Source organism: Cavia porcellus, unplaced genomic scaffold, assembly GCF_034190915.1.
Source record: "Cavia porcellus strain 051 isolate PalLab524CR breed Dunkin Hartley unplaced genomic scaffold, mCavPor4.1 scaffold_15, whole genome shotgun sequence".
In the NCBI taxonomy this organism is placed as follows: Eukaryota; Metazoa; Chordata; class Mammalia; order Rodentia; family Caviidae; genus Cavia; species Cavia porcellus.
The window spans coordinates 65,507,611-65,626,844 of NW_026947498.1; the positions used below are offsets into that span (position 1 = coordinate 65,507,611).

At 41.3% G+C, this 119,234-nt stretch overlaps 4 protein-coding genes across 7 annotated transcripts; 3 read left to right on the forward strand and 1 right to left on the reverse strand.

Annotated features, from left to right (window-relative positions):
* Positions 1 to 1,156: 1,156 nt before the first annotated feature.
* Positions 1,157 to 19,554, forward strand: Poglut1 (protein O-glucosyltransferase 1). 2 transcript variants are annotated; one of them, XM_003469217.5, is made up of 11 exons: positions 1,157 to 1,310; positions 1,854 to 1,944; positions 3,195 to 3,338; positions 5,843 to 5,978; positions 8,394 to 8,515; positions 10,520 to 10,579; positions 12,330 to 12,429; positions 14,211 to 14,269; positions 15,656 to 15,823; positions 16,741 to 16,797; positions 17,376 to 19,554. In XM_003469217.5, the coding sequence occupies exons 1-11, from the start codon at positions 1,226 to 1,228 to the stop codon at positions 17,530 to 17,532; spliced, it is 1,179 nt and encodes a 392-aa protein (XP_003469265.1). In that variant the 5' UTR covers positions 1,157 to 1,225; the 3' UTR covers positions 17,533 to 19,554. The 2 variants fall into 2 exon arrangements, with proteins under 2 accessions (XP_003469265.1, XP_063081090.1); XM_063225020.1 differs by lacking the exon at positions 10,520 to 10,579.
* Positions 19,555 to 21,674: 2,120 nt separating this feature from the next.
* Timmdc1 (translocase of inner mitochondrial membrane domain containing 1) lies at positions 21,675 to 46,503 on the forward strand. Of its 2 annotated transcripts, XM_063225021.1 has the most exons (8): positions 21,675 to 22,069; positions 26,260 to 26,425; positions 28,995 to 29,083; positions 29,989 to 30,056; positions 40,178 to 40,256; positions 41,387 to 41,519; positions 42,395 to 42,505; positions 45,650 to 46,503. In XM_063225021.1, the coding sequence occupies exons 1-7, from the start codon at positions 21,879 to 21,881 to the stop codon at positions 42,485 to 42,487; spliced, it is 819 nt and encodes a 272-aa protein (XP_063081091.1). In that variant the 5' UTR covers positions 21,675 to 21,878; the 3' UTR covers positions 42,488 to 42,505; positions 45,650 to 46,503. The 2 variants fall into 2 exon arrangements, with proteins under 2 accessions (XP_063081091.1, XP_003469267.1); XM_003469219.4 differs by lacking the exon at positions 41,387 to 41,519 and having other exon boundaries at positions 21,679 to 22,069.
* A 1,727-nt stretch (positions 46,504 to 48,230) lies between these two features.
* Cd80 (CD80 molecule) lies at positions 48,231 to 73,181 on the reverse strand. The gene is given in 7 exon segments (XM_023564846.2): positions 48,231 to 49,042; positions 51,498 to 51,596; positions 53,066 to 53,179; positions 57,584 to 57,865; positions 60,599 to 60,913; positions 69,552 to 69,876; positions 71,094 to 73,181. Coding segments are annotated over 5 exon segments (963 nt in total). The 5' UTR covers positions 69,715 to 69,876; positions 71,094 to 73,181; the 3' UTR covers positions 48,231 to 49,042; positions 51,498 to 51,507.
* A 610-nt stretch (positions 73,182 to 73,791) lies between these two features.
* Adprh (ADP-ribosylarginine hydrolase) lies at positions 73,792 to 87,983 on the forward strand. Of its 2 annotated transcripts, none has more exons than XM_013151835.3 (4): positions 73,792 to 73,959; positions 83,899 to 84,251; positions 86,252 to 86,612; positions 87,443 to 87,983. In XM_013151835.3, exons 2-4 carry the CDS (start codon positions 83,939 to 83,941, stop codon positions 87,855 to 87,857), a joined length of 1,089 nt encoding a protein of 362 aa, XP_013007289.1. In that variant the 5' UTR covers positions 73,792 to 73,959; positions 83,899 to 83,938; the 3' UTR covers positions 87,858 to 87,983. The 2 variants fall into 2 exon arrangements, with proteins under 2 accessions (XP_013007289.1, XP_003469268.2); XM_003469220.5 differs by lacking the exon at positions 73,792 to 73,959 and adding an exon at positions 81,366 to 81,519.
* The last annotated feature ends 31,251 nt before the right edge of the window (positions 87,984 to 119,234 follow it).

Consider the following 119,234-nt stretch of genomic DNA (forward strand, 5'->3'; position numbering starts at 1 on the left):
CCAGGGCAGAAGACCAAATATCTTGTGATCTCAGAGACAGACATTTCTGGCTGCGGGCCAGCTCTCAAAACAAAAGGTCAAACAAATGCAACCACACCCTGAGTATGAACATCAGGGATTGATATTCTAAATAGGCATGGTTCTCTTTGAGGAAGCCTGGAATCACTATCCCAGCTCCCTACAACCAAAGTCCCTGTTGTGTATTCACTCTCCCTTTGTTACATGACTTGCCTCCATATTTGATTTCAATTTAATCAATTTTACCTGAGTAATTACACTTTTAATCTTATTGGTTGATCATAGTTCTGTCTCACCTCACACCTGCCTGCCTTGCAGAATTCCCATTTTTCTCCACCTTAGGCCCACCTCACCTGGTGGTTTTGCTCTATAAGAATTCCTCGAGAAGGCAACCCACTTGGCACCTCTTGTATCGCTCTGACAGAAGCTTTCTCTCTCTCAAATATATTCTGCTCTTAACCTCCGTTGTCCCTAAAATTCATTAATTTTAGAGAAGGTGAACTCCTACTGAACATCTAGTGGGTTGGGAGTTTCTTTCCCCTATATCATCATGATGGCTCTGTCTGATTGGTTGCTGTTAATCTGTTTCTTTGAAAACTGTCCTATTTACTGGCACTTAGGTTAGGACTTCATTTTGGTTTGGTTTGGTCTATTGGCATTGAGTCAAACCAACTGCTCCCCATAAATTTTATTTAACACCACTAATTTTCCTCTTACAGCTAAGTCACGCAAGTTGTTATAAATTCCTATCATAAAGGTACCGTGCTATGCTATTTGCAACTCTTCAGTGTCTAACAGGGCTGTACAAACGCTCAACAAATCTACAGGGTACAGTACTTAGAAGCAGTTGATGTTGTAGAAAGGTCTAGCTTAGGTTCCTATGCTAAACCTTGGTCGTGCCACTGATGGTGAAGCAAGAAATACCCTCTCTGAGCTTTACTGTTCCGGCTGCAAAGAACAAAACGTTTTCAACATGTTACAGAATGGGAGCAATTACCATTATAAGGCATTCATTGCCTTGTTTCCTAGGAAGACCCCATCCCCAGTGTGGGGTGGGGAAGACAGGGCGGGACTGGGCAGAATCGCGGCCATCTTTGTAAAGGGAAGCCATCTTTGTGTGGGGCGTCCGCTCGCTCTGCCGCCATCTTTGAGTAGGGCAGCGCTTTCGTCGCGCTGCCCGGGTGACACTACAGTGGATCAGCCGGCGATGGAGCTGGGGGCGAGCTCTCGGTTTCTGCTCTGGCTGCTGTTGCTACTCCTAACCCCCGTGCGGGGCCGCCAGAAGGAGTCAGGTGGGCTCCGGCGGGCCCGCGCCCGCAGTCTGGGCGCTTCTCATCCCCCAGCCCCCCGCGCGGCCGGCGCCTGAAGATGCTGTGACCTCTGCATGCGGAGCTGCCCTGCTCCGGGCGGGGACCCTGGCGGGCGTGGGAACCCCAGCCACTCGGATGGGGCGCGCGCGCACGTTACCAGAAGAGACGAAGGAGGGTTAATGTCTGTGGCTGTTAATCGATCCTCTCCCAGGGGCTGAGTTTGAATAGAAGGTGACAGTCCGCGTCACAGCCTAGTTTATCGCTAGCCTGGTAGGGGCCGAGTTTATAGATTGCATTTCCAATTTCCAGTTGTACACACTTGATGTCTCAGGCAGAGGAGCAGACTTGATTTAGGCGCTGGCGATTTGCAGAAAAAAAAATTTCCAGGCTTTCGTTTCCATTAGTGGGATGGGAAGGGGATTTCTACTAGCTTGCATTTGTTGGTGCTGGCTGCCTGCCGGCTTGCTGCTACCGAGTATGCTCAGGAGGTATTTTGTTAACTCTTCTTTAATTCACTTTTTGAAGGTTCAAAATGGAAGGTATTTATTGACCAAATTAACAGGGCTTTGGAGAATTATGAACCCTGTTCAAGTCAAAACTGCAGCTGCTACCGTGGGTGAGTTCTTTTTTTCTGTCCAATATTGAGACTAAATTTTTGTCACAAGAATACCCTGAGATCGCTGAGAGACCTTGCTTGCAGCGGTTAGAGCCAAGCATTTCTTCAAAGAGGAAAATATCCCTGAGGTGGTTCTCCTATTTCTTTGGAATGGAGAGTCCCTGGAAGATGAGAGGCCCCTAGGTCTCCGCAGTAGCGCCACTCCCCGTGAGACCAGAGTCCATGTGCTTGGCTGTTAGTTCACTGAAGGAAAGCTTCCTGAGATCTAGGTCTGTGTCTCCCCCCCCCATCCGAGATTGAGGATTGAACCCAAGTCCTTCACACTGAATCACATCCTCAGATCTTGTATTTTTCATGGTGAGACAGCGTCTTGCCAAGTCACTGTGTTGCTGGGCTGGACTTAACTTGCAGCTTTTCCTGCCTCAGTCTCCCAGAGTACCGGGTTTACAGTTGTGCATCACCTTGCCCCACCCAGGCCTTTGTCTGTGTTATATACCTGGTACCGGCCCTTGAGTGTACTCAATAAATATTGTTGAAGGGATGAAAATACTTAACAATAAATCTAATAATTTCTTGTTGATTGTCTTTAAAATATACAGTTAGGTCTGAGACTTGGTATGGTACAAAGATAATTCTGTACAGTGAAAACAGCTACCTGAAAAGTTCACCTGATGCTCATGGTACTTTGAGAACTTACTATGTCCTGAGCTTTAGAAGAGATACAGAGTGGTTTATTTTCTGGCTACTGCTAGTAGGCTTCTTGGGGCGGGTGTGTGTGTGTGTGTGTGTGTGTGTGTGTGTGTGTGTGTGTATGTCCTCCATATATTCCAGGTGAATATTCCACTGGGATGCATGAATGGTACCTTCTGTGGAGTTCATAGAAAGGGATGTAGGTAAGGCTGTAGGGTTGGCTGGAGGACACGATGTACCATGGATATCGGGGGAACTTGGATCGGACTAGGAAGGGGCAATCCAGATATAGGACGGTGCTGACTGTTTTGTGGCTTTGTTGTGTTTGATGTTTTTTGATTTGTCATCGTGTTTCTGGGGAATCGCTCGCTGTCTGTGCCCTCTTGTCCCTGCAGGTCGTTGGCCGTCCTGGGGGGTGAACCCAGAACTTCATGCTAGACAAGCGCCTTTCCATACATGGAGCTCAGACTGGCATTCTTTCTAGAACTGAACACCAGTGCACTCAGGAAGCACACCACTTTCTTGGTCTGCTTTCCTCAAGGATTCCCATTTCTTCACAGTATCATCGAAGAAGATCTGACCCCTTTCCGAGGTGGCATCTCCAGGAAGATGATGGCAGAAGTAGTGAGCCGAAAGTTAGGGACCCACTATCAGGTCATTAGGAACAGATTATACCGAGAAAATGACTGCATGTTTCCCTCAAGGTAAGATTTAACAGGTAGATTTTGTCTTCTGATATTTGTACCTGCAGGCTTACTTGATACTGCTCTTAGAAGCCAGTTGAGAGAAATAAATAGCAAATCCTTTCCACATTTCAGGGGAATACAAAATATAGAAATAACGAGTTTGTCTCCTTGCCTGGAAATTTTTCTTGCCAACTCCTCTATCAAAGCCTATTGTCTTCTTCATGAGGCCTGACTGTGGCTCCGCCCTTTGTTAGTTTCCTTCCTTGGCTATAGTAGCTGCATGCTGATGAGATCTAGGAAGGTGAGCTGGACTGAAGGAGGAAAAGAAGACTAGGTATTTGAGTGTCTGACTTACTAAGTTGCCTGGGCTGAGCTGGGCTGAAACTTGCAGATCCTCCTGCCTCAGCCTCCCAGAGTGCTACAATTAGAGGTGTGTACCCCCATACCCAGCCTAGACTTTTTGATGTTTGCTAATTTGATTGGTAAAATTGTCATCTAGTTTCATTGATATTCTTTATCATTAATATAGCTTGAGTATGTTTATTAACCTTTTATATTTTGTAGTTATCTTCCTAGATATAAAATTTTTAATTAATTTAATATAGGAACTCACTGTAATTTAGGCTGGCCTCAAACTTGTGATCCTCTTGCCTCAGCCTCCTGAGTGCTGGAATTATAGACGTATACCTGGTTATAAAATTATGTTAGCATTTGAGAGGCCCATTGCAAGTTCAAGACCAGCCTGGGGTACAAAGTGAGCCCAAGGCCAACTTGAATTGCATAGTGAGACCCTGTCTCAAAAAGATAAAAAAATAAATAAATAAAATAAAAGTACGTTAAAGCAGTGATTTCCATGGCGTCAGAAAATTTTGATTAAGCCTTAGATGCTTCCCTTGTATGTTGCTGGTGAGGACCTAAAGGATGGAGCAGAAATAAGGTAAACCATCAGTATTTCTTTCTTTCTTTTTTTTGTTTGTCTTTTTTGTTTTTTATTGGTACCAGGGATCGAACTCATGACTGCACATTTGCAAGGCAGACGCTTATGCCGCTGAGCTAAATCCCCAGCCCCAACCATCAGTATTTCTTTTCTTTCAAGGTATCTTCGGACTCAGGAGGCTAAGGCAGAATGATTGATGCAAGTTCGAGGCTAGCCTAGGCTACAAAGTGAGTTCAAGGTCAACCTGAACTGCATAGTGAAACTCTCTCTCAAAAAAGACCCCCAAAACAAACAAACAAAAAAACTCCTTAGAAATCAGGTATGGTGGCACACACCTGTAATCTCAGCAGTTGGGAACCTGAGGCAGGAAGAGTGCCACAATTTCAAGACCAACCAGTGCTATGTAGTGACAGCCTGTTTCAAAAACCAAAACACCTGAGCATCCCAGTGAGTTCAGTTAGATAGCAAAGTTATAGTCCTCATGTCATGTAAACACTTTTTCTGCCTTGGAAAACTAATTTTACAATACTCAGGCTGAGGCAGGAGGATCATTGTGAGTTCAAGATCAGTCTGAGCTGCAAAATGAGCTCAAGGCCAGTCTGAATTGTGTAGTGAGAGCCTGTCTCAGAAAAAAACAAAACAAACAAACCTAATTTTAATAGTGTTCTGTATTTAAGTTGAAGACAGACAGGAAAGATTTTCTTCATAAATTATTAAGACTGATCTGGAAATAAAGATGGTATCTGTGTTAACTGGCTTCCTGTTATTAAAAAAAATCCTTGGACTCATTAGAAATCAGATTTACTCTGGCTGTCAGTGCAGATATTCTGGTCCATGTTCTCTGGGCCCCATCACTGTGGGCCTGTGGTGAGACAGCATATCATGGCAGGAGCGCATGGTGGAGTAGGTTGGTCACATCACAGTCTCCTTCAAAGGCCAGTCCCTGTGACTCAGCCTCCCAGTAGGCTTTACCTCTTAAATAAGTTTTTACCACTTCCCAATAGCACCAAACTGAAGACAAAGCCATTAACATATAAGCCTTCCAGTGGGCCTTTTAGATCCTAACTATAGCAGTATGTTTCTGAGAAGCAAAACCCAGGGAACACAATCGGAAAATTAGCTCTCCCAGTTCCTATCAGAATGCGTGTCTTGCCTATTAAACTGTTCCACCTCAGGGAAGAAGAAACTGGAAATGAACAGAGAAGTGGCAAGAGTACTAATAATACTCCCTTTTAATTTAAGCTGAGATGATTTATTTGTGAAATGTTATTGTGTTATAAGCTGGAGTAGCTTAGCTATGAATGATAGCTCATACGTTATAGAAAAATGGACTAAACGGTTTAGAAGCATTGCTTTTAGGAGGCTTTACAGCAAACTGATGAGCTGAACACTGGCTTGCGTCACTTTTAGACAGTTTTTGGGTGTGGGGTGGGGATCAAACTCATGATCTCGCATTTGCAAGGTAGGCGCTTATGCCGCTGAGCTAAATTCCTGGCCCCTTGTGTCACTTTTAAGACAGAATTGGAACCCTTCTTTGTCCTAGAGCCTTTGGGAACTGCTCTGGTGACTGTTTTCTGGTTGGCAGGTGTAGTGGTGTTGAGCACTTTATTTTGGAAGTTATTGGGCACCTCCCTGACATGGAGATGGTGATCAATGTGCGTGATTATCCTCAAATTCCTAAATGGATGGAGCCTGCCATCCCAGTCTTCTCCTTCAGTAAGGTGAGTACATGAAGAGTCACAGGTGGACGGGGCGACAACAGGTGGTCCTCTAGGATATTAGCAAGAGATTATCATCCTGAGGTAGAGCGAGGTGGGTAGGGGTGAGGATGGAGCCTGAGGTCCAGGAAGGGGTCTGTGTCCCTATTTGGTCAGTTATTGAGTACTAATACTAAAGAGACGGAGCTGAACATGTGTAAATAATGCAGGTTGGCTTAAGTGCCTGTAGGACTAGAGGTGATGGCTAAGGACTAAGAGGCCTGAAGAACCTGCAGGGCCTTCAGGTGGGGCTCTGAGATCCCTCAGCCTGTGAGGTGCACCCAAGAAAGGTCATGAACTTGGAGTTGGGGAATGCCCTCACTCAGAAATATTTGTAGAGCTAGAGTGGTAGAATACTTGCTTAGAACATGCAGTGTCCTAAGTTTGATCCCCAACATTGCAAACAAAAAAAAAAAAATTTTTTTTTTTTTTTTTTTTAAACTGGGGATCAAACTCATGACTGCGCGCTTACTTAGGCTGCTGAGCTAAATCCTCGGCTCCTAAAACAAAAATTTTTTGAGGTCCTATAATGAGAGAGTGCTAAATATCATCAGTCCTATCTATCACTATATTCTAGGGGTTCAGCAGGGCTAAAAGTGAACCTGAAGGTGTTAGATAGCCCCATTTGTTTGGTCCAGTGTCCTGCAGATACTGCGATAGTCACTATGGAGGACAGGAAAAGCCAGGACACACCTATGGGCTTGGAGATGTTGGGACAGTAAAAATCTTGTCGGTATCCAGTGTGCATGGATAATATACTGGCAGGGATGGGCCTTGGTTCCCTAGAGACTAGGTATGAAAGCATTTGGGGGTGAAGATGGGGGGGTTGGAAGCCAGTGGATGGAAGGTGCTGTGGGGGGAGAGTAGGTTCAGGGAAACCTTCCATGGATGTCAAGGAAAGGAACACCATCTCTGATTTGGTTTTTCCAAAGCAGAAAGCCCTTTAATTCCCACTTTTTCATTTCTTCTTCTTTTTTTTTTTTTCCTGGTACTGGGGATCGAAATCATGACCTTGTACTTGCCAGGCAGGTGCTTATGCCACTGAGCTAAATCCCCAGTCCCACTTTTTCTTTATCACAGTTTCTTTTCTCTCTGTACTTGTTTATTTCCTGTGTTGCAAGTGAGATGAGGCCACATTTGTATTGCATTGCCTATGGTTTAGTCTCATTGTTTGTTGTGAAACTCCCAGAAGAACAGATAGACTCCCATTTAAGTCAGTAAGGCTCTTGTGTCTGTTACATATTCTGTTGTTTCTGTGGGTAATGGAGTATGACCGTCAGTACACTAACATTCCTGTCATTTTTTTTCTTCCATTTTACTTTTTAAAATCAGAGATGTCTAGTTTCCAAGAGATTTTAGCCTGTCAACTTTATAGTTATATGCTTCCCTTTAGGTGGGAAGTCCTTGATGAATCACATATTCTTAAGGTTTGAGAGAACTCAAACAGCATATTACAAATGTAATCACATGAAATGCGATTATGAAAAAATAGTAGAGGTAAGGGTTTGTCACTGGCCAGATGTAAATATAAAAAGCAACAAATGATGTCAGATTTTCTTCAAAAGATATATGGTGATACACTTTCTCTCCATTTTGCTCATTGGTGCTACTGACCCTGTGTCAAGGAATGGCCCAGGATTTATTGATCAGTCAGTGTGAACATAATAGGTAACACTGCCTAACAATTACTGAGTACTTACTATGTGCCAGATATATTTCTGAGTTCTTGCTCTCAAGACAGCCCCTAGGCAGACTGTAGTGTAGCAAGCCTGTAATCTCAGTACTCTGCGAGCCTGAGACAGGAGGATGGCAAGTTCCAGCCCAGCCTGGGCAGTTTAGTGACTTAATGAGACTCTGCCTAAAAATAACAAAATAAAACAAGTCTGGGGTTGTTGCTCTGTGTAAAAGCTCCGAGTCCCATCCCCAATACCACCACAAACCAAACAAAAAAGCAAAACAAAACACAAAAACCAAAAAAAAACAGGTTAGAAAATAACTTAAGGCCGTGGAAACTCCGAGAGTAATAGTGGTTAAACAAGGAGAGAACACTGTGATTATTCACATTGGGCATATTATTTCTGTACACCAAAAACCTTAATGGTGCACATCCTCTAGAAAAACAGAATTTTGGGGAACTGAAAACACTGAGCCTTAATATGGTTCTAAGTTCTGGGATTTGATGAGCTTGCAGATTTTAACCTGAGGGCCTCTTTAGTGTTTTAATCTGTAGATTGTGGACATTGCAGAATAGAGGCACTGTATCTGGCAAGTTGGTATCATAACAAGGCCTTTGTCCATATCTTGTGTCATGAGTGCAGTTTGCGTTTTCTTGCTCTGTTCTAAGACTTATTGATAATGGCTTTTCTGTTTCTGCTGAAGACATCAGAGTACCATGATATCATGTATCCTGCTTGGACGTTTTGGGAAGGGGGACCTGCTGTTTGGCCAATTTATCCTACGGGTCTCGGACGATGGGACCTCTTCAGAGAAGATCTGGTAAGGTAGGTCCCATAGGGAGGTTTTAGTTCTGTCATTTGGTGAGTTTTCTTGAAATAAGGAGTAGAATAGGGACAATGTTTACTTGAAAATAACTGACTTTTAAGTTAATAAAGGATAGAAAATTGTTTCTAGCCTAAGCAATATTGAGCTTGTATAAAAGTGTTGGCATATTCATAAACAGGGCAAGAGAGTCTTTCCTAAACGGTCAGCAGTGCCTTGGTGGGGAGGATGACGGGAGCTTTTTGTTTATTTTTTAAGTTTCTTGTACTTTAAAGATTCTTTAAGTGAAAAATGAATGACTATGTTGTGGGAGGAGGTGGAAAATTCCTTGGAAGAACATAAACTTACCTGATAATTGATAACTGAGTCCTTTAGGTAAGGATGAGAGGGTATGGTGGTCTCATAGTTATCTTAAGAGCCTGTTTACTTCAGCTTGGGTGGACTGGCTCAGAAGGCTGAGGCGGGAAGATCACTGAGTTCCAGCCAGCGTGGGCTACATCACAAGACATTGTCAAAACAAAACAAAACAAAACACAAAAAACCTAAAAGCAAAAAAAAAAAAAAATTTTTTTTTTTGGTATCAGGGATCAAATTCATGATCTTGCGCTTGCCAGGCAGGCACTTACACCACTGAGCTAGATCCCCAGCCTTCTAAAACAAAATTAAGTGCAAGTTAATTTCAGATCCTCTTTGTTTATGACTGAAATGTTTTGATTTGTGGACTGACTCCTTAGTACCCAGCTGCATTTTACAGAAATGATTGGTGCTTAATTAAGCCATGCATGGTGGTATATGCCTGTAATCTCAGTGTTTTGGATGCCGAGGATTACAAATTGTAGCCCAGCTTGGGCAATTTATTGATTTTTGTGTTTGTCAAAAAGGGGTAGAAGACTGGTGGGGTAGGGAAGGTGTAGCTTGGTGTTTTAGGGTTCAAGCCCTAAAACAAAAGTAGAACCAGAAAACCCAAAAATCAGCACTTGTGCTAACTTTTGGAATATATCTCATGTCAGTCTTTTCTGGGGTAGAAGGACAGCATGAAGTTAATTCAAATTTCTGTGAATAGCTGTCATTTCATACAGTGTCTTCTTCCTGAAGGGTCACAGAGGGCCCAGTCCCTAGGAACAGCTAAAGCCCTGTGGGTGGATAAAAGTCAATCTCTTCTCTAGCAGCCATAATTTGAGAAATTTTTTAAAAATGTAACTAGGTTTCATATTTTGTATAACTAGATTGGAAAACGTCTTTGTCAGCTATTTATTTCAGGGCTATGGGAGTGAAGCCCAGCGAAAGTCAAGTGACTCATGCAAGATCAGGAGCAAACCTAAGCTTGAAGTCCAGGTTCCTGAGTGCGTAGTACTGTGCCAGCTAATGCTGCCTAAAGCCTCCAGAAGGAGCCTTTGACTTCTTTTTTTCTTAAAGTTGGTTTTTTGCATTGGCCTTCAGTGTTCGGTTATTTATTTAGATTTGATAACATCCAGGACCTTTACAGTGAGCTGTATTCCCAGCCCTTTTTAATTTAGTTTTTAAAACATTGAAACAGGGTCTTGCTCATTTACTTTAAACATGTCATTTAGAATTTAAGAGCTTATCTTTCAGAAAATTAATGTTGTTAATTTATTAATGCATCAGTTCATTTGTAGATATTTCTATCAAGCCCCTCCAGAACAGCAGAATGATAACAAAAGGAATCAGATTTGTTCCTTCAGATTTGTTCTTTTGATGGGGCTTTATCAAGTTTATTTAAAAATATGGGCAGGTGTGGTGGCACATGATGGTAATTCCAACACTCATGAGGCTGAAGCAGGAGGATCACCATGATCACTTATAGCTTGGGCTACATAGTGAGTTCAACACCAGCTTGTATTACATAGTGAGACCCTGTCTCAAATAAATTAAATGAATGGGTGAATGCATGAATAAATGAAAAGCCCTGAGCTAATATTCAGAAATGGTTACATATCCTTACGTAGTTGAAAATATGTAGAAACTAATCAAAATTATATTTTTAGGTCAGCAGCACAGTGGCCATGGGAAAAGAAAAATTCTACAGCATACTTTCGGGGATCAAGGTGATTATTTTCCTGTAATCTTTTACAGAAGTATTCAGAGGTATTCTTCCAAGCCGTGTGTAAAATACAGGTAATCTTGAGACTACAGTAAACTCTGTAGTTCAGAGAGAAAGCTAACTCGGAAATAAGTGTAGAATCACAGAATCTTGTTCTACAGAATTCAGTGATTCACCTAAATCACTGTGAACTGAGCCGAAATTTAGAAGCTCTGTCTGCCAGGAGCTGTTGAGAGCACCCGAGCCTGAGGGCAAGCAGAGCTCACGGTTTCCTCCGAGCAGCTCGTGTTGGTGCTGCAGCCAGTCTGCTGGTTGCTGCTGCTTGGAATTGTTCCCAGGTCTCCTGCTGCCTTGTCCTGTATGCTGAAGCCCTGTGGCCATGTGGCTGCCAGACTGTGCTTAATAGACAGATGGAGGCTGGTGAGCGTGGAGAGGGAGGGGGAGAGAGAGAAGGAGATGAAGAGGGAGTAGAGACACCCTGCTGTTCAGGATTGTATCCCCGCTGCACAGTGTCTGCCTGGCGGGTGGATACACAGTACGTATGTGTGGGACAAATGAACAGCAAAGACCATTTGTGAAGGGGAAGGTCGGTGTGATTGTGCACATCTGTAATCCCAGCACACGAAGAGGCTTAAGGAAGAAGAGCACAAGTTCTAGCCTACCCTGAGGGATTTAGAGACCTAATGACATCCTGTCTCAAAATAAAGAATGAAAAAGGGTGGCAGATGTAGCTCGGGTTCAATCCAGTACTAGGAAGAAAAAAGGGGAGGGGATTTAGGTGGGGGGGAAGAAGGCTTTTGCAGGTTTTGTTTTTGTTTGGTTTTGAGACGGGGACTCATTATGTAGTACAGGCTAGCCTTGAACTCATTTATATAGTCCAAGATGGCCTAAAATTCACAATTCTTCCTGCCTCAGCCTCCCAAATCCTGGGATTACAGGCACGAGCCACCATGCCCAGTGAGTTTTACAGTTTTTACGTTGGCTGCATACCAGCTCAGGCAGGGGACTGTAGGTTGTGTGAGCCTTTACCCACTACTTACTGTTCCTAAATTTTCTGATCACCAGCTCCAGAGATAACAGATTCTTAATTTGGAGTTTATAGCTGGTCTGCGGGAGTTTTAGGACCTCCTGGAAATTGAATGGGGAAGGTTGCATTTTTTCAGTCTCAAGGGATCTGTGACCCTTTGTATGTCAAGGACCCCTGCTGTTTAGACCATATGAGTTTTTCCACTTACCAGCTTCAGATTTTGAAGTGTATTTAGTTTTTGTTTTTGTTTCATTTTCTATCTTAAACATTATACTGGACTTTATAGAGCATGTACAACAAAGGTCATGTCATTATTCTGGTAATTATGGTTATGTGGTCATTTACCTAGCCACATAGCTATGGATACCTGTGATGACAGAGCTGACATGAACCTTCCTAAAAAGGGAAGACTACATGAACCTTATATGGGATACAGCTGCAGAGACCAGAACAACACACCCTCTGATACTGGATGCAGCTAAGAAAACCTAGCACTCCCCTTCCTGAAGGTACAGTGTAGACAGCCCAAACCACCCAGGTGCTGTAGTGCCCAGGATGCTCCCACTGTGCCCTTCAGGGATGGGAAGTGTAGATAATTCAGGAACCAGTGAATTTTCTGTTTGTACAGGAAGCCACTGCCCAAGCGCTGGTATTGTGTACCTTTCAGCTATGGGAACAATATTAAAGTATAGGCCACATAGCTATATGTCATGTGTTTCCTTCATAGGACAAGTCCAGAACGGGATCCTCTCATTCTTCTGTCTCGGAAAAACCCAAAACTTGTTGATGCAGAGTACACCAAAAACCAAGCCTGGAAATCTATGAAAGTAATCAGCAAACATCTGAATAGAACTACTGCAGCAGTGAACATTCTTGCTCAGAGAACATTGCCACCGAGTAGAATCTGATTGGGTTTCCTCAGTGGTGAGATGAATACAGAGCGAGTTCTACCAATCAGTATTAGCACAGATGTCAGTTTTTCGATTTCAAACACACTGCTTGTCTGGCCATATTACGAGTAAGGTATTATACTACTTTGGAAGTTTAAGCCAGAGATCAGAAGCTTTTTCTGGGAAAGCCAGGTAGTAAAGACTTCATCTGTGCAGGCCATATGGTTTCTGTCTTAGTTACCCTCCTCCGCTGAGGCAGGGGGAAAGCAGCCATAGGCAACAGGTAAACAAATGAGCGCGCCTCTTTCTTAATTAAACCTTTATGATCAGTGAAATCTGAATTTCATGTAGCTTTCACAGGCCATATGTAAGGTATTTTTTTTGGCTTTGTTTTAAGATGTGAAAATGGTCAGTCCTTGGGTTCTACAAAGCCAAGTGGTGGGTTGCATTTGTCCTGTGAGCTATAGTTTCCCAAACCTTGGTTTAAACTAATGGTTCAAAATAAACAAAACCAGAGAGCTTAAACAGTGAATCAAATAAATCCATCTCTGGAAGCCCAGGCAGCTTCATTTCTTTAAAACATCCCAAATGATTCCAAGGTGAAGCCAAAAATTTGACTCTTTTAATCTAGAGTCTATCTCTGTCCTCTGATTGCATTCCCACCAGCTTGAATGACCAGCGGTACCACATTGGGTGGAATTTTATATTTTATTAGTAAAAAGACCAATAAGAATGTTCATATCAGTTTGTGCCACCAAAGTTCAAGCCTCTTAATGGGCCAGTCCTGTATGGTTCAAGCCACTTTACAGCAAGACGTACAAATTAGTGCCTCATTGTGAATGTGTTAAATCTATGACTTACTGTCTTAATGAACTTAGAGCCCTAAATTTCCTCACCTGAAATTTCCATATGCCATATGAGGATGCTATAAAAAAGGTTTGAACTTCTTGGGAGAGAAAAGTATCTAATAAGTATCATTTGATACAGTTTTGAGCAAATGAGTTTAAGGAACTGTTCAGTAAAAGTATGAAAAAATGCATTTAGCATACAAGTTGTTAGGTGCAGTGCCCTCATCAAGCTCCCTATCCACTAAAGAGGGTGGGATGGATGTGGAGTTTCAGTCCAGTGCCCCCAGGTGCCAGCAGGTGAACTCAAAGAGTGAGCCAGAGAGACCACTAAGAGCTGCAGCTGGTTGCTGCCAAAGGGGAATAGTTTTCAGATCTTGCTTTGTGTTATATTTTGTTTTCTTCAAGAAAAATTAGAAATCTAGATTTTTTCAAGAAACAAGAGAGCACCTGTAAATGTTGGTAATGGTTTCAGTTTTTTTTTTTAAACTGCCTTCTATGCCAAGAAAATTTGTGTATGGGCTCCCTTCCTAAGGCCAGCCAGCCAGTGCTGTGTGCATAATTACCCACAGTGAAGTGGGCTGCAGGTTGACTCTTGAGTTCAAAGCATGTAGCAACATAGCTTCAGGGGAGCTCAAATTCCAATCAGACACACCTGCTTTGAAATCCTAGTGTCACATGACCCTGAGCAAGTTTCTGAGCTTTTGAAAGCCTTGACTTCTCATCTGTTTAATGAGAATAATAATGTCCCCTGAGTATGTTTGTCATGAGGCAAAAACGAGTTTATGCTGATGAAAAGTTTAACAGTGCTTGCTACGCATGGGTTGCCCATAATGCTACCACTGCTAATACTGATGACTTTTTCACTTAAAGGATACCTTGGGAAAACCAGCAGCTAAAGATGTCCATCTTGTGGATCACTGCAAATACAAGTATGACTCCTAGAGCTCCTGACTCCTTGTTTCCGTATTGCTTCTGAAATAGCCTTGCTGTGGATGAGAACTTAAATACCAAGATCCAGCATTCTTTTTTGTTTGTTTTTTTGATGTAGCATTCTTTTTTTTTTTGTCTTTTTCCTTTTTATCGGTACCAGGGATCGAACTCCCGACTGCCTGCTTACAAGGCAGGTGCTTATGCCGCTGAACTAAATCCCCAGCCCCTGATGTAGCATTCTTAATCATTTAGCTGACTTTTATGGAGGCGGCCCTCTGTACAAACTGAGTGCGGTGGGAACTGTAGAGAAGTATGAAACAGGTTCCCTGCTTTTGGAGAGCTTGCTATTTATTAAAGTACTGGGGTTATCCTTTTCCACATACCAACCATCCACAAGTTGACATGACGCTAAATATTTGTCAGGTTCATATAATGAGGGGCTGGGAAATGTGGTTCAGGGGTACAAGCATGTGTTTAGCATGTTTAAGGTCTTGGTTTGATCCTCAGCATGTATATGATACATGGATATATATATATATATGCCAGGATTCAGAATCTGTTAAACATAAACACAGGCAGAGAGAGAGATGATGAGGGGATTCAGAAATAAGAATGCTGATTACATACACAGAACTGTAGACTAAGAGCAGCTCTATTTGGAGAGAGGTGCGTGAGAAATGTGGAGAAGAAAATGTTACTTTTTCCTAAGTTCTTATTTTGTGGGAGGAATCCATGACCCAGTCTCACTGTGTAGTTAAGCCCAGGCTCATGTCAGTCCTCCTGAATGCTGGGATTACAGGTGTATGACAGTGCATCTGGCTAACGTAGCCTTTTTTCCAAGAAGCATTTTTTTGAAGATTGATGAGGTTACGTCTATTCCCCCTTCACTTCAGGAGAAGAAGGTGATGTCCAGGAAAAGGGATGTCCTTGACCAGATGGGCTATGTTAGCGGAAAAACAAGACTGGGAGGCTATTAACAGTTACTAGGTATAGATAGCTAAGCCTATGAATTTTATTTTTCACTCAGTTTTTAATGTGCATCATTGAACATTTCTGTTTTTTCTCAGGTATGTCCCGAATTCGCCACAGTCTATGATAATTTCCTTTTGAGCTTTGTACCCTTTTCCCCCATCACCAAGCTTTTGAACTTACATAGTTCTGTATAGAGAAAGTGTCTCTCTTGTTTTTTACCTGACACTTCCAGAGCAACCTACAGCCCCAGCCCTGGAAGTTTATGGAGACCCCACAGAGGCATACAGATGTGTCCCGCAAAACTGAAAATGAGAAGGCGGGAGAGGAGTCACAAGAGGAGGGAGTAAGAAGAAAGATTATATTGGTGACAATAGGGATAGAGTAAACACATGTATTTGGCTCTTTTTTTCCAGGTATCTGTTTAATTTTCGGGGCGTAGCTGCAAGTTTCCGGTTCAAACACCTCTTCCTGTGTGGTTCACTTGTTTTTCATGTTGGCAATGAGTGGCTAGAATTCTTCTATCCAAAGCTCAAGCCCTGGGTTCACTACATCCCAGTCAAAACAGATCTCTCCAATGTCCAGTAAGTACTTGCCCTTCAGTTGAGTCTTAAATGACTGCAATTGACTGCAAAGTCCAGCCATTTACTTTTGATTATATTTTCCAGTGAAAGCTTTAGTCCTGCTTACTTGGTTTGACATTGTATAGCGATGTATTCTTATCCATACAAGCTGTATGTGGGATTTAATTCGAAAGAGTGTTTTAACGCTGGTTCCAGTGTAACATTCAGACAGTATAAAGTAAAAAGGGCTCTAATCCCTCAAAGACTAAAGGCAGGAATGTTTCCTCCTGTTATATTATCAGGTGGGATTTCAGCTCTAACATGAAACTTACCCAAGTAAAGCTTACATTTTGTTTCATGATGGGAAGACATAGGAAAAGATTCAGACAAGGGCCACATATATGAGCCTAGTTCTCTCTTCTGGGGTCCAGCACAAGAATCTGGAGTCGGAGTCCACACATGGTAATGCAGGCTTGTAATCTCAGTACTTGAGAGTCTGAGGCAAAGGGATTGCTAAGAGTTCAAGGTTAAGGCCAGCCTGAACTATAGTGAGACCCTGTCTCAGAAAACCAAAAGAAAAAAAAAAAGAATTTGGAGATATGTAGAAATGTTTTTCACTCTTGAGATTTAGTGTATCATTGAATATTTCTATTTTTTCTCAAATATGTCCAAAACCTGTAATTGCTAGGCTCAAACTTGCAGTCCTCCTGCCTCAGCCTCCAGAGTACTGGGATTGCAGGCATGTGTCACCATGCCTCCTGGCCTAAGCTTATGTTCTTGTTATTATTTTGTTCCTACAAGCACATGGTGTCTTTACCTTAAAGAAATAATGTACCATCCACATGTCTAAAGATCAATGAATGGTCTTTCCTTTCTAACTTAGTATTATTAGTGAGTTTAGCCTACATCTCAGGGTCTAATACTTCTTTGCATTTTAGGGAACTGTTGCAGTTTGTAAAAGCAAATGATGATATCGCTCAGGAAATTGCTGAAAGGTAAGCTCTGTTCATTTTTCCTTTTTCTACTTCGTTACCCTGTGCCCACCCCTGCTTCTTTGTTTTTGTTGAGACAGGGTCTTACTATCTAATCCAGGCTCGCCTCAAACTCACTGTGCCTCAAACTTGTGGCAGTCCTGGTGCCCCAGTCTCCCGAGTGCACCACTACATGCAGTTTGCCACCCCCATTTGCCTAGCTAAAGTTATCTGAATGCTGATTGTTACCATTCATACTTTAGTCTCATGGTATAGAGATAATTCAGAAATGTAACTGTCTGGGTGAAGAACATGTGTGCATTCACTTGTATCCCAAGCTGTATCAAAATAGACTGGATTCTTGAGGTAATTAAGTACTTTTGAGGATCACTGGCTGATAATGTGTTTAAGAGAAAGATGTTAAGTTCTATCGCTAAATGCCTGTATATAATTATGATGGTATAGGGCTTTGTTCTGAGAATTGAAAGAGTCAATTCAGGAATAAGCATTCTGAAAAGGGCTTGGTATAATGCAGCTGACTCAGATGTAAGCTATTTATTAAGTTCTGTGCTTTAAAATATTCATGTTAATCTTTTCTCTAGGGGAAGCCAGTTTATTATAAACCACTTGCAGATGGAAGATGTCACCTGTTACTGGGAGAACCTCCTGACTGAATACTCTAAATTCCTGTCCTATAATGTGACAAGGAGGAAAGGCTATGATCAGATTATTCCCAAAATGTTGAAAACTGAACTGTAGCACTCATAGGACCAGAGTCCTCTGTATGGCAGCAGATCAGCTATCCTGGGAGAAAAGCTTCCCATGAGCATGGCACCTGTACCCTGAACACACGTCATCAAGCCAGACATCTGGTTTTCTTCATGCTGCAGCCACAGCAAGTCTTAAGGAAGATCTAAAACGTGTGTGATACTCGGATATGAAGCACCCCTACTTGGGCTGAATAAGGACCAGAAATCATAAGATGTGATTTTCTACTGGATTTTACCTTAATTTTCTAAAGACAAGTCACAGCCTGTGCCTCAGATCAGCTATGTGTGTATATTCATCACTTTGAAATCAATTGTGTCCATGTAATGATGCCTTTTGCTCCATCACTCTGATCTAGTACCACTCATTGCCACAATTCTTGTTATTCTAGGCTTCATCTCTGTTTCTCTAGTTTAATGTAGAAATTCTATGGGATTTAAGAAAAATATCTGGGCCTCATTTCCTGAAAGGGATAAGCATTAACTGTCACACAGTGCCATAGAGTTCTCTTTGTAAAAGCATAACCTCTGGTATTCAGGAGGTTTCTATAGTGCCACATGGAAACGGCCAATTGCATGAGTAATTATTGCAGTTGGATTTCAAGTTCCTGTTCTGTGCCTTCATGCCCTTCTTTTTGTTGTTTCTTTGAAGGACAAAAAAACAAAAACAAAAGACAAAAAGACAAAAACATTAATAAATTTAGGAAGTGGTCTTAACTCTAGGAGAACTGCTTAAGTTCTTAACTTCTTCCTCACCCTTTGCACATCTTAATATTTTTTCTTAGTAGTAGAAAAGGCTATTGCTGGTGTGCAGGGATCACAAGGAGTCTTCAGGTGCTTAAGCTGGTAATTTAGAACATTCAGTTTTTACATTTATTTATATATACTTGTCTAATTGTTGTTTCCATTTCCCTTTGCGCCCTGTTTTAAAAGTGACATTTGGATAGTAATTTACTCTATCAGAAGTTCTAACAGTAAAAAACAAAGAAACATGTTTAGATTAAAACTCTAGTCCGATGACTTAGAACCATTCTTGTCCCTTAAGTTCAAAACTTCTACAGAAAAATTGACTCTTTTTCCTTTGGCTCTTGAGAATTGTTCAGTGTTAACTACTTTCAAAATTAGTAACTGTAAGACTCAGTCACATAAAATCAGATTTTGTTGCATTTGTCAGAAAGGTGTTTGGTTTTTTAAGTTTAAGGACTTTAGAGATACTGATACTGATAATTGCATGCAGTATGGCAGGCATTTAAAGTTGACTTTTCTGCTTGAGTGCTAACAGTTTATATGGGCCCACTTAGTGGGTACAGTAAGTGTAATCAAAAGGCAGTCCAGTTTTGGTATGTTGAGGTTTTGCCTTGGAACTATAAGGGACCATGAATTACCATTCTTTCTTCCATGTTTTAATTTTGCTTTCTCCAAAATAGGGACAAAATTTGTTCTTCTTTAGGAACCAAAGCTTCATTTCCCTAGGGATGTTTCCCATTTTGCTTCAGGTTGCAGATTAAATATCACCTCTGAATTGTTTCTTTCATTCTGGGTAGTTAGAGGCTACCATAATACCTTCCTTGTGCCAGTATTTCATGATAGTACACTGTAGTTATTTGATTGTTTTTCCTATTCTGCAAGCTTAGCAATGGATGAGAATCATTAGTTCCTCACTTTTATGTCTTCATTATCCAACATAGTGCCTCACACAGAGTAAATACTAAAGAACTTTTGGATGGATAGTAGAATGGATGAAGACAGTTGGCTTACCAGGATCCTCTTTGTAGATTTTCTTGGTATTGGTTTCAACAAGGAAGTGGATAATCAGTGCAAATCCTCACTTGCTGTTCAAAGAGTCAATCAGGAATCTTTGTCTTTAAATGCAGAAGTTGCTCAGATTATATACTTATCTGTTTACCTCATTGCTCAGATTATATACTTACCTGTTTACCTCAGTGTAGATGGTATGAGGATGGTATGTAATATGTAAAGTATATATTTTTGAAAATAATTTGTATCTCTAAAACTTTTGAAGGGTTTTGTCATCATTACTTGCTTAATCCCAAACTTACCCTTTCTTCCTCAAAGATTGATTCTACTAATGGAAAAGTTTCTGTTGCATATAATATAAACAAATGTAATACCGTATATGTAGCAAGGACTACACTTAGTGAATTTGGCAGAGAGCAAACCTACTGTCTCTCATGGAAATTAACTATAGAAGAGGCAGCTCTTGAGTTTTAAAAGCAGAACTCAACAGGGTGGGGTGGAATGATGGTTCTAGGCACACTGTGGTGACTGCTGGAATCATCCCTGATGCATTTACCCTACTGGCAAATACACGTCCTGAGGATATGAGAACTGTATTGTCACATATTGGTCTAATTAAATCCTAAAAATATCAGACACAGAGGAGGAGAAATTATCCCTAATGGTAAAAAAGGTAAGGCTGGATGGCTCATGGAAGTAGGAAATGTGTGTCGGTGACGGAGTCTGAGCTAAAGCCAGGAGTGGTAGTGTGCACCTATAATCCCAGCCTTCAGGAGGCCGAGGAAAGAGGATCACCACGAGTTTGAGGCCAGTCTGGGCTGCACAGTTCAAGACCAACCTAAACTACATACTGAGACTGCTCAGAAGAAAAAAGGGAGTGAGGAAGTCTCTTGAGGAACTAAGTGGGATTACAAATGAGTCTCCATTAACCCAGAGGAGAAAGCAGCTATAGACTTAGTGAAATGTGCCTGTTACTATGAGGATACTTGTGTCTAAGGCTAGAGGGTCCTGGGGATATATGAATTATATGCAAATAATTCCACAGTACCTGCCTAACCTCCACCCTTCTATGGTAACTCCTCTTTTATCCCATAATCATTTTTTTATCAGTACCAGGGATTGAACTCACGACCACACACTTGTAAGGCAGGCCTTATGCCGCTGAGCTAAATCCCCAGCTCCCAATCCTAGAATCATTCTGAGGGCCTCTTAAGCATTTTAAGCACTTAACTACTTCATGTGGGCTAGATGGACATTCTTGGACTTTCCAGCCATAGGATATTGCCCTGGTGCCCACTTCTACCTAATGCAGGATAGTGAGCAAACCAGAGGGGATCTTCTGAATTCTTACAACAATTTTTATTTTTTAGTAGTATTTTAGATTGAACCTAGAGATTTCATACTGAACTACATCCCCAACCACTCCCATCCCTTTACAAATTTTTAAAACGGCCTAAATCGCTAAGTTGCTGGGCTGGGCCCAAATTTGTGATCCTCTTAACTCAGCTGCCAGAACAGTGGGATAAGAGGTGTGCACCACCACACCCAGCGATTCAACAAGCATTTACTGAACACTTGCTTTGTGTTGCACACTGGTAGGTTCTAGAGACAGAAATATATGTGGCTTCTAGCCTCACAGATCATTGAACAGTAAATTATGCCGCAATATAGTAAGTGTTGATAGATACTCTAGTTGGGCACTGCTCTGGGCTTTATCTATAGAATGTAGAGCCATCGAGTCCCAGAATTGTGTACTGTATTGTTACTAATGAGTCGTGATTCAGAACTATAACAGGGATAACGGTGAAGGGATTAGCTAAAAGAATTAGGCAATGTGGTGACTAACAAGGATTAAGTTACACAAACCAGTTGGAAAACTGTGGATAAGTGTGTTTTAACCAAAACGTGACCTCGAAACACTAGCAAGCTTATTCAGTAGTGACCATAAGTTAATACTAAGAGTACCGAATACGTCATAGAAATTCCAGAAATTCTCCTGCCTTCTAAGAAACAGAAGGCATATGAATTAAAGAGAATAAAATTATTTTGTTAAGAATGCTCAAAGCTGATTTAAAAAGTGTTCTTCAAATTATGGGCCTGTTCCTAGCCCAATGGGTTTCCAGGGAATTGGGTTAGTTTCTGCGCTAATTCTTTTGGTACAACATTTGACTCAAATGCTGCACTTTCTTTTTCTACGTGGAATTTCCAGCATCTTCAGTACATTAACTTACTTGACACTGATAAATTCAGGATGACGGAAGCAGCCCAGACCCGACATCCTTCAGAGCCAAAGAGCCAGAGACCAGCAGCGGAAAAACGTGCCGGTCCAGGCACTTCCGGGGCGTGGCTGGCCCTAGCCGGAAGTGCTTGCTCTGCCCTTTTGCTTTTGCCCTGACTGGGGCGGGGCTCTCGGCCTCGTGTCCGGGGCCGACCCAACGTGGGCTTCAAGGGCGTCTGTCGCTGGGACGGCGGATCTATCCGCAGATCGGCGGGGCTTCTGCACTTGTGCTCACTCACTCGCGCCGTTGTCGCCACTCTCCTCGGCCACCTGAGCGCTTCCATCCGCAGGCGGGAGGGGCCATGGAGCCACCGCCGTCGGCGCCGCGCAGCCTCCTCCAGACGCTCGCTCCCTTCCCTCGGGTCTCCGCTGCCGGAGCTGGGGCTGGGGGTTCGGAGGCCGACGGGATGAGTCAGCAGCTGCCTTACTATATCCCAGAGCCTCGCCCTGCGGAATCCGGGTGGGACCGCCTCCGCGAGCTGTTTGTCCGAGAGTAAAAGCGCTGAGGGTCTGCGGGAGGGCGGAGGGCCCGCGGGGACGGGGTTTACTTTTAAGCGAGTTTGGGGTTCTGAGATTAGCGCCCCACCTTGTATCCTGACCTTGCCAATTGCTAGTTGGTTGACAGGCAGGTTTTTTGAGGGGTGAAGATAAGAATCACTGCAAATCAGAGCTCTTAGGGATACTTAGGGTTTTACAGATGGGAAAAGCTGGCCCAAACTAGTAACTGTTGTGCAGAGACCACTGAAACTCCGGGCTGTAGAAATCCATTACAGTGTGCTTGGTTTTTCAGGTCGACCCCAAACCTCGGCGTTTTGTGACCACTTGTTTTACCAGAATGAAGACTGAGGAGGGCAGACATAGTTAGCAATATTTAATTATGTCCAATAAGGAATTAAAAACAACAGCGACTTGTCTATTTTTTGAGATCAAACCCAGGGTGTCACATGCTAGGCAAAGCATTCTATCAGAGCTACACCACTGTTTTTCATTTTATAGAAGAAAGTTGGAATTTAAAAGATATTCAGAATGAATAAGAATCCTTTTAAAATGAATCCATTTTATTTAGTAAAAACTCAGAATGTTTAATTCCTTCATTTATTAATTGCTGGTGAAAAATTTGCCTTTTCATAAATTAATTTACTGTACTATCCTGGTGTCAAGTTGTTACAGTAGAATGAGTGATATAGTCCAAGTTCTTGTGTACAGCAAGGCAAGAATTGCACATCGTACATCTCGTAGTGAGTATTCATCTCGTAGTAAGTAGCTAGGTTTATTGAAGATCACAGGATGGTATCCAAGTAGTTAAGATAGGACAAGGGTGCTGGCCGACTTAGGCTTCATTGTTTTTTTTTTTTTAAAGCTATTAGAACAGGGGGCACATGCCTGTAATCCCAGCTCCTCAGGACTAAGAGGCAGGAGAATCCCCGAATTCTAGGCCACCTGGGCATTTTAGTGAGACTCTGTCTCAAAAAATGGAAAAAGCTGGGAATGTTGCTTAGCAATACAATATCCCTGTCTTCGTTTGCCAGTATTCCCACCACCACCAACAAAAAGATACGGGGCAGATTTCTCAGGTGCATTGAATTGTGGATGTGTTCATGAAAGATTGTGTAGCCTAGAGCAACAAGAGGGTTGTTTGCTTGACCTTATAAACCTCAGAGTGCGGAGGTGGTAACTGAGAGACAGATTATGACCTGGCTGCAGGTGGTTGGTAGTGGGAGACAGAACCAGGACTACAACCTCAGTTACTTAAATGTAGGTCCACTCTACTATGTGGCCTGCTCTTTTCTATACCATTCGTTAGTGTTTTGGACCAACTGTGTAACTTCTCAGAGCCTGTGTTCTCGAGTTGATAAAAATGCAGGGCCAGGTGTGGTGCATGCCCACTGTAATCCCAGCACCAGGATCACCAGGAGTTCAAGGCCAACCTAACTGCATAGTGAGATCCTGTTTCAAAAAACCAAAACCAAAAAAATATAGGTAAATATTATCTCTATCATAGATGTTTTCAGACAATAAAAAAGCAATGCATGTATATCTACTGACTTCTTAAGTTCTTTTACATTTTTCTTTTTCCAAGTTTTGCTATGGAACAGTTTTTTACACTTTTTTTTTTTTTCTTTTTATCGGTACCGGGGATCAAACTCATGACCGCCTGCTTATAGAACAGTTTTTACATAAATCGCATTCACTTATTCACTGTAAAAAATAAAATATAAAAGATTCAATTATGGCTTTTTTTTTTTTTTGAGGCAGGGTCTTGCTATGTAGCCCATGCTGACCTTGAATTCACTGTGTATCCCAGGCTGGCCTTGAACTCTTGGTGATCCTCCTGCTGCAGCCTTCCCAGTGCTGCCATTACAGGTATGTGTCACCTTGCCCAATGGCAGTTTTCTCACTGTCCTATATATAAGACAATTTTGTAAGAGATTTTATTTAATTTTTTTCTCTGTAGATGTAGGAATTACAACTTTTTTTTTTTTTGGTACTGGGGATCGAACTCATGACCTCACACTTGCAAGGCAGGCGCTTATGCCGCTGAGCTAAATCCTTGGCCCTAGATGTAGGAATGAAAAGGCTCACTAGCACTGAGATATTCTTAGAGGTATAATGCTTTCTTAGCATGTGCAAGGCCTTAAATACTAGTCTCAGTACCACAAAACAAAACCAAAGAACCCACTAATTCTGATATCTCAAATATTGTGGTTATCGAAAAATAAAATTAGTTAAGTGTTTGCACAGTCTCTGAAAAAAGCAAGGTAGATAACATTTAGTAGTGTATTTATTTAGGAGAGCCATCATTTATAGTAATTTAATATTTAGAAACCTTGCCAGGCATGGTGGCCTACACTTGTAATCCCAGAATGATAGCACACATTTGTAATCCTAGTTGTGAGGGAGACTGAGGATCACAAAATTTGAGGCCCTCCTGGACAGATTATATCTTATCTTAAAATGGGAATAGGCTGGGAATGTAGTTTAGTGCTCCTTGGGCCCAGTTCCTAGTACTGCAAAAATCAATTAAGTTAAAAAGTTAGCTATTAGAACAATTGGAGGAGGACATTTTGGAACCTCCATTAACAGTCCTGGTTTCTTTTTTTTTTTCATTTGTTCTTTCTTTCTTTCTTTTTTTTTTTTTTTTTGACTTCTTGAGATAGAGTCTTTTTTTTTTTTGGTGCCGAGGATTGAACTCACAACCTCATGATTGCCAGGCAGGCGCTTAAGCCACTGAGCTAAATCCCCAGCCCCAAGATAGTCTTACCATATAGATCAGGCTGCCCTGCAATTTGAGGGAATCCTCAGCCTTTTGCCTTCTGAGTGCTGGATTTCAGAAATGCACCTCCATGCCTGGCAACAGTTCTGATTTCGTATGCATTTGAGAGTGATAAATTGAATCACGTAGTAGTTTTTCCTTATGTTTGATTGACCTGTATTGCTCACTGCACAGTGAGCTTTCAAAGTGATTATTAGTAAATAGGGTTTGACCATGTTGTACATCCATGTTTTCATTCTTCCATATGTTGTGCTAACCTCTCATGAGTTTGTATAATTTCCTCAGGTTAACATTCAAAAAGAGAATATGATTTCTTTTCATTTTTTTTTTGTCTTTTTGAGATAATCGTGCTATGCAGTTCAGGCTGGCCTTGGGCTCACTTTATAGCTCAGGCTGGTCTTGAACTTGTAAACGATTCTCCTGCCTCAGCCTCCCAAGTGTTGGGATTACCTGAGTATGCCACCATGCCCAGCTTTCAAGAATCTAATTTCTTCATTCAACCCACAGATTCTCTTTGCTCCTAGGGTTGTGATAGTTTTAAAAATAAAAGTGTGTTTATTTACTTGTATAAATAGTGCTGGGAGTTGAATGTAGGTCCTTTGTACTGAGCATCATCCCAAGCCTTTTTTTCCCTCACATTTTGAGACTGAGCGGTCCTAAATTATACAGGCTGGGTTTAGACTTTTGATCCTCCTGCCTCAGCCTTCCAGAGTGCTGGCAGTATAGGCATGCACCACCACACCTTACTCTTTGTCTTTTTCGGTACCAGGGATCGAACTCACGACTGCCTGCTTGCAAAGCAGGAGCTTATGCCGCTGAGCTAAATCCCCAGCCCCTATACACCTTACTCTTAAAAGCACCTAAAACCAGGCATGGTGACACATGCCTGTCAATCCCAGCACTCCCAATATGAGGAAGGCTGAGAAAGGCTGAGGCCTGGTGTGTGACTGAGAATTTGAGGCCAGCTTGGACTACAAAATAAGCTTGAGCCCAGCCTGAACTGCATAATGAGACTGTGTCTCAAAAATATTAAAAAAAAAAAGAATAAAAACACCTAAAACAAACAAAAAACCCTCTTTGAATATAACATGCATCGAGGGAAATGTAGGTAAATCCACTAATAAATTTTTTCCTTATGCATTTTCACAAACGGAACATGGCTATGTCATCAGCTCCTGAGATTGTTAACAGCCAGTGTCACAAAAGCCCCGTTGTCCCCCTGTTCATAATCTCCCCTGCTTTCTAATACCAGACATTGGATTTGTACTACTATTAATATAACAGCACTGTTTATTAAAGAATTTAGTTAGTTTTGCTCATAAGGTAAAATGTAGTATTGGCATTGGGAGTAATTCTGACCGTAGTGCTTTGGATAATGTCCCAACCACATTGTGTTTTTGATGTTTTAGTGAGCATCAGAGAATTTCACGGGAGCTTGAGGATATCTATAAGGCAGCAGCTTCAGCAGGCATCATCGGCTGGGCGTATGGGGGCATCCCAGCTTTTATTCACGCCAAGCAGCGCTATATTGAGCAGAGCCAAGCGGAGATTTATCATAACCGGTTTGATGCCGTGGTAAGTACTGATGGGCTAAGAGCGTTACAGAGACAATGCTGTCTTCACAGCTATACATAATTACTTAGGTTGTGGTTTCAGAGGACTGTAGAAAGTCCCAGTCTGTGTTTAATAACAGTGGGAGTACCAGTGTAAAGTGCCTAAGCTTGTCACACATTTGTCTTCAAAGGTGGCATGTGTGAGCTCACCACTGTGGCTGCAGGGCAAGAAATTAACCCTGGCAGAGTACTGTTATCTGCAGACCTTACATAGATTCACAGGTTCTTCCACTTACTCATTTACTTTTATTTGTTGGTCTTTTGAGGCAGTGGCTCACTATGCAGTTCAGGCTGACCCTGAGCTCATGTTGTAGCCCAGCAGCCTCCCAAGTGCTGGGATTATAGGCAGGAGCCACCATGCCCATCTCATTTACTTTTTTTTTTTGGTATCAGGGATCAAACTCAGGACCTCCTGCTTGCCAGGCAGGTGCTTATGCAAGTGAGCTAAATCCCCAGCTCTGGCTCATTTACTTTAAAATACATTAAACAAAAAATTTTTTTCTGGCCTAGGATCTAATAGTGAATTAAATGTTGAATTTACCTCTCAGGCTCCTTAGTCTGAAGCGGTTTCTCTTGTCTTTTTCTTTTCTGAGCTTGACAGTTTTGATTATGATTTGGTGATGATTTCTTATAAAATTCAGGCTGTGTTTTTGGCAGGTATAGCCTAGAATTGATATTGTATACCTCTTAGTACATTGCATCAAAAATATAGACTATATACCTATCATTTTACTGCTGATGTTTACTTTAGTCACTTAGCTAAGGTGTTATCTACCAGGTGTAGCTGCTGAAAAATTACTGTTCTTCCCTTTCTGATGGTAAGTGTGTTATGAGTTCTTATTAGATCCTTTGAAATTATACAGGTACCCTGGTTTTCATCAAATCTCAGCATGAAGTGATGATTCTGGCTTGAAATAGTTATTACGTGGTGGTTGCCAGATGGCCATTTTCTAATTCTCACATTGTCTGTTTTCTGGTTAATACTCGCCTCTAACACAGTGTTCTTCCTCTACCTCTACATTTGTCTGTGTATCCCTTTATTTTTAGTCATGCATAATAATAGAGACCATTCTGAGGACTGTATTGTCAGTGTTGTTAATGTGTGAATATCACAGAATATACTTTGTTGAGCTGGCACTGCTGTACGGTCACAGGGTGGTGTTGTCTTACGGCTGTTCATTGTATCTGTGGTCTTTTTTTCTTATGAGTGGGAATATGGGGCTACACTTCAGCCTCCTTTTGTATCTTGAGGCAGTGTCACTAGGTTGTGCCCTGGTTGGGCTGGAATTTATAATCACTTTGCTTCAGCCTGTCACAGTGCTGAGACTGCAGGTGTGTAGCACCATGTGCAGCTTGGTCTTTGAAGTCTTCCTATGTAGCACATAACTGTGTTTATAATTTACTTATATTCGTATGTACTTAGGGTTTCCTGTTTTATTCTATAGGCCTGTAATCTGTTGTCATTTATTTTGGTTACCAAATTGGCTCCCGTGTCCTTGACACATCTCCTTCCTTCTCTGAGCACGTCTTTATTTTCAGGCACAGTAATATGTTCCTGGCTCGTGTTTTATCCTCCCCCGTGCTGGTCCTGGAACGAGCCATTTCTCCAGAGACCTCTGCTTTCTTTCAGTGGAGACTGGTATTTAGAAACTAAGATCTGAGTCTTATGTATGCACCTTTCTACCACGATATTATTGTTTATAGACCCTTGGCCGAAACAGTAAGGGGTGTGTGTGTGTGTGTGTGTGTGTGTGTATGTGTGTAAGCACCTTACATGGTATTCCCACACGTCTGTGTCAGTGTCTGTTTATTGAACACCGTGAGTGTACATACATACCTCAGAGAAGTTTTGACTTGCCCAAGGTCAAGATATACACAAGGTTTCTCTCACGCCTTTATAAATTCAGACTGTACCCGATGATCTTCTACCAGACTTGGTCTGTGATGGGCTGGTGCAGGTAGTCAGTGGAATGCAGCTTCCCTTCCACTTCTGATTTTATTCCTTACCCTCTGGGTAATGCTGGTGATAAACTGTCTCCTAAGGTTTAGTGCAAACTGTAAGACCTTCCTGAAAACAGCGTTGTAAATGAAGCACTATATTAAAACAACTTTAAACATAAAAGGTGGTCAGTATTTCTGTTTTCTTTCTCTTTGCTGCACATCTGTGTTACTTTAATCTTTTCCCTTTAATTTAGCATTTACTAAATAGATGCTCTTTGGTTTTCTTTTCCCCCGTATTTCTTGAATATGAAAAATACGTCCTGTTTGTCATAGAGGTTACCTCAGATTCTCTTAAGATACTTGATGGATTACCTGGTTGACAATGGCAGTTCTTAGTTTCTTTTTTGCCTAGACCTCAATACTTAAAGAACAGCTTTAGAGTTTCCATTATTCTGTGTTTACAGATTTCCCATTGTTTTGTGTACTGGTGCATCTGACTAACTTAGAGCGGACATTCTTGCATGCGGTTTTGTGATAAAAGCAGTGCCCGCCCGCGTCCTGGAAGCTCACGGTGTTTCTGTTCACTTCAGCACAGTGCGCATCGTGCTGCCACACGCGGCTTCCTTCGGTACGGCTGGCGCTGGAGCTGGAGAACTGCGGTATTTGTGACTATATTTAAGTAAGTTCTCTTGGAATTGTGAAACAGTCCTGATCCTTTTTTAGGGCTGCATCTTTTAGCAGGTGGGGTGTTTTGTTTTGTTTTGTCTTATTTTATGGTGGTACTGGGAACTGAGCCCAGTGCCTTCACACTGAGCCATATCCTCAGCCCCTTTTTATTTTGGTTTTGAGCCAGGGTCTTGCTCTGTCATTAAGTTGTACAAACTGGGCTTGAACTCACAGTCCTTCTGCCTCAGCCTCCCAGAGTCCTGGGATTATAGGCATGGACCCCCACACTCAGCTAGAAGGTGGGATTATAAAAACAAACTCACAGGAAAGTAATTCAGAATGCCTTTTTCTTTCTCTCCTTCTCCTCCTCTTCCTTCTTTTTTTTTTTTTTTTCTGAGTTTTTTGAGGGGACCAGGTTGGTTATTGAGACAACATCTCCCCATGTAGTTTAAGCTGGTCTTAAAATCTGTGGTCCTTCTTCCTCAGACTCCCAAGTGCTGGGATTATAGATGTGCACTGGTGTGCTTAGCTATAATGCCTTTTTCTCAGAACTTTTGTCTATCTTTGTAAGAGACTGATTTAACTGTAGCCAGGATAGAGATCTCCTAATTAGGATCAACACAGATACAAGAGTGAGTTCTAATTAATAGAAATTCTGTAGAACCTTTTTGTTTGTTTCTAAGTGAATATTTATCCCAGAGATTTGATTGCTCTTTAGTTCCTCTTTAGCAGAAAATCTAACTCGGAAGCCCTTTGGCACTTCAGCAATCAAGAACACCAAGTGGAGGGGGCCTAGATTAGGATAGGGATTACTACTGCAGATTCTTCTAACTCTATTCATCTCAATGAATGTAGCATCAAGAAGGGAAGTGGAGTATGTTTTGAATTATATATTTTCTTTTCCTCCCTAATGCTCAGCTCAGTGAATACTGGACTAACTGTGTACCGAAATAAAAATGCCCTGAGCCACTTTGTCATGGCAGGAGGTAAGATATTTTTGTTCTTGTTTACATTTTTAAATCTCAGATTTGATTTAGAAAATATATAAGGACAAATAAGGGTTGCAAAATTCTTTGGGTGGCTTCCCATTACATCTCATGCAGCATTCATACAAAGTGTGTTCATGGCCAACCAGCATTGAATTTGGGCTATGATGCACTTAGTGAATAAAACAAGATCCTTGCTTTCACTGAATTTGAAAGTGTAATGAAAATGGGAAAAAATAGGTTCCCCTGATAGGAAATAACAAACACATGGTAAGGGATCTGAAGTTGAAGGACTGGCCCCAGATGGTCTTTTTTGGGAAGTGACATCTAAGTTTCTGCTTAAAGAGTAAGAAGGAGCATGCATTTTCCAGAGTAAGGGCAAGGTCCTAAGGCAAGAGGTTTCCTCAGAAGCAGGTTAAGCAAGGTATCTTGGTGCCTGCATGTATTCTCAGGTCTGAGAGGCTGAGACAGGAGGATTGCAAGTCTTGAGCTCAGTTTGGGGAACTTAGTGACTTAGCCAGAACTTGCCCCAAAATAAACTGAAGGCCTGGGGATGTGACTCAAAGTGAAGGCCCTGGGTGCAAGCACTAGGACCACAAAACAACAATGAAAGGGCAGGTTCATGTGGCTCTGATCCAGTGAAGGGAAGAAGTATGATAAGAGATTAGTGACACATGGTAGGAAGGAATCAGATTTTTCACAGTAATGTTTGGATTTTATTTTAAATCCCTGTTCCTCTAATAGATTTATTTTCTTTTCTTTTTTTTTTTTTTTTTTTTTTGGTACTGGGGATTGAACTCACGACCTCACGACTAGGCAGGCGTTTACACTGCTAAGCTAAATCCCTAGCCCCTTATCGTATTTTAAATGAGCATTAAAAATAGAAATCACAGTTGGGCTTGGTAGCATATACGTGTAATCCCGGCACATGGGAGACTAAGGCAGCAGAATCCCCATGAACTGGATGCCAGCCTGGACTAGACAGGGAGTACAAGGTCATCCTGAACTACATAGTGAGACTCTGTCTCAAAAAAAAAAAGCATTAAGAAAACAGGAAAAACCATTGCAGGAAAGATGAATACAGTTAATTGCTATGTATGTGCAAACATCCACTAACTCATGCACACAAGCCAGATATGATATGCATCTGTAATCCTAGCACTTGGGAGACTTAAGCTGGGGATCACAAGGTCAAGAAGTTTGGATTACATAGCAGAACCTTGTCTCAGAAAAACACATACACGGAACATATACATGTGTATGCATCCCCTGAACCTAACATCTAAAGTTTGTTCTTTGGAAATAATTTGAATCTTTTAAAACTTGGAAAATAAAAATAATACAGGGAACACTGTATTCCCTTTAGAACAGCTAGAATGTACCTTCTAAAATTTATGATAGGAGAATTTTATAGGCTCAGATGTCTAAGCAAGAACAATCCTAAGCAAAAAGAGCAAGACTGGAGGCATTACAACACCTCATTTCAAATTAGACCCCAAAGCCAGAGTAACAAAACCAGCATGGTGCTGGCACAAAAACAGATATATGGACTGGGGAACAGAAGAGAGGACACAGGAACAATCACACATACAACCGTCTGATTCTAGACAGAGGAACCAAAAATACCTGTTGGAAAAAAGCCTCATAACAAATATTGCTGGCAAGCTGGATATCTACTTGTAGAAGACTGAAATTAGATCTTTCTCACTCTATTTAAGAAAAATCACTTCACAGTGGCTCAAAGACCTATTAATAAGACCTGAAACTTTGAAACTGCTGAGAGAAAGCAGGGGAACTTGAAGCCAGTAGACCTAGGCAACTCTGAATAGGACTCCAGTAGAAAAGGAGATTATAGGGGCTGTGTCAATTTTAAAATGTTCTTTGTAGCACAGGGAGCCACCGATAGCAAAGACAGCCTGCAGAATGGCAGAAACATCTTTGTCCCCCACGAGTCTGACAAAGGAGTAACATCCAGAATATATAAAACCTTCTGTATTAATTTTCATTAGTACATGTTCATTGTGGAGAGTTGATACATGTACAGAACGCTTCTTAAGTCTCTTTACTTCCCTTCCCTGCCTTCCCCCTCTCTTATGTCTAGATCCCTTTCCCATTTGCAAAAGGTCTGTCTCCCTGATTACTGTTAGCCATCGTCTTTATATTTTGAGGTAGGGTCTTGCTGTGCAGTTCAGGCTGACCTTCAACTCATTGTGTAGCCCAGGCTAGCCTTGAACTTGCAATGATCCTTCTGCCTTGGCCTCCCAAGTGCTGGGATTACAGGCATGAACCACCATGCCCAGCTCTTTATTTATTAGTAGGGTTTTTGTATCTAAGAAACCATACAATACTTACACTTGTGTGTCTGATGAATTTCATTTAACATGGTCTCGTAGTGCATCCATTTTCCTACAGATGATTCAAGTTGCTCCTTCTTTATGCTAGAGCAGCACTCCTTCATAGAAATGTACCACATGTTCTGCGTCCATTCATCTGTTGATTCGGCATGTAATGGCTATAATCCTAGGATATGAGAGCACGAGGCAAAAGAATCGCTATGTGTTCAAGGCCAGCCTGCACTACATAATAAGACCATGTCTCAGAAAAGGAGGAAAGAAAAGAAAAAGCCTGTATTAAGGCATTTCTGTTGCCTGCTTTTTAGAAAACAAATCTAATTACAAAACAGTATTACGGTTAAGCTTCCATGTTGTTTGGCTAGGATTCTTTTTTTATTAATTAATTTACTTATTAGCATGTTTGTAGAACATAATGATTCCATTCATGCAGGGAATTGGTACATGTACATAGCCAGGATTCTTAATTACCTGGTTTGTACTGACACCAGGTGGTCTTACTTTTTAAGCCTGTTCTTTAGGGCCCACTACAGTGTCATGTTCATACCATTTTCAGGACTTCAATCGAGATGATCCATTAAGGATCATCTAAGGGAGTTACCCTTTAATCCATAAGAAAATTTGCAAAATAACAGGAAAATCTTGAAAGCAGCAAGGAAAAAAAAAACTCTCATATAGAAAAACAGCCACTAAGATTAACAGCTGGCTTCTTAGAGAGCCAGAAATTGGTGGAATGACACTTGAGCAGAACAAAATAAGCTGTGAACCAAGAATTCTGTATCCAGAAATGGAGGCAAAATAAAAATATCTCTAGATAAACAAAGACAGACTTCATTATTTGCATTATCTGCAAAGGTGCCTTAGGAAAGTACAAGTGACAGGGAAGTACTAGGCAAACACTTAACACAGTAACAGAGCAGAAGAGGGCGGAGGAAGCTGGAGTAAGAGGAGACACCGGCAGTAACCTGAAGCTATAGTGGGAATGGAAGTGCTCCAAGGGGTAAGCGTGTTGGTTATTAGAAAAGACGTTATAAAATAACTTGGTTTTTCTTTTCCTTTTCCCTCTTTAAAATACATAAAATGATTACATGTAGTGTTGGATTTTAGCATACATGTATCACACATGACAGTGGTAGCAAGGTAGAAGAGGAATGGAGCTCTGTTGGAACAAAAAAAAAGCTTTTAAAAATCGTAGAAAGATCAGAAAGGCATTAAAGAAGACCCGTAGAAAAAGCAACAAAATCGCAGGCCTAAATCCAGCCATGTGCAGAAAACGTTAAATATGGACAGATTAAACAGTTGGTGGTGTTCCTCTCAATACTTGAGATATTTCACTCCACCCTCTTATTGCAAGTGTGGCTTCTGAAGCGAAGCCTGGTGTTTTTGCCTTTGCTCTTCTGTTGGCAACATCCACACCTATACCCCATGGCTTATTCAGTGTTTTTGTCCAGTATATTTTATCTTTGATTATATGCAGTCTGCCTATCTATTATTTGGGTGAACATTTATGCTGCTTCGTTCCCTTCCTGTCCTCCTTTCTTTTTCTTTTCTTTCCCCCTTTCTTTTAACAAGGTTTCGCTACAAGGTCCAGGCTGGCCTTGAACTTGCTATGTACCGGGGCTGACCTCGGACTCAAACTTCAACCTCCTGAGCGCTCAGGTTATAGGCATTTGCCACCATGAAAGCCTGGCTTTTATTTACTTTTATGTTACACCTCTGGTTGTCTACCTGTGTCTCCTTCTCCGCCTTCTCTTCCTCATTTTCCTCCCTTCCCTTTGTCTTTCTGTTGTAGAAGTTTCTGTTGACACATCGTTGGGGTTAAAGATTCTTCCTTCACCTTGTGTCCTGTATAGTACTGAACCCATCAAAGACATTCTTTATTACTGTTTTACTCTTTTGGATTATGAGTATTTCTCTTTGCTGCTTTTTAAAATTTTCCATTCTGCTTGCACTGCCCATTTGTTCTTGCATGCTAGCACATTAACCATAATTATTTTAAAGTTTTGGCCTGGTAATTCCCACATCTCTGCCACATCTGAGTCTGGTTCTGATATTCTGTCTCCTCAAATGGAGTTTTGGCTTTTAGTTTGTCTTGTAATTTTTCTTGGTAGCTGGAGATGAGGTGCTAGATGAAAGGGGTTATAGCAAATAGACCTTTGCGACATGGTGGCAAGGTGTGCAGAGAAAAAGTAGTCTGTAGTGGTGTGATTAGGTCTCAGCGTTAGTGAGCCTGCGCCTCGAACTGTGCATTTCCCAGATGCTTTCCCTAGGTGGGACAGGATGGTGAGAGTGCGGGGGAGCTGGGTATTTTTCCCTGCTCCCACATGGAAGCCCAGCTCGGGCTAAAGGTTGTTTCCTATATTGGGAACCTCTATAAGCCCTCGGCAGGTTAGAGTGTAAAATTGCTTGAGGGTGGCCCTTGCTCAGAACACATGCTCTGGTATAGTTCAAAATGTGAGAGAAGATTTTTTCAGACCTTCACTGTGAGAAGTGAGTAGAGCTCCTGGACATAAACCCCACAGAGTGTGGGCCTCTGAGCCGATGCCTGGCAGTTCTTACCTCTCAGACGCCCCTACAGTCGGCCTCTAGCAGCTGTCCTTTATGGGTTAGGTTTTCTCACCCGGTGCTGGTTCCTTTTGCCCCAGGAGTATCTGTTCCATTGTAGGAAGGGTTGTGATTGCTTGTCTTCACCTGTTTCCCTCCTCAGTCTTGAGGGCAGCAGTTTATCTTGTGATGCCCTCCTCTGACAGAGCTAAGGAAAGAGTTACTGTGTTTTTGGTTTGTTCAGCTTTTTACTTTTTAGGTAGAATGAGTAAGCTAAGCTTATGTATCAGGCCACAAACTAGCAGTGTCCCCTTTCCTTGTTAACCTGCATCTTGACCAGCTGATAAAAAAGCCCAAGTGCGAAGGGGTTCCTTTACTGATGTCACCATCCAGGTTCTGTGTGTGTGGACTCCTCGCTCTAGCCCCTCCTTCTGACCGCAGTAAAAGCCCAAGCCAGTTATCTGGCTGCTTCCCACCGTACTTGGATATGTTTGAGTACCTGCTTTGCTCTCCCCAGTAAGCTTTTATGGGTAATAAGCCTTTTCATAACTTCGTATTGCAAGTTACCTGATCCAGATTTTGTGTGAGGAGACTTAATTCTCTATGAAGTGGTCATAACACCTGTATGTGTAGAAAATGGTAATGAATCCAGAAATCCAGTAACAAATTCAGTGAGGTCTCAAGAAAATTAGCCACTATAATTGCAAAGAACAATCTGAAAATGAAATTAAGATTTTATCTCAAATAACGTCAAAAGGAATATAATTGATACTTTCAACTAAAGAAATGCAAGATTTGTATACAGAAAATTATGAAACATTAAAAAAAACGAGGAATGATTGCATTTTAATGAATATGAAGATTCAAAATTATTAAAGGGCAGCTCTCAAACATAGATGAGTACCCATCAAAATCTCAGCTGACTTAAAATATTGTTTGCAGAAGTTCACAGGTTGATTCTGTAATTTATTTAGAGAAAAAAGATAGTCAAAATAATTTTGAAAAACAAAAAATGGGATGTGAACTTCCCAATTTCTTTTCTTTTCTTTCTTTCTTTCTTTTTTTTTTTTTTTTTTGAGTACCGGGTATTGAACTCAAAACCTTGCACTTGACAGGCAGGCGCTTATACTGCTGAGCTAAATCCCTGTGAACTTCCCAATTTCAAAACTTAATTCATGGCCGGTAATTTACCTCAGTGGCATAAGCACTGCCTGGCAAGCATGAGGCTGTGAGTTCAATCCCCAGACAAAAAAACCCCCAAAAAACGTGACTACAAAACGATAATAATCTCAAAGGATACCAAGCCCGATTTAAAAAAAAATAATAATCGAGGCACTATGGTTTTGGCCTAAGATAGATGCATAAATGAGTGCAACAGAAAGAGTTCAGAAATCTGTTCTTGTGCTTGTGATAAGGTGGTCTCCCAAAAGGTGCCAGAGCAATTTAACTAGCAAAAGGATTAGGGAGGGTGGTCTTCTGATGAAATAGTGCTGAAGCACAAGAGGTAAACTTTGACCATTCCCTCCTGCTGTATGTAAAATTAACTCAGAACATGCAAAGATCTAAATATATTAGCCAAGACTATAAACTTGTGGAAAGAAATACAAGAATAAATTTTTGTGATCTTTGGGTTAGCCATTTAATAAGGTCAATAAGTTGGATTTCATCAAAATATTTATATTTTACATTTCAATAAAACGCATTATTTAGAAAATGTAACAATAAGCTAGACCAAGAGAAAATATTTGAAAAAAAAGACTTGCACCTAGCGTATAGAAGGAACTCTAACAGGAAGACAACCCAGTTAAATACTGGCAAAAAGTTTCAATAGACATTTCAGTATGGAAGCTATTTGAGTGTCCACTAAGCAAATGAAGAGATGTTTGCCATCATTAGTCATTAGGAATATTAAATTAAGCCTCGTGAGGTACCTCTTGTGTTCACTAGAACAATCATTGAAGGAGATGCAGCGAAACTGCATCCTTTGTGCATCATTGGTGGAAGTGTGAACTGCTGCAGTCACTTTGGAATAATTTGCAGCTCCTTAAACAATTAGGCATAATTTGGCTAAGGATCACTCAAGAGAAATGAAAATATGTTCACACAAAGATTTATATGTGAATTTTTTTTTTTTTTTTTTTGGAACCAGGGGTTAAATTCATGACCTTGCACTTGCCAGGCAGGGAGGCAGGCACCCATATCACTGAGCTAAATCCCCAGCCTTACCTGTGCATTTTTGTAGTAGCATTACCCTCAATAGCCTAAATTGGAAACATCTCATGTTTTTGGCTACTAAATGTGCTGTGGTATATGCAGTCATGGGATATTTTCATGGTTTCATGATTAGTTTGGTAAAAAGGAACCAAACTAATAGGTGCTACCACATAAATAAACCTTAAAAACCTTGTTAAGGGAAAGAAGCCAGGCACAAAAGATGATAAGGGGAATCCAGTCATATAAAATGTCCAGAACAGGCACCTTTTTCAGTGGGACAGGACACATTAGTGATGCAGGTGGGAACCAGGAGTAACTGCAGATGGTCACCAGGGATCGATCTTCTTGTCAGGATGGAAATACTCGAGAATTGAATTGTGATAGTGATTGCACAGTAACTGCAATTAAATCTTCTTACTAAAAATCACCGAATTATACATTTAAATCAACCTTGTGGTATGTAATTATACCTTGAAAAAACCTAAAATTACATCAACTCAGGAGAGAGAAAGACAACACTTCAGAAAGGAGTAAACAAAATTGTGTTTACAGGTAATATTTTAAAAGGTTGCTTGTAAAATCATTAATACTAATCAGTAAAATGTAAATATAGAAACAGGCCTTTCATATTCCAAAAATTCTTTGAAAAAGTTATTTCTATAAGAGTAATAAGAATGGGCTGGGGATTTAGCTCAGTAGGGTAAGTGCCTCCCTGGCAAGTGCAAGGTTGTGAGTTCGATCCCTAGTACCAAAAAAAAAAGGAATAAGGTTGAACATACATTTAGTAAGTGTTCTACTTCTATGAAGAAAATTAGTTACAAAAGAATAATAAAAATAGGGAAAACTTATAGTTAACTCAATATTGTTCTACTTTATAAATTGAAGGCAATTCAAATCATAAACAATGAGAGCATCTTGACCTGCCAGAAGCTAAAATGCATGTGAAATTATGTTAACTAGAACAATGAGGGTATTGACAGCTGTAGGCTAGACTTCAATGATCAGGAATACAACCAAGAATTGAAAGTTACAGGCTGAAACAGTTATTGACTGCCTGGAAAATTATAGCCATATCCAATACAACAAAATAAGACTAATTAAAGTGCTTGTGTTAAAATCTACAAAATACTAGTAGATGTATCAGACTTCTGAGTGGGAAGACATTAAATGTGTGTATATATACATGTCTATTTTCAAACCCCAAATTAAGCTATATAGGAAATTATTAGGCTTAGCCTCAAAAAATTTTAACTTATCTATGTCATGAGTGCTACACAAGATATTAAATATTATGCACATTAAATGTAATGTGTGCAGGTAATCAGTAAAAACCCTATATAGCTAGGCATGGTAGTGTAATTCCAGCTGCACAGGAGACTGAGGCAGGAGGATTGCAATTACAGGGCCACTTAAATTGTGTCTCATAAAAGGAGGAGGTTGTTGGCTGAGGGTGTAGCTCAGTGACAGACCGCTTGCCTAGCTTGCTCAAAGCCTGACATTCAACCATCAGTACTGTTTAAAAAAACCAATCATATATGTATATAATATCTATCTATAAAGGTCTCTGAATCGGAATTCATACTTTCCCTGGAAAGATAAAAAATGCCAGCCCCAGTCAGCCCGTCTTTGCTTTGCAGATAGCCACCATGCCAGAGAACAGTGATGGCTGGTCCAGGCAAGGGCTGGTGACTGGCTTTTTGGTCTCTAGTTTTTAAGGCCCGTTATGTTCACATAGGTCTTAGTTTCAGGGAAACACAGTGGCACAGGTAACTTGTAGTCTTGGGGGAGAACAATTGCATTTATTTTTATCTTGTTTTTCTCTTTGAAATAAAATGAGTTTGCCTTTGTCGTCGAGTCAGAGAAACACAAACTAGGTATCATTTGTCCTGTTGCATTGGAAATGGGAAACTAAAAGTGCAGTTGCGAACTTTTTTTTTTTTTTTTGGTACCAGGGATCACACTCACTACCTTGTGCTTGCTAGGCAAGTGCTTGTGCCACTGAGCTAAACCTCCGCCCTCTTGTATGCTTTTAATGGGAAAGTAATTTAATGCAGTATTTTTTTTTTTAAATAGCAGCCTGGTAATGTTTAAAATTAGAGCCTTGAAAATGTTCATACCATTTGTGCCAGAAATGCCATTTCTATGAATTTGCTCTAAAGAGACAATCAAATGTACAAAGATTCAAGTGCAAGAGTTAGCATTACACCTTTATAACATTCATAAATAAAAATATATATTGAATAAAATTACATTTAGGCAATAGACTCATCTGGGAGAAAATTTAGTGTTACAAAATTTAATGATACATTCAGAGAAAAAATATTTAATAGGTACATCCCCCATTTTTCCAAAAATTTTTTAAAAGCAAAGACCTGTATTTTTGAGGTGTTTTTTGTTCTTGTTAATTTAGAAAATTCTAAAAATGAATATATAATACTTGAAGAAAAATATGTAACCCAAATGTTATTTTTTGTCTTCAAATGTTCTTTAAAAAATGTGTTGTTCCCCCTCCCCGCAGTGGCATTAGTTGCATTGTGCACAGAGAGGAAACTGGATGAAGTCTCAGTGGAAAGGCAGAGTTGCGTCCCCTCTCCAGCCACCAGGTGGCAAAATCCTGTTCTGCAGACCAGCGTGAGAGCAAAATAGCACAGGAAACCCCTGGGTCAAATGAAGCCTTGTGTTGTATTTTGGGGGGAAGCTTTCCTTGAAAAGGGAAGACTTGAAAGAAGTAGAATGAAAACAACTGCAGGTATTTAAGGGGAAGTGGATAAAAATGAAGCAGAGGGAGAAGAGCTTGGCTTTTAGAAAGGAGGGTTTCCTCCTTGAGTCTGCAGGGCAGGTAGGAAGCTACCTGTATGGGCTCTATAGAGTCAGGAAAGCCGGGGTGTGTGATGTGTTACTGCTGGGTTCAGACATCTCACTTAGCAGAGCTGTGTTGTATTAGAAGAGAAATTTTAAATGGAATTCTAGTGCTTAAAGATGGTTTAATACTACCTTTTTCTTTTCAAATAGCTGTCACAGGAAGTCTTTTCAGAATAAACTTAGGCATGCGTGGCCTAGTGGCTGGTGGTATAATTGGAGCCTTGTTGGGGTAAGTATCAACATGATTTGGTTCCAAATTGGTACATTTATTAATACCTTGCCTATTAAAAATATCATTCTTCCCGTGTGGTGCACACCTGTAACCCCAGTAACTCTGCCAGGCTGACAGGAAGATCACCAGTTTGAGCCTAGCCTGGGCAACTTAGTGAGACCCAGTCTCCATAGGAGCTAAAGGGCTGGGAGTGTAGTATCCTGCAGAGGCTTTGGGTTCAACCCCCAGTACTTAAAAAAAAAAAAAATTTTTTTTTTTTTTTTTGGTACCAGGGATTGAACTCACGACCTGACGCTTGCCAGGTAGGCACTTATGCCACTGAGCTAAATCCCTGCCCCCCCATTCTTTTGCTTTGTTTTTTTCATTTCCAAAAAGCAAATTTAATCCTGAGAGCATGTAAAAGACCTTTACTTTTACGTTGGCAGTAGCATTGGCTATCTGGTTATACTTTTATCCTAATTGTTTATTTTACTCACAATTATCACAGTAAATAATTTAACTGATTCAATATAATGCTCTTTTTTTTTTTTTGTCTTTTTCCTTTTTATCGGTACTGGGGATCGAACTCACGACTGCCTGCTTGCAAGGCAGGCACTTATCCCACTGAGCTAAATCCCCAGCCCCTGATTCAATATAATGCTCTTAACATAGGGTTCATATTCAAAATTACTGACTTACAAAAATGCCTGGGATATGCCTCAATTATATTTGATTGTCTCCGCATGATTACATTTAGGTTAAATGTTCTTATTAGGAATGTTAGCAGAGCAGAAGTCATGCTTTCAGCATGTGACATGAGGAATCACATTACATCATCCATTACAAGTAATGCTTAAGTATTTGTCATCTTGGTTTTATATCACTGTCTAACAAGTCACACTGAATTGAGTAGCTTGCAACAACCCCCATTTATTAGCCTGCAGCTCTGTAAATCAGAAGTCTGGGTGGTGCAGATAGGTTCTGCGCTCAGGGTTCTTTGAGGTCCAAAGTACGGCGGTTCTGATCAGCCTGCTTCTGACCCAGAGGCTCGAGAGTGGAATCCACTTCCAGCACACTTAAGCTGTTGACAGATCCGTTTGGTGGGATTCTGGTCTCAGGTCCCTGCTTCCTTTCTTGCCGTCAACCAGGCTGGGAGCTCTGTCCCTAGAGGCCACCCACGTTCCTTGCTGGGGAACCCAGCTGTGTTCAAGCCACAAGCAGCACCTTGAACCTTTACTTCACACACTAAATTTGCTGCTTCCACTCTGCCTGAGGAAGCTGGTTTGTATTCTTTGTTTGCTTATTTATTTACTTACGTCTTTGTTTTTTGGGTTTTCAAGACAGGGTCTTACTGCATATTTAGGCTGGTTTTCAGTGTGCTGTGTAGACCAGAGTAGTCTCTAAGTTTCAATCCTGTGTCAGCTTCCTGAGTGCTGGGATTATAGGTATCCGCCATTATGTCCAACTAATACACATTTTTTGTGGATGAGTATATGAGTTGATTCCACTTAGCAAAAATTGTTTTTAAAATCAAATTACTTAGGTGGTAGCTGAAGAAAATTTAAGATACACCAAAGTCAAAAACTCTTTCTCTTTGAGAGGCCAAGAAACAAATTTTCCCCATCACTGTAACAATTACCATATAAATTAGTTCCTCAGTGTGTAATTGTTGACTTTGTAACTGAGACAGTTCTGCCAAAGTCTTGATTTGGGGGATGTTTTGGTAGCTTCTTCCTCCTCCCCCAGAGCTGACTGCATTTGTCCCCTGAAATATGCCGTCTGCATTTCCTGTCCCCTAGACACTGGTACCACTGTGAACTAGTTAGTAGCTGCATTTCTGTGAAGGCTTCCATTTGGACCCGCTTCCTAGATGTGATCATGAATGTATGTACTCCCGCTGTGCCCTGGTTTGTTTCTCATTCATGATTCTTTTAAAAAGTCAATTTGTAGATTCTCTTCTTTTTTAATTTCAGCTGATGTTAGTGCGTGACTATTTGTGTTCGTTGGGCTAGCAGGGGGATCGTCTCAGTGTTACTTTTCACTCACTAGAACGTCCTGTGTCTGATGGTGAACGGGGGCTCCGTGGTGTTGGGCCGGCCAGATGTTCACAGTCACAGGGACTTGCCTCTCCTAAGCCTGCCTCCTCTTCCCCGCAGCACCCCTGTGGGAAGCCTGTTGATGGTGCTTCAGAAGTACCACGGCGAGACAGTTCAGGAGAGGAAGCAGAAGGATCGCCAGGCCCTCCATGAGCAGAAGCTGCAGGAGTGGTAAGGAGCTGTGAAGATGACTGTCCCAGCGCAGCCTGAGTGCCACGCTGTCCTGAGCGTGTGCTCCAGACTGCCACTCGGTTGAGAGAAAGTCTGTTTGGACTGAATCTCTTTCACTCAAACCCTTCCTGTCTCCTGGTCTGTTTAATTAAGGAGAATTAGGAGGGGCTAACTTTATTTTTAATGTTATGAGGATCTTTGTTTAGACTCTTTTTTAAAAAAAGTTAAAATGCTGTAAATGTACTTCATTGATTTTTTTTTTTTCTTTTCCTGTGTTCTTAACTGCATAGGAAATTACCAAAAGGGAACATACACCAAGAAGTGAACTTTACTTGTCTTGTGTAAAAAGACTGCTGTCTCCTGTGTCTTAGTTACTTTTCTTATTGCTGAGACAAAATACCTGACACCCAGAGTTGAAGGGGGAAAGGCTTATTTAGCTCAGTTTATAGAAGTTTCTGCCCACATTGCCTGGGCCCAAGGCAGAGTGGCACATGGCACAGGGGCAGCGGAAGACAGCGAAAACAACAAAGGGCAGACAAGCCTCTGTCTGCCCCTCTTATCTTATCCACACAACCAGGGTTAGGACGTGCCAAGCCATTGATTTAATAATCACCACCCTTAATCCCATCATCACATACGCTAGAGTTAGCCACCTCTGAAAAACCCCCTTTGACTCCATGTGGCTTTGGGGACATCTGGACGCAAACCATAACACCCTGCGTTGCTGACACAACACAGAGCACGCACACTGTCTCTACATTCATGAGGTCTACTTCCTGCCAGACTGAGAGGAGTGAGGCGGCTGCAGGGGCTGTCCATGCAGGCGATGCCACTGAAGAGCATGAAAGCTCCTGCCTGTTCTACCCGGTCATTTCCTGGGTGGGAAAGGGTGAGGAGACCAGTGTAGACTGCAGATTCGGAGTGAGATCAACAGGACAGGCTGCTGTCTGGCATACTTAGTACATGCTGCGGAGAAGTGATTCTCATGGTTCAGCTTCCTGGTACCTGTGATGCTGCTGCTTCTGTTATTTTGATAACTGGGGAAACAAGTAATCATTTTTTCCATTGACTTATTTGAAACTTCTATTTGTGTTAAACCCACAGACATACATGGAAATTCTTAATACTTATGATTCTGTTGTCTGCAGGCTTAAATGCTAGAAGAGAAAAAGCCTTGATTTTGGAGCCAGTGAAATTCTTGAAAACTGAGCTTTACTCCCAGCTAGACTGGGAATTAGTTGTGTGACCTTATTTTCCTTAACTTCAAGTCTTCAGTTTTTTTCAGCTGCTGTGGGACAGAATTTACCATGACACCCAATAATTGTTTTCATGGTCATAGCACACAGTTATCTAGGGTCTGGGATGGAGCACTTAAAATTTCGAAAGCCCGCAAAATTGGATATTATGGAGAATTAAAAGTACAAAAGCCTCAGCTTATTTTTTGTTTTGTAGGTATCATAAGAAACTTCTTTTTTGATAAGGGAGTTTTGAGAAAGACATTAGAAAAGGAAAAATTTGGCTATTTGTCTCTAATGTAGGAGGTGATGGAAGAATCTAACATTTTGAAATATATAAACAGATGATAACTATTCTAATAAAAAAGTGAGAAAACATAAAAAGTTGATTAGTGATTTAGAGATTTAAAACCTTAATGGGTAAAAGCAGTAACTAATTACAGTGGTGCCTTGGTTCATGAACTTAATTTGTTCTATGATTCTGGAAAAGATGGCTGCAGTTGTGTTAGTCACCTGATGCAGAATTTGCAAACAAAAACAAAATTTTGCCAAATGATTCTGTTTGTGAACCAAATTGTTCACAAACCAAAGCATTTGTAGGTTTTTCTTTGTTTTTTTGTTTTTTTTTTTTTTGTACTGGGGATTGAACTCACGACCCCACACTTACCAGGCAAGTACTTGAGCCACTGAGCTACATGCCCAGCCCCCAAACCAGTGCATTTGTGAACTAAGGTACCACAGTATAGTAATGAAAGGATATTTTGGCAAAAGGAAATAGTGTTTTAAAAAGATACAGCTTTTACAGATGAGTAGCATTTGTATATATGTGCTATTTCTAAGGAGAGTTAGTTCAATACATGTATAAGTACCTTCTATGTATCTGCTGCATTGCTTGAAAATAATACATGGAAATCAGAGATTCAAAAATTTCCTTACTTAGCAGAAAATACAGAAAACTGGTAATAGAGATATGGAAGGAAGAAGTGGTCAGATCTGGTTGAGTTGCATTCAGAAGAAAGCCCTGATAATCACTTACAGAAAGGAAGACACAGTACTAATAGTTGATTTAGAAAAAGAAGTGATTACTATTTGGAAATTAGATTCTCACTCATGTACATCTGTAGTGTTGTCCTTGACTTTTCTCTTCCTGGGTCACCACAGTTAACAGCTTTTGTCCAGTTTGTGTAAAGTCGAGTGAGAACTTATAGAGTGGCAGAGTGCTCACATTCCTCCAGTTCAGAGGGCAAGAGGCTGGTCCAGTTTGGAGACTTACACAGGCTCTGTCCACTTCCTTACACTCCTGGTGAGCACTCTGGGACCTAGGATGCTGGAATATCTTTAGAGATCAGACCTGCTATCATCATAGTGTCCATTTCGGTAATGTGGGGATTATGGTTGGCTTGTATCTTGGTCAACTTTCCATTCCTGTGACATAATAGCTGAGAAGAAAGGCAGAAAGATTTATTCTGGATTGTGGTTTCCATTACTTTCAGGCCAACATCAAGGCAGAAACATCATAGTGGCAGCTAGGAAACAGAATGCGCAAGCCAGAAAGGAAGCGATGGAAACAAAATACACCCTTCAAAGCCATACTTTTAAGGACCTGCCCTCTGCTTAGGCCCCACCCGCTAAGCAGCCCATTCAGCCAGTGAGTTCACTGATGGGTTACCCAGTCACTTCCCACAGTCCATCATTTGGCAGCCAAGCCTTCAATACAGTGAGCCTTTTGGAGAGCTTTTTGGGTCTCAGCCATAGCAGCTCGTGAGTGCTGATAGAAAAAAAAAGTCATTGTCTTTGAAGTGTAGGGAGCAGTGTTTGCTCCTCCATTGTCACATGAAAACAGGGACAGTAAGACAGATACTGCCTCTCTGTTTTAAATCTCTGAGAACTTTTACTTCTTTGATTACAGGAGAGCCAGATTACAACTCACTGAACTCCTCCCTGAAGAGATCGAAAGCAGTTTACAGAAAAATCAATCCCAGGAGGATGCTAAGAAGATTGAAACCCTGCTGAGCCTCCCTAGAAACCCTTCACCAGATGAACAGGGCGAAGACTGAGAACATTCTGGAACTGAAGCACCTGGGGGAGTTGAGAGCAGCTGTGTGGCCGCATCTGTCGACACCATGCCAGGACATCAGGCATAAGCAGTGGCGCCTGTGGCGGCTGTGACTAATATTTTGAATGGTGAATTGGGCTACTGTACTCTCATTTATCCTTAAATTTAAATTTATACTTAAATGTGTGTTGGTCTGTTGATCTTTACCCTGGATCTTATAACAGTTACTAAAACTTTTCCCAGAAGATTAAAGTTGAATGCCATAGGTCTCATGTTTGCTCCCGTAGTCCTGGGAGGCACGGAGAGGACCAGGCAAGGCAAACAGCGTGGAGTGCTCGGGCCCTGAAAACAGTAAGGGCCTGAATTTGTAGTCTTGTTTTAGTGAGGATCAAAGATGATGACTGCCATTTGAACTAAAGTATAAATTGACCTGAAAAAAAGTAGGTCAGCATTATAACAGACTCCGATTTGCGAGGCACTGACGCTGCAGTGTGTGGGAGCTGCTGGGAAGACTCCATCCCTGCACTCGAGAACATACTGCTTAGGAGGGAAGACGCCTGCGATTTCAGCCGTGAGCGAGTGAGGGGACAGATGACAGGATGAAGTGTACGTGAGCCCTCACTGTTACAGTTTTGCTTCCTACAGCGGAGTTACTGTGGTCAAATACTAAATGAAAAGTTCCAGATATAAACCATAATGTTAAATTATGTGCCTTTGTGTGCATGAATAAATGTGTGTGGGGGGATACTGGAGACTGAACCCAGCGCCTTGTGCTTTGCCACTGAACTATGCCCTCAGTCTCAGTCATGCCTTTCTGAATACTGTGATAGACTTGAAGCCATGCTTCTGCATGAGTCCATCATTCCTGTGTCCAGCACATTTACATTGTATACTCTACCAGCTCTTTAGTCACGGATGAGCCTTTCTGGCTATCAAATCACAGTGCCAGTCTTCAAGTAACCCTTATGTCACTTGGTAAAGGCCCCTAAACACTGAGTGGTAATGTCACCAATTCAGATGTGCCCGAGACAAGCTGGAGAGTATTTCTTGTGTGCAAAAAAGTCAACTTGTGGGTGATGTGCTACACCTGTACTTCCTAGGCATCCACTTGGAGGTCTTGGAACGAATGGCCCTCCAGATGGGAAATGTCTGCCATCTGGAGTGGGGATGGGAGGGGGTAAGGAACCCGCAGGCATTTTGTTTTGGTGTTGGTCCTCTGCTTCTACTCTAAGAATACTCTTGTCCCCTGAGAGCAAGCATAATGCAATAGCTAGAATCGTGGCTTCCAGAGGCAGCCCGCTGGCTTTCTTAGCCAATTTTAGCCATGTGATACGTGGCAAAGCCATTGTACTTGAAGTCTCAATTTTTTCATCTGCTAAGTGTAATAGCATCTGCTGTGTAGTGGTTAGTAATTTGTTTATGTACAGTGTGATAATTGTAATGTACATATTTGGTGCCCTGACATAACTGCTAGCGTGCCCGGAGTCCCTGAAGTGATGGTGTTGCTGTGTATGCTGAGTTGTGTGATGGCTAGAACTCCAGGGGATGGGGGCTGCTCACCCAAAAACTCTGGGAAGGGGAGTGAACCAAAGGTTGACTTGACCACTAGTTTCATCCAAGATTTCATCAGTCATACACGTGTAATCAGTCTTCCATGAAAACCCCAACGCACAGGGTTTGGAGAACTTATGGACAGCTGAGTGTGGAGTTTCCTGAAGAGTGGCCTGTGCAGAGAGCAGGAGGGCTTGGAAGCTTCCTGCCTTTCCCCCACCTTGCCCCCTGCACCTGCTCGTCTGTACCCTTCATTAATATCCTTACTGATAAACCACTAAACGAGTTTCCCTGAAGTATTTGAGCCACTCGGGCAAACTAATCAAACCCAAGGATGGGCCTGTGGGAATGTAACTTCATAGTGATTGGCCAGAAGCACTAGTACTTGGGGCTTGTGAGTGGTACTTAAGGTGGGGGCACTCAAGGGATTGACCCCTCAACCCATGGAATTTGATGCCAGCTCTGAGTAGCACTGTTAGAACTGAGCTGGATTAGAGAACATCCATTCTATGTTCACTGCAGAACGAACTTGCTTTCTGGCTGGGAGAACTCTCCATATGCTTCAGGGTCACAGGAATCTATGTTGATTGGTGAGACAGCAGGGGGAAAAAACAGTCACTCCAACAGAAAAGCGTTAAGCTTCATGCTCTGGCACACAGGCCTCCATGACAGTAAGTATTAATAGCTATAGGGGTAAAAAGGCCTCTGCACCAGTATATTGCCTCTGTGATTTACATGTTCCTACTATACTCCATAAGGTATTTTTTCCTAAATTTATAAATTACTGGCAAATTGGCAGTGTGTGAGTCGCAGTCTATTTAATATTCTAGTCACAATCATATGTAGGTTAAGTTTTTCAACTTGAAATCATAAAACTAGGGAGTAGCTTTTACAAATAAGTTTATTCATATCACAAAATATCAAAATAATAAAAGTAAAATACAACTTTTAAAAAGTAGAACTAACACATTTATCAAATGTAATAAGTAATAATTTATTTTAATTACTACTTGGTCACCCCTTCCTGTACAACCACACGTTTTCAGATGAGCATAATTCATTGGCCCGGTTTCTGTTGGGACCATGCCTGCTCCACTGTTTTCAAAAGGCCTCTTCAGAGAAAGAATGGGGGATAACATAGGAACAGCAGTTGGCCGGTTCTTCTTTTCCATTCTCAGCTGATGTCAGAGGCTCTAGAAATATGGAAGAGGTCTAAGGAAGGCCATCATCAATTGTTTCTGAAGATAACTTACTACCTAGTAAAAAATTATCTTAAATGAGAACTTTCTCATAAGTATTTCATATCAGTCCAATATGAACCAAAGACTGAAGATTTATTTAAACTCTGCCTCTCCAACCATACTAGAGTAGGGGATGAAAAGGACTGTTCCTGTTATTTCTCAAAGAAATTTGTCTTCTGTGTATAGTTTACTGAAGAAAGTCTAGGTTCAGGCTCTGGCCTTCACAACACAGGCCCTTTTCCTGGGCCTTAGTATTCTCCCTTCTGAACATGAATTCTTCCAAAGTCCTGCCATCAAGGTAACCAGAGCTACTGTAACATCCATGCAGCATTCCTGTAGTTGGTTTCTGCAGAACCATGGAAGGGAAGAGTTTTGTCCCAGAGCATAGGCAGCGTCGTCCTGGCCACCTGAAGACATTTCTAGAAGAAGTCAGTCCCACAGAAGCAGGTGGGACCTGGGAAATAAAGAATAAATGAGTATTTCAAGCCCTGAATTTGCAAGTGCAAACATATTAAAATTGTAAATACTTTTTAAATTTAATGCTAAGTATATTCCCAATTTGAAGTAACACTGTAGACATTAATTTTGCCAGCTAAAGCATATGGAGTTAAAGAACTTAGAGCTAGTCTAAGTTTACTACATGGAATATTTATCAAGCAAATATTCATCATGCACCAACTATCACCAAAGAACAAAATGCTGTCCACATGCACCAACTATCACCAAAGAACAAAATGCTGTCCACATGCACCAACTATCACCAAAGAACAAAATGCTGTCCACATGCACCAACTATCACCAAAGAACAAAATGCTGTCCACATGTACCAACTATCACCAAAGAACAAAATGCTGTCCACCAAAATGCCCTTCTCTGTGTAGGCAAGGTCTGCTCTTCTCAACAAGCCTGCTATTTAGGAGATGATATAAAACAAGGCTCACAAAAATAAACCCGAAGTAATAAAACCCCAAATGTGTAAATTTTGTTGTAAAAAAGAGAAGGAAAAAAAGTGCTCTAAAAGATACAACAGCAAGTGTGATTAGGGGTGTTAAATAGCTGACCATATTAATGTTTTTGGTTGGATCATTGAACACAATTGTTTGCAGTCTCACTGTTTGAATGTCCACTTTGTATGCTTTGATACTGTGACTTGAGCAACTATCTCTAAGATGATAATATGGAATCTATTAACTGGTGATTTCTTACTGTTTTTTTTTTTTTTTTTTTTGTAGTTCTGTATTACTTGTACCCTTACACTGCTTTGTTATGTTTTGTTTTTTCTCTTTTTCCTTTTAAATAAAATTAAAAAAAAAACCCAAATGCAGAAGTTCAAAGGCAGAATTACTTCACAAGGTGGCCACACAGCACTTTATATAGAAGATTGGATTTATGATTCATGGTTTCACTATGAAGCATCAGTAGACCAAAAGACTTTTTTTTTCTTTTCTGCAGAACTGGGAATTGAACCTAGGGGACTCTGCACTGAGCTACATCCCCAGTCCCTTTCTTTTCATTTTTTATTTTGAGGCAGACTCTTGTCAAATTGCTAAGTTGCATGAACTGGGCTCAAATCTGTGATCCTCCCGCCTCAGCCTTTCAAAGTGCTGGGATTACAGATGTGCACCATGCCCTGCTGACCAGAAGGCTTTTAAGACAGAACGAAAGTCAGGGCAATTCTGCTTAACTACAGAACAAATTGGAGGGGTGTCCTGCAAATGGCATCCTGAAAAGTAAGCATTATGTTGAAATGAAAGCAGGGTAGGAATTTAAGAGACTGCCTTGGAAAAAGCACAGATAGGCTGCTGTGCCCCAGTGAGGGGGCAGGAGCTTGCAGCTCTGAGTCCTGGCTGGCTCCTGATCTGTGTGACCTTGTGCACCTCACTCAACGACTGGGCATTTTGGGGTTCTCTCCCATAAAAATGGGTGTAGGAAAAAAAATCACATTTCGTAAGATTAAGATGAAGCACTACCTTTGCAGAACATTGAGAAGTTTTTTTCCCTTTAAAGGCAACTTAGCATTTCTTATATTGGTGTTACCCTCAATCTCTAAGTCAAAGCGAGACTGTTTGTAGAAGTTATAACTACCCAATCTCAGACTTCAGTGTTCGTGTTTTTTCCCCCCTAACATGAAAACACCAAAGGTTTTAGGAGAACACTAAGTCAATTTAAATTAACTGTGTAATTGTCTCTGGAGCTAATGCCATGTTAGTTCTTTCACTTGAGACAGTAATTACTCCATTGCATGTAGGGTCAGCAAGATCATTTCTAAGTCTTAGACTCCACTCACTGCAAGCTAGTATGGCCATATAAAGTGTCTGGGAACCGTCTTGGGAGGAACAGTAGAGAGAACAAAGGATCCACAGACTGGAGAATTTAGCAGTAATGAAGAGGATTAAAAGTTTTGAAGCTTTTCTTGTAGCCTCTGAGATGTTCAAGTGGGAAATGACAGAATAACTTTATGAAATCTGACTCAGGAATTGGTTGGTAGGATGAGTGTGCCAGCGAGGGGCAGAGAGATCAAAAATGGTGTTACTATGTTGGTACAAAATGATCCCAACCTGTGTCCATCGATAGAGATTCAGGGAAAAGTGAATGATTGGAATAAGAAGGTCCTCCAGGGATATTACTTCAGTGTTTGGTTGATAATGAAAGCTTCAGCTGGCGGAGAAGAAGGAACATTTCAAGATGGCAGAATGGCACAGGAAAGCAAGAGGCTGCATGCGAAGGCAAAGTGCACATGGGGAGAGAGGAGGATACCAAGCTTTCCGTTAGAGTAACACCAAGGAGTGTTCTGAGAAGACGAAGTGACAGGTACAAGAGTTCAAATTTGGCACTGAGAGGAAGATTGTGCCTCATGATACACATGATGACATTTTCAGAGTTGGTTACGATTTGCTAAAGGAAGCTACCTTCAACATCCTACTCAGCTTGCTGCTTCTGAGGTGCACAGTAGATCATCATTTGCTCTCTTGCCTGATTGCTTCTGTTTCTCCATCCTGGGGCAAACCCTTGGAGATAAGCATGAACAATAAAATTGTTAGGTGAGTTTCCCTTAAACGGTGCCCATAAATCTCAGCAAGCCTTCAGGCTGTGTTAGACTTAGAGCAGTGGCTCTCACTATGGAGGGGATTTCCAACTCTCCCCCCACCCCAGAGTCATTCGATAATTCATGGAGATAGTTATTTGATTTCTACACTGTGGCAAAGTTGCTCCTGACGTTCTGAGTAGAGGTCAGCGAAATTGCTAAAGATCCTATAATTCACAGAACAGCTCTAGAACAAGCTCGGCATGGTGTCCCATGCCTGTAATCCCAGCACCAGGGAGGCTGAGATGGTGGAATCCTGAGTTCAAAGTCAGTCTGGTCTACATAGTGAGACTTCACCTCAACGGAACAAAAACTTATCTGGCCCAAAATGTCAGCAGGAATAGTGCTGAGGCAGACCCCTGAACTAGAGGGTAGGGATAGAAAGTTTATATTAGAAACACCTTGAGTCCCCTATTCTACCCATGAGATGGGCACTAGTAACTTCACTGGGCTCTGCTGTTGTGTGTGTGTGTGTGTGTGTGTGTGTGTGTGTGTGTGCGCGCGCGTGCGCATGCACTGAAAGTTGAACAAGTCAAGGGATGTTAGCCTTCTTCTTTTTTTTTTTTTTATCGTTACTGGGGATCGAACTCACAAGCCCGTGCTTGCAAGGCAGGCGCTTATGCCACTGAGCTAAATCCACAGCCCTTAAGGGATGCTGGCCTTCTAATTTTCTTTGTTCAGTGTGTGTAATTTCTACTCCATAAAGAATTGGTGATTACGTGGTGATTACAGCCATAGTTTCATGATGATTGCAGCTATAGCTCAGATCTAGCAGATCCTCTTCCCTTAATCACAAAGACTAAAGTAGGATATATATATATATATATATATATATATATATATATATATATAGTTTAAATCCAAATGGTAAAATTTCCTAGATATCTTTTCATCAACCACTCCTCATCTTTCATCCAAAAGTGTGTTTGAAGAATTGATAGTTGATGAAAGCATTTGTGGCCGTGTAATTCATCGGTTGTATTAGTATATCTTGTCTTTCCCAGGAAAATGATTCTGGTTTCCCTATTCTTGCCATTATGCCTTTCCTTAGTCAAAGATTAGAATATCAGCATCAGAGATGTTTTCAAATTAATCAGCAAGCCTCAGTGTCCCTAAGAAGATAAAAAGTCAAGGAAAAAATAAAAGGACTAAACTAGAATGCATCTGAAGGGCAGATTTCTTCTCTCTGTAACTCTAGTCCTAGGAGAATGTCAGGCTATTAGGTGTTCAAGAAATCTTTGTCCAGTGAGTGGGCAGAAATTGCTGAGACAAACTGCCATAAATTTGCTGCAAATATGAGAAGAGAATAGGTGGAAACGGAGAGATGCTGAAACATACTGATGGTGTCCAGGCTTGCAGTAGTTACCATCATGACAGAAAGGTAGGACTTACCTTTCCAGGCCAGGACCCCTAGGACGAGGGCAGAAACCACACTGCATATGGAAATTAACAAAATGATCCACACTGGGAACTGATGACCAGGAGTATCAGGATTTGGTGGCTGGGCTATGGAGAGAAATGAATAATGTGAGCTGTAGTACATTTCCTGCTGCTTGGCTCCTATCCTATGCATCTTCTTCTTCTTTTTTTTTTTTTTTTGGTCTTTTTCCTTTTTATTGGTACTGGGGATCGAACTCACAACTGCCTGCTTGCAAGGCAGGCGCTTATGCTGCTGAGCTAAATCCCCAGCCCCCTATGCATCTTCTATATGAGCCTGCAGGGAATTTTTCACTTCTTTGCCTGGTCAGCTCATCAATATACAGCTGCTAGCATTTCTCTTGCATACTTTTTTTAGTCAGACACATACTGGGGACAACTAATTAATACTTAATTGTCAGAGAATATAAAAAGGACAATTTGAACTTTTGCAATTTACTAGATTAGCATAAGAAAGAATCTAAAGAGATACTTGTATATCTTCTTGTCACCCTACATCATTTTTATAGCAGACAAAACCAGGAGAGTCACTTGAAAGGTACATTTGTTTCACATCGACCCTTAAACTTTTGGGAGGACAGAAGAGCCTCACCAAAGAGCCAGTGGAGGGTGTGCCTTGGTATTAGGTGGGGGTATCCTGAAGAGCTCTCCAGGCTCCACGGGGAGCACAAGAGGGCATAAGGAAGGAAATGAGTGGGCGAAGAAAGATTTGTGTATGTGGTGCTGCCACCCATCCCTCCTGATCCCACACAACAGCTACAGCATTTATTTTTGAGCCTCTGAGTTAGCAACAAGATCTGGAGAGAGGGCAGGGTAGAAATTGAAAGGTATTTTAGTAGCTCGTCCTTTTATGTTTTCTCTGAAATGGCTTATGAATGCACTTGGAACAGGTGCTAACCCACTGCTCACTCCTCTGGCCGCCACAGCTTATGGGCAATTTTAATCGTGAGCTCACTGGACTTCTCACGGCAGCGGACCCACAGACACCTCTTGCCATTGACTTCTACAATGCCTGAGCCTGCCGCTTCAGTTTTTTACACTCAGTTTTCTTTGTAGACTTTTGTTTTTTTCTTGTCCTTTAAATATTGTAATTCTCATGTCCTGTCTGTGGCCAAGTCCTCCCAGGTAATCTTATCCACACCCAAGGCTTAAAATGCCATCCGATTTCCAAATCTTTAATATTTGTGACCTCATTTCTGAGCCGCAGATTTTGGAGCCACAGCTGCTGACTAGCTGGCTGGGGGCCAGCTTCTCCATCTGATGGAGCCATATTCTTTCTAAAGCATATCTAGCAGCTGCGTTCACCCACGGCAACACATGCCATCACTGTTAGTCACCCAAATAAAAGAGACAAACTTCCCTTGTTCTCATTTCCCAGTCAGCTCCCATTGCTATATTCAGAATATCTCTGATACTATTTGCTTTTCACACATCTTCTGCAACAACTACCTTAGTTTGGATTTTTCTCATCGCCTCCCTAGGAGCCTCCAAACTGTCCGCTTTGCTTCAGTTGTCCTGGGCTACAATAAATCCTACACATTGCTGTTACAGTCATTATTAAAAAATACATGTCTGCACTTAGATGCTAGCCGCTTACAAAGTAGGAAAACCCGTCATCTCCTTTTTCCTAAAACACCAGACTGCAAGGAGACATCAAGTGATTCCCAGCGTTGGCCACTGCAGGCCAGCAGGACATGAAATGACAAAGGAACCCTAGCCTGCAAGCGCAGGGGACTTCGGGCTCTGGCTCACTCCTGGTTTCCTTTCAAAACACTTCCCTACCCCTCCCCTGCCTCCGTCAGCCTAGAGAGGCAATGTGTGTGTGAAAGGGTGAAGAAGCCAGGCGCAGCCAACTGCTTCTGCCTGTTAGAGTCCTCTTAACACACCCCAGGGTAGGACCAGGGTCCCAGCGGCACAGCTGGGTGAGGGCCCCTGCTCGGAAAGGTCACACTTAGGAGTGGGGCTGCCCGATTTACTTCTTTCTAGGTTATCAAGGGTTAACGGATTCATCATGCCTAGACTAAAAGAACCATCAGAACCATCAGAAAGAGCATCTTTCTACGCACTGTACACCCAGGGAATGTTTGTCTGTACTGTCAGCCCTCAACAGCCTCAAAGGGGCTGTTTGCCTTTGCCTCTTACTCTAAGGATGCCTGCACTCTGAAGTATTTATAGTCTAAAACTCTCCAACCACAAAGACAAAACCTGTAAGTTGGTTAGCAATGGTGCCCGGGCCAAATCTGGCATGCCGCCTGTGTTTATAGCAAAGTTTGTTGGGACACAGCCATGTTCTTCATTAATGTCTCCCTCACGGCTGCTGTTGCTCTGCAGAACTGAGCTCAGCTGAGTTGTGCCACAGAGACGGAACTGCAAAGTCTAAAATGCTTACTGTGTGGCTCTTTCACAAAAACTTTGACAGTCTTTGCCAAAGAATGTCACCCACGCCGGGCCTGGTGGCTCATGCCTGTAATCCCAGCACTCGGGAGGCTGAGACAGGTGGACTACCATGAGCTCAAGGCTAGCCTCGACTATGTAGTGAGTTTGAGGGCAGTCTAAAGTATGCAGTGAGACCTTGTCTCACAAAAAAAAAAGAATATCACTCATACCTGCCTGCATTCCAAAGACAAAGACCAACTAAAATATGATTTACTTTACTGATCCATCTCTGCATTAATGTTGATCTTTGGAACATTCTAAAGATGGTTAAACGATGATATATCTATAGGGCCAAACTAAGCCTCTTACAAAGTAGACAGTTTTATAGCAAAACTATTTATTTTACTATTTGGTTCAAAAGTCACTTTTATAAATGTTTTAGGCTACATAAATGATTATCAAGAGAGAGTTTGGAGGATAGTAAAACCATGCTAACCTGGAACTATATATTGGAACTAATTTTTCCAGAAAATTTTATCTAAATATCCATAGAGGAAAATAGTTTAAAAATCCATGTCAGGACTGAAAGAGCTATAAATAAATGAGAGTGAAGGAGTACACCATATAAGTAAACTATCTGCTCAAAGACAGGAGGAAGACATATACCACACTCTAAGTTACACTGTATGCTAACGTACCACTGAATGTCACACTCAAATGCATTGTTTATTATGGGAACACACAAAATATATCTTTGGGAGTGGGCTTAGGGAGAGTCCTGCTGGGCCCTTGCATGGTCAGCCATGTATTTCAAGTATCTGAGTTCTGCTGTGATAAACTACGAAGTTTTTTTCCTGTATTTTATATTCAGATAACTTTACCTCTTGAGGAAAGAAAATTCTGTAAGTTTATGTCTTGGCTCTAAACTGATCTCTCTTTTTTTTTTTTTTTTTAATTTTTTGTCTTTTTCCTTTTTATCGGTACCGGGGATCGAACTCACGACTGCCTGCTTTCAAGGTAGGCGCTTATGCCACTGAGCTAAACCCCCAGCCCCACTGATCTCTCTTTTTGTTTCTTTTTCTTTCTTTCCTTCTTTTAAAAACTATTTACTTATTTATTTATTTTGAGACAAGGTCTCACTATATAGTTCAGGCAGGCCTTGAATACACTTTGTAGCCCATGCTGTACTCAAATTCACAAGGGTCCTTCTGCCTCAGCCTCGTATAGGACTGCGATTTTTTGTTTTGTTTTGGTGCCAGGGATCGAACTCATGACCTCGCGCTTGCCAGGCAGGCGCTTAAGCCACTGAGCTAAACTCCCAGCCTTCTGAGGGCTGTGATTATAGGGATGTACCTGCACACCTGACAATCTCTGTTTTTTCTCCTCAAGTATTGTTTACAAAGAGTATCTTGCTCACTTTCTTTATCAGACTTGGCCCTGAAAGAACCATTAATTTTGTTGCTGTTGTTTAATTTTGTTTTTATTTTTAGGTATTGGGGATTGAATCAGGGCTTTCACACTGAGCTAAAATCCTACCTCTTTTCTTTTTTCTTTTTTAATTTTGTGACAGGATCTTTCTGAATCGCTAAATCGCCCAGGCTGGGTTTAAATTTGTGAGTCTCCTGCTTTAAGTCCTCAGAGTGCTGGGATTCCAGGCCTATGGCACCACGCCTGGCTGAACCAGTAGTTCCTAAAAAGCACGTTCACTGATAGAAGACAAAGTTTCAATACCGTGGCGCTGCAGGAATGGGTACCTAAGAGAAAGTGCTGGAGGCCCAAGGGAATCACAGAGGACAAATATTAGTGCTTTTGCTAGAACACCATGGTATTGCGATAGCTGCCAAGATAACTGCTTGATGGATAGCAGTTTTTAGGTGTATAAATTTTAAAATATTTAAAAAGAAAATAAAATTAGTCCAGCAACATTATTATCACGTCTTGTACATTGACCTCAGTAAGACATGACAGCACCATCTTGAATGTCTACAACTGTAAAATTCCTGTCAGAGTCAGTAAATTCAATTCTAGGATGTGTCTGACTAAGCAAGTCCCTTTTTGGGTTCTGTGGAGGGGGAACACAGAGAGAACGTCACTTACGTCTCTGCCAGATGAATGTCTCTGACACTGCTTAGTCTCCATATTTGACCAGACACTTGAACACGTGGCTGCTCGTTGTGTTGAAATCCAGGCTGCTGTTGACTGTGAACAGCTCTGTCTGGCGGTCCTGGGAAACCATCGTGTAGGCAGTATTTAGTTCTTCTCCATTTTCCAGCCAGGAGAGGTGAGGCTTAGGAAAACCTCCAGAAGTTAAGCATAATATCCTTTTAATGTCCGTAGATGTATTTCCAAGGTCAGTTATACTAGGGGGAGGAAAATCAGCTAGAGAAAAAGCAAACATATAATTACATCTGGTTACATAGGTGTGTATACGGGTTTACATTTTGTTTTCTATTTTATTTTATTCTTTGGTTTTTTTAAAAGACAGGATCTCACTATGCAGTTCAGTCTGGTCTTGAGCTTTTTTTCCCCTTTGTACCAGGGATTGAACTCATAACCTTGCACTTGCCAGGCAGGCACTTAGGCCACCGAGTTAAATCCCGGGCCTTCTTGAGCTCATTTTTAGCCCAGGCTGACCTCAAACTCACAGTGACTCTTGTACCTCAGCTTCCCAAGTGCTGGAATTATAGGCATGTGCTACTATATCCAGCAGGCTTATATTTTAATATAATAGCTAGTTTGAATAAGAATAATAAAATGAGATTAATTTATAACTCCCCATATATTATTAAGAGCTATGTATAATCTAAAAACTTTGATTTGAATTGATCATATCAATTCTTCACCACTCTTCACTGAGATTGAAGGATGTTTAGGGAAGAAAAAAGTACGCTCATGGGAATATATGTTGATTTAGTACTTGTGATTTTTAAGAGGCAAAATAAAAACAACATTTATGGGCTCCTTTTAGTCATGTTGGGACAATATCTTATTCTCTCTTTACAGTAACCCCATCAGGTGGGATTTAGATCCAAAAAGGTCAGCTATTAGACTGGGTGCAGCGGTACATCTCAATAGGCTGATGCAGGAGCATCACTTAAAGTCCAGGAGTTCAAGGTCATTCTGGACAGCATAGTGGGATGTGTTTTAAAAAATAAAAAGATAAAATATCTAGGGATTTTTGTTTTTGTTTGTCTGTTTTTTAGTACTAGGGGCTAAATCTAGGGCACTCTTCCACTGAGCTACAAACCCAGCCTTTTTAATTTTATTTTTATTCCGAAACAGGATCTAAGGTGCCCAGGCTTGCTTTGAACTTGTGATCTTCCTGCCTCAACCTCCCTAGTAGCTGGGATTATAAGTGTGCACCACTGCAACTGGTGAATTTTTATAATTTCATAGGATTTAACTTTAAACAACTTGTTTTAGAAATAATCAAATTGAGGCTTAGAAAAATTATAGCTTTTAAATGGCAGAACTGGGATTTGCATTCAAGTTTTTTTTGACATCAGAGAATGATTTCTCCTTTCCTTCCTTTCTTCCTGCTTTTTGAAGAACCCAGTGGTTCTCTTGTAGCTTATCTACTTATTTAGTAAATTATAATGAGAGCTTTAGGAGTCATTCTCCAATTTGAGAACAAGAACACTGACGGGAACGTCCATAAATCTACCCTGGTCCCGCCTCTCCTGTCTGTTTCCCTGGACCTGCAGTAACTGCTACCTGAATTGTGTAGCATCCTCTTGCTTCTTGTCAAGCAGATAAGAAGCAGATAACCAGATAAGCCTGTCTGATTGTGCCATCCTGAGCCTATAATCTCGACCGCTAATCTTTACTGCTTGCTTCTCTGATGTGGCTGAAACACACAGAGGAAACTTCCTAGCCCTTCTCCAAGACAGCCGAGGCATGCTTCCATTTGTATATTTGACCCCCGATGAGATACAATAACCTATAAAGCAGAGGCAGGAAATGATAAAACCTATAAAACAAAGGAGAAACCTCTGGTAACCTCTTCCTCCTCTATTCTTTGGCTTAAAATCTTTACTTCTCAGACCGAATGTGAGGATTGGATCCCCCATACTTAAGTGCCTAGGGCTTAGCTTTCAACTGAGAAGTTTGGGTCCACAGAGGGGTTATTCTTTGTGATCTTGGGCCAGTTTAACCACGTTTGGTCTCATCTTGCTCATCTGACATGGTCAAACTTTTGGATAAGGATGGCTTCTTAGTATTTATAGCATTTCCAACTTGTAATAAATCTGCTCTAACCATGAGCAGAGACTACAGAGAGCAAGTTTCGTGTAGCTGATGATGACCACGGGAAGATTCATTGCTAACGACTGAAACAGGGAAGAACAGTGTGAGGTTCGCTATGAATCTACTGAAATTATTTATTTCAAAGATGAATCATTACACTTTACTAAGAATAAGGTTTGGTTTTCACTAAACCTCAATCATTCTGGAAGAAGCAATGTGAGAGAGTGGCCCGAGGTTATCACTCCTCAGTGAGGACTCCAGACTTCCGTGTTTAATTCCAGGACTGTCACCTCCTTCCTGTCCAAGCTGAGACAGGCTTGTCCTTCACTGCTAGTGTAGAAGCAGGCTGTGATTTGGGAATTAATGTTTTTCCATGCAGCGGGCATGACTGATTCCCCCAATTCTCTAACAGTTAATTTTGCAGAAGATTTAGGTGAGAACGTCAAATGCACAATAAGTAAATATCACATATAAATATTAGAATGTAGTAATAAAATAGCTATACATATTCAAATACTACTTGAAAGATACATATGTCTGCCTTGCTCTTTAATCTTTCCAAAGTGCTTTCATGGGCTCTAATGCAGAAAGCAGTACAGTTATCAGATCAAAGATGCCCTTCTATGACCCGGAAGGCATTCCAGGTCACTTCAGTATCCACGATGATGGTCACAAACCTGCACTGTCAGCCCACGAAATGCATACCAACAGATATTTCCACCTTAAGAAATCGGTTAGAGTTTACTGCAGATTCAACCCTAAGCAGTGAAGTGAGATACATCCCTCTTTGGTAAAATCTCCACTTAAATCACTAGTGTTCTTTAAAGGTATTAAGAAGCCTTGAGTTAGCCAGAAAATTCCACCCGCCTTTGACGGAGAGCGTGATTGAAGACAAGTGTTGTACTTTGAATACTCTTTTCTCAGACTTCTGAACGACACAGGTGTACACACCCCTGTCTGACAGGCGCAGGGTCAGAATCACCAGTGAAAGCTTATTAGGAATGTCAAGAAAGGTCCGGTTTTTGTATTCACTCCACACGTCTATTTTCCCAGATACGATACTCAGCACCACTTGTTTATCCTTTTGCCAGTAGACTCGAGCTCTGTCCAGCTCATTAACAGAAATGTTGTATTCACAGGACAGCATCACTGCTTCTCTCAATGACTTGGTCACCTGCCTGCCTAAGGAGAGGCAAAAAGAACAAAATCTCATTTTGTTCAATATAGATGCTCACAAATGCAGACAGCCACAGGACTCGGGGTACTGTACCTAGGGATGAGAGAATGATGCATGATGAGAGAATCCAGTTTGATTTTTTCCCCCTTTATTATATGTGCAACTAAACAAACCACATAACATAAAATTAACCATGTTGACTATTTAAAGTGCAGAGCTCAGTAGCATTTAAATGTATTTACATTACTGGGAAACAGATTTCTAGACTTTGCAGATCCAAGACTCTGCACCATAAAATGACTCCCTTTTTTCCTTCCCCTAAGCCCCTGATGGCGACCACTGCACTTTTTTTTCCTATGACTTTGGCTACTTTAGATACTTTCTATAAGTAGGATCATTGAATATTTATCTTTTTGTGATTGGCTCATGATATTTTATCATATGACCTGACTTGCTTCCTTTTTAAAGAAAGAAAATGACATAACAATAAAAGCAATGAACAGTATGTCCTTGGGCTGACCCATTCCTCTGTTGATGGGCACTTAGATTCTTCCCTGATTTTTCTATTTGGTGTGAATATAGGTGTTCAAATATCTCTGCAAGATCCTGATTTCAAGTTCTCTGGATATGTCGCCACAGACTTGCTAGATCATATGGCAGTTCTATTTTTAGGGTGTTGTTCGTTTGCTATACCTGGAATTGGACCCAAGGCCTTCATATTGTACCACATCCCAAACCCCCTGAAATTTTTTTTTTTTTAAATTTTCAGACAAGATCTCACTAAGTTACTGAGTAACCCAGGCTGGGCTCAAATTTGTGATCCTCCTGTCTCAGGCTCCCAGAGTTCTGGAATCACAGGCATGGGTTACCATGCTCAGCTCTATTTTTAGTTTCCAGAGGGACTGCTATACTCATGCACCACCAATGCTCTTGAATGATTTTCAAAATTTATTATTTCTAAAAGTAAATAAATTGAATAAAAATGAACTTAGTTTGAAATCATTACGATGCATCACTAAGACCCAGCTTAAGAACCAAACATAATATAACCTGCCCTGTACTTTTTCTTAGGGATTTTCCAATGGCCTGCAGGAATAAGGACCAATAGGAGCCACCTCTGAAACCAAGGACTCTTTAGTCCTGCTATTTATTTGTTGTGTATTACATAATGCCACTCCAAACAGAAGTCAGCCCTGATCAAGATCCCAGAATGAGCAGTGCTGGAGGGTAGAGCCCTCCATCTGTCTAGAGGTCATGTGTCACCACACAGAGTCTGTCACAGCCTGATTTTTATGTCTTCAATATCACTCTCTAGAAGGGAACAAGTGACATTTCATGAGTCCTTTTTGGAGCCCCATGAGGTATGTATTATACTTCTTCACAGAGAAGGCAAGTAAGACTTTGAGAGGTTCAGGAAGCTAGAAAGAGCAGGTTGTGTCAGGAGGGGAAGGATGGAAAAATGCAATGGGAACCAGCAAGAAAAACTAGGGCCGTATTTTAAGTGGGCAGTGTACTCAGTCCTCATTATCTGTGTTATGCTTTGCAGAGAAAACTAAGTGTTGGATTAGCATCCTTCAGTTCTGAGTTGTTGACCATATTGCCAAGTGTGAGTCCAAGTGTCTCTCAACAGAATCATGTACAAACCAGGGCTATGAACTATCAGTGATAGCAACGCTGTTCCCAGAGGCTCTCAGGAACCTGTCTGCATGATCCCCGGGAGCAATGGGTCAGTATTCACTGACTCACAGTCGTGGCAACTTCTTAAAACACAACTACTTCAACGATGAGAAGCAACCGTACTTGCATTACTTATTTAAAAAATGCACTTGGTATAGCCAGAGTAACAATAGTTACTCTTGTAACTGCTTGGAAGAACAGCGTCATCCCATTTTCTAGAAATTCTCACACTATGGGTAGAAAACACACTCGCCGAGGCTCCTTCCTGTCTGTTCCTGGTCACCTTCCTGAGAAGCAAGGGACTTCCAAAAGTACTCATTCTGGTGTCTTACAGACGACAGAGCTAAGCCCAGGAAACTTTCCCAGTTTTACACATCTGTTTCTTTCTGGCCCAGCCTCTCAGGACCATGCTTTTTGTTTCCTGTTTTCTCCAGGTTTAGGCTCCAGTTCCCTGATACAGAAGCCAACAGTGTCCTGTGCTTCCTTCCTGGCACAGCGATAGAGCTCTTTTGCTTTGAGGAAGCTTTTTTTTTTTTTTTTTCTTGTCAGTCCTGGGTTCACGCCGCATCTTCAGGCTGCAGTGACTCCCCTCATCTCCACCGGACAAGGCCATGATTATACCTCCGCACCTTTCCTAAGGTCTTTAGTTACCTTAAATGGATCCTCTATCCTCTCCTTACCTCTTGGCTCTCTGCAGTCCATGCAATTATTCAGAAGCCTGGATTGGCTAACAGTGTTCCATTTTACATAGGCTGCCCATTCCCTCTCACTAGGTCCTAGAAATACCAACATTTCAGCATCCAAATACCATCTCCTTGTTAGCTTCTAGCACTCATTAGCAGCCCACAATTCCTTATCAAAGTATATTTGTGATGGGTCTGAAGGTCTGATCATTCTTCTACACTGTGTGGGACCTAAAAGCAATGTCTCTCTGAGGCCCAAGCCCTCCTGACTAGCTGTCCCTGCCAGGAGCTGTAAAGCTGTGTCTCTCTTGCCTGTGGCTCTTCCTGGAAGGCAGGACAATGGGGCACTGGCACATTTCCCAACCAACCAGTCTCAGGCCTCTGTCAGACTGGCAAAGCTCCACCATGGTATAAGAAGAGGGTGTTAGGATCATGAGTATTTGCAGAGCAACGAGGGCTAGCCCAGTAAGGTCCTATGTAGCACTTCTGGCAGTGACACTGAATACCACTAGGCCCTGTTTTAAGGAATGTAACTGTTTAAGGAATGTAAGAGAGAATAAATGAAAAAATAAACCATAAATGGAGCATCTTTAGAGTGAAAGCTATAATAAGCTAAAAGTCAAGCTAGACCTGGTTACTCGTAGGGACACAAGAGAACTAAAAGGGACAACGCCAACTAGTCTAGTTGACTGGGCTATAGTTCCAGCCCAGAAAGTTGCTGATTAATTTGTTTCCTCATCTGTAAAATGATATCATGCCTGTTCCTCAAAATCACTATGGAATTAAACTCAATTAGATGATCTAAATAGAAACGTCCCTGACAAGTCTTCTGTAAGAGTTTCCTTTTTTCTCTTCCCATCTGCCTGCCCTAACTCCTATGACTGCTTCCTTTTCTCTCCCTCCAGGGTCACTTAATACACAGACTGCTGGTCTTGTCATGGGCCAGACAGACACTGTGACACACAGCGGTCTGCTCATCGGAGGCGATTCTCCTCACCATGCTTGTTCCCACCTAAGGCGAATCTGATTCTGAGATGTGATGACATGAGCAAAAGAGAAATCACAACTTCAAGGGAGCCATCTCATTTCAATAATGGTTCCCAAGGAGTTTTTGTCCGGCTATTTGAGGGGAAGCGTGGGAGTTGCTCTAAAGGTCATGGCATACCATCAATGAGCTGTGCGACATTCCCATCTGAGCTCCTCCTGTCACCAGACACTGGTGCTGAGGAAGAACCAGACTCAAAAGAGGAACAAAGAATCTCTCGGGCAATTTGGAAATTCCCACAGGAACCTGGCTCCCACCTCAGGGGCCCTGCTACATGCAGAGTAATGGAAAAACAGTTTGGACGTCCCCGGAGGCTCGGGTCTGCGTCAGTGACTCGGGAGGGAAGTCAGGTGCCTGAAACCTCAGCCTAAAACCCCATGGACTGTCTGAACTTGGTATGTTCAAGCCATTTTACAAACGAGCATTGCAACGCCACCAGACAGACATTTGTGAGGATTCAAGTGAGTCTGCGTGTATAACTCCTCATGGTGCCTTGGAGCTTAGAGCTTAGAGCTTAGTGCCTTCTCTAGATGTCCTCACAGCTCGCTGGGGGCTGGCCCTATGTCCCTGGTCAGAGAGAGACCTCCTCAGACTTCCCCTAAGCAGTGCCCTCCTGTCTAACTGCACTGGTCCTGCTACTCTATCTCATGCCCTGATTCCTGGCCTCAAACTTGCTCCAGCTGGTACATATTTACATATCAGTATTCACCCCACATAATTTCCATTTGCTTGTTTGGTCCATTGTCAAATCCACAGTGTCTAGGGCAGGGTCCGGTCTAGGAGGGACTCAGTAAATACTAGCTGGATATGTGGTTAGGCCTTAGGAGATGAGGTCTGGCTCCATCACTGTGGATTGGAGTCATAACTTTAAAGAAGCTGATCGGTTTCTTTGGGCCTCAGGTACCATTTCTGCAGAAAGGGGCATAGTGACTTCCTGACTTCACCTGGTTATCACAGTGAGCGCTGAGCACCAACTGCCCAGTGCTTTGTTTACTGTGCAACACTAGGCAGCTCTCAGCAGAGTTGTTCTTCCCTAGCATAGTAGCCTGCATTGTTGAGTCACATTCAGGAAGGAGCCATGATAACTGCGGGACCCATGATCTGAGCTGAGTACCCGCCCGTTGTATGGGATGCCTGAGCCACTTATACCCAGTGACAGTCAGGGGCTGCAAGGGAGAGGTGACAAGGCAGAAATGGAAGGCAAGACTGCCGAGCTGTCCTGCATGCTGGGGACACTCAACGGTGTTAGCTCCCAGCCCCCACCTTCCTTGGCCCCTTTGCCACCTCCTGTCTTGAGCACTTCAAATCCTGACTGCTAAGCCCATGAGAGAGGAAGCTATTAGCTGAAAAACATAAATATCACTAGCTTGAGATAAGCACTGACCTTCTCAAGAACTCAGTCTGTAATGGAAAATAGCCATAGAAATGAATGGGGTTCTGATACATGAAGTTTTCATATGCTACAACACGGATGAACTTTGAGGACATAATGTTAAGAAGCCGGATACTAAACTCCATGTATTGTGTGATGCCAATTGTGTCCAGAAGAAGCCAGTGTGGACCTGGAAAGTAGCTTTGTGGTTCCTGGGAAATGAGGGCAGGGGACATGCGGAGTGAGTAGTGGGCACAAGGTCTCTTTTTGGGCCAATGGGAATGTGGGCAGAGCACCCTGCTCTGGATGCTAGCAGCACAAGGAAGATAAGGTGCCTCTGGCAGCTGGTGGACGGAAGATTGTCACATTTTTACATTGCTTTTGATTTCTCTCCAAATCTGATCCTTGTTTTTTTCCTTTCCCCTTTCTTTAAATAGTATTTATATCTTTAAAGCCTTCAAGGACTTAAACAGTTGTTTGCCGGGTTATAACAGTTAAAACCATTGTCTGTGGGATATGTTGGCCTGCAGCAGTCTGGCAGCAACATGGGGTGCAAGGTGTTTGTTAGTGGGGGCACTGTTTTTATCTTGGCTCAGCATTCCTGTGGACCAGGGAGCTGACCTCACTTGAAGAACCCTATCTATGGAGGAGAGGCTGCCCACAGTGGGCTTTCTGACAGCTGTCTTGTTACACCTCTGCCACAGAGCCACCAGTTTCTGGAGTCCATCATGAGATATTTCTACCCCCAGAGACAGCCAAGAGGTAGATGGGAGCCTTACTGGGTTCCCATCCATGCAGAGAGACTCAGTTGCTCTGGGCGTCAGTGGCTGGGGAGGAGCTGGGAAAGACACAGCTTCCATGGTGTGGTTTCCTGACCCAGGGCAGGAGAAGAAGGCCCAGAGTGGGTCATGCCTTGCCCCTCAACAAAGTCCTCCACAATCCTACTCCATTCTGCTTACCTAGTCTCACCTCTGACAGACCATGGACAACTCATATCGCACTCCAATCTGCCAAAGCCTTGGCATTTCAAATTGTGCCCATCTCAACCTGTCCAGTTCCCTCTGGCTCCATTTGCAAACACACCAAAGCCATTATCATATACTGTTAGCTGCTAAAACAGCCTTGACAGGTTTTGCACAATCACTGTGGCAATGCTATAAGCCTTATGTATGCTTTGGTAACTCTAGGTTTTTTTTTTTTTAAATGTCATTTACAGACTCATTTCTCAAACTACAGATAGATGGTCCAGTACCATCAGTGTCAGCAGAGTTATTAGACATCCAGAATCTCAACCCCATCTGAGATCCCTCCCTCTAAGCTGAAAGAACATTTAAAATAAACTTTAAAAAATTAAAAGTGGGCTCTATGTTTTGAAGCAGTTTTGGGTTCCTATCAAAACCGAGTGGAAAGGAGAAAGGATTCTCACTGACACCATCTCAGAGGTCCCTGGCTTCCCTTCCCTTGATCTGCACAGGTGGGGAGATCTGTCTCAGTCTATGAGCCTGTGTTGACACATCACTGTCACCCAAAGTCCAGAGTTCAGAGTTCACTCTTGGTGGTGTCCATTCTATGAGTCTGAAAAATTTTTAATGACTTATATCCAGTATTATAATACTATGCAAAATAGTTTCACTTCTCTAAGAAATCCCCATGCTAGAAACTGCATTTCAACAAAACTCCCAGGAGATTGGTATGCACAATTAAAGCATGTACAGCTCTGGGATAGACCAGGCCACTCCCTGTCTAGAACACTTCCATGGCCTCGCGGATCTCTTGAACACAGCTCAGATTCTTAGTGGGTTGCAAGACCTGGGGACTCTGCCCCCTGATCCACCATCCATGGGCAGGATCTCGCTCTTTCTTGCTCCTCCCATGGAGAAGACATCACCTCCTCTGGCAGTGCTCATCTCTGTGCTGGTCACACAATCATCACAATGATCATTGAGGTTTTCTTTCTTCTTCCTCCCAATGACCACAAGTTCCATGAAAACAAAAGCCACGTCCATTTTGCTCACAGTTTGTCCCCAAGACCAAGAAAAATGTCCTGCGTGTAGGATATGCTCCATGTTTGTTGAATTCAATGATTGAACAAAAGAATAAACATCCCACCAGTGTTCTTCACCTTAGGCTCCTGTCCTGGTGGCAGCACCCCCACTAACCTCTGTCCATCACTCACCTACCTCCATCAAGCCAGCTCTGGCTGCTCCACTACCCTGGCCCATCGTTTCCCAGATCCTGGGCTTTTACAGTCAGGACTCTGCGCTTCATTGTCCTCTGCTTGTTTTATGTGGGTTCATGTCACTTTTCCCGACTGACATATGCAAGCCTCTTTGAGGACAGGAATTCTAGGCCCCACTTCTGTGACCCCACCTGGCACAGGTAGATGTCCAGGAGCTCATGAGAGCTCTGTTGACTCAGCACCAGTGAGCTGAGTGCACCTTTCTTTCGCTCCAAGAGCCTCTCCTTCTGCTTACTCCTGCTTACTCTAATTTTCCTGGCACAATTATAAAATCTTCATTTAATTTCTTTAATGTTTTCCTTCTCTTTTATAGTGTCCCCTCCTTGCTCGTTTTAATCTCAATATTCAGTTTTGAGAAATTTGCCCAGCTTCCTGGAAGAAAATTGTACTTTTGTAACTGCTGGCATTATAATATAACTGTCAAAAGTATATAACAACTGATGTGGAAATTGGGAAACTGAAGCCTTGCTTCTTTTGGCTCTGACAGTGATAAAATAGCAGGGCTTTACAGCTTCAAACAAAAAACTTAAAACTAACATCCCTGCAGGTAATCTTCGTGCCCCTGCCCTGGCCTTTCTTGCAGGCCGGGTCAGGAAGAATCCCTCCCTCCTCACACTTGGATAATTTGGCAGTTTTGAAGGGAGCTGCTTTAAGATAGATCTGTTGACTATTTGAAGATTGACCAACCCTCCTATCCACCTTCATTTTTGAAGAAACTTCATTATGGGAACAACTTCATAGAAAGTGAATTTTCCTCCTCACTTTAAAAAATGAAAATAAATCTTATCCTGCCAGTGGGGTGAGTCCTAACTTTCTTGAAATCCCACCATGTCCAATACCTTTAAGACCACCTTTAAGACCGAAGCTGGAACAAAAGATTTAGAAGTCAAAGTGCTGTGCTGGACAAACTGGAAATACTTATGTAGTCAATTAAAAATAACTAAAAAGTTTGCACTAAATTCCATATCACTTAATGTTAAAACCAATATCGACAAAGGGTAGCACCCTTAAGGCATAAAAATAAATATTAAATGACGTAACATTAAGAATATCATATTTCTCAGGTACTCCCCACATCCCTCTCCACTTGAATAGATCATCACTGTGTGATTAGAGAGGCAGAGCACATTGCTGAGTTGTATCCTAGACCTGTATTTTAGAAATCAGCGTGCAAGATCAGCAAAGATCTTTGTTGCATCTCAACACATTAAGAATGTCTAGCATTCACGGAAAAGGCCACAACTCTAAACTGGCCTTCAGAATCAGTTTCATGTTTTTTTTAAAAAACTTATTTATTTGTTTGTTTATTTATTTTGGTACGAGGACTTGAACTCAGGTTTTGCACTCTGCCGTTGGGCTATATCACCAGACACAGTTTTGTTAAAATAATACTGCCCTTACCCCTTCCATGAAGGTCGGGTTCTTGGGGTAACCTGGCTGCTGACTTGCTGTCTGACCCTCAGTGGGTCTTGTAACCTCTTTGGACCACAGTTTTCTTAGTCCTAAATGGTACTGGGAACACAAGCACGGGTCTTTCTGGTTTGCTAGGTGACACATGATAACAGAGAGAACAGCACCACCTTTCTCTTAAACCTGGCATTCAGGAAGGTCCCTGAAAGTTGCTTACCTGAAGCCAAGCACACAATACCAGCCAGCACCAGCAGCCAGGAGAGCATGAGGCGAGGTGTTCCCTGCTTCAGTGTGTGACCCATGGTTGGCCGAAGCTCAGGATGGAAAATGGAAGCCAATAATTTAGAGCCAAGAAGGGCTGGGGCGTCTCCTGGGAACATGAACGGATCCCACACAGCAGAGAGGCCTGGCGACTCAAGGCAGATATAGACGATTCAGTTGTTCCCCATAGGAGATTCTCCGGTGCTCGTTGCCAAATGCCCCGAGGAGAGATTGGATAGTCTTCCTGGATCTCCAAAGGTTGTGGATTTATTTTTCACAGTCTGCAAAAGGAAAAAGAAATACGAATCATCCCAGAAAGAAGGTCTGCCTACTATGGTCAGAAAAACTCTTCCGTTGGTCCCCTAAAATGAGTCAGAGTGCTTAACTTCAATAACCCCCCAAAGCAGGGTATGAGAGGGACCAGCAAGGAAATGACTGTCCCCAGTCAACTGGGGTTTTCTGAGAACCAATTCCGGCTCTTCCAAGAAGTGGTCGCCCGCTACGGTTAATCTTGGCTGGAATACAACCTGGCCCAGGAAAGTGCGGACCTTCTAGAGCAGACACACCAAGCACACAGAGCAACTAGAGAGGGTGTATTTGTCCAAGGCAGTCATTAAGTTTTGAAAACTTTCTCAGTATATGTAACCCAGGAAAGCCAGGACCTCGATTCTTAAAACCTCAACTCAAAATGAGGGAACTAACTGGGGTAGAGGATGTCAGAGAAAAGAAGACATTTATCAGTAAAAAGGGAGGCAAGAAAAAACACATGGAGCCCATACTTGTATTATTTGGTGTAATGTGAAGAGGCTGTTTTTTCCCTGGTAGCGATATTAATATTGAAAAATGAAAATGAATGCTGTGCTCTCCTATCACCGCTTTTGTGAGTCAGCCACCAGTCACCAAATTCAGAGCTCCCCAGATGCGTGGACACCCTCGGGAGCTGCCCCAGAGTAAAGGTTCCAGTCACACCAGACAGACTGTTTCATTAGTAATGGTCCATCTTAATCACAAAGAGCTCAGAAGGACTTCACCACCAGAATTATATTGGCTGGAAAAACTCAAACTGTCTACAAAAAATATTTGCTACCATCTAGGAAATTTAAAAGTAACGAGCCACAATTCTGATAGTAATTTTCTAAAGATACCAGGAACCCACCGCCTACTTTGGGAATAAGACGCCTCAGAAGACGCCTCTGAGGGGAAGTGTGCACCGTAGAGGGATGGTATGTTTGTTTAGAAAGGGGTTTCTGGGTGGACAGTGGTAATCCCAGCTCCCTGGGACACCGAGGCAGGAGAATAACAAGTTTAGGTGTAGACAGCACAGTTTAGTGAAACCTTGCCTCAAAATATAAAAAGCATTGAGGAAGTAGCTCAGTAGTAGAGTGTTTTCTTGGTGTGCTCACGTCTAGTACCAAAGCAGCGGGGGAAAGCAGTTATTTTTGTTAGTAAATAGCTCTACCAAGTTATCCTATAACAAGCTCAGAGTAGATTTACTTACTTTTGGAAGAAAACCTCCTTTTTCTTTTATGTTAAAAATCAGAGGCTGATGCTCCGCTTTGGGGATGTTCTCTTCTTGCTGTCTGCAGACTAATGACAAGTAATTCAGCAGAGAGGTAGCATTTCTCTCTTCTTACTTCCCCTTTACTTTGGATTTGAGGATTTGAGTTCACTCAGAAACATTTCCGTCAATTTCAGGGCCCTGTAGAATGCTGTCAGGGTTGAGGAAGCTCTCTGCTCTGAGCCCTCTGTCACCTCCTCTGAGGGTGTGGCCCGGGCAAGTCACAGCAAGTCCTCTTTACCACTGCCCTAAGGAACAAAGGTGCTGGGTGCAGTGGCACTTGGGAGAGGCAAGGAGAAAAGGCGCCCAGCAGAGGGAGGGGCCCACCAGCTCTGCCTGGCAGTGAGTGTGGGTTTTATGGGCTACCTGTTGGTGCTGGCCTCAGATTTTTGTTTGTTCACCTTGTTTGGTGCCGGTTACTGAACTTATAAAGCTCAGCGTTACATTTTCAGTTCTTTACATTGTTTTTATTTTGAGACAGGGTCTTAGTTGCCCAGATTAACCCCAGACTTGTGGTCCTCTTGCTATAGCCTGCTGGGTAGCATTGGATTCCTACCACCACCCTGCATGTGCCATGATGCCAGCTTTCACATTTTTTTTTTTGCTTTAAAAAGAATAAAATGAAACAAAGCAAACTGAAACAAAACAGAAGAAAATAGATCAGAGCGAAACAACACAGAACTTCAAGACAAGACAGTGGGAAATCAACAGTGGCTACCATAACATTTGTTTTCTTTGAAATAGTTGTCCATATCTTCACACACAATAAGTTAATACAAAACAATAAAATTTGTTTTTATAGCCATTGTTATTCCTTTGGAGTCTCTGGCAGGCAACTGTGTGAGGAAGCCATGTACTGTATATGTAGTGGATGCTTTAGAGCACCCTTAGGTCCTAGAGCACCCTTAACAGCACAACCAGCCCCTTCCTGCCATCTTTCCAGAAGCAGCAGTTGAGTGCGCTTTGGGTGAGCTCGATGACAGCACTCAAAGGGAAAGATTTCATCCCTCCATCACCCCTCTTTCCACCCAGCCCACCAGCCTGCATGGAGATTTGATGGGAGCACAGACAAGCAGGTGAGCCTTCGGGCCAGTGTACCTTCTAGCACAGGAAGAACTGGACGGCCCCTCACTGCACCTGTAACTCTCTTGTCCTCCTCTGGTTCCACCCAGAGCTATTTGGTTGCCTTGACCCTTGGAAGTTCTGCGTGCAAGCAGTTGGAACTCAGAAATTCAGGGAAGCCAGTGCTGATGGCCTGGAGCAAAGCTGGCTGGAAGTGGGTAGATAACTACTTCCCCATTGTATCACCCTCGTGGAGCATTCGGAGACATCCAAGGGGCTCCCTGGAATCCGAGGGGTCAGGCACCCACTGCTGCAGCACGGTAAGGTGTCTTGTACCAACTCTCTCTCCTTCCCACTCTCATTCTTTGTCCTCCATTACTGATCTCGAGTTGCCAAATAAACAGTATCATTTAGGTCTGTGTCTCTAGCTGTGCCTTCCAGAGAATCCAGGGCAAACACGGTGCTTGCTATAGTAAGAGACATAATAATTTTCCTTGTAAAGTATATTTGTGGAACTAATAATGTGAATTTAGAGAAGAAGAAAAAAGAGAGATAAACAATAGTAGAAACAGTACATACACATGGTGAATATGCTATAGAAACATCTAAGTTTTTTATAATTTTATTTTTTAGGTACTGGGGATTGAACTCAGGACCTCATACTTGCCAGGCAAGTGCTTATGCCACTGAACTAAATCCCCAGCCCTGAAGCATCTAAATTTTTCAACTAAATCTGTTAGAAAACACATTTTCCTGAGGAGGAAGGGAACACAATCTAAGCCTCTATCCATCCAGCATTTCTCAGTGGTACTGAAAGGCACTGAGATCTCATGAAATGAAAAGCCAAGCAGAAAGAATGACAGAGTTGTGAAGCCTGGGAGTATCCCTAGGGCAGGGAACAGTGCACATCACCCTAATGGAAGGAAAGGAAAAAAAATAAAGGCATTCCCAAGCAGGACTGTGCTGACTCTCATCAAGCTGAGAGGCCGCCTAAGCCTCTGCAAACCACTGGCTGCAATTAGGATAAATTGTATGTGAGAAAAAGTGGTGGAGAGTAGACGATGTGCAGATGCACATCCCGAGCACCACTTTTCCAGCCTGAAGCTTGCGGTGTGCATCCTTCCTGGCCACAAGATGCAGTCACTGGGTACCTGGATCCCTGTGGGAACTGACATTTTCAAAGGTATAATGCACTGATCTTGTTAATCAATTCCAGATTGTCACCTTTTTTTTTTTCCACATTCCTAAAACTTACTCACAGTGACAAGGATTTTGACTTCCCTATTTGAAAAGAAAAGCTTACCCCTGACTTACCCCTTTATTGAGGAGCAGTGCTCTGGAAACTAAAATACTTCAGCAAGTCAAGTAAAGGAGCAATTCGAGACACAAGTGCTCTAATCAATGTAGTCTCCTTAGAAAAAGTGCGAGGTAAGGCGTGGCGCCCTCCAATCTCGTCAGTTTCTATTTGTTGCAATGTGGCATGAGGAAGAGATGCATTGTGGGATGGTGCTGTGGGAGTGATGTCACCTTTTATTTCCTGAACTTTGCTCCCTAATTCCTGGGTCTTGTCAGAAACATTGTCCCACTGACAGCAGTCAGAAAAAAAGCAAAGAGAGCAGCAGGAAGCACACAAGCTCTGTCCACCTCAGATTAGGGATTTTTAATCTTTGAATGCAGATGAACAAAACCTGCTGGGACCTCAGCTCGCTGCTCCTCCACTTTCTCCCTTCGGAGAAGAGCCGCGGTGAGTATCCTCCTTTACCAGTGTCTTGGTCTGGGCTCAGCTGCAGAATTTGAATAATCACAAGGAGGATGGATACAATAACCTGCACCCTAACTCTAATAGATCAACAATTCATTTTCAAGTAAAAAGTATCAATATCAGAGATAAGTTTGTTTTTTAGCTTTTTAAATATGGATCTAGACCTTAGAAGAAATGCTTTCTCTTGATTTTCGCCAGTGTGTGACACTTTCACTTCTAATGAGTACATTTACGAGCCATGCAACTTTTTTCAAAACATGACACTATTATATCAAACTGGAAATCACATCCTTTGCAGATACTTAAAGGAATACAAAGTTACAAATGTTCACTTGAAAACCAGCCAAGAAATATATAGTTTTATGGATTTTATTTGGGGATAGATGAGCCAAAAAATTGGAAGAATACAAGATACACTCAAGTTTTAAGAGTTCCAGTAAAATTCTTACCTGTTCTGGAGAAGCACAGATTGAACAAACTGTGCTATTAGCACCTCGGTGTGAATTAAGCAGAGAGACCTGCAGGAAAGGTCACAGGGCAAGAACTTTACAGCTGTGGCACATCACACAGGACACCCTCTGCTGGTGTCTGGTTATAAAATAGGCTCCTGGTTGCAAGGCATGGGAGGCTTCTCTTCCAAGACCTGACACTAACAAGGTGTGCTGAATTCCCTTCTCTCCTGAGTTCTCACTAAATTAATATTTTAAAAATGAAAGATGTGTCTTAGTTATAAAGAGAATGGAATAATCTGTGGAGCAAAGACTTCCGGGGTACACTTCCGGAGACTACAAAGCAGAGGGCGATGATGGGTGCGGCAGGATAAAAGGAACCAAGGCCTGAGGTGCTGCATGATCAGAAGGAAAAAGTGTCTGGAACAGTAAAAAAAAGTTTTTTGGTGGAGAGCAGGCCTGCGGCTAGACAGGGACAGAGTGGTTCTGCTGGTTCTCGGTGTAACTTCTTCAGCCTCATTGACCTTTTAAATCCACGCAGTTTTACTTTAGTAAAAAGCAAAAGAAATTACGCTTTAAAGTTTTAAGGAAAAACTGAAGGTATGTTTATGAGAGACTTTTTAATTTTTTAATTCTATTGTTTTGGAGAATTTTTATAATTCTAGGGTGAGAGAGTAAGATACAAAACCTGGAAACCAGAAAAAAAAAAAGAAACATACCTAAAGTTGATTTATCAGTAGTAAAAATATTTTATACAATGAAAGATGCTACAAATAAAACACAAAGATGTCCCAGACTGGGTGAATGGAGAGGGCCCCGGCAGAAGGCATGACCAAGGGGAGACACGGCCTCATCTCTCGGGAAGCCTTGGGGTTTCGAACCTGCAGAATGGCGGCTCTGCAGATAACGCTTGCTGTTTCCTGTCTTGCTGTACCCTTGGGATGCTCCACTTCCTTGTGCTTAGAAAGCTAGGCTGAGTCCATGGGTAGAGGCCTTTGGATCCTCGAGGGTTCCACTGTTTTGCACATTTAGTGTTTAGGGTCCCGGGTGCTGGGACTGAGCAGACGGGGCAGTCCTTTTCTACAGGGGATCACTGTTGCCCAAGGAACAAAACTCACCAATGCATTGATGAGACATTTCGGGGTGATGGTGGTGGTTTACTTTTCATTTTGAATGCAGTCTTCCCGTGGCAGCTGGGGGCATGACTGTGGTCATAAGTGGTGAAAATCACAAGAAGCTGTGGTCAGTTTCCAGACAAACATGGCCAGTGCCCTACGGCATCTCAGAGGAGGATGAGCCTGGCACCTTTGCATACCTGGGGATTTCACCTAGGGCCAGTAGGCTTTCACTACATTGCCTAGGCTGAATTCAAGTTTACAATCCATCTTCCTCAACCTCCCAGAGTGCTGGGATTCCAGGCATGTGGAAATACTACCTTTGACCCAGCCACGTCTTTGAGGCCTGCACCCAGCCTCAAGTGGTTACGCGTCAAGACCACAGTGCCTCCTGGTAGTGCCACAGTTGGATAATCTGGCAGAGAGCACTGGTCACTCTTTTCTTCCTCTTACAATACTGTCACACTCTATCTGGTTTTTCGAAATAGAAATCACCAAAATGCTTAAAATGAAAAGAGAAGCGGACACTCAGAGCTAACCCCATTCAACTGAGGACTCTCTTTACATTGCCTGTTCCCGCTTTCTGTCCTATAGTTGACTCTGCCCCTTCTTGCCACAAATCTTTAATAATGAGCTGCAGAGATATCCTTTCTCCTTTCTCTCTGTCCATCAAACATCCATCTTCCTTAAGGAACCAGACTTAAGGCCACTTCCTGAAGCAGAACTTTCTACTCCCTGTCTGCCCTCTCTTGACTCTGAATTCTTAATATCTGCACCACTACAATTCTCCCAAATTTACTGAGTGCCCTTGTGTGCCTGGAGCAGTGCTTAGTACTAGGGATGCAAAGATGGCTAGACAAGGAAAGATGAGCCTACATGGACAGATCCAAAGGAAAAGAAAAACAAACAGCGGAAGAAAAAGTCCAGGACAACTATCCAAACACAAGTCTGCAGTAAAATGCCAGCCAGACATTGCGAGGTAGAACTATGACTCTGCAGATTACTTCTAAATAATATTTAGAAATATTTCTGAACCTAGATTTATACTGAAATATTATATCCAGGTTCAAACTAAATGTAGAAACAGAAAGGTTCAGAGAAAAGCAACAAACAATAGCAAAAAAGATGCTGTTATGGTTTGTGTCTAGATGCCCCCCAAAGCCTCATATGATCATGGGAACCAGGTTTATTGGAGGCAGCTGAATCTAGAGTTTATGATTGATTCTTGGTCCAATGCTGAAATTAAGGGTATAAGTGCTATACCTATCCTATGGTGTGTAGCTTGTGTATAATATAAGGGACATAAAGGTTTGTCAGGGCTAGGGATGCAGCTCAGTGGTAGAGCGCTTCTCTATAAAAAAGATCTGTCCCTACTCCTCTCCTGTTACTTTAGTGTTTTCCACCACCATGACCTGCTGCCCTGTGCCACGTCACCCTGCCTTCGAGCCAGACAACTCTGGACTGAAATTCCTACAAACTGTGAGCTAAATAAACCTGTCTTCTTTTAATTTTAGGTGTTGGGCATTTTGCCCCAGCAACAAGAAAAGTAACTAAGGCAGTGCTAAACTGGGCAATCTAGAAAATAGAAAAAGGGAAAGTTGAGATCCTTGTTCCGGCCATCATTTTGTTGGCAATGATATGGCACTGCCCTGAGGTGTTTCTGTGTGTGTGTGTGTGTGTGTGTGTGTGTGTGTGTGTGTGTGTAAGAGCTTGTATTGCACAACCAAGTGGGAGGCAATCACTTGAAATTAAAGCAAGAAGAGAAATTTTGACTGTGTTTAAGGAAGAACTTTTGTGGTTACATTGGGAAACGGAACTTTTCAATAAAGTTGCAGAGTTTTGCGGCCTGATCCTTCTGATACTTTAAGATGGAACAGTGGCCTGGGGATGTAGCTCAGTGACAGAGCACTTGCCTAGCCTGCATGAAGGCCTGGGTTTTAAAATTTCTAGTATGAGGGGACATATTGAGATGTAGAGGAAAAAACAAACAAAGAGGAAAGAAGGAAAGGTTGTATATCCACAAGACCTGGAATTTCTTGCCTGCCTTGGAACCCTGGCAAACCATGATTCCAGGACTTGAGGCATTAAGGGTCACTATTGCCATTGGCTGCCACCCCTCACCCCTAGTCTACAAAATCCAATGAAACTACAAGTCACTCTTTTCAGTTTTCTATTTCATTTTCACTGAGAAACAGAGAAGACGATGGTCAGATAGTGAGAGAAAGTCAGAGGTATCTGCATGCTGTCGAGGTAGGACGGAGTGGGCATGATGGGAGCACGTCACTGTCTTCTGGCCACAGTCTCCTGGGATTGAACGGCAGCTGGGACTTGCTGTTCAGACTCACGAGGCTATGATCCATTCTGAAAATGAAGTGAGCTCTTTTCTCCTCTCCTTCTTCCTTCCTGAAAAATAAACCAGATAATTACCATTTATTTCTTACTCACAAAACAACTATCTTTAACAGAAGGGCACGGTTTCTAGATTTCAAGAAAAGGAGAATGTAATTCGGTTCTTCGAATTAAAGAGAAACGGCATGGCTTGATGGGGAAAAGGGAATTTCCCCTTTACCAACCCTTCCTAGAAATGCAGCATTTAGAGCACAACTTATGTGGACACAGCTGGCACCTGACCCTGTGAGAGGCTCTGGCGAAGGCCCCACATCTGCAACAAGCACAGCACAAGGGACCTGCGAGGACTGAGAGCCTTCTCCACTTTTGTTCACATTCAGTATCTCCGGAGCCTTGAGCTGAATCATCTGTGACCACTTGGAGGAAGCTGGGTCCAGACACAAGTGGGAAACCTGCCTGAACTGCCCGCTGTTGCCGGTCACTGGTTGTGTACGTCTGGATACCACTCTAAGCTTCAGGGACTCTCCCCAAAGAGCAACTTTATGAAGATGTAGCAGAAACCACAGGATGGGGACTGACACCTCAGAGGGAGAAGGGTTGTCTGGGAAGGCAAGATCAACTGAGTGTTCTTTGGTTCTATTTTTGACCCCTTGTCCCCAAGACTCTTCTGGAAACAGAAATGAGAGCAGACTGATATAGGTCAGGCCAGGCTGACTCCAACAGAGGGACTGTTGGAAGAGAGTGTCTTCCACAAAGCTCTCCCCACTATTTGATTGGAGAAGTACTTTTCATTTCCTGGATGTGGTATTATTTTAATTCATTGACAGTCCACTATGCAGTGAAGTCCCTTGGTTTGGGGCTGTGGACTGCAGCATCCAATGTCTGTCCCGAGCTTCAGAGGTGGCTCTCAGAGTCAGAGGGAGGCCCCTGAGCTTCTTTCCTTGTGAGAAATCCCAGGAAGACCACGAGAAAGAGAGGAGTCAAGACCATTGGTTAGAAGTGTACTAAAGACTTCAGCTTTACCCTGAAGATTGGAAAGCCATGACCTACTCAATCAGGCTACTGCCCTGGGGAAGGCACTTTTTGTGCTACGTAGAGGGGCTAACAGCCACTCCCAGCTTCTTAAACATCAATATATACTCAACAACCTCTTCTGCACCTCTCCATAAAGTGCCTTCTATTTTATTACTACCTATAGAATTGCAGGGTCTGAGATTTTTCTATAAACACTAATTTTACACAGTCATCAGGCAGAGGTTTAAGTCTCTTTTGGGGAGACACAGGATACTTCAAAACTGGGCTTCACATCTTTAATGAAATTAACATTTAATACACAAATCACTTTGCATTTTTTCAAAGTGGCAGTATGGACAATGGTAGAAGTCCTGGCTGGAAGCCAGGCTCGGTGGCCCAAGCCTGTAATCTCAGCAGGTGGGAAGCTGAGGCAGGTGGATTATTGTGAGTTCCAGCCTGGGCTACAAAGTGAGCTCAAGGCCAGCCTGAGCTGCATGGTGAGCCCCTGTCTCAAACAGAAAAGAAAAAGTCCTGGCTGGGGGACCACGGTTCCAGGCCTGCTTCTCTTTATGTAACTGAGTGACACAAACTCTGAGGAATGCTCTGCACCTGCCTCAGTTTCCTCAGCAGAAAGTGACAGGCTGGCATTGGATGACTTAAACTTTGCTCTTCTGTGCATATGTGCTGTATTGTTTTTGAAGTCCTCTTAGAGGCAGTCTCATTTTCTTTGGTGAGCCAATCTTCTGGTCCTTTTTAAAATCTTCAGTCTTTAGAGATGGTTTGAGATCACTCGGTGAGAGAGGAAATGAGAAAGTTTATGATGTACTTTTGCAACTCAGCCTGGCCCTCAGCTGGGAGTCATTCAGTGAGGAAAGGCAAACCTAAGCCTGCATCTGGGTTTCGCCTTTTTCTTTTGAATCCGCCACTCTTGCAGACCAGTGTCTTGGGTTACTTCTGGGCTATGCAATTTTAGTTCCCTTCCTAATAGTTTCCAAAACTCAGCTCAATTATAATTTTCTCTGGACACCTTGATGCTGGGTGGGTGGGGGATCTTTAAGGAATTGGCAAGTTCGAAATGTGAAGGTGGGCTGGCAGCCTGAGACCCAGGGATGGCTCAATTCCCTCCTTGCCAGGAGAAGCTAATCTTTTTGGTTGAGGCTTCCAATTGACTGAATGATACCCAAACACACTGTGGAGGGTAACCTGCTCAACACAGAAGTCTATTGATGTGAATGTTAACCTCATTTTTAAAATACCTTCAGAGACAATCTGCAGTAGCCTTTGGACAAACATCTGGATCCTGTGGTCGAACCAAGGTGATGTGTAGAATCAGCCATCCAGATGTTGGAGTCTTTTTGAATATGTGCTTTTGGTTCTCTGGGACTAGTTGTCCTCTGTTTTCTCCCAGTCTTCATTCATTTTAACAAATTCCTCTGTGACAGGTCTTTCTTGAATCTAGTTATTTCGTGGCTAGTCTGCTCTCTGCTAGAGTCTAAGGGGCCCTGCCAATTAACCGTTTCCTGTGGCCTCCACCCACCCTGCCCTGTTTTGCTCTTCTTATCGAGCAGTCATGATGTGATGCATTCACGCCTGTGTGTCAGAGATGCCTTGAACCACCTGGCTTTCAGCTATACGTTTTACCTCTTTTCAAACAATAGTGTTCATTTAGCGTTCATGGTGTGATCAGAAAAGAGCTGAGCATCAGGCCCTCCTACATTTTTGTATCAAATTGGAATAAAGTTTATTGTAAAAGTATTAACTTCTTTGAACATTTGGGATTAATTATAGTAATTGAAAGGTTAAGTAGCTTTTTTAAAGGATATAAAAATGTATTTGCAAAGTGACCCTGCTTTTGTCTCCCCACCAAAACACATACAAGGCCTGTAGGCCTATGAGCCTCGTGGTGCTGCGGCTTTCTGTGCTTTCTAAAGTGTCTTTATGCACACAATACCGAAAGTACTATCAACGATCAAACATTTCCTTTATTTTTCTTCCTATTCAGCAATCCCTCGTGTTCCCATCCTGAGGTGATCATAATCATTAACAACTTGGTGTCTGCCCTTCTATCCAGTGTACACACACATACACAGAGACCTCTACTCTATAAACACGAAACTGCATGGATACTCATCATTCTAAACTTTGACTTCTCTCTTCCTAACAAAACGTGTCCAAGCTCCAGGTTTTCTATTTACATAAGCTCCAGGAAGCACATCCACGTCTACTACCCGGCTTTAAACACTCCCGTGGTTAACACCCTAAATCACGGAAGGAAACCCACACTTCTTCACATTTTCTATTTTTTGCCATTAACACTTTAGGGTGCTCCTCCCTAAAGACTGCCAAACGACAGCGCCACCCACCACCTCGCTCTCCCGATCGCTGCAAGAAGCAGGTCCTCCTCCTGGTCCGCAGGGCGGGGCCTGGCGAGGGCGCTGCAGCGGCAGGCAGGCCCCCCCCCCCCCACCGGCAGCTTGCATGGGGCGTGGCGGCGCTCAGCGGAACTGGCCGTGCAGCAGGGTGCACCGGCGCCGCCCCTGCGCGCCTGCCGCCTCCGCGCCCCCGACGCCCCCGTCCGCCCCGGCCCCTGCTCTTCTCCTCTCGGTGCAGACCAGGTAACCTCCTTCCTGGCTCGCGCTTGTCTTTTACCTCTACCTCCCCGGCAAACTCGCCAAGCCCCTAAAACATTGCTTTAAAGGGCATGGTGGTGCACGCCTGTAATCCCAGCACTCGGGAGGCTGAGGCAGGAGGATCGCTGCCAGTTCGAGACCAGCCTGGGTTACAAAGTGAGCCCAAGGCCAATCTGAACTACAGACCCTGTCTCAAAACGACAAAAAAAAAAAAAAAAAAAAAAAAAAGAGGTGGAGCCGGAGAGGAAGCCGAGGTGCTACGCGCTTGTGTGTGTGTGTGTGTGTGTGTGTGTGTGTGTGTGTGTGTGTGTGTGTTGATCGGAAAATAGAAGCTCAAGCGTGGGTGGCGTGTTCACAGATACGTAACTAATTTGTGGCAGTCAGGTATAGAGACCTAAAGTACAGAGCTGCAGTTACTGAATACCCTTAAGCTCAGCATGATCGGGACCTGGATATTGGAATGCAGAGTCCATCTCTGTGAGTCGCTGCAGAGGCTCGCCAGCCTATGGTGCCAGAGCAGGCCAGCTGGAGAGAGACTCCAGATAGCCTGCCCCTGGCACCAAACCCTGAGAAAACAGGATTAAGGCAAGGGGGACTCGGAAGGCAGTCTTTGGGGAAAGAGCTTGAGCAGAGGGGAGAGTAAACTGTGCGTGGCTCCTTGCAAGTGTAAGTAGAGGGCTTTGATATGAAGCCGCAGGGAGAAAGGCTGGGAGCTGGCTGAAGGAGAGGGCTCTTGGGAAGCCAGCACTTTACTAGGGCTTTAAAGTGAGGTGAGTGTGTTCACCAAGATCACAGCACACAAGATCTCTGTCACTGAAAAAGAAAATGAGATCTAAATATTAGTTGAAGGGAAGGTTGTGGGGAGAAAGTATTCTAGTTCAAAAATAGACCATTTCCCCTGATTTGTGTATGGATAATAAAAATCTTGACAAAAATAGACGTTCTTAATGTGCCTGCACTAGTGTTTTATGAAAATTAATTTATTTACTACTCACAATCCACTTTATGCACTTGCCTTGCATGCATAAAGTCCTAGGCTCAAGCACAAACACTGCAATAAATAAAAAAAAATAAATAAAATAAAAACATTAAAAAGTGACATCACCATTTTATGGGTTGGGAGGTTGAGAAGCTGCCCAAAGGCTAGACCGAGAGGGGTCACACCAAACACCGGTAGGATTCAGAGCCTAAGGACTTCACTCTGATGGTGCGAATGGAGCCTCTCTGCACTGCAGGATTTTGGTCTGTGAAATGCATATTGTAATCCCTGCCTGCTGCTGAAACAGCCTATGTGCAGGTGCTTTGTAGATTGCACAGTGATCACCACTAGCAGGTTTTCTATTTACATAAAAGAGGGGTGCTCTTCCAAGGCCAAACCTCAGCTGCAAAGAAAAGATAATGCGTTTGGATTGATTAGCAGGATTGAACGAGGCAAAGACAGGGCCGTGATTTTTGGTCTTGGGAATCGGGTAGACTTAGGTTGGAATCTTGGCTCCACTGCTTGTGGACTCCCTTGAGAGGTGATTGAAAATGCAATGAACGTTTAAATTTTTAAAAATTTTATGAACATAAAAGACTTTGTCGAAATATCTCCAACACACTGACCCCATTGTTTGTGCCACTTTTGGAGGCAGTTCTGGAAATCCTCTTTGGTGAGTGTCTTTAGTTAGGCCGACACGGCTGCCTTATTTCCTGAATGGATTTAAAATGTTTGCCTTTCATGGCCCTTTTTCCTTGAGAGGAGAGCCCGAAGTTATGTGGTGTCAAATCCAGCAAGTAAAGCAGATGACACTGCAGTGTTTTCATAGCCTGCGTTCAGTAGCTGCATTCACCTAATTTTTCTAAATCACACTTCATAAAGACACTCACAAAAGCAAACTTCTAGAATTGCTTTAGGAAATGACTAGAACAAGGGGAAAAGTGTGTTTGAAGCTGTATTTTTTTTTTTATCGGTACTAGGGATCGAACTCTCGACTGCCTGCTTGCAAGGCAGGTACTTATGCTGCTGAGCTAAATCCCCAGCCCCTTGAAGCTGTATTTTGAGGAAGTTTAAAGGCCATATGTCTTTTACTGTAATAAAAAATTTTAAAATCTAAACAATGTATTTTCCCAGCACACTTTGTATTTCTGAAACTGTTACCTTCATGATTCTCATTTTGGTCATATAAAGATGGGCCTAATAATCTGTGATAGAGGGGTCGTGAGGGCTAAATGAGGATCACTAAATACAGTGCATAGCAGTGAGTGCTCAGTATGATGCAGGTTGAGCTCTTGGTTTCTTTTTTTTTTCTCTAATTTTCTAATCTCTAATTTTTTTCTCTAATTCTCTAATTCTTTTTTTTCCCTCTAATTCTTTTTTTTCAGTTTTCTCAGTTGCCCCCAGACCACCCCTTCGGAGCCCAGCATGTGTGGAGGCCTGATGGAGAGGTATGTGGCTGCCATGTTGCTGAGCGCAGCTGGAGACGCGTTGGGGTTCTTCAACAGGAAGTGGGAATTCCTGCGGGATGGGGAGAAGATACACCAGCAGTTGGCGGAGCTGGGCGGCCTGGATGCCATAGATGTGAAGCAGTGGCGCGTCAGTGACGACACGGTGATGCACCTGGCCACAGCGGAGGCCCTCTTGCAAGCTGGGAAAGCACCCAGCTTGGCTCGGCTCTACTCGCTTTTTGCTAAGCATTACCAGGACTGCATGGAAGACATGGCTGGTCGGGCACCAGGTGAGCACAGCCAGGGGGAGATCAGACAGGTAGGGAGGGAAAAAGGCCCAAGGAAATCATTAAGAATGCTGATGGGCATTTAAATGTCAAGGAAACACTAGCGTTTGTAGTTGTGATAAAAATAGACGCAACTTACATGTCCATCATTTTACTTAATTATGGTGACACACTGAAAATCACGTAAAGTTATACAGATTGAATGGTTACTGATGTGGGAAGTTACACAGTAAGTGAAAAAGCAGATAGATTTCAAAAACAGTATTTGTGTTATAAACCCATTGTCACTTACAGCACAAATATATCCTTCTGTATTGGGAGCTATCTATAAGAATATACACAAAAATGTTAGTAATGATATGTAGCAGCTAGGAGTCTTTATAGTTGCTTATTTTCCTTTTATTTGTTTGTATTTTCTAGTTGGTAACGAATGTGTGTAAAGAAAACATGCTTGTTTTAAAATAAAAAGAAAAACAAAAAGAGCCAAGCATGGTGGCACATGCCTATAACCCCAGCAGGCTGGGAGCCTCAGGCAGGAGGATCACAAGTCAAACCCAGCTGGGAAACTTGGCAACTTAGTGAGACCCTGTGTCAAAATACAAACTAAAGAAAGAGGAGGGGCTGTAGATATATCTTAGTACAAAGGCCTGGAGTCAGTCTCCGGTACCAAAAAAAAAAAAAAAAAAAAAGAAAGAAAGAAAAGAGAAAAGAAAAGAAATGGAAGAAAGGGAGGAAGAGGGAAACAGAGGAATGGAGAGTGTCCTGTAGTTACACCTCTTCTGACCTTGTCTCTGCTTGCAAGTGGTTCTTGCCCACTTTGAGAACTTATTACTATCCTCTGAATCACCTTTCCCTGCCCATTTGACCGACCTCTTCACTTGTATTAGTTAGTTATTACAGCAGGCACCATAGATTGTGTGGCTTAACCAACTGTTGTTTACTTTCTGACAGCTCAGGTTTTTAAAAGTGTAGATCAACACGTTAGCAGGGTTTATCCCGAAGTCTGTCTCCTTGGCTTGCAGGTGTCCACTTTCTTGTGCTGTCCTCATGTGGTTTTGCTGGTGCATGTGTGTGTGTGTGTGCGCGCACGCGTGGATTCTTGGTGGCTTTCTGTTCCTGTCCCTCATATCACTAGGGTGCAGGTCAGATTGGATGAGGCCTCAGTTTAGCTTTCTCACCTCCTGAGAGGCCTTTGTCTGCCGGTTGAAGTAGTGGGATTGGGGCTTCAACCTAGAAAGTTGGGAGGATGCAGTTCAGCCTAGAACACCTCCTGATGACAAGACACCCCTCACCCCCATACCCAGGGGCTTCTCATAACCCGAAGGAAGCCAGTTCCTGTCTCCTTGACATCTGATATCTCCTCAGCTTGGCACCTAGAAAATGTTCTCTATCTGTGCCTATGCCCATGGATGTTGTTATGTACGAACTGTCCCACTAAGGGAACGGTACTGTCCCCTCCCTGGCGTGCGCTCCCCGGTACAAAGCCTCCATGGGATTCACACAGGAAGAGCCCAGGTTCATAGCTCTTTACCCGAGTCCCGGACTTTACTCTAGACTGGCTTTTTTCTAATACCCAGGAACTCCAGCTTCTTATTGGCCTCTTTAAGGGCTTGGGTTTGGGCTTTAGAGTCTGACTTATTTTTGCCAGGATACTAACTCGCTGGTTATATGATCTTGAGCAAGTTTCTTAGCCTCTGAGCCTTATTCATTTAAGAAAGAGAATAATGCATTATTATATTTATTTTTTTGACTTGGATGCCTCTAATAAGTGGTAAAGATTCCTTGTCTCTCCCTTCGCTATTTTAAGTGAATGTCATCATGCTTTGGACATAAAGGAAGACATGGTGTTCGATTGAGGCACTGTAATCAGTATTTGCCTGGCTTTTGCTTTCTAGTGGAGAAATTTGGAGATACAGGTTAGTTCCTTCTTCCAGCTGGGGCTTTTGGTTTGGTGACACTGACCCACACTCTCACCTCTGCCCGCCCCACCGACTCTTTCCTAGGGGATACCTCAGTGCACAACAGCATGAGGCTGGAGCCGGACAAGGCCAATGGCTGGAGGATTCCCTTTAACACCCATGAAGGTGGCTGCGGGGCTGCCATGCGGGCCATGTGCATTGGTCTCAGGTTTCCTCACCTCAGCCAGCTGGACACACTGATCCACGTGAGCATTGAGAGCGGCCGAATGACCCATCACCACCCTACAGGCTACCTGGGGGCCCTCGCGTCTGCTCTTTTCACAGCCTACGCTGTGAATGGCAGGCCGCCCTGGGAATGGGGCAAAGGGCTGATGGAGGTCCTGCCGGCAGCTAAAGATTACATCGTCCAATCAGGCTACTTCGTGGAGGAGAACCTTGAACACTGGTGAGTGTGCAAGTGCCTGCCCCACGGGGCTGTGGTGAATCTGTGCGCAAATGCATTACACACATGCACAAGGATTCAGAGGTCACAGCAGCTGCTCCGGTTCTCTCCAGCCAGCCCCTGCCTCACCACCCTGCTAAGGATTTCGAGTTCCTCTCCATGGCTCCTCCATTTAACCAAGTGGAGCCCAATGAATAGCATTACTGTAACGCCATTGAGGAGTCCTGTCTGTGCTCCAGCTTTCTGTAGTTTTGTGGCTATTCTAAGCTATGTTCCCAGATGAGCTTTCTCAGTTATTTCCTACTTCTGTTTAACTTACTTTTCCAGTATTGTCTAGACATACAAATAGCGTTTTGAAATCCTCACTCAGAATGCCTTAGGGATAGATTTTTTTCCCCCACTGGCTAATTAATAAGCACCAAGGCCACATCATCCCCTTTGGGTGAGTTTACTTCATGTTCTCTTTCTCAGAATCAAAAGGTCCAGAGGTGTTCTGCTGAAGTCATTCTTGGCAGTGAGGTGCTAAACCTGCCCCTAGAAAGATAACACTTGACTTCACTCTCAACCTAGGAAAACTAAACCTTTATTTCCTACAGTTTAACTTGATACTTATTTTCTTTATTTAGCAGCGAAGGCACTATGTAGATGCTTAGCAAAGATTTATTAACTGAGTAGAACTTAGATCTAATTTTGATTTTTGTGTGTCCAATTTATGATACTAGTCTAAGAACACGTCACCACAGAATTTTCTTTTCCCATACCTACCTGGTACTTTTTCCTTATGGGTTTTGAGTTTAGTTTCTCAGTTGACTGTGAGTTTTTCTTTCCTACAGGTCCTACTTCCAAGATCAGTGGGAAAAGTACCTGAAACTTAGAGGAATTTTGGATGGCAAGTCAGCCCCTGTCTTCCCACAAGCTTTTGATGTGAAGGAGAGGGATCAGTTCTACACCTCCCTGAGCTACTCTGGCTGGGGCGGCAGCAGTGGGCACGATGCCCCTATGATTGCCTACGATGCCATACTTGCTGCCGGGGACTCATGGAAGAAGCTTGCCCACCATGCCTTTTTCCACGGTGGGGACAGTGACTCTACCGCAGCCATTGCCGGGTGCTGGTGGGGGGCTATGCATGGCTTTAAAGGAGTGAGTCCTTCCAACTATGAGAAGCTGGAATATAGAGAGCGGCTGGAAAAGGCCGCCAGGGCTTTGTACTCTCTTGGGTCCAATGAAGACGCTGTAATCAGCCTTTAGGAGACAAGAGGGTGGTTTCTCTTGGTTTCCTCTTCCGTGTAGTCCCTTTTCTACTCAATCTCATGGTTAAGCATCTTACTGTGTGTGGAGGGAATTTTGGAATAAAAAGTCCCCCAGGCACCTTGAGGTCAGTTTTTCCCAGACTCATCCTGTTCTCACTGAATCGATCCCTCTTGCTGTAACAAACTCTTTTATCTTTGTTGATGGGGCCAGCACCTCCCAAGCTAGAAATCTTGTAGCCTCATTTTTGATAGTTTTGAAAGATTTTTTTCCTGATTTACTTTAGTTGGGTCCCTGCCCCCCACCACACCACGTGAACTCTGAGACAAAGATTTCAGTGCAGGGAATTGATTGACGAGGTGATTCTGGGAAGCCCCTGTGGAGAGTGGGGAAGCGAGATCTCGAGGGGAAGGAAGAACGCATGGTGTGTGAATGAACAGGGTCCCGCAGGAGTAGCCGTGGTTCCGTCGCCCTGTGTCCTCTGCCTGAGACACACCTCAGATTTGTCCCACCTGATAGCAGGTGACCTGAAATATTTACCTGTGACTTCCATCGTACGTTGGTTGAAGATCATTGCTAAGGATGCTAACTCCCTGGTACTTCTTGGCTTGCTTTTGTGAAAACCAGACTCAGAGATGCTCTCCAGCACAAGCTGTATGTCAGGGGTCGGCACAGTGAAGGATACACTGGGCTATTCTACCTCTTGCCGTACTTTAAATCTATCATCTGTTTCAATTTGTTGCACTGAATAATTTTATCTGGATTTTATCTGTTCAAGTCTAGGCAGATGCAGTTTCTGGCTGCTGTCAGGACTTCCCTTTTCATGGTCCCCGACATGTTACCAGTTTTGTTATTATCAGGCAGAACCAGCAGGGTGCTGAGCTCGCAGTGAACTCTAATCACAATGCACTAAATGAATGCTGCTAATGAGAGCCATGTCTGGAGCCTTCCTAAGAGATGTCTTCCCAAATAACAAGTCATCTTGTTCTGCTTTTTTCATTTCTTGATGTTCTTCTTTCTCTTTTTCCACCTTGTAAATTCTTCCTTACCCTTGAAGACCCATCTTAGACAACCTGCCGCATGAGCCTGCTCTGCCTGTACAGGCTCTTGGCCACCCTCTCCACAGTGCTGCCCCAGCCTGTGTCCCAGCCCTGTCACCACACCGATCCTGTTGCATGGTGGATACGTGTCTTCTGGGTCAGTGTCAGGTGTACACTGCCTGGCAGCCATTCAGCTTGGGAACAAGATACCATCTTCACTTTCATGTGCTTAGCAGCAGCCAGGACTGCCTTCCTTTGGCTTGTAGGAGCGGAGATGCCCACCCCTTTAAACATAGCCTCAGAACTACAGCTCCCATGATGATCCTTTAGGACCCTGGTTTTCAGCGGGGGTGAGGAAGTCTGATAATAGCACTCCAGTGGCCTGGTTAGTCCTACAGATGCTGTTTTCAGGGGTCTCTGTATGCTACAGCACAGGATGCATGGGGTGTGGGGTCTGGGGGGAAAGGGTGTCTTACCCTCTGGTCTCTGGTACACTGCTTTTGACAGAATGGGAGACAGTGATTATATTTGCTTGCTTTTTTTTCACTCTTCATTATAGGCACATTTTTTAAAAGTTTAGACTTTCAGATTTTTTCCCCCTCAAACATCAAAGCCTCCTCTTTGGAGAGGTTAATAGGTAGACATCATGAAAGCATAATCTTTGACCCCCACTCAGATGTGAAACTAGGGAGGACAGGCAAGGGGGTGCTCTGTGGCTGAAAATGACCAAAGCATGTTGTGTATACGTATGAATCTACCAAAGTGAAACCTGCTCGCCTGTATAACCAGCGTGTACTGATAAAAAGTGTGGGGGAAATCCTCTTCTCAAAACTTCACCCTCAAATGGGGACCTTGCATCCTAGTTGTTAAGGAAAATAGAAGCAATGGAAGAGACCTAATTGCTTTCCCACCATCACTGCTGCTTCTGCTTGTGTGCTAGAGGGTGACTCTGTGTGTGTGTGTGTGAGAGAGAGAGAGAGAGAGAGAGAGAGACAGACAGACAGACAGACACACAGGATGAGATTGAACACTGAAAGACATAAAAACCCATTTATATGGATAATGTTAGGGTAAACCAAATACAACAGAAGACCAGCCCCAGCCCCCATAGCCAGAGGTCAAGGCCAGCTCCATACCCAGCAAAAGTCCTGTGGAAAACTTGGCTGGAGTACAGAGAACACTTTGGGGATCTGTCTTGGACACTGTCACAGAACTGTGAACACAAGAGGAGTTTTACGTCTAGGGAAACCTCAATACTAGTATAAAGCTATCATAAGAAATTGGCAGGCATCAACATAGAATACAAAATAAAATAAAAAAGAGAAACTGGAGAACCAGTGCTCCCGAGATCCAGCCGTGAGGGGACTTAGGCAGCTTATTCTCCTGCCCTTTTGGTAAGTGCCCCGGTGTGGGCCAGGAGAAGTGGCTCCCGTGAGCCTACCAGCATGGGCTGAGAATCAAACACCACCCCCTCCCCTCTTAGCAATGGGGATAGATGTCTCAGCATCTCTTAGGAGGATGACCATATGCAATATAGCAAATATGGGGGATTTCCTTCTATCTTCTGTTTGAAGGGAAAGGTTGTTTTCACTCTTTTGTTTGCTCTATTCAATACTCTCAATTGGTTTTATAATGTTCTGTTTTTGGTTTGACTTTGTTATACCTAATTGACTGGATAACTATTGTGAAGATAATGAGATATACCATAGTACCTATTACTACCATCCCAGTATCCTACTGTGAAGTTCTGTACCAATTTCACTGCATTGTCTCGATTGCCTTTGTTCTGTCTAGTTCTGTTGTATTTTTACTACCTTCAAAATAAAATTTAAAAAAGAAAAAGAAAAAAAAAAGAACTAGACAAAAAAAGAGAAATTGGAACAGGAAAAGATGCAGAAGCAAAATGTAACCCCAGACTCCCATCCCACCCAGGACAAGCCTGGAACTCAATAAGACAGACAAAAATGGAAGTCAAATATTGGAACTTTGAAATATTAGCAAAAGAAGTAAAAACAAGTGGAAAATGCTACAGAGAAAATAATTTCAGGTATAAAAAGAAATGATGCTTAAAATCAAAGATATTTGAGAAGATACAGGTAAAAGAGTGAATCAATTTAGAAAAATGATGGAAATAAAAACTCCAACCAAGATGGATATACCCTGTAAAACCATCTTTCAAAATTGATAAAGAGATGTGTGGGTCGCCGCGGTACTAGAAACAACCAGACTCAGTCCTGTTTCCGTGAGTCAGCACCATTTGTGGACTTGGGGGCCACAGAGCAAGCCACATCAGGAGCAAGCCCAGTCTGGGAACCAGCATCATGCATGGGCTGCCGCCAGACGGGGAACAGCCAGACAGAAGCCTCTCACCATGAGTCAGAAGCACTTGTGGGCTGCTGGGAGAAAGAAGAAAGCCATACCAAGAAGCAAGCCAGTCTGGGAACCAGCACCATGCTCAGGCCACCACCAGACAGGGAACAGCTCAACACCAGCCCCTTCCAGCACTCAGACTGGCAAACTGAAGTATCAATTTTGCCCCCATCTCCCATGGAAAATAAAAGCTGGTGCACCCAACTACATAAAACAAATATTAATGGGCATGAAAAATCAAATAAGCTCTATTACAATCATAATGGGAGACCTTATAATCCCACTTTTACAATTAGATCATTCAGAGAAAAAATCAACAAAGCAATAATCAGAATTAAAACAAATGTGAACAAAGGGACCTATTAGATGTTGACAGGGTGTTCTATCCCACATCATAAGAATACACATTCTTCGGCAGCATAAGTGCCTGCCTTGCAAGTAGGCGGTCGTGAGTTCGATCCCCGGTACTGATAAAAATGAAAAAGACAAAAAAAGAATACACAGTCTTGTGTATTCTTCACATTCAGCTGCTCATGGGATGTTCTCCAAAATAGACCACATAGAACACACTTATGTAAATGCAAAGGAATTGAAATCATCCATGCATATTATCTGACCATTGTGTAATGCAATTGGAAATGAGTAGCAAAAGAAACCATAAAAACTACATAAACTCATCAAAATGATATCCTTCAGAATTAACCAATGGGCCACAGAGGAAACTGGAGAAGAAGTTAACTAGTACCTTCAATCAAATGAAAATGCTGCTATAACATACCAGAACTTAAGGGACACAATGAAAGCAGTCATACAAGGGAAATTTATAGTGGAACTCTCACATCATACTAAATAATCAAAACCTGAAAGCTTTCACTCTAAAATGAGGAACAAGACAAGAATGTCCACTATCACCACTCCTATTCAATACAGTACTGGAAACATTAGCCAGAGCAATTAGATAAGAGAAAGAAATAAAAGGAATAATGATGGATAGAAAGAAGTTAAATTATCATTATTTGCATGATCCTTTCCATAGAAGACTCCAAAAACCATCGAAAGACTTCTAGATTTAATAACCAAATCCAGTAGTATATAGCTGGATATAAAGTCAACATTCAGAAATCAATGGCATTCCTATTTATAAGCAACAAACACATAGAGAGAAATAAGGGAAACAGCGCCCTTCACAATAGCATTCCAAAAATTGAAATACTTAGGAATCAATCTAACAAAGCAGAAGGTCTATACAGTGAAAATTACAATACCCTGGAGAAGAAAATCAAAGAGGATATCAGAAAATGGGAAAACGTCCCTTGCTTCTGAATAGGAAGAAATAACATAGTGAGAAGGACCACACTGCCAAAACTGTTATACAGATTTTTGTCATTTTTGGTAGCAGGTATCAAACTCATGACCTGCTTGTCATGCAGGTGATGTGGTGCTCAGCTATATCCCTAAACCTATTATATGGGTTTAATGCAATTCCAATTAAAATATCATTAGCATACCTCACAGAACTAGAGAAAACATTTAGAAACTTCATTTGGAACCAGAAGAGACTTAGAATAGCAAAAGCAATTTTGAGCAACAAAGACAAGTCAGGAGCATCCCAATTCCCGACTTGGAATTATATTACAAAGCTACTGTGATAAAAACAGTTAGTACTGGAAAAAAATAGACCCAAGGATCAATGGAACAGATTAGAAGATGCAGAAACAATTCCAAATAAACTCAGCCACCTTATTTTTGACAAAGGGCCTAAATACCTTCACTGTAGAAATCTTGAAGACATAGGTGTAGGCAGAGACTTGGACAAAACCCAGAATGCACAGGAAATACTACAAAGAACAAATGAGTAGGCTCTCACCTCATTAAAAATCTCTTGCACAGGGCTAGGGTGGCACAGTTCCTACTGTTCAGTGGCACAGTTCAGTGGCACTGTTCAGTGACACAGTGCCTACTTGGCAAGTGTAAGGTTGACTTTGATCCCTGTACAAAAAATTTTTTTGCACAGAAAATGAAATCATCTATACAATGAAAAGACAACCCACTGAGTGGGAAGAAATTATAGCCAGTTTTCCTCAGACAAAGGACTTATATCTAAAACAGAATTGAAAAAAAATCAGAGCTTCCCAAATGCAAAGACCCAATCCAAAAACGCTCATCTGAGATGAATGCACACTTCTCAGATGAAATACCGATGGCAAATAAATACATGAAAAAATGTTCAAAATAATTGGTCATCTAGAGATGCAAATTAAAATAACACTGAGTTTTCAACTCACCCTAGAAAGGATGGCAGTGATCAAGAAATCAACCAATAATAAGTGCTGGCAGGGCTGTGGGGAAAAAGAACTCTTCTGTACTGTTGGTGGAAGTGTAGACTATTGTGACCACTGAGGAAATCAGTGTGGAGATTCTGGAAAAAATTAGAATTTGATATCCTATTTGACCCAGGTATTCCTCTTCTTCACAGAAGAATTAAAAACCACAGAAATATATGTGCATCCATGTTTATAGCAGCACAATTTGTAATAGCTAAATATTGGAAACAACCCATAAGTCCATCCACCAAGGAATGAATAAAAAAGATGGATTTTTATACAATGGAGTACCCACATTATGATTTTGTTTTATAAATGACTCCTAAAAAGTACCTTGGTGACAATCCATGTCTCTTGGGAGCTATTCCTATGTCCCAAGAAGCCTTTTGTACTTCTGTCTGCCTTTGTCTTTTAAACATCATTCTTCGGGATATCGTGACTTTTCTCGTGATGGTCACCCTGCATCCCTCGGGGTGTTGTTTCATCTAGTTTTTCCTCTTTTACTCGGCCCAGTGTCACTTTGCAGAGTAAGTTTCTCCTTCATGCCCTACTTTTTGAAATAAACTTTGTCACTGCTTTTTTGCTTGTTTCATTCAGTTCTTTGTTTAAAATGAGAAGATTGTGGAATTCATCTCCATTAGGAGAGGCCAGCGACCCAAAGCTCAACAGGCTACTTGGGGAGCCAGTTTCCAGAAGGAGCTGCTCAGTCACATGTTGGTGTGGCCAGCCAGGGGTGAACCTCAGGTACTGGAGACCGAGGTAGGGTCCATCCGGGGTCCAGGCTTTCTCGCCACTAGATTTTGGGTTTTTTTTCTCTCCTTTCACTCACATTCTCCCTTAAAGTGGGACTCACTCTCAGGCACCAGGCAGGGATTTCCTGGCACAGCTGCAGGTATAGGAGAAGGGCACATAGGCTTTTGTTTTTCTTTCTAGCTGCTTGCTTTTTCTTTCTTTCTTTCTTTCTCTCTCTCTCTCTCTCTCTCTCTCTCTCTCTCTCTCTCTCTTCCTTCCTCCCTCCCTTCCGCCCTTCTTTCCTTCTTTCTTTTCTTTTTTCCTAACTAGCCTTACAAGCTAAGGCTTGTAATTTTGAAAAACAAGAGGAATCAACCTCTTTTTAAAAATTCTCTTTCGAAAACTAGTTAATTTTATTGGTATATTTTAGATATACGTAATGACCACCTTCCTCATAGGGAATTTGTACCCGTGCATGATACATCTTGATTCCTCTTTTTTTCCCATTCCTGCCCTCCTTTCAACTCCACTCTTCTCCTTATTTAACAAAGCTTTTCTGTATTTTTTCTTTTCTTTTCCTTCCTTTCCTCTCTCCCTCCCTAGTTTCGCTTCACATTGGAACATTTTCTCCCTATTTCACAGTTATCTGTTATACATTTTGGTCCTCATTTAAACTTTTGTTTTCTCACACCAGAGAAACCATGTGATAGTGGGATACGTGTGTCTGATTTATTTCACTTAAAAGTATTATCTCAAGGTGCATCCGTTTACCTAGAAATGTCTCAAGTTTGTCCTTTATGGCAGAGTAGTATGCCACTGTGTTAAAACAAACAAACCCCACATCTTCATTTTCCATTCTTCAGTTGATGAGCATTGGGCTGTCCCAAGATTTTGCTAGTGCAAACTGTGCTGTTATAAACATGTGTGTGCATATAGTGCTGTGTTATGATGCTTTTAATTCTTCTAGGAAGATACCAAGAAGGAGAATAACTGGGTCAAATGGAACCTCTAGTTTTAGTTCCTTGAGGAATCTTCATATTGATTTCCACAGTGGTTGCACCAGTTCACCCTCCCACCAACAGTGGAGAAGAGTTCCTTTCTTCACACAGCCCTGTTAGCATTTGTTGTTGCTCAATATTTTGATGATAACCATTCTTTCTGGGGTTCAATGGAATCTCAATGTTGTTTTAATTTGCATCTCTTGAACTGTGGTAGGTCCTTTCCCAAAGGAATGCGGTGAGGGCCTTCTCAGAATAAAAGGCAGAGCAGCACAGTTAGTTTCTAGATACCCATGTGTAGTTCTAGTACAGCTCTGTGACATAAATTGTACCCAATCAGGCTGTAGTTTGTTACTGTGCTGCCATTTAAGGAAAAAAAAGACATAAATGTGTAAAAGGCAAAACTCCACCATGACTATTAGCTCACTGAGCTGTGCTAGCATGACTAAAGTTGTGTCCTGGAAGGATAAGCCTTGGTGTCCATCTCTGTATGTGACAGTCCTGCTACACAAAGGCCAGTGGTGTTGGACATGTTTTTATATGTTTATTTGCTAGTTTTCATCTTCATTTGAAAAGTGTCTGTTCATCTCCGAGCCCATTTTTTGGATTAGGTCTTTAAATTTGGGGGGGGGGGGAATCATTTTTTGAGTTTTTTATGTATTCTAGATATTAGTTCTTTGTCTGGGGGACAGCTGGCACAATTTTTTCTCACTCTGTTGGTGATTTCTTTCATTGAGCAGAGGCTTTTTAATAAGGGTATATCCTAGTTGTTGATTATTTATAATATTTCCTGTGCAATTTGAGATTTGGTCGTAAAGATTTTGCCTACATCTATGTCCTCAAGGGTTCTATCTATTCTGTGTTCCAACAGATTTAGTGTTTCTGTTTTGATATTTAGATCTTTGATCCATTTCAATTTTAGTTTATCTCATGGTGACAGACACGAGCATAGTGTTAGTAATTGGCATGAAGAAAGCCAGTTTTTCCCCAGCACCATTTATTAAAGAGGCTATTTTTCTTCTAGTGAAGGTATTTAAGCCTTTTGTCAAAAATAAGGGGGCTGAGTGTATATGGAATTGTTTATGCGTCTTCTAATCTGTTCCATTGGTGTGGAAGTCTATTTTTTTTTTTTTTTTTTGCCAGTACCATGCTGTTTTTCATCACAGTAGCTTAATTTCAAGTCAGGGATTGTGATGCTCCCATCTTGCCTTTGTTCCCCAGAATCATTTTTGTTATGCCAGGTCTTTTCAAGTTGCAAATGAACTTTAGGATTATTTTCTCTAAGTATGTTTTAGAATTTTTTTCTCTGCTTGGTATTTTGATCCAGAGTGCATTATATCTGTATAACAATTTTGGGAGTGTGGCCATTTTCACTATAATGGTTCTACCTACCCAAAAGCAAGGGTTGTCTTTCCATATTGTGATATTCTTTTTATCACAGGAGAGCAGATGAGGTGAGGATTGATGAGTGTGGGCCTAACAGAGCTTGCCTCGAGGACAGAGGATGCTGAGGCAAGTCATGTGGATGGAGTGCTCTAATCTCAAGAACACTTAGGGAGTAGAATCATCCGCTCTTTCTCCCTTGCATCTGGCATTAAAAGAAGCTAGACAGGAAGAGGAGTCCACAAAAGACTTTCAACATGTCTAGCCTGTCCTTGAACTCCAAATTCTTAATAATCTGGGACAAGTCACACATCTTTATGAAGCTATACCTTTGAGACCCTAAAAGAATTAAAACAAGCTACCATCACCTATGGCACCACAGCCCCACTTACCATAGATTTAATAGCACTTATAAGATAACAAGTTATGACCCCCAGATGATTGGAAAAGAAGACTAATGCGAGGGAGGAGCAAAGATGGAAGATAGATAACAATTGCTACAGAGGCTCCCTGAGATAGTCAACTTAGAATTCAATATAAGACAGAGTGGGGCCCCCAAACAGAGGGAGATGAATTCGCTCGTCCCAAGAAGAAATTAAGGTGAGAAGAACCAACAAAACATACAGTCCTGGTGCTGTTATTGGAACAGCTCAAGGTTCAGTGTTTGCACTGCAGTGGGCAACTTGCCAAGATGTCTGAGGTCCCACCATTTCGATTCACTGGAGGCACAGTTACACTGAGATCGGGGGTCAATGAGCCGAACAGAGAGCTGAGTTGGTGGGGTGCCTCCATTAACCTGTGGTGAGTGACAGGAGTGGAGCCATTCCACAGAAAGGGGGGCTCCAGCGGACAACATTCTGGGACCGGGCAGGATTGGCAAGTATAAGCAGTGACTTCAGTCAGTTGTTCCCTTCCCAAACAGGATTGGTGGAGTGAGCTAGGCCTGGGTAACATGACCTGGCTGAGACCCCCATAGGTTATCCAACATCAAGTCCCTATGGTGGTGGTGCACACTAACCACACTAACCCAGTGAAGCCTCAGAAGTTTGATTGACCCAGAGGGGAGGTGGTGCACAGTAATATAGTGCAGGCCACAGCAGCTTGACTGATCCAGAAGGGAGGAGCCAGCATACGCTGTCCTTGTCTGCAACTCACTAGCACACAGCAGTGGGAAGGGTCATCTAGCCAGCACACTTCAGAAGAATTGTAACCAACAGAAAGAAACTGGGGCCTCCTGGAAGAAGCAAAAAAGATGGGAAGAGGAAGCAACAACAAAAAGCCACCAGGTCCCAACCCTAAGAACATTGAGCCAGGACAGGTAAATACAAAGGAGAATGAGAACAGCAAACATGCAATATCAGACATCAATATCAGACATGGCACCAGTGGACATAAAGAGATATCTTTGGGACCTCATAGATGAGTTGCAAAGTGAAATATTTAGCCAAATAAAGCAAGATATAAAAAGATTAATAAAAGAGACACTAAACTCCCTTCAAGCAGACACAGACAGAAGAAGGGAGGAACTCAAACAAAGGAGAGAACCATTTGATGAAGAATATAAAAAAATATAGAATACTTGAAGCAGATTCAAAGAGATTACCAGGAAATTAAAAACTCTATGGGAAGATGGCAAATCAGCTTGAAAGAAACTAAGGATAGATTATCCAAACTGGAGGACAGTTTTGCAATGCGGATTATGAAAGGGAAAAAATTTTAAGAATAACAAGGAAACAAGCAGTAACAATACAAAGGCTAGAAGACAACAAGAGGATATATAACTTGAGAATAAAGAATGTGAATGAAGAAGCAGGGGTACAAACAAAGGAACTACAAAGGCTATTCACAGATATAATTAAGGAAAACTTCCCAAACATAGGAAAAAGAAATGATATTCTGATATATGAGGCATACAGAACTCCAGCCACCTACAACCAAAACAGAGCTACATATAATAATCAAGATCCCAGAAATTCAATATAAGAACAGACTATTAAAAGCTGTTACAGACAAGAAACAGATAACCTACAAAGGAAGGCCCATCAGAATAATGGCAGACTTTTTGACACAAACCATCAAGTCAAGAAAAGCCTGGAGTGAAATATTCCAAGCCCTGAAAGAAAATAACCTCCATCCCAGATTGATATACCCTGCTAAACTGTCTCTAGAAATTAATGGAGAAACAAGATGCTTCTAAGACAAAGAGGAACTTGGGAAATTCACAACCACCAATCCAACTCTACGGAGAATACTGCAGGGCATTCTAGAGAGAGAGAATAGTACTAGAATTCCAGGAACAGTAGCAGGGAGGCCTCAATGAATGGAGCAGAAAACAGGATGAAGAAGACAAGCAGACAACTGATGGCAAAAAAAGAGCATAACAGAAATGAAGCAGAGAAAGTTGGTTATAATCTCTAATATAGATGACTTTGATACACTAAAAAAAAAAAAGAACCACATGTGGAGTAGATCAGGAGGCAGGGTCCACTGAGATGCTATTTATAGGAAATATAATTAACATGAAAAAGAGTACATGGACTGAAAATCAAATATGAGAAAACAATGCTCTATGTGACAGAGAACCAGAGAGTAATAGGGGCAACTAGACCAGTATTTGTGCACAGGTTGGAAAGATAGGCTTTAATAGGTAAGGGAATACAATTAGAGATCAAGTCCAAGAGAAAGAAGGTTTGGAACCACTTAGGTAAATAGTAGGTTACCCCCTTCCCCCAATTTAAAACCAAGGGTCTTGGTCAGACCCAAAAATGCACGGTGTACCCTGGGGATCTGAAAGGGGAGGGAGAGTCTTAAAAAAGAGGGCAGAAGATATTGATAATAGTGTATCTGGATTTCAAACCCACATTACTCCCACCACTCTGCTTAGATTTTATTCTATTTTTTTTCTGATAGATTTTATTCTGTCCCAGTTTGTCTACTTGCATTAGATTTAGGGCACAGACAGCTATCCCAAAAACATCAGGATAGAGCACAGTAATCATCTTTAATTTCCTAATCTCCTTAATCTGGAGCCCTGTATGACTTATACTGTTTTATCATGACTGATCTTAGTTAAATCTGGTTTGTTTGGTTGTTGTTTGGTATTGACAGATTGTATTCAAAACTGATATGATTGATAGCATCAAGTCTGAGTGTCTTGGCAACTACACTGAAGATGACAAGACTCTATGATACACATTCTGTTTTGATAACTGCCTGTTTTTGAAGTTCTATACTATATACAAAGTTGTATTTTTATTAATACTGTTATGTACTGATATATTCAATGTCTGATGATATAGTCAATTCTATTGAAGATAGCAAGAGACAACACAGGAACCATGGTAGACCTCTTTGTACAATGGTCTTATTTTTTTTTTGTTTCATGTGTTTATAGGAATGTTTTGTTTTGTCTTGCTTTGTTTTGTTTCTCCCTCTAATATAGAAAGGATAGAAATACATGTTTTTTAAAAAAATTTTATTTAAAGAGAAAAAAACAGAAAAGGGGTACAAGTAATACAGAATTTCAAAAAAATAAACAGTAAGAAATCACTACTTAATAGATTACATATTGTCATCTTAGAAATAATTGTTCAAGTTACAAAATTAAAGCATACAAAGTGGACATTCAAACAGTGAGACTGCAAACAGTTCTGTTCAATGATCCAACAAAAAAAAATATGGTTATCTATCTTACACACTTAAATATACATGCAGTTATATCCTTTAGAGCACTTTCTTTTCCTCTCTTTTTTACAATAACAATTACACATTATGGGTTTTATTACTCCCACAGTTCTTACTACCTTTTTTGAAGAGAATAAAACCAAATGTGACAAAACAAAACAGAGTCAGTAAAGTCAAAAGGATGGACAGAGTACATGATGTAAAAACAGAATACAAGGTGATCAACAATGGTTACCATAATGCCTCTTGCTATCTTAAAAGGAATTGCCTATATCTTCAGTTATAATAAAGTTGAACAAAACTTTATTATACAGAACAAAACCAATAAAACGGAAACATTGGAGACATTACAGGAATTCAAAAGAAGATAATAGTCAAACCAGAATGGGCATCATAGTGAATCTTATTGTCTTCAAAGTAGTTGCCGATACCCTCAAACTTGATACTATCAAGCAAAACCAAATAGAGTAAAATGAGTCAAAACAAGATGGTGAGAGCAATACAAGGCTTCAAATCAAGTTAATGGGAAACCAAAATGGTTACTATAATATATCCTGCTATTTTTAAATTTATTTTTTCCTTAATTAAAAAATAATAAATAAAAAATGAGATTGAGGTAAAACAGGACATAACAACACAACAGCACAGATCAGAACATAACAATTTAAGCAACACAGTGTTTCACCACAAGATAACCCGATGTAACAGTACTTACCATAGTGCCTCTTTCCTTGAAATATTTGTGTATAGCTTCATATACTATAGCATCAAACATATCAAGACAGTGTAAAACCATTCAAGAGAATGAAAGTATTACAGGGTATTTGGAACCAACTAACAGAAAATGAACAATGGTTTCTATATTATCTCCTTGTCTATAAAAAGTTTTGTTGGTATTATGACATATAATAAAATCCAATAAGATACAACATGATAAGACTGATGGAGACAGAAGAAAAAAAGCTTGATGGAACTTCAAAACAAGTTGATATTAAATCAGCACTAGCTATTATGATGTCTTGTTTTCTTCAAAATAGATGTTCATACCATCACAGACAATAAAATCAAACAACCCAGAAAAAAACCAATTCAATTAATGAATGAAAACATAAGGCTCAAAGCAATATAATGGGGAATCATGATAACCACATAGTTTTATGTATTCTTATTATTTCTTACACTAAGGAAACTATTTGGTATTTATACATGTGAGTTTGCTTTATTTCACTTATGAGTACGGTCTCAAGCTGCGCCCATTTATTTATAAATATCTCAATATGATCATTCTTTATAGCTGAGTAGTACTCCATTGTATAAAAATACCACAACTTTTTTATCCATTCCTCAGTTGATGGACACTTAGGTTGTTTCCAAGATCTGGCTATTACAAATTGTGCTGCTATAAACGTGTGTGCACATATATCACTGTGGTATGATGCTTTTGGTTCTTCTCGGAATATGCCTAGAAATGGAATAGCTGGAACAAATGGGACTCCCAATCCCAGCTTTTTGAGAAATCTCCAGATTGACCTCCACAATGGTTGTACCAGTCTACACTCCCACAATCAGTGCAGGAGAGTTCCTTTTTCCCCCAGCCTCTCCAGCATTTGTTGTTGGTGGTTTTCTTGATCCTGGCCATCCTTTTTGGAGTGAGATGGAGTCTCAGTATGGTTTTAATTTGCATTTCTCTAATGACTAAGGATGATGAACATTTTTTTCATGTATTTATTCATGTATTGCCATTTGTATTTCTTCATCTGAGAAGTGTGTATTCATCCCAGATGCCCATTTTTGGATTGGATCTTTGAATTTTGGGGTTTTTTTTTTTATTTAATTCTTTATATGTTTTAGACAAAAGTCTAACAGGGAGTTCACTAAGATCTTTTCCCAGTTTGTGGGTTTTCTTTTCATTATGCTGGAGATTTTTTTTTGACATGCAGAGGTGGTCCCAGTTATTGATTCTGGGAAGTATTTCCCGTGCAGTTTGAGTCCTGTTCATGAATTCTCTCCCTACCCCTATGTCTTCAAGGTTTCTACCCAATTTTTATTCAAATAGATTTAGTGTTTCTGTTTTACTATTCAGATCTTTGATCCATTTAGATTTTAATTTAGTACATGGTGATAGGCATGGGTCAGTTTTAGTTTTTGGCATATGGAGAGCCAGTTTTTTGAACACCATTTATTAAAGAGACTGTCTTTCTTCCAGTGAATGTGTTTGGCCACCTTTATCAAAGGTAAGGTGGTTGAGTGTGTTTGTAGTTGTGGTTGTATCTTCTAATCTATTCCATTGATCTTCACTTCTGTTTTGATTCCAGTACCATGTTGATTTTATTACAGTTGCTTTGTAATATAACTTCACGTCAGGGATTGTGATGCCTCCTGCCTTGCCTTAGCTGCTTAGAACTGACTTTGCTATTCTAGGTCTCTTCTCACTCCAGATGAATTTTAGGAGTGATTTCTCTACATCTATGAGATATGTTGATATTTTTTATTGGGATTGCATTGAATCTGTATAACAGTTTTGGGAGGATGGCTATTTTCACAATGTTTATTCTTCCTATCCATGAACAAGGGTTGTCTTTCCACTTTCTGAGATCCTCTTCAATTTCTTTTTTCAATGTATTACAATTTTCCATGTATAGGTCTTTCACTTCTTTCATGAGAGTAAGTCCTAAATATTTCATTTTTTTGTTGCTAGTATGAAGGGTGTGGCTTCTCTTATTTCTCTGTCAGTGATTTTGTTGTTAGTGTATAGGAATGCTATTGATTTTTGAATATTGATTTTGTATCCAGCTACATTGCTGAATTTATTTATTATATCTAAGAGTCTTTCAATGGAGTTTAGGGGTCTTCTATGTAGAGTATCATGTCATCTGCAAATAATGATAGCTTAACTTCTTCTTTTCCTATCTTTATGCCTTTTATTTCTCTCTCTTGTCTAATTGCTTTGGCTAATATTTCCAGTATTATATTAAATAGGAGTGGTGATAAGGGACATCCTTGTCTTGTGCCTGATTTTAAAGTAAAGCCTTTCAATTTTTGGCCATTTAGCATGACATTGGCTGTTGGTTTGTCATAAATGGCCTTTATTATATTGAGGTAAAGATCATCTATTCCAATTATCTGTAAGGTTCTTATCATAAATGAATGTTGGACCTTATCAAAAGCCTTCTCTGCATCTATAAAAATGATCATGTCATTCTTACTTTTGGCTTTATTGATATGGTGGATTATATTTATTGATTTACATATGTTGAACCATCCCTGCATGCCTGGGATGAATCCCACTTGGTCATGGTGCATAATATTCTTGATGATTTGCTGCATCCTATTTGCCAATATTTTATTGAGGATTTTTGCATCTGTGTTCATTATGGAAACTGGTCTGTAGTTCTCTTTTTTAGTTGGGTCTTTCTCCAGTTTTGGTACTAGAGTAATATTTGCTTCCAGGAATGACTTAGGAAGGATTGCTTCCCTTTCAATTTCATTGATGACTTTGAGGACTGTAGGCATTAAGTCTTCTTTGTACTTCTTGTAGAATTCTGCAGTGAATCCGGTTGGGCCTGGCCTCTTCTTTGCAGGTAAGGACTTCATTACATTTTCAATTTCATTAATAGAAATTGGGTTATTCAGCAGTTTTACATCTTCTTGACCTAGATTTGGTACTTCATATGTTTCTAGGAATCTGTTTATTTCTTCTGTGTTATCAAACCTATGAGAGTAGAGGTTTTTGAAATAGGTGTTGATGATCTTCTGTATTTCTATAGAGTCTGTAGTGATTTCACCTTTTTCATTCCTTATTGCATGAATTTGAGCTTTTCTTCCCTTTTTAAAATAAGGTTGGCTAGGGGCTTATCAATTTTATTTATTCTTTTAAAAAATCAACTCTTTGATTTATTGACTCTTTGGATTGTTTTCTTAGTCTCTATTGCATTAATTTCTGCTCTGATTTTTTGTAATTTCCTCTCTTCTTTTGGCTTTGGGCTTGTTCTTCTTTTTCTAGAGGTTTGAGGTGTAACATCAGGTTATTTATTTGTATTTGTTCTGTTTTCCTGATGTGGGAACTCAGTGCAATAAAATTTCCTCTGAGGACAGCTTTCATTGCATCCCACAGATTCTGGTAAGTTGTATTTGTATTTTCATTTGCTTGTAGATATTGTTTAATTTCTTCTTTAATTTCCCTTGTGACCCAGTGATTACTCAAGAGTGTGTTATTCAGTTTCCACGTGTTTGTGGAATTTTCCAGTATCTTTTATCATTAATTTCTAATTTCATGGTGTTATGATCCAATAACATGCAAGTATAATTTCAATTCTTTTGCATATATTTAAATATGTTCTGTAAGCTAATACATGGTTTATTTTAGAGAATGACCCATGTACTGTTGAGAAGAATGTGTATTCTGATGTTTTGGATGTAACACCCTGTATATGTCTGTCAAGTCCATTTGTTCATAGGTGTGATTCAATTCTGTTATTTCTTTGCTGATTTTCTGTTTGGCTAATCTGTCCTTTGGTGTCTATGTCAATGGTGTGTTAAGGTTTCCTGTTATAATTGTGTTACTGATAATCTGGGTTTTCATTTCTTTTAATACTTGTTTTATATAATGGAGTGCTCTGGAATTTGGTGCATATATATTTAAGATAGTTATCTCTTCCTCTTGAAGTTTTCCCCTAACCAGTATGTAATGACTTTCTTTATCTCTTCTGATCATTATTGGTTTGAAGTTCACATTGTCTGCAAACAGAATAGCTACCCCCACTGTTTTTTGGGTCCTGTTGCATGAAATATTGTTTTCCATCCTTTGACTTTCAGTCTGTGAGTATCCTTTTGGGCTAGATAGGTTCCTTGTAGACAGCATGTGGCTGGATGTTGTTTCTTGATCCATTCTTCCAGTCTGTTCTTTTAATTGGTGAATTGAGACCATTTACATTAATGGTTATAACTGTTGTATGTTGGTTTATTGTTGACATGTTATCTTTCTGCTGTTGCATCTTTATCTTTCTGTTCTGTTTAATTTTCTGCTTTGCTTAGTGGTTTTTTCCTAAGTGTATCTAATCTGTCTTTCAGTATTCTTTGCAGGATTGGCTTGGTGATTATGAAGTTCTTCAGCTGTTCTTTGTCTTGCAAGTATCTTATTTCTCCATCCATTTTTTTTTTAATTTTATTTAAGGAGAAAAGAAAAAAAAAGCAGGGAAAGGGTACAAGTTATACAGATTTACAGAAAAAAAATGAACAGTAGGAAATCACTAGTTAATGGATTACATATTGTCATCTTAGAAATAATTGTTCAAGTCACAAAATTAAAGCTTGTAAAGTGGACATTCCATCAATGATACTGCAAACAGTTCTGTTCATTGATCCAATAAAACTCTGTGATATCATTTTCTATCTTATACACTTAAATATACATGCAGTTATATAGTTTGGAGCACTTTCTTTTCCTCTCTTTTGTACCATGACTATTACACATTTTGGGTTTCATTGCTCCCACTGTTCTTATTACTTTTTTGGAAGAGAGTAAAACCAAATGTGACATAACAGAACAGAATCGGTCAAGTCAAAAGGGTGGACATAATAGATAATGTAAAAACATAATACAAGGTGATCAACAATGGTTACTATAATGCCTCCCGCTATCTCTAATAGAATTGCCTATATCGTTAGTTATAATACAATTGAACAAAACAGTAAAGAATAAAACCGACAAAACCAAAACATTGGAGACATTGTAGGTCTTCAAAAGTAGATAAAAGTCAACAAGAATGGGCGTCATAATGAATCTCATTATCTTCACAGCTGATGCCTAAACTTTCGAACCTGATACTATCCAGCAAAACAGAATAGGGGAACATCAGTTAAAAACCAGATGGTGAGAGTAATACAGGGCTTTAAATCAAGGTAATGAAAAGTCAAAGTGGGTTACTATAATATATCCTGCTATTTTTTTCCTTTAATTAAAAGGATAAAGATAAAAAAGTAAATAATGGAGTGGAGATTGAGATAAAAGAGGGCATAACAACGAAACAGTGCAGATCAAAACATAACCATTTAAGCAGAATAGTGTTTCACCATCAGATAATCCTAACCTAAAAGTAGTTACCATATTGTCTCTTTCTTTGAAATCCTTGAGTACAACTTCATATACTGTAGCATTAAGTATATCAAAACAATGTAAAACCATTCAAGAGAATGACAGCATTACAGAGTATTTAGAATCGACTAACAGAAAATGAATAATGGTTTCTGTATAATCTCCTTGTCTTTACAAGGTTTTTGCTTATACTATCGTACATAATAAAATCCAGTAAGATACAACCTATTTAGACCATTAGAGACAGAAGGACAAAAGCTAGATGAGACTTCAAAACAAGATGATACTAAATCAGTATTACCTATTAAGATGTCATTTTCTCCAAAATAGCTGTTCCTATCATCCAATCTTCTCTGCCTCATTTCTGTTGAGCTCTTTTTCTGTCAGTAGCTGTCAGTTTGTCTTCTTCATTTTGTTCTCTGCTCCATTCGTTGTGGCCTCTCTGCCATTATTTCTGGATTCTTTGTATTTTTCTTTTTTTAGAATATCCTGCAATACTCTCTGTAGAGTTGAATTGGTGGTTGCAAATTCCCCCAGTTCCTCTTTATCCTGGAAGCACCTTGTTTTTCCATCAATTTCCAGGGACAGTTGTGCAGGATATCTCAATCTTGGCTGGAGATTATTATCTTTCAAAGCTTGAATTATTTCCCCCCACGCTCTTCGTGATTTGATGGTTTGTGCCGAGAAATCTGCTGTAATTCTGATGGGTGTTCCCTTGTAAGTGGTCTGTTTCTTGTCTCTTACAGCTTTTAATATTCTGTTCTTGTATTGAATTTCTGGAATTTTTATTATTATATGCCTGGGTGTTGCTCTGTTTGGGTTGTAGGTAGCTGGGGTCCTGTATGCCTCATACATCTGAGTATCTTTACCTTTTGCTAAATTAGGAAAATTCTCCTGGATTATTTCTGTGAGTAGCTTTTGTAGTTCACTCGTTTGTGTCCCTACTTCTTCTTTTATGTTCTTAATCCTTAAGTTATGGATCCTCTTATCATCTTCTTGTCTTTGTATTATTGCTGTTTGTTTTTTTGTTATTTTTAAGAAGTTTTTCATTTCATTCTCCCATATTACAAGTCTGCCCTCCAGTTCAGATAGTCTGTCCTTAGTTTCTTTCAAGCTGTTATGCCAGTCTTCTATAGACTTCTTAGTATCTTGGTAGTCCCTTTGAACCTGTTTCACGTATTCTATGCTTTCTCTGTTTTCTCCATCAAACAATTCTCCCCTTTTTTTCTGTTCTTCCATTCCATCGCCTGTTTTTTCTTGGGTGGTACTTAGCATTTCTCTAACTATTCTGCATACTTCTAGCTTCAGGTCGTTGATAACTTCATTCCTGAATTGGTCTATGAGGCTCTCTATATGGTGCCTTATGTACATTGGTGCGGTGTCTGCTATTGCCTGTTTCTCAGAATTGGGGGCCGAGGAGCCTTTCTTGTTGCTGCCTCTTCCCATGCTGCCTCTTCTTCTCTGTTCCTTATATATGCAAGCTTATATAAGAGGCCCAGCTTCTCTCCCAATCAGCCACAGCCTGATCGAATTGCGCCAGTTAGGTGTTCCCGCTCACCGCTGCGCACCAGGGAGTTACGGACCAGGCAGCCTACGCGTCTCCCCTCCCGGCCACCGTCAGGCTCTGGGATCTGGGTTGGGACAGTCTACCAGGTCCGCCGGCAGCGTCACTCAGGCCAGGCACTTTTCACCAATCCTGCCCGAGAGGGGGATGTGTGGCTGGAGTCGCCACCGCGCCCCGCTCCCGCAGGACTGCTCGGACCCAGAAAGTCCTCCGCTGGAGTCAAACTGTGGTAGAGTGTCAGCTTCTCTCACTCACCTCACCACAAGTCAGTGCACGCCTCCCTGCCGTTCGCAGATTTCTGTTCTCAGAGCTTCTGCGCGTCTCTCTCCTTGCCGAGCCACTGTAGAGGCAGCCAGCCGCCGTGTGGCGGGAAACCCAAATCGCGGCTTACAATGGCGCGGGGTCCAGCCTCCACACCGAGGCTTTTCTGTTCCTGTTTTAGCACCAGGAATGCATTCCAAGTTGGTTTCTCTCAGCCCAGTTCGTTCCTGAGTCAGCGGAGCATATCTCCACCTGCTTATGTCTCCTTAGTCCGCACCATTCCTGGCTTCTGAGCCGAGTCTTTCAGAGAGCCTCCGGTAGTTGCTGTTATCTGTCCACCATGTTTTCCCAGAAGTCTCTCCATCCATTTTGAAGGACAGTTTTTCAGGGTACATCAGTCTAGATTGGAAATATTTTCCTTTAGGATCTGAAATACTTCACTCCATACTCTTCTTGACTTCCTTGCTTGTGTTGAGAAGTCTGCTGTAATTCTGATAAGTTTTCCTTTATACGTGATCTGTCTTTTCTAACAGCTTTTAATATTTTGTTCTTATGTTGGATTTCTAGGATGGTGATTATTATATGTCTGGGTTAGTTTTATTTTGGTTATGGCTATTTGGAGTTCTATATGCTTCACTAATTCTCACATCAGTTTCCATTCTCATGTTTGGGAAATTTTGAGCTATTACTTCTTTAAATAGACTCTTGATATCATTTGTGTTATCCCCTTCATATTTTTCTTTGCATCATTCAGCTGTTGAATTGTTATTTCCTGATTCCTTGTTATTTTTAAAAGATCTTTCCTTTCCTGTTCACTAGCTAAAATCTTATCTTCGAGATCTGAAATTCTATCTTCACTTTTATTGAAGCAGTTTTAACAACTTTCAATGGAATTTTTGATTTCCCGTATATCTCTTTGAATCTGCTTCATGTATTCTGTTTGTTTCTTATACTGTTCATCCAAGGATTCTATCTTTTTGTTTTTTTTCTCTGTTTTTAAACTGTGTCTTCTTTAGATATGTTCAGGATATCTTTCATTTCTTTTATTTTTTCTTCTTTTACCTGAGACATTATTTCTAGTTTGAGTTCCTTTAAAGCTTCCCGGAGTTGCTTCTTTATTTCAGTTGCTATTATGTCCGATATTTCAGGTGTATGGCACATATTTTCTTCTATGTACATAGGGCCTAAGGTTTCTTGGGGTGGGCTGGGGGTTTGAGATTTTAATTAGGTCTTTCATTTTGTCATTTTCCTATATTTCTGTGTTTCAAGTGTTATTCCAAGGCTTCCCCAGGGCCTGTTGGAAATCCTCTTTTATGTCCTCAGCTCCTGGGACTCTGGCCCGCCCGGTGCCCTGGATTGATAAAGGGTCACTTGGAGTGGGGCAGGCTGGCTGAAGACCTGCACTAAGCTGGTCCAGCTGAGAAATTCCCTGTCTGAGCCTAGCGAGGCTCAGACTAGCTGGGCTCGGGGGATGGTGTGGGGACACTCACCCCAGGCTGCCCAGCCTCTGGAACTGATGGCGCTGGCAGGCCCAGAACTCCAGAGTCTGCCGAGCCCAACAGGGAGCGGTGAGACCTTGAAATACATGTTAAGAGTCATGCATGTGTAGAATCTATAAACAGTTTATGAGAACTGATCTAATGACACATGATGAACAAATACTTTGAAGAAAAAGAGACACTAAAATACCCAGGACTGATCCTGGAGTGTCATAATTTGACAGCAATAGCATCATTCTTTTTTTTTTTTTTTTTTGTCTTTTTCCTTTTTTATCGGGACTGAGGATCAAACTCACGACTGCCTGCTTACAAGGCTGGCACTTATGCTGCTCAGCTACATCCCCAGCCCCTAATAGTATTATTCTTTGTTCAGAGTGATATTAGCCTGCTTGGGTTTGTTCAATCTCAACATAATTGAAGATATGGATAACTGCATATATGTTTAAGTGTATAGGATTGATAACCACATTTCTAAGTTTTTGTTAGATGGTTGAACAGAATTGGTTACAATCTCACTGTTTGAATCCCTACTTTATATGCTCCACTTTAGTATCTTGAATTATTATTTGTAAGAAGACAATCTGTAATCAACTAGTGATTTCTTACTGTTTATTTTTGTCGTTTGAAATTATGTATTATTTCTACCTGTTTTGTTTAGTCTTTCTCCAAATTAAATTAAAAAAAAAAAAAAGACATGGAGGCCGGGGATTTAGCTCAGTGGCATAAGCGCCTGCCTTGCAAGCAGGCAGTTGTGAGTTTGATCCCCGGTACTGATAAAAAGGAAAGAGACAAAAAAAAAAAAAAAAAAAAAAAGACACTACAGTACCCAGTGCTGATCATGGAGCGTCATGATGTGAAATCCAGCAATACTATTTTCTTTGTTCAGAATGATTTTAACTTGCTTTAGTTTGTTTAATCTAAACATAAATGAAGATATGGATAACTGCATGTATGTTTAAGTATATAGGATTGACAACCATGTTACTAAGTTTTTGTTGGACAGTTGAACAGAACTGTCCACTTTTTTAGCTTGAAAAACTATTTGTAAAATGACAATATGTATACATCAACTAGTGATTTCTTACTGTTTATGTTTTTCTCTGGACGTATGTATTATTTCCACCTGTTTTCTGTTTTGTTTAGTTTTTCTTTAAATAAAGTTTAAAAAAGAAAACTAATGCATTTTTAATTCTGGGGGATTATTTATTGTGGAAGGAAAATGTTTTGAATTGTGCATGAATCTGGCCATTCACAGTGCAGCTCACAACATAGCCATTACAAAAGGTACGCTGGGCTGGGGGTAGCTCAGTGGCACAGTGCCTGCCTGGCAAGCAGAAGGTCCTGAGTTTGAGTCCCAGAATAAAAGGATATGTTAACTGGAGAAAGTGCCTTTGTTACCATAAATAATCAAATTATTCTTAAACTACAAATATAAGAACAAATTAAAATGGCTACCATAAGTGCTTGGAGGGAACTTCCTTCAAAGGATCTTCTTTTTCAGAGCATTGTAGTTTTCAATGAAAAGGTCTCTTACTTTTTTTCATTAGATTGATCCTAAGTATTTCATTTTTATTGATAATATTGTGAAAGGTATAGTTTCTCTAATTTCTCTCTCAGTGAGTTTGTTATTTGTATATATGAATGCTATTGATTTCTGGGTGCTGACTTTGTATCCAGCTATGTTACTGAATTTGGTTATTAAATCTAGAAATTTTCAGGTGAGTTTAGGGGTCTTCTCTACTAGTTTATTGTCTAATCAATCTGTCTTTGTGACAGTGAGACATTGAGGTTCCCCCATTACACTTGTACTAGTACTTATTTGATTTTTATGTCTGTTAATGTTTGTTTTATTTTCCTTCCAAATCCATATTTCAAGGAGAAAAAGAAAAAAAGAAGAAAAAGCTAAAACAAAATTTCAAAACATATCAACGAGCGAATATTTGTTTTCTATAGTTAGATATGGTGGTACTTCGTGCTTGATTATTTATGATTGTCATCTTTTCCTCTTGGAGTTTACCCTAAGTATTAATAACTTTTTTCTCTCTTATTTTGTACTGGTTTGAAGTTATATGCAAATAGGATAGCTACCACGGCTTTTTTTCCAGGTTTCTTTCACATGAAGAATTGTTTTCCATCCTTTGACTTTTAGTCTTAATTTCTTTTTGAGTTAAATGTATCCTTTGTAGCATATTTATAAATATTTTTTTTTATTTAAGAGGAAAAAGAGAAAAACACAAAACAAACCAAAGCGGCGTAAGGGTACACGTAATACAGAACTACAAAAAAAAAAAAAAAAAAAAAAAAACAACAACAACAACAACAAAAAAACATAACAGTAAGAAATCACCTATTAGTAGATTACATATTATCATCTTGAAAATAGTTCCTCAAATCACAGTATCAAAGAATACAAGGTGGACATTCAAATAGGGAGACTGCAAACAGCTGTGTTCAATGATCCAAAAACATTGATATAGTCAGCTATTTAATACCCCTAAACACACTTGCTGTTATATCCGTTAGAGCTCTTTTTCTTTTTTTTTTCCCTCTCTTTTTTACAACAAAATTTACACATTTTGGATTTTATTACTCCTTAGTGCTTATTACTTTTTTTGGGGGGGGGAGAGAATACAGTCAAATATGGCAAAACAAAGCTGTCAGTCAATACCAAGGATAGACATAGCACATGCTGTAGAACAGAGTACAAGTTTATCAACAATGGTTATCAACGTTGTCCCTTGTTTCCTTAAAAAGAATTGTCTATCTCATTAGATATTATAAAGTTGGACAAAACAGTAGAGAACAAGACCAATAAAACTTAGGCATTGTAAACATTACAGGACTTCCAGAGAAGACAATAGTCAAACCAGAATGGGTATCTTAGTGAATCTTATTGTCTTCAAAGTAGTTGCTTATGTCTTCAAATTTGATACTATCATATTGAATGGAACAGAGTCTAATCAGTCAAAACAAGATCATGGGAGTACTACAGGACTTCAAAACAAGTTAATAAGAAATCAAAAAGAGTTACTATTTATATATCCTAATTTTTAAAATTTTTTCTTTAATTAAGACAAACATAAGAAATGACTAAATAATTTTTTTAAAACAATAAGGGGGAGATTGAGATAAAACAGGACATAACAATATAACAATAGAGGTCACAGCATGACTGTTTCAGCAACCTAGTACTTCACCACCATATAACCTGACTTAATAGTAGTTACCATAGTGTCTTTTTCCTTGAAATATTTGGATAAAATTTCATATACTCTAGCTTCAAATATTTTCATATCAAGAAGGCCAGAATAAAGCCTTTCTAATTAATGAGTGAAAACTTTATAAGGCTTCAAGGCCACCTAATGGGGAATCATGATTACCACATATTTTTATATATTTGAATCATTACTTACATTAGGGAAACTATTCGGTATTCACACATGTGAGATTGATTTATTTCACTTATGAGTATGGTCTCAAGCTGCGCCCATTTATTGATAAATATCTCAATGTGATCCTTCTTTATAGCTGAATAATACTCCATTGTATCGAAATACCACAACTTTTTTATCCATTCCTCAGTTGATGGACACTTGGGTTGTTTCCAAGATCTGGCGATTACAAATTGTGCTGCTATAAACATAGGTGCACATATATCACTGTGATATGATGCTTTCAGTTCTTCTGGGAATATGCCTAGAAGTGGAATAGCTGGAATAAATGGGATTTCCAGTCCCAACTTTTTGAGAAATCTCCAGACAGATCTCCACAAAGGCTGTACCAGTCTACACTCCCACCAGCAGTGCAGGAGAGTTCCTTTTTCCCCACAGCCTCTCCAGCATTTGTTGTCGGTTTTCTTGATCCTGGCCATTCTTTCAGGAGTGAGATGGTATCTCAGTGTGGTTTAATTTGCATTTCTCTAATGACCAATGATGATGAGCATTTTTTCATGTATTTATTTGCCATTTGCATTTCTTCATCTGAGAATTGCGTATTCATCTCAGATGCCCATTTTTGGATTGGATCTTTGAATTTTGGAGGTCTGAGTTATTTTAATTCTTTATATGTTTTAGACAAGAGTCCCTTGTCTGAGAGAGAGTTCACTAAAATCTTTTCCCAGTTTGTGGGTTTTCTTTTCACTATGCTGGAGATTTCTTTTGACATGCAGAAACTTTTTAATAAGAAGTGGTCCCAGTTATTGATTCTGGGAAGTATTTCCCGTGCGGTTTGAGTCCTGTTCATGAATTCTTTACCTACTCCTATGTCTCCAAGGTTTCTACCCAATTTGTCTTCCAATAGATTTAGTGTTTCTGTTTTAATATTCAGATCTTTGACCCATTTAGATTTTAATTTAGTACATGGTGATAGACATGGGTCTAGCTTTAGTTTTCGGCAAATGGAGAGCCAGTTTTTCCAGCACCATTTATTAAAGAGACTGTCGTTCTTCCAGTGAACCTTCTTGGCTCCTTTATCAAAAATAAGGTGGTTGAGTGTGTTCGTAGTTGTGGTTGTATCTTCTAATCTATTCCACTGATCTTCGGCTCTGTTTTGGTTCCAATACCATGTTGATTTTACTACTGTTGCTTTGTAGTATAACTTCAAGTCAGGGATTGTGATGCCTCCTGCTTTGTCTTTGCTGCTTAGAATTGCCTTTGCGATTCTAGGTCTCTTCTGGTTCCAGATGAAATTTAGGAGTGATTTCTCTAGATCTATAAGATATGTTGATGGTATTTCTATTGGGATTGCATTGAATCTGTATAACAGTTTTGGGAGAATGGCCATTTTCACAATGTTTGTTCTTCCTATCCATGAGCAAGGGATGTCTTTCCATTTTCTGAGATCATCTTCAATTTCCTTTTTCAGTGTATTATAATTTTCACTGTATAAGTCTTTCACTTCTTTCGTAAGAGTAATTCCTAAATATTTCATTTTTTTGCTTGCTAATGTGAATAGTCCAGTTTCTCTTATTTCCCTCTCTGTGATTTTGTTGTTTGTGTATAGGAATGCTATTGATTTCTGAGTATTGATTTTGTATCCAGCCACATTACTGAATTTATTTATTGTATCTAAGAGTATTTCAATGGAGTTTAGGGGGTCTTCTATGTAGAGTATCATGTCATCTGCAAACAATGATAATTTAACTTCTTCTTTTCCGATCTTTACCCCTTTTATTTTTCTCTCTTGTCTAATTGCTCTGGCTAGTACTTCCAGTACTATATTAAATAGGAGTGGTGATAGAGGACATCCTTGTCTTGTGCCCGATTTTAAAGCAAAGGATTTCAATTTTTGGCCATTTAGTATGATGCTGGCTGTTGGTTTGTCATAAATGGCCTTTATTATATTGAGGTAAAGACCATTTATTCCAATTTTCTGTAAAGTTCTTATCATGAATAAGTGTTGGACCTTATCGAAGGCTTTTTCTGCATCTATAGAAATGATCATGTGATTCTTATTTTTGGCTTTATTGATATGGTGGATTACATTTATTGATTTGCGTATGTTGAACCATCCTTGCATTCCTGGGATGAATCCCACTTGGTCATGGTGTATAATCTTCTTGATGATTTGCTGGATCCTATTTGCCAATATTTTATTGAGGATTTTTGCATCTGTGTTCATTAGGGAGATCGGTCTATAGTTCTCTTTTATAGTTGGGTCTTTCTCAGGTTTTGGTACTAGAGTAATATTTGCTTCCAGGAATGACTTAGGAAGGATTGCTTCCCTTTCAATTTCATTGAATAGTTTGAGGAGTGTCGGCATTAGGTCTTCTTTATATTTCTTGTAGAATTCTGCAATGAATCCATCTGGGCCTGGGCTCTTCTTGGTGGGTAAGGACTTAATTACATTTTCAATTTCATTAGCAGAGATTGGGTTATTCAACAGCTTTATATCCTCTTGATCTAGCTTTGGTACTTCATATGCTTCTAAGAATCTGTCTATTTCTTCTGTGTTATCAAACTTTTGAGAGTAGAGGTTTTCGAAATAGGTGTTGATGATCCTCTGTATTTCTATTGGGTCTGTAGTGATTTCTCCTTTTTCATTTCTTATTGCATGAATTTGAGCTTTTTCTTCCCTTTTTTAAATAAGGTTGGCTAGGGGCTTATCGATTTTATTTATTCTTTCAAAGAACCAACTCTTTGATTCGTTGATTCTTTAGATTGTTTTCTTAGTCTCTATTGCATTGATTTCTGCTCTGATTTTTATAATTTCCTCTCTTCTTTTCGCTTTGGGCTTGACTTGCTCTTCTTTTTCTAGCTGTTTGAGGTGTAGCATCAAGTTATTTACTTGTATTCGTTCTGTTTTCCTGATGTGGGAACTCAGTGCAATAAATTTTCCTCTCAGAACGGCTTTCATTGTATCCCACAGATTCCGGTAAGTTGTATCTGCATTTTCATTTTCTTTTAGGTATTGTTTAATTTCTTCTTTAATTTCTTCTGTGACCCACTGATTACTCAAGAGTGTGTTATTTAGTTTCCATGTGTTTGCGGAATTTTTGCAGTATCCTTTGTCATTAATTTCTAGTTTCAGAGCGCTATGATCTGATAATATGCAAGGGATGATTTCAACTCTTTTGCATTTGCTTAAATATGTTCTGTGAGCTAATATATGGTCTATTTTAGAAAATGATCCATGTACTGCTGAGAAGAATGTGTATTCTGATGTTGTTGGGTGGAACATTCTGTATATGTCTATCAAACCCATTTGTTCACAGGTGTGATTCAGTTCTGTTATTTCTTTGCTCATTTTCTGTCTGGTTGATCTGTCCCTTGATGTCAGTGGTGTATTAAGGTCTCCTGTTACAATTGTGTTACTGAGAATTTGAGTTTTCATTTCTGTTAATAATTGTTTTATATAGCTGGGTGCTCTGGAGTTTGGTGCGTATATATTTAAGATAGTTATCTCTTCCTCTTGGAGTTTTCCCCTTACGAGTATGTAGTGACCTTCTTTGTCCTTTATGGTCATTGTTGGTTTAAAGTTCACGTTGTCTGCAAACAGAATGGCTACTCCTGCCTTTTTTTGGATTCCTGCTGCATGAAGAATTGTTTTCCATCCTTTGACTTTCAGTCTGTGAGTATCCTTCTGGGTTAGATGGGTTTCCTGTAAACAGCATATGGTTGGATTTTGTTTCTTGATCCATTCTGCTAGTCTGTTTCTTTTGATTGGTGCATTGAGACCATTTACATTAATGGTTATTAAATGCTGGTTAATTGTAGGAATGTTATCTCTCTGCTGTTGCATCTTTATCTTTCTGTTCTATTTAATTATTTGCTTTGCTTAGTGGTTTTTTCCTTTGTGTATCTAAACTGTCTTTCAATATTTTTTGCAGGGTTGGTTTGGTGTTCATGAAGTTCTTCAGCTGTTCTTTGTCATGGAAGTATCTTATTGCACCATCTATTTTGAATGATAATTTTGCAGGATATATCAGTCTTGGTTGGAAATCATTTTGCTTTAGGATCTGGAATACTTCACTCCATGCTCTTCTTGACTTTATCGTTTGTGCTGAGAAGTCTGCTGTGATTCTGATAGGTTTTCCTTTATAAGTGATCTGTCTTTTCTCTCTGACAGCTTTTAATAATCTATTCTTGTGTTGGATTTCTGGGATGGTGACTATTATATGTCTGGGTGTAGTTTTATTTTGGTTATGACTGTTTGGAGTTCTATACGCTTCACTGATCCTGATGTCAGTTTCTGATCTCATGCTTGGGAAATTTTCAGCTATTACTTCTCTAAATATCCTCCTGACATCCTTCATGTTGTCTCCCTCTCTTTCAGTAATCCCTATCATTCTTATGTTATTCTTCTTTGCATCGTCTTGCAGTTGTTGAATTGTTGTTTCCTGATTCCTTGTTATTTTCAAAAGATCTTTCCTTTCCTGTTCACTAGCTGCAATCCTGTCTTCAAGGTCTGAAATTCTATCTTCACTTTCATTAAGGCGGTTTTTACAACTTTCAGTGGAGTTTTTTATTTCCTGTATATCTCTGTGCATCTGCATTATGTATTCTGTTTGTTTCTTATATTGCTCGTCTAGGGATTCTATCTTTTTGTTTAGTTCCTCCAATTTTTTATCTGTGTTTTCTTTAGATATATTTAGAATCTCTTTCATTTCTTTTATCATTTCTTCTTTTATCTGGGAGATTATTTCGAGTTTGAATTTCTTTAAAGCTTCCTGGAGTTGCTTGTCAATTTCAGTGGCTATTGTGTCCGATATATGAGGTGGATGGGATATATTTTCTTCTATATACATCGCTCCTAGGGTTTCTTGAGATGGGCTGGAGGTTTGAGGTTGTAATTTGGTCTTTCGTTTTGTCATTTTCCTATATTTCTGTGTTTCAAGTGTTATTTGAAAGCTTCCTCAGGATCTGTTGAAAATCCCTTTCTATGTTTGGAGCTACTGAGACTCTGGCACTGCGCTACCCCAAGCCATTGGGCCTACAGAACCAGTGGCCCTCCTCTGCCTGCTCAGAGCTCCGCAGTTCCAGACAAGCTGGGCCTCAGGGACACTGTGCGCCCACCTGCCCCTTGGAAGCTCCACAGTTCTTCAATCGCAGCCAGGTTAGGGTACTCACCACAGGCCGCAGTGCTTCAGGAACCTGTGGACCCTCCCTGGTTGCAGAGATATCCACAGTCCTCCAGACAGGCAGAGAGGCCGATGCAGGTACTCCAATCTGCCCAGCTCCTCCTCTGTAGACCAATGGCCAGGCGCGGCAGCTAAACAGGCTGGGCTAGGCTGATAGTGTGGGCTCGCCCACCCGTCGGTAGCTCAGCAATTCTCCAAGTGTAACCGGAATGGGGAGGCTGATGTGGAAGCCTCAAACCCACCTCTCCCCTTCACTGCACCTGGAAGCCTGGGGGAACTCCAGCAGTCTGGGCGGAGATATCCAGAGTCCTCCAGACACGCAGAGAGGCCGGTGAGGGCACCCCGGATCTGCCCAGCTCCTCCTCTGCAGACCTATGGCCAGGCAAGGCAGCTAAGCAGGCTGGGCTAGGCTGGTAGTGTGGGCCAGCCCACCTATCGGGAGCTCAGCAGGTCTCCAATTGAAGCCGGAATGGGGAGGCTGGTGTGGCAGCCTCAAACCCACCTCTCCCCTTCACTGCACCTGGAAGCCTGGGGGAACTCCAGCCATTTATAAATATTTTGCAGCATATTTATAAATCTTGTCTTTTGATCCATTCTCTCTGTTTTGATTGGTGAATTGAAAGCATTTACATTGATGATTATAACTGGTGTGTACTGACATCCTTGTCATCCTAATTTCTTGTTTTTGGTTCTCTATTTTTCTCTTTTTGTTTAATTGCTTGCCCTGCTTACTAGCTTCTTTCTATTGGTGTTCATGGCTCAGCACCCAGTCCTTTAGTACTGAATTATGGTAATGATTATGACCCAGACAGTCACAGTGTTGTCATATAAGGGAAAACAGCTGATCACA

Coding starts and splice junctions, on each gene's coding strand:
- Adprh (XM_003469220.5), top strand. CDS start 81,383: ATGGGGCGTGGCGGCGCTCAGCGGAACTGGCCGTGCAGCAGGGTGCAC. Junction 84,252..86,251: donor CATGGCTGGTCGGGCACCAG/GTGAGCACAGCC, acceptor ACTCTTTCCTAG/GGGATACCTCAGTGCACAAC. Junction 86,613..87,442: donor GAGGAGAACCTTGAACACTG/GTGAGTGTGCAA, acceptor TCTTTCCTACAG/GTCCTACTTCCAAGATCAGT.
- Timmdc1 (XM_003469219.4), top strand. CDS start 21,879: ATGGAGCCACCGCCGTCGGCGCCGCGCAGCCTCCTCCAGACGCTCGCT. Junction 22,070..26,259: donor CGCGAGCTGTTTGTCCGAGA/GTAAAAGCGCTG, acceptor TTGATGTTTTAG/TGAGCATCAGAGAATTTCAC. Junction 40,257..42,394: donor ATAATTGGAGCCTTGTTGGG/GTAAGTATCAAC, acceptor TCTTCCCCGCAG/CACCCCTGTGGGAAGCCTGT.
- Poglut1 (XM_003469217.5), top strand. CDS start 1,226: ATGGAGCTGGGGGCGAGCTCTCGGTTTCTGCTCTGGCTGCTGTTGCTA. Junction 3,339..5,842: donor GACTGCATGTTTCCCTCAAG/GTAAGATTTAAC, acceptor TCTGGTTGGCAG/GTGTAGTGGTGTTGAGCACT. Junction 15,824..16,740: donor ACAGATCTCTCCAATGTCCA/GTAAGTACTTGC, acceptor TTTGCATTTTAG/GGAACTGTTGCAGTTTGTAA.